A 144,179-nucleotide genomic window follows, 5' to 3' on the forward strand; every position below is an offset into this window, starting at 1 on the left:
ATAAATCGATGATCAGTGGTCAACAACACAATTTGAAAGTGAAAATAATATGGTGCGGCCACGTTAAAAGGCGTACTGGTCAGTTCTCACTAGGAAGCATATGTGATACCTTTTGGAATTTCTTTGAAACACAAGGCGGAGAAGAAAGCCAAGGAATGCTTCAGCGGAGCGCTACTAGCGCCCCTGGGGTAGCGCCTGCGTCACCGTGGTGATATGACAGCGTCCCTAGCAACTACACCGGTAGGGCTCTCACCTTCCGCATTTGGCCAGCACTGGAGCAATCGCGATACATATTGGCACCATAATAAGTCAATCCAAACAATTCCGTTAGATTACACGTGACTAAAACAGGCATTTTATTTTCATAACGGAGAGTGAACAACCTGACGAGTGAAAAAGAAGAAACTTAAGTTTTGTTTGTGTAAAGAACCAAAGGCTGTAATAATGGAAACGAAAGGGACTCTCTTCCTCCGTTCAAACCATATGCATTACAGCAGACCCACACTGGTTTCGTGTTGGTAAGGTCTGATTTTTTTCCCCCATAACTTTGCATTTATTCCTCTCGAGCTCTTCTTCAAGATGAGTTTTACTTACATTTCTTTGTCCATGCACCTTTAGGTGTGAATTTATTTATTTATTTTTTATGTAACAGACTTTGTCTAACTATGTAAACTAATAACTTTGAAAAATTAGACAAATAGAATATACATTGTAACATTTGTAAATTTACCTGCAAGGGAGATGCAATCTGGCATCATAAATGACAAATGCAATTCCAGATTAAAATATGAATTCAGTCTGTGTTTTATTAGAGTTACCGAAAAGTCTAGTCTGATTGTGAATAAATTATTGCACATAAAGCGATTGTAATGAAAATCTCTATATAATTTACAGAGTTCTTAGACAAAGTGTTATTCGAATAAAATGCGGATTTAGATAATACAATATAGGATGATAATTGAAGAATGAGTTTACAATTTTACTGTTTGTTTTTAAGTCCCCGAATAGTTTAGCCCCCCTTTTATCCTACTGACTTCTTACACTTTTACTCTCCTTCACGTTCACTGCGGTCCTCTGACCAGAAATTATCGGTAGTGCCGAGTTCTAGCCTTAAGCTTACTTCTTCTGCAATTTATATTTATTTATGGAAGCTGTGCTGCACTTTGGTCGACTTCTGTTGTTTTAAATGTGCTCTATTAATAAATTTGACTTGACTTGACTTAATGTAAGTTGGAAGTTGGAGGCAGCTTTGACCCTGGCAGCTTTCAGGACACAGAAATAACTCTACTGCTGAATAGGCTCTGGTCCTCTGTGACCATTAACTGGATTAAGTGGGTTTTAGTACAGCTCATTTTTGGTATGTTCAACTGAGGAACTGTAAACTTTCAAAGAGTAGCTCAAACATAAATTTTGACCAATTTCGTAATTTTAACAGCAAGATTGTATTATCTAAAAATATGCCTGGAACACTATTTGAATCTTATTACCTTTAAAGTGCTATTGAGATGTACAGCTCAAATCTTCAGGCAGGTTGCAGAGAGGCAGAGCATATTGTCCTAATGCATCCTACCAAGGTCAGTCTGACTGGGGCTTTTTACAGAGAGCAATGTCAGCCATCGCTGTAATCATAGATTTAATGAAGTGGGGTGTGTGTTATGTTATGTTATTGTCATATATCTTAGTAAATGAAAGCTATGGTTAAAAATGAGGCAGATCATTTGGTCATATTTTCCATTTTCATATACTCTGCTGACCTGGAAAATTTGTAAGAAATGTATCCATTAAGGTTCTGCTTATACAGCATTATTTTGCAAAGGTTTGCAATGTTTACAGTTTTGTTGTTTTTTTGAATAAAAATGTATCTTAGTTTATATATTTATTATTCTGAATAAATTGGATACAGAAAGTATCCAGAACCCTCCATTTTAAATGGATTAATTTGGCATTTTTATCTGATAGTCTACACTCTGCCAGCCATAATGACAAAGTGAAAGCATGTTTTCAGAAAGGTTGGCAAATTTATAAAAAAAAAAAAAGAAAAACTGAAATCTTTCCTTCACATAATTATTCAGAACTTTAATTCAGTACTTTGTAGATGCCCCTTTGGCAGCAGTTACAGCTTTGAGTCTTCTTGGGTAAGGCTGTACAAGTCTTGCATACCTGGACTTGTGCAGTTTATTCTCTTTTTTCCCTGGCAGATTCTCTGAAGCTTCATTAGAAGGGAGGATAAGTGCCTGTAAGCTGCCATCCTCAGGTCCCTCCATGGATGTTCTATGGGGTTTATGCACATTGGCTGGACCACTCAAGGACAATCAGAGACCTCACCTGAAGCCAATCCATTGATGTCCTGGCTGTATGCTTCGGGTTATTATTGTGCTGTCACCCCAGTCTGAGGCTGAGTGCACTCTGAAGCAGGTTTTCTGTATTTGGCTGCACCCATCCCTCCATCAGTTCTGACCAGTCTTCCTGTCTCTCATAGCTCGATGCTGCCACCACCATGCTTCACTGCAGGAATGGTATTAGACAGGTGATGACCAGTGCCTGGTCTTTGCCCAATACAGTGTTTGGAGTTCTCCAAAGAGTTCAGTTTTTGCCTCATCAGACCAGTGAATCATTTTCCTCATGCTATCAGAATCCTTTAGCAAAGTCCAAGTGGGAGTTCTCCACTCTACTATAATCAGGCTTCTGATTGATGGAGGGTGGTTGAAATGGTCCTTCCAACACATTCTCCCATTTCAGCAGAGGACTTCTGTAGCTCTGTTAGAATGACCATTGGGTTTTTGGTTACTTCCCTTACCAAGGCCCCTTCTTCTCAAATTAATTATCTTGGTTGGAGAGCCAACTCTAGAGTTAAGGTGGTTCCAAATATTCTCCAGTTTCACAATTATTGGGGCCACTGTTCTCCTAGGAATACACAAAGTTTCAGAAATGGTTTTATATCCATGTGCTGATCTATGCCTCACCATAACTTGATGATGAAGGTCTACAGAGAGTTCCTTGGACTTTATGGCTGACATGCAGCGTTAATTGTGGGAAATTATATACACAGGTGTTTGCCTTTCTAAATGATGTCCAGTCAGTTGGGCTCCAGTCGAGTTCTAAACACATCTCAAAGAGAATTCACAGAAAACAGGATGCACCTAATCACAACCTGGAACAGCACAGCAATGGGTCTGAATGCTTATATAATGAGAGATTTCATTTCTTGATTTTTAATAAATTTGAAAACCTTTCTGAAAACATGTTTTCACTTTGTAATTATGGTTTACTGAGTGTAGACTGATGGGTGAAACTGGCCATTTTTTCCATTTAAAATTATAATCTACACCACAATAAAGTGTGCAGAAAGGGGTCTAAGTATTTTCTGAATCCACTGTAATTACAAATTACAAAAAAGAAAAAAGTAGAGCTATAGACTGTTGTTCATCAAACCATTCACTCAAAAAATGTATTGTTATAAAAAATAGTTTAAAAATCTGTTGTGTTAATTATTAGTTACAAAAATGAATGCAAGATGTCTTTTGGAATAAACAGTCATAATTGAACAAGTGTAATAAATGGCAATATCTTAAGGTTTGCTGTAATGTAACTACAAGTAAAGCTCTGTTTTATGTTGATTCTGTGCTAAATAATATTATAGACAGCTATAATGCATATTTAATCAGAGAATAATCAGTGCTGAAGTCTTTAAAACTCACAGTTTTCTGCTTTTGTAAAATTGGCTAATGATTCCCCACTGATGGCGCTTTGTGACACAATTAAATGATGTCCTAATTACAGGAGAAACATGGCACAAATGTAAAATAAGACATGATAGTGATCCAAAAAGCTGAGATTATCTGCAGAGAAGTAACTATCCTTGTAAAGAATGCCATTACATGGTATTCAGTAAATTTATAAATACAATAAACAAAAAATCACTAATGGATGGGCCTAGCAGTCTGATCGGGTGAGCAAAACATCCTGAGGCCCACCCACCTTAACAGGCCTGTTTTCTTAAATTCTGCTTAGAGCTAAACTGTCCTCCCTTTCAATCTATAGCTACAACCTTCCTGTAAAATAGTAGATGTTTGATTTTTGTATTTTTATGATCTGCTCTGCTCCATGAAACTCAAAACCTGGACTTTAATCAAAACACCAGGGATCCAAATGAGGTCTTGAAATATAATTAAAGCCTTGCTCTCAAACAATGAAACAGGCTTGTAGCTTGTTGTTATGCCAAGGTGGAAAAATAACACAAGATGTGAATGGACCAGGAGAAAAGATTTAATCAAAGCCAAGCGAAAGTCACAAACCAGAAGATCAAGCACCAAAACTGTAAGATGAGAATTAAATAATCAAGGTCAAAAGGAGAGCAAAAGGATCGTTAACAAAGTACAAAACAAAGGTAAACATTTTTGAACTGCAAAATGTTTGGGAGTAACCAGCAGTCTTGGACAGCAACGTGTCTAAATTAGTAACCTTTTGTTACCATTGCTCTATGATATTGGGGCTGCACACATTTGCGTCGTAACTCAGGAAACATGTAAACAAATGCACCCATAACAAATACAAAAATGGTGATGAATTGGAAAAAATAAAAATACAACAAGCTTAACATTAAGTCATAAACAGAAATCAATATTATATATTAATTTCCCTCTACAGTATGAGAGCACAAAACCCAGGAATAATTGCATAAAAAGGTTAAAAATAATATAAGGACAAGACACCAATATAAAATCTGCAACACCCAAAAACAACGTCAAAAATCAAAAAAAGGAGAGGGGGAAACTGAGTGAATGACAAATGACAAAACAAAAGTTCTTTAATAATTAAAGAGTTATTTCTTTATATTCCCAAAGACAAAAACAAATCTCAAAAATTGAATCAAAATGAAAGTGGCAAACTAGAAGCAAGTTAAAGAGCCAAAAATCTAAACCACATCATTCATCTATATTTTTGTAGAAGGAAAATGTCCTTATGGTGTCTCTCTATACATGTAGAATCCATTACATCAGAAATGGGCACATTTAATTTGTTATTGATTAATACAAATACATGATCCTAATTAGTACAATTGTGAGTTCATTGAAATTGTGAAAATGTTCAATAACAGCAAAATGTTTTGAATTAAATGATGAAGTATAAACTGAAGTAGTTTTTTAAAAATATTTTATTGAATTTATTAAAATCAAATAACATTACATACAAGCAAGTCAAGCTTTGCAAAACTAGGTTCGAAACATATCAACCCCCAACCATGAGAAAGAGAGCTAGGCCAACAGAGTAAAACTTTAGTAGTAGGATAAACAAACAAACAAATAAATAAACATAATAAAAAAGGGATGAGAATCTGCTTCCTCAATTTAAATGCTTATTCCAAAATGTTATTGATTAGATCCTGCCAGGTTTGTAAAAACGTTTTGCACAGATCCTCTAAATGAGAATTTTATTTTTTCCAATTTCAAATAATATATAACATTAGTTACCAACTGACTTAAAAGAGGTGGGTTAGGATTCTTCTAGTTGATCAAGATAAGTCTATGTGCCAATAGTGAAGTAAAGGCAATCACAGTTTGTTTGTCCTTCTCCATTTTAAACCCATCAGGGAGTCCACCAAACACAGCAATGGGTTAGGAGGGATTGTGACACCAAGGCTGTCTGAAAGGCATTTAAAGATTTTGGTCCAAAATGATGTTAATTTGGTGCACACCCAATACATGTGACCCAATGAAGTTGGAACTTGATCACAATGTTTGCAGGTTGGCTCTTACCCTGGAAACATTTTGGACAATTTTAAAAGAGACAGATTTGCTAAATAGATGATTTTAAGTTGAATAATTGTATGCTTTGCGCATATGGAGCTCGAGTGAATTCTGTGCATTGCTGCCTTCCACACCTTTTCTGAAATGTTGAGTGAGAGATCATTTACCCACTGTACTCTGGGATCTTTGAAAGGGAAGGACTTTAAAATGTTTTTGTATATTACAGAAATGCTGTCCGAGTCCTCAAGACTGATCAATATTTTTTCAAGAATAGAAGTAGGTGGGAGGTGAGGAAGTTGGGCAGGTTTTGTTTAGCAAAGTTTCTAATTTGGAGGTAGTGAAAGAAATGTGTTGCTGGAAAGTTAAATTTGCAGTGTAATTGTTCATAGGATGTGAAGACATTGTCTATGTACATCTAGGTGATTTAATCCCGAATGTTTTCCAGACGTTAAAAACTGCGTACATTTGAAAGGGTGGAAAAATGTGGTTATCGTGCAGAGGTGCCACAAATAAAAGCTTCTCTGTCTTGAAGTACGTCCTACATCAGTTTCATATTCTGAGTGAGTGAAACACAATTGGGTTGTTAGTATATTGACAATAACTTGTACTTATTGGAGTACAAAGCAAGAAATATAAAGAAGTACTGCAGGATTTTATTTCTATTGTGGACCAAGCCTGTGTATGTTCATTTATTTGTGTCAGTGTCCAGGTTTTTATAGCTTGTATATTTGCTGTCCAGTAATAAAATTGAAAGATAGGTAGAGTCATACCACCTTCTCCCTCAGTTGAGCTGAACTAGTTTTGAGTGAAATGTAATGGTGCAATGGTCTTGAGGGCCAGGGAAGCATCAGTAAACTATGCTAACCCGATTATTGTGGCTAAAAATGTGACCTGAGCTGGGAGGCAGCAGTGCTAACCAATTGTGTCCCATCTAACATTGTCTTCCACAGCTTTATGATGTCACAATGGATTCATGGTGCTCTGGAAAAAAAGTGTATCTAAGCTGTTGAATTTTCAGGAAATTATTCAGTGAACAAGGTTACTGGTGAATCCAGCAAATCCGCTGAGAAAAACACTTTGGTGAACTTTGCCAATCAACACTAATTGTAAGATTCAAAGTTTCAAGTGAGCGGAAGATATATGTTAAATATCTTTCTTTTAGGAGTTGGCAAAAGAGATAATGTTGTTTAGCAAGGTCATTACATTGAATCATCGATTATCAACCATTACAGGAGCAATACCAAACTCACTGTTACAAAATGAAGGACTATTCCCTATTGGTTTCTATTTTTTTCTTTGTTGTATGAGCACTAAATCTTCCCCTATGATTTGTTGAAAGTCAGGTTCTTATTCTATAGTCCAGCTATGCTGATGTCACACATCGTACATGCATACTCTACATTGTCCAGAAACATGCTGTGTTTGTGGCCACAAAATAGTATTATCCAAAATGTATAACACTAAAAACATTGTTGCCTAAAGGAAAACTCAGACACAAAAAGGCAATTTGATTACAACGGGGTGAAAATAGTAAAAGTCAAAACTTTAAAAAATAAACATCAGTGGTCTATCAAAACAGAGTGAAAACATGAAAAATAATTTATTGTCACATTACTGACATGCTTAACTATGGCTATGTCCACACTACTACATTTTCATTTAAAATCACACGTGTTTGTCACCATTTTTGCCTTTTGTCAATTACTACCTCCGTATTTTAATCCCTGAAAATGGAGATATTAGAAACTGCTCTCCAGAGCCATAAACTTCTGAAACTACCAACTCAGTGATGCATGTAGACAGGTGAAAATGAACACTTTAATCGCACTCTGCTTTATTCGTGCATATTATGTAGCCCTTCTCTGATTGGATCCTTCTCATTACAATGTCTCATTCCCTGATTGATCATCTTCACAGAAGAAATCCATATTCCAACATTGAGGACACAGAGGAGTTGCTTTTCATGGTGCTTGTTGTGCTGCTTACCAGTATGCATCTGAATTACATTTTATACAGTTTCAATGCTGAATACATGTGCAAAAGGCAAATAATTTACTGGTTGCTACAGTTTTGTGATAAATCCCCCTGGTTGATGACGTTATTTTCTCTTCAAGGAGTTTTCAGCCAATGCATGTACACCCAGTGTAGGTGAACATCTGTGTCATATAGGGTTGTTTTAGTGTGGATGGAGACACTATGTAAACGACGTGAAAATACTAGTGTAAACTTAGACTGTTTTTATTTAAAAAACGTTTTTTTTAATGAAAACATAATAGTGTGTATGTATGTAGGCCTGTGTAAGAGTGAGGCAATCAAAGGGAAAGAGAATACTAAGTACCAAGGAAGTAGATAAGAAAAAGCCTAGCTACCCCCCAAGGACCTGCTATGACTGGACTGAACCCTCTTTACCTTGTCTGGTGGCTTAGCAACTTGTCCACCTCTAAACTGAGACAAACTTCATTTTTTTATTTCTCATCTCTCCCTCTTAACTAAGTTCTCTTTCTTTCTTCTTCCAAACATTCCACCAAGGAGCCTTCACCCTATTTCTAGACTCAGTGAGTTGCGCATGCTGAGGCTTTAAACTCCATCCTTAAGTTAATTCTGGTCCAATTTCCACAATTCATTCTGTAGTCAGGGATGGTCCATCTTTGATTACAGTGATTCAAGGTTAGAATTCCCCCAGCATCCATTAGTGTTCATAAAATCCTCTGCAGCTCTGAAAGGGCCAGGTCAACTTTACAACTCCCTAACTGCCTTTTTCTTTAAAGGGGCAGCACAGTCCCAATTCTCCCAGTATAGTTTATGCTAGTGGCTGGGAATGAAAGTACTGGTGTAATGCCAGTTCTATCTGTCTTGCCTTTAAATGGGCAACTTGGTTCCATCCTCTCTAGCTAGGAATCTTGTGCTACGATCTGTCATCCAGCAGGTATTGTGGCTACTTGCCAGACTTCTGTGGCTTTTCTTTCTTTGTTGGAAGACATTGAGATGCACTTTCTCTCTGCTGTCTAGATTAATGTTGAACTTTTGCCCTCAAGTTTCTCCTCTCTCTAATATTTCTGTAGTTTCACTCCACTCTGGAATGTGGAGGTGTTCTTTCAATGCTCAGGGTTTACAGTAGGGCTTTACCCTTCCATGTGTCATCCCTGTAGTGCTCTTGATATCCGGGTTACTTTTCACATTTGCTTCAGCTTTGTTACATCTTCAGAGTTCTCCAAATTCATATTAATCACCATGTGTCCCAATAGTTCAGAAGTGGGAAAGAAACATTAGGTTGTTACACATGTGACAAACTATAATGGACAGCTTTGTGAACAGAAAATGTAAATGGGATTAGCACTGTGAATTATTTCAAATATGCAGTGGTGCAGGCTAGACACTGTTAATAAACAAAGTTCTTAAGTGAAGATGCTTCTCAAGTTTCGACTATGATTTGAGTTTGTTTTACAGATTTTTTTTGTTTATTCATTTTACCCAAAGGCACCAAGCTAGAGAAGCTGAACCAAAGGACTATGATGTTGCAGCTTGTCCAACAGGAAAAAAAGACCTGCACCTCTCTACCTACAGACATTTTTCCAGTGGCAAGGCCGAGGTAGGTAGTGCTTTGTATTTATTCCCTAAAATGTATGTGAGTCTGTATTTTTCAAAACTACTTAACTCTGAAGACATGTTAGATCAGAGTCTGCATTTTCATTTTTAATACAAACTAATGATTAAAAGGCTAAGGTCTCATGGTGATGTAGTGGTTAGTGCTTCTGTCTACTTGATCTAATATCCTGGTTTTGAATCTCACACCCAGTTATTTCAGTGTGGGGTCTACTTTGGAATTACAGTCTTCCTTGCACATCCCAAAATTTTGTGTTTCAGGTTACTGGCCAATCTACATTGGCCTCATATAATAAGCAAGTATAGGTATATATGTGTCAATTGGCCCTACGATAGACTACAGACTTACCCCCTGCTGGTTCCTGTTTGATTCTGATGGAGGCAAACAGGGTGTACACATCATGTCCATGAAGCTAGATTCGAAGTGTTGGATGATAAAAGGAAAGATGGATGAATAGTAAGGAGGCTGCTTAATTTTTTAAATGATTTTTTTTCCTTCACACCCAGTATCTCACTTTAATCATATTTGTGAAAAGTTTTGTCTAAAGAATCTACTTTTTGAACAGACAGATAAAAGCATTATATGGAAGGTGGATAATTAATAATAATTATAGAGGAAGGCACTAGATACATATATAACATTCTACAGCATTGAAGGTTCTCTAAAGCAAAGGGCCCTACATAATTCTTCCTGGAGTTGGCCACACAGTCAAACTGAGCAATCATAGGAGAATGGTCATGGTATGAGATGTGACCAAGAACCCAATGATCACTTTGGCTGAACACCAGAACCTGGTTGGAAATCGGAGAAACTTCCAGAAGGACAACCATTGCTATAACACTCAACCAATCTGGGCTTTATGACAGGGTGACCAGGCAGAAGCCTGTCCTCAGAAAGAGACAGAAATAAGCCTGCTTGGAGTTTTTTAAAAGGACACAAGAAGAAAAAAAGATTCTCTGGTCTGATGAAACCAATATAAGCATTATGCCTGGAGAAAACCAAGCACTTTTCACCACATGTATAATGAAATGTCAACATTGAAGCATGATAGTGGTAGCATCATGCTACTGGGTTGCTTTTCAGCAGCAGGAACTGGGAGACTATTCTGGTTGAGGGAAAGCTAAATGGAGCAAAGTCCAGAGGCAGCTTCATGGCTGAGGTCTCTAGGACTCTAAACAAATCCAAATCATATTATGTGATATCATCTACTGTTAACTTCTGCTCCGTACTTGTAAAATTTTTATTTTTATACTGTATTGAGGATTTGTTCTGTTTTGTGTATTGTGTTGTGTTGACCCCCTTCTTTTTGACACCCGCTGCACACCCAACCTACCTGGAAAGGGGTCTCTTTTTGAACTGCCTTTCCCAAGGTTTCTTCCATTTTTTTCCATACAAGGGTGTTTTTTTGGGAGTTTTTCCTTGTCTTCGTAGAGAATCAAGGCTGGGGGGCTGTCAAGAGGCAGGGCCTATTAAAGCCCATTGCGGCACTTCTTGTGTGATTTTGGGCTATACAAAAATAAATTGTATTGTATTGTATTGTATTGTATTTTATATCCTTAATGAAATCCCCCTCCAGAGTGGTCTGGACCTAAGACCGAGCCAAAGATTCACCTTCCAACAGAACAATGAACCTAAGTGCAAAGTAAAGACAACATAGGAATGTCCATGAGTTGCCTAGCTAGAGCTCATACATTAACCCAATCAAAGAAATCTGGAGAGACCTGAAAATAGCTGTCTACTGATGGCCTCCATCCAACCTGGCAGGGCTTGAGGAGATCTGAAGAGAAGAATGGCAGAAAATCACCAAAATCCAGGTTTACGAAGCTTGTCACATCAAACCTAAGGAGACTTCAAGTTGTGATCACTATCAAAGTTGCTTCAACTAAGTACTGAGTAAAAGTCTAAATACTTGCTTCAATGTGATATTTCAGTTTTTTTATTTTCAATAAATCTGCAAAAAATAGTAAAATCCTGTTTGATCCAGAAGCTTATTTCTGACAGTTAAAAAATTGCATTATTTTGCAAAAGTATTGTGTTATTTCTCAATATGTATGGTTACAATAGAACTGTGTTATTTTGCAAAAGTTTGCTTGCTTGGGAAGCACATTCTCTTGCCTTCTACTGACAGCTGTTGAAGGAGAGGTTAAACACGTGGGTAGCGTGCAATCAAGTGAAAAGCATTGAACAGAGATTTAATCCTGCATGTGCTGAGGGGTAAATTTATTCTGGCCAATTTAGGTCCTTTGAACGGTACAATCACACAGCCAATCAGAAAAGAATGTGGTGGGTGCAATCTACTAATTAAAACGAAACGTATAACTTTTGTTCAGTTCTTGTTACAAATCTTTTCAAAATAATGCAATGCTTACTGTGTAATAAGGCAATACTTTAGTGTAATAACACAATACTTTTGCAAAATAACACTTTTTATTGATGAGAATAAGCTTGTTTTCCCTTTGTAATTCTGAGGTATTTAATGTTGCCTGATGTGGGGAAAAAATGAATTTAAATTTGAACAAAAGTGAAGCGAAAGTGAATACTTTCTGAATCCACTGTAGATCAGTGGTTTTCAAGTTAAGTCAAACAATTTATCATTTCTTCTTGTACCGTTCCAGGCTAACACCACAGTTTAATTTTCTTGGTTTATTGCTTGAGAAGTTAGCAGTTGTGTTCACTAAACTCATTTTTATATTTGGAATTTGTGTCTCAAGGAAAAATAAAATAGGTTTTTGTCACAACGGTAACCCAACAGTTTAGATCAGGGGTCTCCAACTCCAACTCTGGAGAGCTACTGTGGCTGCAGGTTTTCATTCTAACCCTTCTCTTAATTAGTGACCAGACTTTGCTGCTAATTAACTCTTCGCCTTTTTAATTGTAAATGTTTACAATTTTTTATTTGTGAACTATGTAGCATTATTTGTATAAACAAGCTGTTTACTTTCAGTATTTACTTTAGGAATTTTAAGACCTTTCCATAAGTAGATCAATGTTTATTTTTCTATGTGCACACTTTTAGGCCACCCATTATCCATTTGCTAATTTGAGTATGTAAGGTGGGATGGCCCGTCACAGGATAGGCCTATATTGACCCTTGTGCCCTTACTACCTCAAACGGTGTCAACTTAGAGTTGGCAGTTAAGCTAACAGGTTTGTCTTGGGATGTGTGAGGAAACTGGCATACCTGGAAGAAATCCCATGCAGATACATGGAGATTATACAAAATCCACAAAGCTAGTGCCCAGGCTGAGCCCTGAGGGAGGAGTGCAAACTGCTGTGCCAGTGTACTGAACAGTTTTTAAAGCTTATTGGAACTGTTTCAAATTTGTGAATGTGGATAGATGTTTGACCTTACAAATAAGTACTATGCTAAATTAGGATGTATTGAACCAAATGTGAAAAAGGATATGTAATTATGTTAGGCCACTCTAATTGCTGTTTTTTTTGTTCATATTATTATGGATAGTACAGAGGGTCATTGCACTTCTCAATATATTTTTTTAATGTTATCATAACATTCAGTTTTTATTTCCTATCATGTCTATACACTGAATATAATACTGCTAAATAGTAATGTCATTTACTGTTTAGAACATTCAACCACTTTCTTACTGGAGTCAGGCTTACTATAGCCTATCAATTTTACATTTCATATTTTTTACGTTTTTATTTAATAGGGCTGGACAACAACTACAGAAGCTCAACTTTCTCAACATCATTTAAAAAAAGACTATGAAGTGAAGGAAACCCCAAAGCCTTTTCTTTCAGCACGTATTTTTAGTGCAGCAGGGTTTGAAAGGTAAGAAGAAAGCAGCCTGAGAAGGTTCAAGAGTCCAAACCTAAATGCAATCAAGCAAATAAACAGCAATATTTATTTCTACAGCAAATGACAAAGTTCAAAATGCTTTAGAAGACATCAGACAAGTGAGTAAATGTGAAGAAGAACAAATTAAAATTAGATAAGAATAATTCAATATGCAAAAAATACATAACGCACACTAGATAGATAAACTGTATAACTAATGTGGGGAACAGCCCGGACACAGACAGGCAGACACGATGGTTTCACCCAACACATGTTTATTTATCATATTTATAGTGCACATACCCAGTGCCGAAGCACCAAGCACCCCTTTAAGTCCTGGCCACAACACAATGCCTTATTAGTCTCTGGACCGCCTCCTCTCCTCTCTACCAAGCTTCATTCTACTTCCACACGACTCTTGCCCCCGACTGGAGGGAGCCGGCCCCTTTTATTCACCCCGGAAGGGCTCCAGCTGCATCCTGGGGCTCGTAGCCACAACTCTGTGTGGTTGAAACTCCAGCGGTGAAACCGGAAGTCCACTGGGTGTCTCCAAGTCTCTTCCCCCCAGTACTTCCCGGTGTGGCGAAAGTACTGAGGTTCAACACTCCCAAGGCATTGTGACCACATGATCACGGGCCCCTACAGGGATGAGCTTCCAAGCTCTGTACCCGTGGTGCCCACAGCAACCAGGGAGGATGCCCCCTCGTATTCCGGAGGATCCACAAGCCCTCCTCCGGTCCTCCTGGGCGTCCCGGCCGGGCATGAATGCCCGCCGTGCACCACACTAAGAGAAACAGAGTCCTTAAATATAGAGTTTCTAAATGGAAGGTCAGTTGGCGAGGTGGACAGAAAAAAAAACAGTTAAACTTGAGAGAAAAAAAATCTGTAGGGGTTTTAGGCCAAAAGACCACCCAGCCCCTACTGGGCATTCCACCTAACATAAATATCCTCAAGTCGTTCTTTATTGTTTTTTTAGTCTTCATCTTAGAAGATTTGATGCAGTGGGTCTTGTGAAAGGTTGAGGTACCTGCTTTCATTCAAACATTCAAACATCACTATGCATGACTTTGATCAGGTAGTAGTGGAAGAAATGAAAACAGAGAAAAGTGAAGATTAATAAATACTGTACTGCAGAATCATTTAAATGTATGATACTTCTATGCATATCTAGTTTATTAAGAGAAGAACTAAAATGTAATTAGGAAAAGGACAGATTAAAAAAAGTGGGTTTTTAAAAATTTTTTAAATGTTAGACAGTATTACCCTGGCATATTACCTCTTAGGAAAGTATTCCAGATTTTTGGTGCATAATATAAAAGGCCACCTCTCTACTTCTTCAGTGCATGGCTTTTGGATTAATAAGCAAACCAAATTAGTACTTCTAAGCTTATGACCATGAGTGTAGGGGGACAGGCACTCCAAAATATAGGAAGGAGACTGATTATTTAAAGCTTTATAATCCATTAGCAGTATTTAAAAGTCAATTCTAAAGGAATTGTAAAGGTATCCAATGTAATGGTGCTAAGACTAGCGAAATGTGCTCAGATTTTCCTTTTCTGGCTAAGGTTTTTGCTGCTGCACTCTGCGCTAACTGCAACCGATTGATGTCTTTCTTAGAGTAGATTAGAAAAATCTTAATATTCACATGTAAAAATTCATCATTCTTATGTAGACCAGTTAAGAGTGCATAAAGGTTCATTTATTATAAAAATGATGGACAGGAGTGTACAGGGATACGGAGATGAGATGCAAATAATAAGTAAAAATAAACAATGTTATACAGACACAGCCATATCTCTCTCCTGTATCCTTTCTCCTTGCTATCTGTGGCTGCTCTTCCTCCCGACTCTGGTGCTACTGCTACTACTAGACCTCCCAACTCCAAATACAACTTGCATATGGCAAGGAGGGCCATGTTAAGACCCCGTACAGAACTGCTTCTAGGGTAGGCCAAGCTACCATTTCCGAGGTCAAGAAAAGGCTATGGAACTCCTGTTTAAGCAAACCATACTGCACCCAAAAATGATTGTTTCTGTATCTGTTAATGAGCCCCTGTTGTTTATAGTGAAACCCAAGAAAAACATTTAATCTAATATTTTCACAGAGAACAGAGAAAATTCCTGACACATTAGGCTTCAGCAGGGGCCCAAATTGAACAACAACAAAAGATATCAAAATGCAAAATTATTCATGCCTCATAAACCACACGTCAGGTCTCCAGCTGTGTGCTCACAACATTCCATGATGTTGGATAAAATATTGCTAAGCAAACCTTTTCTGAAGAATTCAAGCTTTGGAATGGAAGACCCACCTACCTTGTTCAAGATTTGTTTCATGGACATTTTGACATTACCTGTATTTTTCTGTTTCTCAATTTGTTCTCCTTTTTGAAACCCATTGTATTAAGAATTTTGTCTACTACAAACAAAGTGGAATAAGTAACAGATGAAAAAATTGTGGAGTGAATTATTTATTTTAATATTTTGATTAAATAAGCTTAAATATTGACCATTACCTGACACATTATGATTAAAGCCTGCTTTCATGTTAAAAATGTTAAAATTGGAAGAACAATATGTTGATATTAACTCATTGGCAACTGTAAGAGATGTCCTGGTTACAAAACACACATTTTTCATTTGATGTTGGTAACTATTTATTGCTTATGTCAACAGCTCCAAAGAAAGATTTTTTCAAGAGTATCCATGATTAAGTTCAATGTAAAAATACCTTCTGTTGGTGGTGGGATCAAAGGAGGCATGCTGAAGAAATGTGGTTTCATTGGCAGTTAGACTAACTAATCAGTCCTTTCCTGAATCTTCTCCTGTTTTTCTTCCTCTTCATCTTTTCCAACTTCTTTGTGAGGTTGATGTGCCTGATCAACCTTCTCCAAACAGCTCAGTCCTGTACCTCCTTGCTAGTCAAATTCTTTACTTTCAGATCTTCTTTGACTTTATCCATCCACCTCAACTTTGGCCATTCCTATCAGTCTTTATCCCACATATTCATTGTCTCTCCTCATCACATGTCCATACCACTTCAATCTACTTTCCTTAGATATCTCTCCCACTTTAGTTGCCTCTCAGGCTACCACTGATCCTAAATGGTGGCACAGTGGGTAGTGCTGCTGCCTCACAGTTAGGAGACCCGGGTTCGCTTCCTGGGTCCTCCCTGTGTGGAGTTTGCATGTTCTCACTATGTCTGCGTGGGTTTCCTCTGGGCACTCCAGTTTCCACCCACAGTCCTAAGACATGCAGGTTAGGTGCATTGGTGATTCTAAATTGGCCCTAGTGCGTGCTTGGTGTGTGGGTGTGTGTGCGCGCCCTGCGGTTGGCTGTTTCCTGCCTTGTGCCCTGTACTGGCAGGGATTGGCTCCAGCAGACCCCCGTGACCCTGTAGTTAGGATATAGCAGGTTGGATAATGGATGGATGGATTTCAATAGCTCTCCCTGCAGGCTAACGTCTGAATCCTGATCATCATTAAACCTCATATTTCCTGTCTTCTAACTGTTTATTTTCAACCCTCTATCTTCTAAAGCCCTTTTCCCTTCTCCAGCTACGCAACACAATGTCATCATCAAACTGATTGGTCTTTTATTCCATGACTCAAAACAGTCATAACTAGATCGAAGAGGTAAGGACTTGAAGAAGTTCCCTGGTGCAGACCTACTCTAACTGGGATCTTGTCTGTTACCCCAACACTGCTTTTACCCTGAGTCCTCACTCCCTCGTACAAATCCTGGACAATCCTCACATACTTCTCTGAAGCTCCTTTTTCTCTCCTGCACCTCCAGACCTCAGTCCTTTCCTTCATATGTTGCCTAAATTGCAAAATGAAGTTTTATTATTTTTTAGTCTGATAAAAGTCCAAGACATATAACAATTGCTGTGATATTTGAAATATTCTTTCCAACTGTGTAATACTCTTTATTTCATCCTGATCATGTCCAGGGAGACAGGCCGACCGAAGACTGGTTTTAGAGCAGTGTTACCTCGGCATCCTGCAGATCATAACAAAATGTACGTATTAATTATTTCCATTCAGATGAGCAGTGATATGAAGATTGCTTTGTATTGCTGTAGTTCTAAAGAAGACTGTTTGTGGTTTCTAGTATACAAAAGAGTGTGTCAGATCTATAGAAAATTGAAGTGAAAGTCTCTCTGCCTGTGCCTCTTTTTTCACTTCATAATGAAATCCACAACTGTTCAGCGTTACTATGCAATGGTTAACAGAACAAAGCGAAATGCCTGGCTTGGCGAGACATACAATTACAAGGGTGGCTCCCAAACTGGCAAATGAATGGAAATGTATTGTGAATAATTGGTGAGATTGACTGCAATTGATAATTCAAGCAATACTGTAAAATCAGAGTGACTCAGCCTCCCCAGTATGCCGGGGGCAAACCTATAAATGGAGAAACAAATATTTGTTTTTTGTTTTTTTTTAATGAGATTTTGTGAGTTTGTGTTATTTTTCTGTTCTCCCCTCTCCAATGCATGACAAGTGGGTTATATATTCTGGAACATTTTTCATTAATGTCCAACTGTCTGTCTTTTCAATGTAGTTTTACTTTCCATCATGCTGAATGAGTATTTAAATATCGTACATAGTAGCAGAAATGTTTGATGTTACTAGTAATAACATAAGCTATACAGTAGTTTTTTTTAATGGATGCTTATTTAAACATTTTAAAATGTTTCCTGTCCTCATTAGTTATTTGGCAATACAGTAATACCTTGGTTAATGATTCCTCTGAGAACAAATTTCCTTTAAAGCAAAGCTGGCATTAAATGTGCTATGGCCCACGTGCAAATTTAAGTACCAGTCTGCTAGAGCGCTGGGTGTTCACTGTGCAACTTCCTTACACTGAAAAGTCCTTGTCTGTTCTCGATATTTGGTGTGCTGTGGAACAGGAAGTTATTTTACATGAGTGCTTAGCTATTTTGCATATCTGGTACTTATATTAATAAAGCATTTTAACAAAGTAATAAGTATAATTTGCCCAGTATGTCACAAAAACATAAAGCAGTATGTTTCTGAAATGTGCATTATAAGGAGGGGACTTCATGTTTCAGCCAGGGTTCCCCCATCGGCTGGGGTTCAAATTCATGTTTTAGGTCAATTTTGTTCATTTTTTATTCCTTTATTTATATTACTGTTATTTTTGTGGGATCTGTGCATTATTCTTTTTTTATTGTGTCTATCTATGTAAACTGTTTTGTAGGCGGTTCCCCATGAGGTGGAGCCACCTGCCAATAATGGCCAGGAACTGCACTTTGCCCTATAAATCCAGAGGGTCTCCCACAATTTCTGGTGGTTCAGTTTAAATTAAATAGGAAATGTTGGCTAGTTCTTGTGTTTTCTCTGCTTTTAAGATGGTTTTTTTTTCTGGATTCCTGACATTTTCCCTTGTTTTTGAATATTCGCTGGATTTGTGATATGGGACTTTGTTTGCTTGGATTGCCTTGTGTTTTAGGCAACTCCATTTTGCTCTATGGAGCTTCTCGTTGTATGCTACAGAGCTTATTTGTAAAACATTTTTTTTTTACATTTTGTGTTTGCCCTTTTATCTACTTGGGGTTTGGTGGTATATCCCCCAGTAGTGGGCATTATTGGAAGTGCTTTTTGGGATTTATGTGTCTTGGGACTCCTATAGTTCATAACATCCAGCTGGGGTTCAAACTCATGTTTTATGTCTCTTTGTTCATTTTTGATTCTTTTTATGCTGATTATGTGTATTATTCTTTATTTTTGGTTTTGTCTCTGTATATAAGCTGACTTTGTTATGTTCCATTTATTTTGTGGGTGGTCCCCCAAGAGGGCCACCTGCCAATCACTCGTAGAAACTGCCCTTCACCCTATATATTCAGAGGGTCTTCCACAGTTCCTGGAAGTTCAAGTTCATTGTGAATGCCTTCTGGAGTCGAGGAGCTAGCTGTGTTTTGCTGTTCTTGTGCCCTTTGTTTATTTTGACCTTTTGCTGTTTTATCAGCCACTCCATTTGGATTCTGCACCGGGACTTTGTTGAACTTGATTGGCTTTGTTCCAGGAAATTGTATTTAGCCTTTATGCTCCACATAGATTCATTGTGATTGGAATCCTTTTTTAAAAGAACAAATCCTTAATTTTATAAAGATTTGGTACTTGTTCTTATTACTAGCCAGGCCCCCCTCTAGTGGGCATTATTGAAAGTGTTTTCGACTACATGCTTTGGAAGTCTTTAGTGCTTGGGACTCCTAGTTCACAACAGGGGAGAAAACAGAGAAAAGACATGCCATGTTATAAAATAAATGGGGGTTAGGACCCATGCAGGAAAGCAGCTGATGTAGGGCATGGAAAAAATGACGCAGATAAAGAGCAACTACCCGCAAGCACATCATAGGTGTTTGTCCTTTGTTAAAGTATTCAGGAAAGTGAGGTAGATGGTGTTGTCTCTAACCTTAAGTGAGATGTGAGGTAGAGATGGTGGTATAAATGTGTATGCCAGTGGAAGAGGCAGATAAGAGCATATTGTCATGCTTGGGTCACAGATTTGCGCAGAAACACAGGAGGTTGTAGAGAGACAGGAACGTTATTCAAACACTCCAAACAAACATTTGTCTCTTTTTCAAAAGTTTAAACGTGCTCCATGACAAGTCAGAGATGACAGTTCCGCCAGGAGCAGAGAATGTCAGAGAGAGTGGGAGAGAGAGAGAGAAAAGCAAACAATCAATTCTGAATCTGACAGGTGCCCGTACAGGCTTTTAAGTAAGTGGAGTACCGCACGAGAGGCTTATCACACGACAGAGCCGCCAAGTAAGGTAAGGAGAAATGTGAAGGTAGTCTGTCAATGTTTTTCAGGGGTTTTCCCAGGGACGTCTGTATTCTCTGAGGGTGCGATCAGCCCCCCAGCTCACAATATGCAGCCATGGAAAATCCAGGTGACAGCAGAAGCTGCACCAATCCTACAAGATGTTTTCATGTTCCTCCCATGGTAAATCTACCTCTGATAATGTAGTTTCTTATAATGAACTAAAGTCCTGGAATATATCTAATTCATTAACTGAGTTATTACTGTAATCCTGAATTTTTACATTATGGTGTACCTTATATACTCGCGGATAAGTTCTCCCGCGGATAAGTCGGGGCTTGATTTTAATATAATTTCTGGTATTTTATAATGTCAGTCGTATAAGTCGAATGCGGAAAACTCACGCTTTTAGTGCAAGGGATTATGATATGCTAACACCCACCTGAGGGAGTAACCACGGAGCACACTGCCTTTTTATTTCTATGTGGGTGCGGCAATGCGCTGTCTCAGTGCGCACTCCTAACCTCTTTGTCTCTCTCTCGCTACTGTGTCTACGTGACCACCCGAACTATTCCGAAGTGACATTTGCACTGATTTGTGTTTTTTGTATCTCACACCTTCATACACCTTTATTTTAAGAGCATCCCTTACCTATGATGGAGTGTTCGATCAGAAGAAAATATGAAGCTGGTTTTAAATGAAACATCATGGAAGTGGTGAAAGAAACTGGTAACTGCACTGCTGCAACCAAATTCGATGTGTCTGAGAAACTGATGCTGTGATGATGCGGGTTCAGCTCCATGCTCCCCTTGGCTGTTCAGGAGCCTTTGAACCCAACACCGTCGGTAATGTCACCGATGAGCTAGACAGTGAGGCAATAACAATGAGCAAGGGGATGGTGTAACAAAGTGCAAAGTGCTTTTATTAAAAGACAAATCAAAACAGGTGTCAAAGTTCAATAAATCAAAAGTCAATAAATAATCCATATAAATAAACGTGTGGAGGTTAAAATCAATAAATAGAAAAATCTTCTAAGAATAACGAGATTAAAAATCCAACAAGAAGCAATCCTTTAAAATGACAAAGCCATCTGGGCTGCTCTAAAGGAGAGTTGCCTACCTGCAGGAACAGCTGCCCTTCACTCAGGTCCGGTAGCTCTCCGATCCTTGGCTTCATCGGGCTCCCAACCGGACTGAGACTTTGGTCAATTCCCCAGCGGCCAAGGCGCTCACGCTAAGGCTAAACCAGTCCAAAGCCTCCTCGACTCCCGCTCCTAGCAACGGCCAAGTCGATTACTCCACTGGTCACTCCAGCTCCTAAATCGCTCAGTTGGAGTGACCGCTTTCTCAACCCACTGAGTGTTGGCCAAACACTCCCCTTGTGGGCTCTCCTCCCAGCTGCCTGTTTTCTCCCATGCGAGCCTGCTCTTGCTCGCACCGGCGCTCGCTCGCTTCCTGCTTGCTTTTTTTTTCAGCCACCTCCTGTTCTCTTTCCTTTCTTTTCTTTTCTTTTCTTTTCTTTTCCTTTTACCTTTCTTTTCTTTTCATCTCCCTAACCGTCTCGGGCTTCTCTATATATGCAGAGAGGACATAGCAGCTGCAGCCCATTAGCCACAGGAACAATCACGGATGTGGGCAGTCTCTCACCTGTGCACTTAGGTGAGAAACACCCACACCGCAGATCGCCCTGCGGCTCGCTACAGCCACCACGCCCCCTCGCTAAGCCACGAGCGCGGTGATTATTTATTTTAAACAAACTGGCCTTTGCTGGAAGAGCTGTGGACCCATAACACCACAAATGCAAGATTGGAGGAGGCAAAAAAGATGTTAAAAAAATAATGAAGTGTCGTATTTTTGAATGGGTGTATAAGTCGGGGTCTGGTTTTATGATCGATTTTTCGGGTTTCAAGACCCGACTTATAAGTGAGTATATATGGTAATTATACGGTAATTATTATTTTGAAACAGAAAAAGTTATTGAACAATTGAACAATTGTTTGAAGTATTAACCTATGGCTAACACAACTAGTTTTCCAAATCCATAATATTACTTACACTGTGAACACAGAAACCAGCATGTGAAATACACCCTAGTAAGGTAAGGGGGTCCCATTATTGCTACATCGTTGGCTGAACACCAAAACTTTGCTCTGGAACTGTAGGATATACAATTAACTTAATAAAATGCTATCACTTACAGTTTAAATAATTTAAATAGACTAATCAAATTGTACTTGGATATAGAATCTCCAAATGAAAGCCACACCACCTTGTGATTCTGACCAGCATCACAAAGAACAGCCACGCACTACATTTCTTTATGAGACAGCAGATCATGTCAGCCCACTTGCCATAGCGGTGCTGACTCCAACTTTAACAGGTGCAGAACTTTCAATTGAAATATCTTCTTTCAAGACAATTTAATTGTTCTGTCTGATTGTTTTAAAGTAAATCTAAAATATATGAAAAGAGAACTTTGTTGTCTTTTCTTTGTTTCAAAGCACAGCCAGGCTAAACTAAATTGCATTAAATCTACCATGCCACAGACCAGGGGCCTCATGTATAAACGGTGCGTACACACAGAAATGTTGTGTACGAATGTTTCCACGCTCAAATCGTGATGTATAAAACCTAAACTTTGCGTAAAGCCACGCACATTTCCACGGTACCTCATACCTTGGCGTAGCAATTTCTCCGCTCGGTTTTGCAGACTGGCGGCACCCAGTGTCAAAGCAGTGCTACTGTTCCTGTGTGGTCAACCTTTCTTTCTTAGCTCCACATTCCTGACATGGCTTTATAAATACAGTGAAACTAACTGCATATTGTTTATTAGTGTAATGCATCTGATTGTAATTAACCTGCAGCAATATAATGGTCCAGGGAATAGCCATAGTATTCCAAATACCATAACTGCTTTAGCGTTGTAACTCTCACTGCATCTTCTTCTTCTTCTTTCAGCTGCTCCCGTTAAGGGTTGTCACAGCAGATCATCTTTTTCCATATTACTCTCACTGCACCACTCGGAGAATTTGTATCACTGTATCTGAGTGGGGAATCACAGCAGCAGCTGATCGGAAAGAGAATTATCGGTATACAGTTTCAAGCACACACTACCTCAACCACAGCAAAATGCTTTAGAGACTTCCCAGTACGGACTTCGCGGTTTAGAAAAAGTTTCATCCCAAGAACTCTAAACGCACTCAATCAGTCCATCAAGTGCTCCTTGTAGAACTGTTTACTTATAAGTACAATTACCTCACTGTAAACTTGCACTACAGTTATAATATTGCACAACCTGCGCCACTTTATAAAGCGCGTATTTACATATGATGACGGTATTCATTTTTAAGATGAAATGCAGTAAAATATATTAATTATATTATACAGATAAAACTTTAACTTCATTTAAATAATCTGTATTGTTAATAATTAAACATGTGAGGACACGGTGCAGCAGCGCTAGCTAGTTCACGGATAGCTCCTGCATTGCGCTGTATTATTGCTGGTGCTGACGCGACACTGGAAGGATAGATGGATAGAATAATTAAACATGTACTACGAAGATATTTCAATGTTCCTTAAAAGTTTTGAAGAATCGGCGTTCTAAGCTTACAAATGGCTTCACGTCTATTACATAGCTGATTGTGTGGCGATTGGGTATTTGGAGAAAGAAAAGTAAGGACAGGAATTGGAGGTTAGTACGTTTGAAAGAGACAATACTGCTGTGATAAATTATGTCATTGAAGGTCACGCATGGCGCAGCAAGCCTCTTGCGTGAGACATGAACAAGCACTGCGCCACTGTGTCCCCATGTTTAATAACATGCTTTCATTCCTATCATCATGAAAAAGATATCACGTATACATCTCAGTATTTGAATTATTCAGAGAGTTGTAATATCACGAATGTAATGGATTATGTGTACTGTCAAAGAAAGAGAAAGCCCGTTTAAGAAGCAGGTAGTGATTCACACACATAGAGCACAAAGAAGATCAAATACAGAACAAAGCATTTAACATCCTACTTTAGTTACAATGGGATTTGAGAAACTAGTAAATTAAACGATTTTAAGATGAAGTTTATGTTGTTCTACTTTAATGGCAAAATAAACTACATGATTAAAGTGGAAATTTCGAAATTAAGGTTGACATTTCGTGCTTTTTTCCCACTGTGTGCCTATTTTTGTTGTCTGTACCCTAATAAGCTTTCATATGACACTCAGACGGTGGGCTACGACTCGCCTTTTCACGGTGACTTTGATATGTGATTTCTTTTTTATTTCGGGTACTGTGCGACTTTGTGAACTTGAGCTTTCGAGTTTTTCCGACACTCTGTCACTCGATCAACTTCCTTTTATTGATTATACCACTGTTTAAACCAACAAATAGTACGTTTTTCCTTTGCCTCCACTTGGTATTCGCTGAAATTCTTATATTTTCCCCCGTGCTTTTCCCATTGTCTTTTCTCAGAAGGCTATTTATATCGATTTGCATATTCAAAGAGGCATAATTCTGGGAGGAGTTGGGGCGGGACAGAAGGCGCGTGCACGTGCGTTACTTTTCACGCTGAGCGGGATTTATGTAGTGGAAGAACGTGAAAGTTTGCGTACATACAGATTCCTGCATCTGGATTTTTCTGTGTGTACGCACATTCCCGCTTTTGTGCTTACGCCATGTTATAGTGTGAGTTCTACGCACGCCGTTATACATGAGGCCCCAGTTCTGCAGCTCTAGTTAGTTAAGAACATGGATGGCAGAAGCATAGCATTTTGAGGGTAAAGTAGGCTACAATAAAAGGAACCACCCTAACAATGATCTTCTTCTGAATTTATATTTGAGCAGATTTTCTCACAAACCAAGTATTAGGAACTATGGGATTTATAACACTATGTTTTTAAAATATATTTTCAGGGATCCCCCAAAGGGGATTGTAAAGCTAAATTAGGGGGTCCCTGACCTTTCACCTTGGCAGACACTATAGCAGGTTTGGAATAAAAGCAACACCTAAGGCCAACATCACACTAAATGACTTTGAGATGCTGGATCTCATTGCCTTGAGGGTGTCAGATTGTGCAATCAGGAATCACAGTGTTGAAAAAGGCAACACAGTAAACAGAACTGAAAGATGAAACCTTAGACAAAACATGCAGGGGCCAAAACTAGAAGGACAGAAGATTGCTCATCAAACCAAATATGTGAAACAAAAATTGAAGTTGATATTATCTAGCCAGAAAGTTTCTGTTATGCCTGTTGTGAACACACGACACAGCATGGCTAGTCTGTGGCAAGGATGCTCACTGCTAGTCTTATACCTCTAATTCAGTATTCTGATTAATCTGCTGGCAAAGGGTTATAGAGAGCAACCGCTGAGTGGTGAATAGCAACAGACCAGAAGAGGTGTGTTTGAGAACGAAACTGAAAACAAAACAAGTCTCCTCGAAAGGGTGTAAATCATTTTGAAAGTCACGCTGTATTATTCAATTCAAAATTATATATCGAGCACATCTGTCTCTCTTAAAACTGTCCAAAATGTTTCCAGGGCAAGATCCAACCTGCGAACGCTGCAATCAAGTCCCAGCCTCACTGGGTCACATGTTTTGGGCCTGCACCAAACTAACATAATTTTGGACCAAAATTTTTAAGTGCCTCTCAGACAGCCTTGGTGTCCCAGTCCCTCCTAATCCACTAACAGCTGTTTTTGGTGTTCTTCCAGATGGGTTTAAAGTGGAGAAGGACAAACAAACTGTGATTCCCTTCACTACACTTTTGGCACGCAGACTTATTTTGCTAAACTGGAAGAATCCTAACTCTCCTCTTTTAAGTCAGTGGGAAACCGATGTTTTATATTATTTGAAATTGAAAAAAATCTAATTCTCAGTTAGAGGATCTGTACAGAACTTTTTCAAAACCTGGCAGGATCTAATCAATAATATTTTAGAATAAGCTCTTAAAGCACCGAGGAAGCAATTCTCTCTGCATTTTTTTGTCTTCTCCATTCATCTCTATTACCCTATTAAACTAATCAATTTAGGTATGTTTACAAGCTTTAAGGTTTACTCCATTGGCCATGTTCTCTTTCTCAGGGGTGAGGGTCGATCTGTTTTCAATCCTATTTTTTGTAAAAACTGATCTATTTGTATTGAATGATTAAAATTAATAAAATTAAAACAAAAAAAAAGAAAAAAAAAGAAAGTCACGCTGTAATTGTAGCCAGACATGGGCTACAAAGAGTAGCTCACCATAGTACTATTGCGTAACCAGAGCCAAAAAAAACAAAAGAATTTTGAGTCAAAAGCCAGGATGCCAAATTCAATATTATCAAATTGCACTTGTTAAGTTGTCAAATACGTATCTTGGAGAAACTGCACTGAAATTTATTGTTGAGTCTTTGTGATGTGAGTCATGGAGGCCATGCTTAGAAAAAAAGGCAAGGTCCACTAGCAACCCATTACGCATGATGTAACACACTTAAGAATTAAATAAAAAAATACAAAAAAAAGACAAAAAATAAAATGAAACACTACATACACAATTTACACAATTGTTGTTTAACTCCTTTTTCCTGCAGTTATTGGTGGCCTGCAAACCTTGACGCTATTTGTGTAACTGTCAGTCTGATGGGGTAGGAGTCAGGTGACGCACCGTTTGTCAGGTTCCTTAATGTCTCATAGACAGTAGGCAGATTTCACATCATCTTCATTAACATCTTATTCATGCACCAAATGCAGAGCTCATTTGAATTTCACTTAAATGCTTAGTCGTACTAAGGACCTGAAGTACAAATTAAATTCCAAACTCTCCCACACTACCAGTCTTGCCGTCCAGTATAAATTGTTTGTTTGTGCTTGCATGTCTAATGTGTGACATGAAAGCCTGGTGTACATTCAAGGAAGAAACAAACAGTCCTAGCTTGATGGTTTGGTGTACCTTTTGAATTTATGGCGTTCAAAGCTGATTTAATTTAAATTTTAAAATATTTTAATTTCACACATTTCCACTGTTTTTTCAATGTCCTGCTGTAACAATATCAGAATAAACTCCTGACGGGCAGGAAGTCCATCATGGGTTTCATTTGGATTGTGGGAGATAAAAGTTACCTGAGGAAACCCAGATGTGCACTTGCATATAATTCCAGTTTTTACAGAATCAGTCTGATTTTGGAATTTAATTCCATCTTTCAACTGTACTTTTAACAATTCACCATTTTGTTAAAGATCAGATTTAAACTCACTATATTAGAGAATTTGGTGACATTTTCTTAATTTACTTAAAATATGTATTGCACGTCAGTAATCATTTTAAATTTGAAAGGCTCAGTTCATTTACGTACATCATTAAATGAACATCTTCCATCCATCTATTTTTCAACCAGCTGAATCCGAACCACAGGGTCACGGGGGTCTGCTGGAGCCAATCCCAGCCAACACAGGGCACAAGGCAGGAACCAATCCAAGGCAGGCCGCCAATCGACCACAGGACACACACACAGACACACCCAGCACACACACTAGGGACAATTTAGGATCGCCAATCCACCTAACCTGTATGTCTTTGGAAACCCACGCAGACACAGGGAGAACATGCAAACTCCACGCAGGGAGGACCCGGGAAGTGAACCTGGGTCTCCTAACTGCAAGGCAGCAGCGCTACCACTGCACCACCCCAGTTTGTAACCAGAAATGAAAAATAACTGTTTAATAATTCTTATTAGTGAGCCTAATTATGTTAGCATGCATTCATTTTTTTTAAATTAAAAAAAAAATAGAAAAACAAATAAAGCAAGGGCTGTAATTGAAGGTTAGTGATCGGGACAGGCGCACTGTGTGCAGATAATGAAAGGAAATGCTATTATGGGCGTCTTAGAGAGCCTAATCTATATGCAGATAGCTCAGTTGGTAGCTATCCATACCTAGTATTGATCACAAATAGCTCACTGAATATACAAAATGTGTGGGAACCTCAAGGCAGGAGCCCTCAGCACAGACGCCATCTCTGTGCCAAGAACAATGCCTCCTGCACTCTACTGAATAGAACTTTAATCGTCAACAACCTTTGTGAAAGAACTGAACGATTCCTCCATTCCAATGGCTTCTCTTTGTCTGTTTTTATATGTATTAAAAATTATACTACAATGTATATTAGAAGTAGTATAATTTTTAATACAGGCTCCAAGTCGGGGGGCAATAAGTATACCCACACCCGCTCGGCGCCTCTCACCGGGGGCAACTCCAGAGTGGTACAGAGTCCAGCCCCTCTCAAGGAGATTGGTTCCAGAGTCCAAGCTGTGCATCGAGGTGAGTCCGACTATATCTAGCCAGAACCTCTCAACTTCGCGTACAAGTTCAGGCTCCTTCCCCTTCAGAGAGGTGACATTCCACGTCCCAAAAGCCAGCTTCTGTAGCCGAGGATCGGACCGCCAAGGTCCCTGCCTTCGGCCACCACCCAACTCACACTGCACCCGACCTCCTTGGCCCCTCCCATAGGTGGTGAGCCCATGGGAAGGGGGACCCACGTTGTCTCTTCGGGCTGTGCCTGACCGAGCCCCATGGGTGCAGGCCCGGCCACCAGGCGCTCGCCATCGAGCCCCACCTCCAGGCCTGGCTCCAGAGTGGGGCCCCGGTGACCCGCGTCCGGGCAAGGGAAAACGCCGTCCAAAATTGTTTTTCATCATAGGAGGTTTGTTTAACTGCTCTTTGTCTCATCCCTCACCTAGGACCAGTTTGCCTTGGGTGGCCCTACCAGGGGCATAAAGCCCCGGACAACAAAGCTCCTAGGATCATTGCGACACGCAAACCCCTCCACCACGATAAGGTGGCGGTTAAAGGAGGGGCTTCTAATATACATTGTATATCTGAAGGGGAAGGAGCCTGAGCTTGTGCGCGAAGTTGAGAGGTTCCGGCTAGATATAGTCGGACTCATCTCGACGCACAGCTTGGACTCTGGAACCAATCTCCTTGAGAGGGGCTGGACTCTACCACTCTGGAGTTGCCCCCGGTGAGAGGCGCCGAGCGGGTGTGGGTATACTTATTGCCCCCCGACTTGGAGCCTGTACATTGGGGTTTACCCCGGTGGACGAGAGGGTAGCCTCCCTTCGCCTTCGGGTGGGGGGACGGGTCCTAACTGTTGTTTGTGCGTATGCACCGAACAGCAGTTCGGAGTACCCACCCTTTTTGGAGTCCCTGGAGGGGGTGCTAGAGGGCATACCTTCTGGGGACTCCCTTGTTCTGCTGGGAGACTTCAATGCTCACGTGGGCAATGACAGTGAGACCTAGAAGGGCGTGATTGGGAGAAATGGCCCCCCCGATCTGAACCCGAGTGGTGTTTTGTTATTGGACTTCTGTGCTCGTCACGGATTGTCCATAACGAACACCATGTTCAAGCATAGGGGTGTTCATATGTGCACTTGGCACCAGGACACCCTAGGCCTCAGTTCGATGATCGACTTTGTGGTCGTGTCGTCGGACTTGCGGCCACATGTCTTGGACACTCGGGTGAAGAGAGGGGCGGAGCTGTCCACTGATCACCACCTGGTGGTGAGTTGGCTTCGATGGTGGGGGAGGATGCCGGTCAGGCGTGGTAGGCCCAAACGTGTTGTGAGGGTCTGCTGGGAATGTCTGGCAGAGCCCCCTGTCAGAAGTAGCTTCAACTCCCACCTTCGGCAGAACTTCGACCACATCCCGAGGGAGGTGGGGGACATTGAGTCCGAATGGGCCATGTTCCGTGCCTCTATTGTTGAGGCAGCTGACCGGAGCTCTGGCCGTAAGGTGGTCGGTGCCTGTCGTGGCGGCAATTCCCGAACCCGTTGGTGGACACCGGCGGTGAAGGATGCTGTCAAGCTGAAGAAGGAGTCCTACAGGACCATTTTGTTCTGTGGGACCCTGGAGGCAGCTGATAGGTACCGGCAGGCCAAGCGGAATGCGGCTTTGGTGGTTGCTGAGGCAAAAACTCGGGCGTGGGAGGAGTTTGGGGAGGCCATGGAGAACGACTTTCGGACGGCTTCGAGGAGATTCTGGTCCACCATCCGGCATCTCAGGAAGGGGAAGCAGTGCAGTGTCAACACTGTATATTTTTTTTTTTTTTGTTCTTTATTTCGTCTTATACGATTTCTCGTATAAGAAATTTGTTAGTTTTCGCATACCCCTTGGGGTTAGAGCGCAGGGTCAGCCATTGTACAGCGCCCCTGGAGCAATTACAGGTTAAGGGTCTTGCTCAAGGGCCCAGCAGAGTAGGATTTCTTTTGGCAGTGACGGGGATTTGAACCGGCAACCTTCAGGATACCAGTGCAGATCCTTAGCCTCAGAGCCACCACTCCGCCCCATGGTGGGGATGGTGCGCTGCTGACCTCGACTCGGGACGTTGTGGGTCGGTGGGGGGAGTACTTCGAAGACCTCCTCAATCCCATTAACATGCCTTCCAATGAGGAAGCAGAGCCTGGGGACTCAGAGGTGGGCTCCCCCATCTCTGGGACTGAGGTCACCGAGGTGGTCAAAAAACTCCTTGGTGGCAGGGCCCCGGGGGTGGATGAGATACACCCAGAGTTCCTCACGGCTCTGGATGTTGTAGGACTGTCTTGGTTGACACGCCTCTGCAACATCGCATGGACATCAGGGACAGTGCCTCTGGATTGGCAGACCGGGGTGGTGGTCCCCCTCTTTAAGAAGGGGGATCGGAGGGTGTGTACCAACTACAGAGGGATCATACTCCTCAGCCTCCCTGGAAAAGTCTATTCAGGGGTCCTGGAGAGGAGGGTCCGTCGGATAGTCGAGCCTCGGATTCAGGAGGAACAGTGTGGTTTTCGTCCTGGTCGCGGAACAGTGGACCAGCTCTATACCCTTAGCAGGGTCCTGGAGGGTGCATGGGAGTTTGCCCAACCAGTCTACATGTGTTTTGTGGACTTGGAAAAGGCATTCGACCGAGTCCCTTTGGGAATCCTGTGGGGGGTACTCCGAGAGTATGGGGTACCGGCCCCCCTGATAAGGGCTGTTCGGTCCCTGTACAATCGGTGCCAGAGCTTGGTCCGCATTGCCGGCAGTAAGTCGAACCCGTTTCCAGTGAGAGTTGGACTCCGCCAGGGCTGCCCTTTGTCACCGATTCTGTTCATAACTTTTATGGACAGAATTTCTAGGCGCAGCCAAGGCGTTGAGGGGGTCCGGTTTGGTGGTCTCAGGATTGGGTCACTGCTTTTTGCAGATGATGTTGTCCTGTTTGCTTCATCAGGCCGTGATCTTCAGCTCTCTCTGGATCGGTTCGCAGCCGAGTGTGAAGCGGCTGGGATGAGAATCAGCACCTCCAAATCCGAGACAATGGTCCACAGCCAGAAAAGGGTGGAGTGCCCTCTAAGGGTTGGTAGCGAGATCCTGCCCCAAGTGGAGGAGTTCAAGTATCTCGGGGTCTTGTTCACGAGTGAGGGAAGAATGGAGCGTGAGATCGACAGGCGGATCGGTGCTGCATCCGCAGTAATGCGGGCTCTGCATCGGTCTGTCGTGGTGAAAAAGGAGCTGAGCCGCAAGGCGAAGCTCTCAGTTTACCAGTCGATCTATGTTCCTACCCTCACCTATGGTCATGAGCTATGGGTAGTGACCGAAAGAACGAGATCGTGAATACAAGCGGCTGAAATGAGTTTCCGCCTCAGGGTGTCTGGGCTTTCCCTTAAAGATAGGGTGAGAAGCTCAGTCATCCGGGAAGGGCTCAGAGTAGAGCCGCTGCTCCTCCGCATCGAGAGGAGTCAGATGAGGTGGCTCGGGCATCTGATCAGGATGCCTCCTGGACGCCTCCCTGGTGAGGTATTCCGGGCACGTCTAACCGGGAGGAGGCCCCGGGGAAGACCCAGGACACGCTGGAGGGACTATGTCTCTCGACTGGCCTGGGAACGCCTTGGGATTCTCCCAGGAAGAGCTAGAAGAAGTGGCCGGGGAGAGGGAAGTCTAGGCATCTCTGCTCAAGCTGCTGCCCCCGCGACCCTACCTCGGATAAGCGGGAGACAATGGATGGATGGATGGATGGATGTATATTAGAAGTGAAAGCTGCATTTTAAAGGAAGTTAAATATATCCTTTCTTTTGTACAATATTTCTCTTGTCTTGGTATTTCCTTCATAGTTACTGAAGTGGTACATATCCAGGTTCAAGCTAAAAAGAACACATTCCCAGGGAGCCTGTGCCCCCTGCTGGACACACAGTTAGGAAGGTTTGTTACAAGAAACCTAATGTGTCCATCTTTTGTGAACAGTGGTATTTTTCTGACACTGATTGTAAAATATTCTTATTTATCATTGCGCCAGAGAGCAGCAACATGTAAGTTAGAATTTCACTTTACTCCGTATTTGTGGCTCTTCCATGTTCCAAAGGTCACTTTTCCTTCCTCCTGCGAGTTCAGCACTTGTCTACCAGCTACGTCCAAGCTCCAAGCTTCACAGTAGACTGGCTGAAAGGGTCTTTTATGACTGGTGCCTGAAAAAAATTGGGGTAATCCTTCAGGAATAATTAACTGCTCATCACCAAAAAGCCTGCTGGTGTCCTTAAGGAACAGCAGGAGATGTTTTTGCCATTTCAGCACAGCAAAGAGTTAACCTGGATAATACCAGACTGGCTGTCTTTTCCCAAACCTGTGTAAGGCTGAAAAACTCTGACCTCAGGCTTGGTGAAAACTTTCAATATTAACAAAGCCAACGTCACCCATTTCGCAGTTGTCATGCCAGTGGCACACACCAGGGGCCTCATGTATAACGCCGTGCATAGAACTCACACTATAACATGGCGTAAGCACAAAAGCGGGATTGTGCATACACACAAATCCAGATGCAGGAATCTGTGCGCACGCAAACTTTCACGTTCTTCCACTACATAAATCCAGATCAGCGTGAAAACTAATTCACGTGCACGCGCCTTCTGTCCCGCCCCAACTCCTCCCATAATTACACCTCTTTGAATATGCAAATCAATATAACTAGCCTTCTGTGAAAAGACAATGGGAAAAGCACAGAGGAAAATATAAGAATTTCAGCGAATACCAAGTGGAGGCAAAGGAAAAACTTACTATTTGTTGGTTTAAACAGTGGTATAATCAACAAAAGAAAGTTGATCGAGTGACAGAGTGTCAGAGAAACTCGAAAGCTCAAGTTCACAAAGTCGCACAGTGCCTGAAATAAAAAAGAAATCACATATTAAAGTCACCGTGAAAAGGCAAGTCGTAGCCCACCGTCTGAGTGTCATATGAAAGCTTATTAGGGTACAGAGAAAAAAAATAGGCACACAGTGGGAAAAAAGCACGAGATGTCAACTTTAATCTCGAAATTTTCACTTTAATCACGTAGTTTATTTTGCCATTAAAGTAGAACATCATAAACTTCATCTTAAAATCGTTTATTTTACTAGTTTCTCAAGTAGCACGTTAAATACTTTGTTCTGTATTTGATCTTCTATGTGCTCTATGTGTGTGAATCACTACGTGCTTCCGTTCTTTCTCTTTCTCCTACAGGACACAGAATCCATTACATTTGTGATATTACAGCTCTCTGAATAATTAAAATACTGAGATGTATACGTGATATCATTTTCATGATGATAGGAATGAAAGCATGTTGTTAAACATGGGAACACGATGGCGCAGTGATTGTTCATATCTCACGCAAGAGGCTTGCTGTGCCATGTGTGACCTTCGATGAAATAATTTATTACAGAAGTACTGTCTCTTTCAAACGTACTAACCTCCAATTCCTGTTCTTACTTTTCTTTCTCCAAAAGCCCAATCGCCACACAATCAGCTCTGTAATGGACGTTAAGCCATCTGTAAGCTTAGAACGCCGATTCATCAAAACTTTTAAGGCACATTGAAATATCTTTGTAGTACATGTTTAATTATTCTATCCGTCTATCTTTCCAGTGTCGCGTCAGCACCAGCAATAATAGAGCGCAAGGCAGGAGCTATCCGTGAACTAGCTAGCGCTGCGGCACCGTGTCCTCACATGTTTAATTATTAACAGTACATATTATTTAAATGAAGTTAAAGTTTTATCTGTATACTATAAGCAACATATTTTGCTGCATTTCATCTTAAAAATGATATTGTCATCATACGCGCTTTATAAAGTAGCGCAGGTTGTGCAATATTATAACTGAAGTGCAAGTTTACAGTAAGGTGATTGTACTTCTAAGTACAAACAGTTCTACAAGGAGCACTTGATGGACTGATTGAGTGCGTTTATAGTTCTTGGGATGAAACTGTTTCTGAAACGCGAGGTCCATACAGGAAAGGCTTTGACGCTTTTTGCCGTGGTTGAGATAGTGTGTACTTGAAACTGTATACCGATAATTCTCTTTCCGATCATCTGCTGCTGTGATTCACACTCAGATACAGTGATATAAATACTCCGAGTGGTGCAGTGAGAGTAATATGGAAAAAGATGATCCGCAGTGGCAACCCTTAACGGGAGCAGCTGAAAGAAGAAGAAGATGCAGTGAGCGTAACAACGCTAAAGCAGTTATGGTATTTGGAATACTATGGTTATTCCCTGGACCATTATATTGCTACAGGTTAATTACAATCAGATGCATTACACTAATAAACAATATGCAGTTAATTTCAGTGTATTTATAAAGCCGCGTCAGGAACGTGGGTCTAAGAAAGAAAGGGTGACCACACAGGAACAGTAGCACTGCTTTGACGCTGGGTGCCGCCAGTCTACAAAACCGAGAGGAGAAATTGCGTATGCCAAGGTATGAGGTACCGTGGAAATGTGCGTGGCTTTACGCCAAATTTAGGTTTTATACATCGCAATTTGAGCGTGGAAACGTTTGTACGCAACATTTCTGTGCGTACGCACCGTTTATACATGAGGCCCCAGGACATTAGAAATATATTGTACACACTGCATATATATTTGAATAAATCCATATCTTTAAAAATAAACATTCAGACCTGCTGCAATAGACGTGTACTCCATTCAGGGTGTGTCCTGCCTTTTGCCCAGCTTTTCTATTCCTGCCCACCCCAATGACTCTGAATTTGATTCTGCACTTTCTATAAGAATCTAAACTATTCATTATTAAGAATACACATAATGTGTGCTTTTTAGCAATATAAATAATGAGAAAACAATATAGACTACCAACAACTGTGTATAATGTCTAGTTAAATAATCAATAAAATATTAATTATTGATATCTCTCCCTCTGCAAAAAAATTAATAATCAGACTAGTTATCTATTTTTTTCTAATATTCTACAGCCATGCTGTCATCTTAATGTTTAACTTGAAAGTGATAAGTCATTGTCACATAAAAATGTCAGTACAGAATTACATCTGTACAAAACCTGCACAATAAATGACAGCGTGACCATTCTGTTATTTAGAATGCAGCAGTTTTTTTATAACAAAGAAAACAAAATAGCATTTTTACACAATAATGACATTTCTAAAACTAGACAAAAACAGGGAGCATCCTTCAAAATAAGAAAAAAAATATCCCAAACTAGCTTATTGGTATAATGGCTATTAGTAGAATGAATATTTTATAAACTCCTCACATTTAAGTACCAGCTACTAATTAATTGGCAGCAAAGTGGCACATAACTCTCTTGATTAACCAAATTTAAAGTAAGTATCTGGTCTTTTGAATAAAATCATTCAAGATTTAATTGTCTGTGGTTTAAGCTGTAAAACACCAAGAGCTCCTTCAAAGTGATACATCATGGCACATGGATGGATGACATATAAAAGTTGTCAGCACTGATGTGTGTGAAGGTAAAGTGATGAATGCATCTGCTGTAAATGCACGTGAAAAATATAAATCTGTGTTTTTTTTAAGTGTGACATCCACACCATGCTGACTAAAAGCAAGGCAGAAACAAGACAAAATCACAAAAGTTAATTTAATTGCTCAGTGTATTGATTGAGCATTAAGCTGCATTGAACTGCACACACTTTATATGCTTTCTGTCATTATAAGGATCAGGACACACGGCAAAATATTAAAATGTCTTCTTTTATTTTGTTTTGAACTCTGCAATGTTTTCCTCCATATTCCAGTATGTGGAGATAGATGTGTACAGGCCAATTACACTCTGGAGTGGACCAAAACAACCAGGATGAGACCTTTCAGAAACAGTGGTCTTGGCAGGGTACCAAGCAAGCTCTGAAGCCTGTACTCACATACCTTTACACTTCCAACTAGCAATTGTAAACATGAACTTAAAGATGTTAAAAATGTTTATACGGAGGAGAGGGCTACCATACTTTTCAAGGAAATGTAATTTTTGAGTCATTTTTCATTTTGAAAGAGTTTGGATTTAATGAGGGAAGAACAAGAATTCTTTCACTTTTGATTTGTCATTAGTGTGTTTGAGAACTTCCTACTTTATTCTGATCAGCAAAATTCACAAAAAGTATTTTTACAGCAAATATGTTGTGTTCCTTAAATACAGTGTCTTTCTGGAAATTCACATACAACCAACTTAGATGAACATTTTTTCCCCAGCACCCTGCAATGATTTGTGAGGTCAACATGACATCACAGAGCTGTAGTAGCCATGTGTAGAACTTTCATGCATGTGTAGTGTAAGATCATTGCTCAATCTGCTTGTGCATGCATGATGTCATGACTCAATTCAGCTTTGTACCTTGCATATATTTAAAAATAAAAAAATAACAAAAAACCTGCAATATTTTCATTTTGAGAAGAACATTACCAAACCATAATGAGAATACTATGAGTATTATGAGTTTGAGTTAACTATGAGTAATGAGTACCATCACTGGATACATAACACTGATCACTATGTGCTCTCTCAGTCTCTGTGCAACAACACATGGCTAATTTACATGTATAATTAGCCATGTGCTGCACATAGGAGTCTAGATAAACCTTAAAGGAGCCCTCACTCTCCCCCTCTGGGAAAACCAGGAAACGATGAGAAACAATATTAACAATGAAAGATTTACTATTTACAAGGTCTTTTCTTGTAAACAGAAGCAAAAAGTGCAAAGTTCCTACACAGATCAACTGGAAACAAACAGATGTTCCAAGTGTTCCTGGAGCTGTGACTTCAATGGAAAGAGTCAGTTACATGCTGCAGTGTATACAGTTTGCTGTTCAAGTTTTAGTTCTTTTTGTTAATAAACTGCAGCTTGTGAGCGTAGTGAGAGAAAGCATAAACAGTTGTTCTGGTGAAAGAAATGAAAAAGCAATAGAAGAAAAGGAAAAAAAAATGGACCAAGAAATGAAGTTACAAATCTTAGTCAAGTAAACATGTGAGGATCAAAAACCAAAGGATCATTAAACACAAAAAATATCTAAGCCAAAGTTTGAAACCAAAAAACAGAACTAAGTTCTTTTGACCAGAAAAGAGAAATGCTAACCAAAAGTCTTTTATTCGGAATTTTGGACAAACAGAGTTGTGCATCACCATTTTAAATGCTATGTACAGACTAAGGATTTATAGTTTCTTTTTGTGAGAGTGAAAGTACCAGGAGAAGAAAGGTGGTGTGAGAAGACTAAGCAAATGCAGAATCAGAAATGAGTAGGTGTCAGGTATCAAGAGACTAATGAAACCTTTTAGATGACGAGAGAGAACAAAAGTCAAGAATCAAGCATGGTTAGATTCAAAAGCCAAACTAATGAGAATATTGTCATAGCCAAAATTAAACATGTTTAATTCTGCAAATTATTCCAAGACTAGTATGACAAGCACAATGCATTGCCACCTTAAATTGTTGACCAGTGATGTATGTTAATAAACAACATGGCCACTGCCATAAGAAAACTGAGAAACATGCTAATGTGAGCAACAAAAAAAGTTATCAAAATGGCAATGAGGTGACATCATGGTCAAAACAATAAAAATTAATGAGCAATAGAAAATCCAAACAATAACAAAATATACTGTATTGAAAAACATTACAACTTAAAAAACTAACAGGATTCACAACATTAAATAATTTCCAGCTGAGGATGGCATGTGTTGCTGTACCTGTTGATCATGTGGCTACAATGTCACATTGTTACCAACAACAAAAATATATGCGGTTGCTACCAAATGACAGTGCCCGTGGCCAAAATGAAACATAAAATAACAGCATTTCGTTACAAATGTAATGAAGAAATATTTTCACAACCCTATAATAAGACATTTTTCAAATCAACCATACTACATGGAAATCTAACCAGGAGGCCCCCAGACAATTAATTCATAAGAACAGTTTTAGCACTTGTGTCTTTTAAATTGGATTTTTGGTTTTCTTTTGAACTCTGAGGCTAGGGTTGCTTTTGTTCTTTTGGCACCTTGACCCTTTCCAGTTTATTGATTTCTTCTTGTGATTTGTCCTAAGAGAACAACCTTCACTGCTTGTTCTTTTTTACTTAAAGAAGAATGCAGAACTAGGTTGTCATGAGTGTGGGGAAGCGTGTACTGACTGCTTATTTATTGGTCTTTTGAATTTATTTACGGTATATTCTCCCATGGATAAGTCGGGACTTGATTTTATCATATAATTTCTGGTATTTTATAATGTCAATCATATAAGTTGAATGTGGAAAACTCACGCTATTTGTCCAAGAGATTATGATATGCTAACACCCAACTGAGAGAGTAACCATGGAGCCTACTGCTTTTTTTTTTCTATGTATTGTGCCTACATGACCACACGGTAATACCCAAACTATTCTGAAGCAACGTTTGCACTGATTTGTGTTTTTTGTATCTCACACTCATACACTTTTATCGTAAGAGCATCCCTTATCTATGATGGAGTGTTCGATCAGAAGAAAATATGAAGCTGGTTTTAAATTAAACATCGTTGAAGTAGCGAAAGAAATTGGTAACTGTGCTGCTGCAACAAAATTCGATGCATCTGAGAAACGGAGAGATAGGAGAAGGCAAGAAGATCATATGAACATGATACACGACATCACATGGGAGTGGCATGTGACTTCCTTTAGCCATTATAAAAGAAAGGCTGTGCACACAGTCTGGCATCCAAGCTTTGGATCTGCTAAATAAAGCAGCAAATCTGAGAATGTAGAGAGGGAAAAGATCATATTTTAGTGTTGGGATTGTTTAGGTTCTTAAATTTTGGATTTATTGTGAACCTTGATGTACAATTTTTCACATTTATTTAGTGCTCCAACCTCTTCTGACTACTGCCTATTTTTTTGTTTTGTCCCTGAAAGAAAGTCCTTGAGTTTCTGGTCTTTAAGTCCTCCAGACTTGCTAATTTTCCATGTTGGGGACAACATAGCCATTATCCATCTGGCCTTAATAAGACTTTCCAATACTGATTAGCCAAAATGCTGTCTGGACATAGTTGGTTACTCCATGACAACTCATAAAATTTTGGTATTTGAAGTACAAAAAGGCAAAATAGAACAACTTCAGAGGAGCTGAATTGGCACAGAGCAGTAAACATCTTATGGTGTATGCCACGAATTGGCAAAATGCCTGGAACCCTGAAGTTGCACATCATGCATTGAGGACTTGTAGACTCCTCTCTTTTAAACATATTTTCTATTAAATCATCTTTCAATGAAATCAATGATGTATTACGAGATTAGGGTTAGAGAGCTCTTGCAAACATGTCAACTGATAATAAAAATAAACAAACATGGCACAGAGTCACACTTCATTGCTTACCATTTTTCTTTGTATTATACTTTAGAGATTTTGCATTGCAGAAAAACTGGGTCAAATAATGAATACTAGCACAGAATGGAAAAAGTGAAGTTTTTTCTCTTTTTTTTTTCCCTGAACTCAAACTTGAAAACTGTTTCCAAGCCAGACTGCCAGAGCTGTTAATGTGGTCTGAGTAATCATCAGTAGCTGGCAACTTCAATTTCAAGCAACTTCTTTTCTATTTGTAATCTGAAAACTCGGGTGATAGTCAGGAGTTTTTATTTGTCTGAAGCCTCTTTCTCTTGCAATGCATAAACATATTTCAAATTTCATTGCATTATTGAGTTTATTCAATCAAAACCTCAAAACAACTGATTAGATCTGACAAGCTTGAACATTATTTATAGACTTCTTAAAGCCTTAAATGCTTATGGCCTGGTTACTAACCTCTATTCTGTTTCAATTCACATTGTTTTGTACACCCATTCTGTTTCTAAGGTCCTTTCTCCTAATCAAGTTTGAGGCTCAAGACAGGATCCATCAACATAGACCACAGGGCATGAGCATTTTGCAAGGGCAGACACCCTGAAAAGTTGGTTCTTGTATAGCAAGCCTAATGCTGACCCAATAACATCAAAACTGGAGGCGGAGGACAAAACGTTTTATGTGGTTTAATTTGGAAAAGCTGGCCGTGAAGGCACAACATTATCAAACATGAGCTTTTCGTACCGCAGGAACAAGAATCGTTTTTGGTCTAAAGCTGAGGGTTGTGACTTGATTTGGAGAAAAGGGCCAAAGACTAGGAGGCTTGATGACCTCCAGTAAGAGAGCAATCAGTTCTTAAACTATGAAGATGCAGTAGACAGTAGGAGCAGTGTAGTGTACTTTGATAATTTTATCATTTTATTCAAAAGGTTTTTACAAATCAACCCAAGATGTAATATAACTCCATGCACATCTCATTTTCTCACTATTTTCAGAAATCTGACAATTTCTATAGTGCCCCCCATAATGTTCATATGCTGATGAGAAAGCATAAGGGGACAAGCCCCTGAAACAAGCTGAAGATGGCCACATCAGAAGCTTGGCAGAGCATCACCAGAGAAGATCCTCAGCACGTGGTGAGGTCTATGAATCACAGACTTCAAGCAGTCATTGCATGTAAGGAATATGCAATAAAGTACTAAATATGGCTGCTTAATATGCCTACCATTGCTGTGTCCCAAATATTATGGTGCCCTGAAATGAGGGGACCATGTAGAAAAAGTGTCATTTCTATATGGTGTGACTGAAATGCTTGCAAATTCCCTTAAATGAAAGTCAGCAATGTGCACTTTAATCATGTCTGAATTGTTTGATTTGTAACTTGACATTGTGGAGCAGAGGGATAAATTAAGGAAAAATGTGTTTTTGTCTCAGACATTATCGAGGGCACTGTAGGTCTGCTGCTGTAATCGCGTTTATGTCATTTCTCTCTGAAAGTTTACTTTTTTAAAAAGGCCTTGTTTTGCAACTCATATATTGTCTCATATTGTCAGTAAAAGCTAAACACTTTTATATGTTATAAATGCAACCTAAACCTATCTAAGAATATATAAAAGCTTAAAATATGACATATATTTTACAACTGTCACTCAGCCTTGCAGATTCACTCAATATCCACAAGACAGAGTACACAGAACAACTCCTGGTCCAGGCTCTGGTGTTGTCACAACTTGTCTACTATAACTCTCTGCTGGTAGGAGTACCGACATGCGTCACCAAGCCACAGCAGATGATTCAAAGTGTAGTGGCACGTCTTATCTACCAGCAGAGACAGATATATGTCACTCCTATTTTCAGATCACTTCATTGGCACCCTGTAGTGGCACATATTAAGTTCAAAACCTTGATGTTTGCCAACAGAGTACTCAATGGGTCAGCACTTATGTTGGCAATTATCAAGGATTTGATGCCACTTAAGTATATGGATTCACTTATGAGGTCCTATGCTCTCACTCAGGTCTACAGTACTGATAAACAGTGTCTGATAATGCCAACTTTTAGTGGCATCAAATCCACAAGCCACATTCTTTTTATGTGTAGTTCTTAGTTGGTGTAATGAGCTGCCCACCTCCTTTCGAACTTCTGACTCCGTCAATTTGTTTAAGTTCCCCTGACTAATGTTTAATTGATTCTGTTGACCTCTTTTGAAAGTTGATTTTGATAAAAACATTTGCTAAGCAAATACATTTAAATATAAACTAGCCACCCCCCGCGGCTCTGCCCGCGTAGTAGTGAAACAAACTTTAAATATCAATAAACAAAAAGGTATCGCTAGCTAAGCGGAGGCAAGGTACACTTCAAAACGCAGAGGTAGACCGACTCCCCACTCGTGACGGCACGCTTCCCCCTCCCCTCAGCCTGCAGTCTCTGTCTCGGATTAGCATGAATAAATCCCTCCTGCAAGCGAACTATGATTCTTAGCGTGATGAGAGAAGTCGCAAAATCAACCGGAATGTTCAAGCAAATTATAGTAAAAAAAACCAGATCTAAATCCATTAAGTAGTTCTCTTGTCTACTAGCTCAGCGGATGTAAGGTTCGCTCCGAAGCTGGCACGTGTGTCCCCATCGCCTCCCCTCAGTCTGCTGCATCACTCTCAGTGAACTATGATACTTAGCGTGATGAGAAAGGTCGCAAAATCAACCCAAATGTTCAAGAAAATGACAGAAAAAAACCTGATCTAAATCCATTAAGTAGTTCTCTTGTGAAAACGGACAGACAGACAGATAGACAGGCAGACTTTGGATTTTATATATAGAGATATGTTTCAATAACCAATTGAAGCATTGTAAAATAAGGAGATGGTCAAGAAGAGAAATAGTTTAATGCTATTTTTGAAAAAAAAAAGAAAGAAAAGAAAATCTTTTGCACAAGCAAAAATTGTGATTTGTCAGGTTCTGGTGGTGTGATGGAGAATAGAAAGAACATCTAAACATTTCTAACTCTTTCGGTCAAATGGCAGCAAGTGAGGGTTTTCCTGTACTTTAATTCTGGACAGTAGGAGCCTTAGCTGGAGGCAGGGTAAAGGTGATGCCACCCTTTTTCTGGTTAGGTTTCTTCCGTTTTCCTCTGTTTCCTCCATTTTCTCCATTTATGCACTAGAGAAGGAAATAGAGAAGGTACCCTCTGTGTACCTTTAAAAACATCCAGGTAAAAGTCTCACCATTCCCATGTCTATGACAGCATAAGTCATGGTAACATACTAATTATTGATTTTATTTACAACAAGCTACTTTATGCATAAGCCATACTCATATACAGTATACTAAGCCATTTTAGACTTTTTAAGTGACCTAGCAATTTGAACTGTCACAAGAAAAGCAAAAAAAGCATGCAAACTCCAAACAGAAGACATCCCCGCCCAGAAAAAAACGAAGTACAAGCACAATGTGGCAACACTTATTTCTCAGTGCTCTTCTGTGATAAGAAAGGCTATTACAGCCAACTCTTTAATTAAACCAACTGGTGTGTTAGGCAGCTTTAGTCGGAACAACTCCTTAATAAGCGAGAAAGTGTAGAAGTTTACTTGCTAAACATATGAAGACGCTGGGGTGTTATGTGCAGTATTCAACATCTAAGTGTACAGTCATGTGCAGTCCTTTGTCTGGTTTGTAATGGGAAATCTTAACCGTGGTGAGTTTCGAAAACAGATCTTAATGCTAAGAACACTGTAAACTCAAAATTAGGATCAATCAATAATTTACAAGGGTTTACGCATTGTAACAAAAATAGCATGTTAAATACAAGTGCTTCTCAAACCGCCTACCTCTTGTGCCATCTGTGCAAAATAGACCACATCATACTCAAGTCATGATAGCCCTCTGAAATTTATAAATGAAATGATATCATTTTCATGATGAAACACATTAATGTACTTGTCCATCCATCCATTTTCCAACCCACTGAATCCGCACACAGGGTCGCGGGGGTCTGCTGGAGCCAATCCCAGCCAACACAGGGTGCAAGGCAAGGAACCAATCCCGGGCAGGGTGCCAACCCACCACATGACACACACACACACACACACACACACACCCACACACCAAGCACATATTAGGGCCAATTTAGAATCACCAATCGACCTAACCAGCATGTCTTTGGACTGTGGGAGGAAACCCACGCAGACATGGGGAGAACATGCAAACTCCATGCAGGGAGGACCCGGGAAACAAACCCGGGTCTCCTTACTGCGAGGCAGCAGCGCTACCACTGTGCCACCGTGCTGCCCCGTAATGTACTTGTATGATTATATTTTGTAAATACATTGTTAAATTAATATTTATTATTTCTACTGTTAATGATTACACATGCATAACCTGATATTTCTATGTTCTTTAAGATGTTTATGAGAATCTGTGTTCTATGATTGCAGCTATTTTTACTTTGTCAGAGAATTTTTCTGTCTTGCCATTTGCTATGGACACATGTGAAAAGAAAATAATGGGAAGGACAGGACAATTTTAGGGATAAATACAGCAGCATTAAAGCCTACTGAGAAGAGTATCTGTTGACTTCTGTGTCTGAGTCTCCGACTACCAGCTCACAAACCCAACACTCACACTTTATTTAAGCTAAATCCTTGGGGGTTATAGCGGATACCTGCAATACTCCGAGCAGTTACAACATGTTTAGTTCTACCCTGTAAGCAGGGGCTCTCCAAACTCACTTTCAAAATGCCAGGTCTACTTGCACATAATATTTAGTACATGGTCTTTTATGCCAGACCAGGTTTTGGAAATCTAAATAATATCCAGATCAGTTATCCCAGAACACTTTTACAATACATGATACAGACAGAAATAATATTTACATTACATATCAATTAAAGGATAAGTTCGGTATTTTTCAAGACAAAGTTATTTCTTCACAAATATGGTATATAAGCATTTGCCACACAAAATTGTGTTCTAACATTAGGCACTTTCTATACATTTTAAAAAATACATAGCCAGTCCTGGCATTTTATAATGAATTATGTGGGGGCTCCAATGGAAAATAAAGGTTCAAACACTTTTTGAATATGTAAATTTTTCAAGCCAGGAAAGTTGTTGAGTATTGACCCCGGTCTTGTGATTACACACGCGTGGTAACATAGCTTATACAGGTCATTTTTGAACAAAACAACCCCACTCATAGCATGAGATTCAGCCATTTTAAAAAGAAGACAAGCCATGCATGATATCTGAGCATTTGTCTTCTTCTACAATAACCTTTCATCCTCTTGGGGTGTGGTTTCCCCTCCAAAGACAAAGTCACACTAAATTGTTTGTACTACGTGATTGGTTTTGTTTGGATTTACTTCTGTATTTATTATTGGACTCACACAAGCAAATAGAAAATCCTTACCATGAGAAAAACATTACCAGGAATAGGCGATAAAATGATTATTTTCAGATCCCTTTTGTTGACACAAATATGTGCATGAAAGTTGAAAAGTTATTGAAACTTACAGAGGATATATTAAATAAGATTTTAGGTTTTCATTTTCCTGTGGGGCTTTGTGCCACATTGCCTTCATTGTAAAAGTGTGAGTGTAAGCAAGATATTTTTTAAAGTTTACAACAACAACCACATTTATTTCTATAGCACATTTTCATACAAATGATGTAGCTCAAAGTGCTTTACATGATGAAGAAAGAGAAAAAAGACAAAATAAATAATTAAAATTAGGGAACACTAATTAACATAGAATAAAAGTGAGGTCCGATGGCCAGGGAGGACAGAAAAAAAACCCCAAAAACTCCAGATGGCTGGAGAAAAAAATAAAATCTGCAGGGGTTCCAGACCATGAGACCACCTAGCCCCCTCTAGGCATTCTACCTAACATAAATGACCTCAATCAGTCCTCATTGCATTCAGGGTTCTCATGGAAGAATTTGATGATGATGGTCATGTGGACGTTTGGCCTTTAATCCATCAATGTAAGGACATCACGGAAACACAACTTTAGAACACAACTGAGCATGGCAAATGCACATATAACATGTTTCTAAAAACATATCTTCTTGAAAAATACCAAACATATCCTTTAACAGTCATCTGAAATCAGCAATTTCTTTCCAATTATTGTATTAATTAAGAAAGAGTAGTCACTGTTCTCCTGTTACCTGAAGCCAAGTGAACCTTGACTGCTCTCTATTCGCAATGAATATCAAGCCTACAATCAAGATTTGCATCCAAGTGAGTGATTTAGGATAGAGGATCTACTATTCTTGTCAATTGTTATCTGACATGTCTTTAATTGGAGTTCCTGAAGGAGTCACCTTTAATGGACACACTTGACTGGTATGCTAATCAGATTAGACAAGCTGGTGATGACAGGTTCTGTTTTGTTTTTAGGAGGAGAGAAACCTCATGAAAGTGCTAGGCATATAAGTCATTTGTCATCCATGGGCAAGTAATCAAAGTTTATTACTTATGATAATATTCACAGACCCATAATCCAACTCCAACTGGTAGTGGAGGCAGTATTGGGTGCAAGATAGGAACCAATTCTGGATGGGGTGCCAGTTCATTGCAGGGCCTGCTCATGTACATCAGCTGTTAACCTAATCAGGATGTGTTTGGGATGTGGAAGGAGAACCGAAGTGCACAGACAATTCCTGCAAACTCCACAAACACAACAACCGGACATTAGATTCATATTCATGATTCTGGATGTCATCCTTGTTGTGAGCTCTGAGTCTGCAGGAGTGCATCTAAAACATTATTCATACTTTGAGGCTCAGACATTTCCTAACTTCTTCCAGTTGTGTCTGTTTTGTCTGTTTAATGACAAAATCAAGAAATCTACTAAGCTGAAAGCAACGCTACTCAAAATCTAAAATGGCGATATTCTGAAAATAAAGCCAATGTCAACATTTTCTGAATGTCTCATGTGAACAAAGTTTAAAACCAGACATGCACTGTTTGAACGGTGCCAGCTTCCTCCAGTCACTGCTCTGATTTTTTTTTTATAAAAATACAGTCTAGACTTTATAAATGAAAATAATTTTCACCTTTTATTTTCAGGGATTTGCAGACAACATATTTCCATAGTTTCCAGGCTCCTTATGTTTACACCGCTCCCCCGGTAAGTACAGTGAAAAGCTGCTAAAATAAACTGAAAAGAAAGAAAGTGGCATTGAGTTCATAAGATCTAATATACACAACCGCATCCATCCATCTGTCCATCTGTCCTTTATTTATTTATTACAGGGTTTCAGGTCCATCCCAGTGTTATGATTTAGGAACCTTTATTTGTTTTTTTTCATTTCTCCTGAACTTTTTCAGCTCTTTCATTTCACATTAAAGGTTTTTAATTCTAATATTATAATTTTTTTTGTAATTTTGTAAATGTCTATTTACATCTTTTCCAACGCCATTTTGATTTTTCACAGGTGTCACTACTTTGGATAATAATAATAATAATAACATTTATTTGTATAGCACATTTTCATACACAAAAGTAGCTCAAAGTGCTTTACATAATGAAGAACAGTAAATAAAATATATATATATATTGTAGCAGTAGAGGGTTTCGTCCACCTCTTGAACCCACAGGTACCACTCCGAACACCAGATGAAAGTGTAATCACTATTTATTTTGTTACTACACAGTGCACAAAGCACCCTCCACTCCACCCTCATATAAACAATAAACTCTCACAATAATACTCTCTCCTCCTCGCCCAGACACTTGCCACCCTACCTCCCAGCTCAGCTCAGTGTCTGGGCTTTCCCACAGTCCTTTTATACACCCTGACCCGGAGGTGTTCCTGTCCAACAGTCCACAGTTCCTTATTCCTTCTGGGTCAGGGTAAACAGTCCTTTTCCTCAACCCGGGAGCACGTTGTTTCTTCCTGTCACGTGATGATGACGTACCCCCGGGTTATAGGGCACATAAGAGTCCACGAGCCCCCCTACACCGACGCCTGGTGGCCCCCAAGGTATCCAGCAGGGCTGTGTGTAGAAACTACATAGTCCATGAGGCCCTGCTGGAATTTGGGGCACGTCTATGCTGTTGGGAGAGTTCCTCCTGGTGGCCTGGGGGTGAGGGCCGGAATGGGAAACCGGCAATCCACCCTAATATATAACAACATAAGAAATTAAAATAAGACAATATTATCCATCCATTTTCCAACCCGCTGAATCCAAACACAGGGTCACGGGGGTCTGCTGAAGCCAATCCCAGCCAACACAGGGCAGGAAGCCAACCCACCGCAGGACACACATAAACCAAGCACACACTAGGGCCAATTTAGAATCGCCAATCCACCTAACCTGCATGTCTTTGGACTGTGGGAGGAAACCCACGCAGACACGGGGAGAACATGCAAACTCCACGCAGGGAGGACCCGGGAAGCGAACCCAGGTCTCCCAACTGCGAGGCAGCAGCGCTACCCACTGCACCACCCAAGACAATATTAGTTAACATAAAAAAAGAGTAAGGTCCCATGGCCAGGGTGGACAGAAAAAACAAAAAAAAAACTCCAGACAGCTGGAGAAAAAAATAAAATCTGTAGGGGTTCCAGGCCACGACACCGCCCAGTCCCCTCTGGGCATTCTACCTAACATAAATGAAATAGTCCTCTTGTGTCTAGGGTTCTCACGGAAGGACTTGATGATGATGGTCATGCAGACTTCTGTCTTTTAATTCTTCACTGTTGGAACATCATGGTGCTTTGAGTAAATGGTGGTGGCACCACCAAAAGGACACCGGAAAAAGAAACAGAAGAGAGAATAGGGGTTAGTCCAGATTTTAGAGCTACCATGGATAGTTATTATAATGAATTGGATATACAGAGTATCAGGATTAAATTACAGTGAAATTATGAGTAGGCTATGTTAAAATAATGTGTTTTCAGCAGTTTTTTGAAGTGCTCCACTGTATTAGCCTGGCAAATTCCTATTGGCAGGCTATTCCAGATTTTGGGTGCATAACAACAGAAGGCCGCCTCACCACTTCTTTTAAGTTTTGCTCTTGGAATTCTAAGGAGACACTCAGTTGAGGATCTGAGGTTACGATTTGGAATATAAGATGTCAGACATTCCAATATATAAGATGGGGCGAGATTATTTAAGGCTTTATAAACCATAAGCAGAATTTTAAAGTCAATCCTGAATGACACAGGTAACCAGTGTAGTGACATCAAAACTGGAGAAATGTGCTCAGATTTTCTTTTCCTTGTTAGGATTCTAGCAGCTGCATTCTGCTGATTTATGTCTTTTTTGGGTATTCCTGAGAGGAGTGCGTTACAGTAATCTAGTCGACTGAAAACAAACGCGTGAACTAATTTCTCAGCATCTTTCAATGATATAAGAGGTCTAACTTTTGCTATGTTTCTTAAGTGAAAAAATGCTGTCCTAGTGATCTGATTAATATGCAATTTAAAATTCAGATTACAGTCAACAGTTACCCCTAAGCTTTTTACCTCCGTCTTGACTTTTAATCCTAATATATCCAGTTTATTTCTAATAGCCTCATTGTATCCATTATTGCCAATCACTAAGATTTCAGTTTTCTCTTTATTTAGCTTGAGAAAGTTACTATTCATCCATTCTGAAATACAAATCAGACATTGTGTTAGTGAATCAATAGAATCGGGGTCATCAGGTGCTATTGATAACGGAAGCATGTAGATTGAGAAGAGCAGCGGACCCAGGATAGAGCCTTGTGGAACACCATATTGGAAATCATGTGTCTTTGAGTTGTAATTACCACAACTAACAAAGAATTTTCTGCCTGCCAGGTAGGATTCAAACCAATTTAAGACACTGCCAGAGAGGTCCACCGATTGACTAAGGCGATTTCTAAGAATGTTATGATCAATGGTGTCAAATGCGGCACTCAGATCTAAGAGGATGAGAACAGATAAATGGCCTCTGTCTGCATTTACCCGCAAGTCATTTACTACTTTAACGAGTGCAGTTTCTGTGCTGTGATTTGTTCTAAAACCTGACTGAAATTTATCAAGAATAGCATGTTTATTGAGGTGGTCATTTAACTGCATAATGACTGCCTTCTCTAAAATTTTACTTAAGAAAGGTAGGTTAGAGCAGAGGGGTCAAGATTATTTTTCTTAAGTAGGGGTTTAACTACAGCAGTCTTGAGACAGTCTGGGAACACCTCCATATCTAATGACGAATTTACTATGTCAAGAATATTATCAATTAGCACGCCCGATACTTCTTTGAAAAAATTTCTTGGTATTGGGTCAAGGGCGCAGGTGGAGGGTTTCAGTTGAGAAATTATTTTATATAAATCAGGTAAATCTATCCTAGTGAAAGAGTTTAATTTGTTTACAATGGAATACTAGGGTTCAGGAGGATCCTTAGTGTTGGGGAGATATACTATGTTATTTCTAATATCATTAATTTTTTGATTGAAAAATACAGCAAAAGCCTCACAGGTTTTACTGGAAGTACTTAGGAGGCATTCCTTTGAGTTACCTGGGTTTAGCAAATGATCAATCGTCGAGAATAAGACTCTGGGATTACTAGCATTGTTATTTATAATCTTAGAGAAATAGCAACGCCTCTCAAGACGGACTGTGTTATTGTATTCTGTTATTTTAACTTTTAATATTTCATAGTGGATAGTTAGTTTAGTTTTCCTCCATTTACACTCAGCTCTACAGCATGCTCTTTTTAAATCAGACACTCTTTGGGTCTTCCATGGTATAACAATGCTAGAAGATTTTTTAACTGTCTTTTCAGGTGCAACTATGTCAACAGCAGCTCTCACTTTAGTATTAAATCTTTCCACCTTATTATTTACATTATCCTCGCTATTATAGTTGGCACTATAAACGGATTGTTTAGAATGTTTGTAAGTTTTAAAGCTACTGATGAGTCAAAGAAGCATAACAAAATGCTTCTCATGAGTGTTTTCTAACATTATTTCTAAATTAAAAAGCAGAAGAAAATGGTCTGATAGACCAATATCAAAGATCTGCTTTATATAAACTTTTAGTCCTTTAGTAATCACTAAGTCTAACTTATGACCTGCTTTATGTGTAGGCTGATTAACGAGCTGTCTCAAATCAAAAGAGTACAGGATGTTCATGAATTCCTTTACTTTTTGGTCACACTGATTATCTAAATGAAAATTAAAGCCGCCGACTATTAAGAGCGTGTCATAGTTAGGGTTGCCACCCGTCCTTTAAAATACGGAATCGTCCCGTATTTGAGAATGAAATTGCGCGTCCCGTTTTGAATCAATACGGGACGGGTTTTGTCCCGTATTTTTTTTAATCATTTCTTTTAAAGCAGCGTCTCATGCAAATCATCCCACACGCATTTTATGAAGATGCCTCCTTTCCTACTTTTGATTGGGTAATACTTGATGTCATCGTTAGTTTGATTGGTCTTTTTAACTGTCCAGTGAGGAGGGCGGGTCTTTTAAGTAGAGTCTGCAAAGTGTTGGCAGAGAGTAATACAGTAATCCCTCGCTATATTGCGCTTCGCCTTTCGCGGCTTCACTCCATCGCGGATTTTATATGTAAGCATATTTAAATATATATCGCGGATTTTTCGCTGCTTCGCGGGTTTCTGCGGACAATGGGTCTTTTAATTTCTGGTACATGCTTCCTCAGTTGGTTTGCCCAGTTGATTTCATACAAGGGACTCTATTGGCAGATGGCTGAGAAGCTACCCAGCTTACTTTTTTCTTTCTCTTGCGCTGACTTTCTCTGATCCTGACGTAGAGGGATTGAGCAGGGGGGCTGTTCGCACACCTAGACGATACGGACGCTCGTCTAAAAATGCTGAAAGATTATCTTCATGTTGCTATCTTTTGTGCAGCTGCTTCCTGAAACAACATGCTGCACAGTGCTTTGCATACTTAAAAGCTCGAAGGGCACGTATTGATTTGTGCTTGAAAAACAAACTCTGTCTCTCTCTCTCTCTCTCTCTCTCTCTCTCTCTCTCTTTGTCTGTTCCTGACGGAGGGGGTGTGAGCTGCCGCCTTCAACAGCTTTGTGCCGCGGTGCTTCGCATACTTAAGCCAAACAGCCCTATTGATTTGTTTGCTTTTCTCTATCTCTGTGACAGTCACTGCTCCTGAGGCGCACTCCTTTGAAGAGGAAGATATGTTTGCATTCTTTTAATTGTGAGACGGAACTGTCATCTCTGTCTTGTCATGGAGCACAGTTTAAACTTTTGAAAAAGAGACAAATGTTTGTTTGCAGTATTTGAATAACGTTCCTGTCTCTCTACAACCTCCTGTGTTTCTGTGCAAATCTGTGACCCAAGCATGACAATATAAAAATAACCATATAAACATATGGTTTCTACTTCGCAGATTTTCTTATTTCGCGGGTGGCTCTGGAACGCAACCCCTGCGATGGAGCAGGGATTACTGTATTAAAAAAATGGCAGATGCTTCTCCAGGTAACCCCCCGCGTCACAAGGTCATCCAAAGCCTGTTTTTGTGGTTACTGTCACACTTTGTTTGACCTATTTTGGCCTATGTTAATTATTGTCAGCTATGCCTATGTGTTCAGCTACGATTATCATTAGAGAAGTCTGTTGAGTTGTAAAAGAGAAAGACTGACTGCATTTCAATAAAAGACACTTTATTTTAATGTCCAAGTGTTCATACTTTCCTGAAAACATATTTTAAGTTGCGATTTACCACCACTGGCATGCCATTGGGCCTGTGATCACTGTGGTCTTGGCCCCCCAAGGGATATGGCCCCCGCTGCAGCATGAGTCCCTTATTTTTTTGTATTAAAAGTGGTAACCCTATCATAGTTCGTAATTAAAATTGACATTAAGTCAGAGAATTCCTCAAAGAAAGATGCGTTGAATTTAGGAGGTCTATACACGGATAATACTAGAACGTGAGAATCTCCATGAATAACAATGGCGAGATACTCAAAGGATTTGAATTTACCAAAACTGACATCTTTACATTTTAACCGGCTCGAGTAAATGTTTGCTAAGCCGCCACCTTTCATTCCTTGGCGGGCCGCACGAGTAAAACTGTAATCCGGAGGCGCAGATTTGATTAAAACAGCCGCGCCATCTGAGCTAAGCCACGTTTCACTTTCTCTATCACTAATAAGATCGTTGATAAAAAACGTCTTGTTAGTTAAAGCTCTAACATTTAATAGTGCCATATTTAATGTTTCGGAGGGGCAGAAATGAATACTATGTGCGTTATTGATATTTGGTACAGGAACTAAGTTATTTTTATTAGCGCCGCTCTGTGTGTATTTTTTGTTTAATCTATAGTCTGTTTTTGTAGTTTTAATACATTGTTCATCTAAAGTAGTAATTTTAATTAAATTATTGGTGTTTATGCCGTATTGCCTAGATTTTCTACGTGCATTGAGATTGGTTATTAGAGTATTAATGTTGTGCACTTTTACGGAAGATTTTATTAAACAATTATCATGTCCTAGCACAGCAATAGCATTTCGGAAGGGGTTTAGAGTAGAGATAGATAGTCAAGATAAACGAAGGTTCTTTGTATACTATTGGTAGGGTGGATACCATCGTAGGATGATTAGAAGCCATGACCTGTGTTGTCCTTAGGTAAGCAGTATAAAGGCTAGTGCTACACACTTCTTAGTTATCCGAGACTGCAGATTACACTAAAAATTTTTTCATGTGCATTTCATTGATTACGAATTCCAGGTTTACACCCTTTTGCTTTGCTTTCTTTATTATGCTTCTGGCTTATTTGGTTGACTTTCTGGTTTTGACTTTAGCTTGTTTATTTGACTACATTTCATCTTCTGGTTCCAAGTCAATACAAACTGCCTCCTGGTCTTCATAGTATAAAGATACACAGGACACACTTGATCATCCTGGCCCAGTTCAGTTGCTATTTAACCCAATACTAATATCTCTGGCATGTGGTAGAAGTCCATACATGCAATGGCAAAACCAGGAATTTAACCCTGAACTATAAAGAATCACCAAGAATCTCTGCTTTAGCAAAACATCTACAAAAGTGACACTGTTTACAAAGATATTAACCATAAAACATTTACAGTTTTCACAGTGCCCTTGCAAAAAATACAGGATAGCAGGCCACAGTGGCAGATAAAAAGGACCAGGGGATAAACTGTTGCCAAAATAACAATGAAAAGTCAAAAAAGCAAAGAATCTTTTACCAAAATGTTAGTCAAACTTCTAGCCAGAAGTCATAAAACAGAAAAACTTTTCCCTATGTTTGCATTAAATTTATCAAAATTTTTGACAAAGTGTTGTTAACTTCCATTACCATGCCCTGTAGTAACTGTTCATCATGTTAAAGCAACTGCCTAACAAAATAGTGGTGCCCATTAGAAGATAAAATGGCATTGCGGTAATTACTAAACATAAGGTAAAAAGTATTCCAAATTCAATTTACACAGAAAATTACATTACACATGCATTCTCCATAATTCAAAACAGAATTAAAAAATTAACACAGGCTAAAGAAAAATGTGTAATATTATATAAATATTCAAAACCAATTCATTTATCCTAAACGTTGCTGGTTTGGTAGTCACTGAGGGACCCTGAGTCACTTATCTGAATTGTCCTTGCTGAATCTGTGTACATGTTATCTACCCATCCACTTTCAAAAACAACTTAATGCAATTTCATATTTTCAGGATATAAATATTGTGTGCTGTTCTTTATATAGAATACCCTTCAGGGTTCATAAAGCATAAAATCCCTATACGAAATAACACACTGATTTTCAAACCATCATTCTTTATCGTGCCCAATTAGCCCTTTTTACAAAATTTGGAAGTGAAATTAGTCTTGTGTAAATAATTAGTATTTCTCTCATTTCTCTTATTTTTTTCAAATTTATTGTAGTAATGGATAAGTGGTTGACAAAGAACGGCTGAAAATGCAGGTTACTGAAATGGAAAAACAAAAGAAAGGGTCAAAAAGAACAATTGAAGGAAAATTGATTCAACAAGTTTAAAATTAACAAAACAACAAACAGTAGGTAGAAAGAATGATTCCAACTGTTTACAATTTCAAACAGTGACAAAGGAGATTCATGTCTGTAATGTGTTGTTTGCTGCGAAATTCCTGAGATGAGAGAACGTGACCGAAAAAATTACTTTGGCATATTGAGGCAAAGCATCCAGATTTGAAAAACAAGGTACTTAATTTTTTTGCAAGAAAAGTAAAAGAATTAAATATGTCGAAAAATACGTTTTTTTGTTTCACCAGCATCAGTCAAAAAGATATGCATGCTTCATACCTCAATAGTTTGTGAATTGCCCAATCTGGTAAGCCCCACACAACTGGTAAAGGTTTAGTGCTCCCACCGATAAAACATGTTGTTGGAGTTATATCTGGTAACAAGAGCTTTTAAAAAGTTGATTTGTTTCAACTTTCCAATAACATGCAGAATTGATGAAATGTCCCAGTGGGTAGAAGATCAGATTATCAGCAGAGCTAAGGCAAGTAATTGTTTTTTTTTTTTGTTGCTGGATGAGTCCCCTGATGGGCTAAGGGCTGTCCCAAATGATTGTTTCTATACATTTTATAAAGAACAATAAATCGCATGAAGATATGGATCTGTATGAACCAATTATTTGAGGTACTAACAAGGAAGTTTTCAAGGCTCTTGATACTTATGTAAAAATAAAGGGTCTGCACTGAATTATGTTGTAATGTGCAGTGTGACTTGAGGCCTTAAACTAGATTTGAATGCATCATGAGCTCACAGCAGTCTTCACAGAGAAGCATTAATATCAAAAATTATGCCAGATGATTTGAAAAGCGTTTTAGATACTGGAGTAAAAATCATAAATTTCATCAAGATTAAGCCATTAGTTACAGTCATGTAATGCTGTGCAAGGAGATGGGAAGTTTTTACAAATCTCTTTTTCAATGAGGTATGTTGGCTGTCTAGGGGCAAAGTGCTGACAAGGATTGTTGAACTCTGCAATGAAGTCTCAATGTTTCTAGATGGAAAAAACGATTAAGCAGTATCGTTGTGTGACAAGAAGTTTGTTCTGAAGCTCACGTATTTGCCAGGTATATTTTCGAAATTAAATTCACTGAATTTATACTTATAAGGAAGAGATGGGTCTAATATACTGTATTTGCAGTACATGACCAAATTCAAGGTTTCATGGAAAATAAATTTTGTGGAAAAAAGCATTAAAAGACCAAAAGTATGATTGTTTTGAAACATTCAAAACCTTTAGTATTTAAAATGAAATGAAACCACCTAATGACTTCATCTCTGTAATAGTCACAGCTTCACTGAAAGAAAATTTTGATTATTACTTCCTTGAAGAGAGGAAAAATTGTGAGAAAAAAAATAGGATTGCAAATCCAATTCAGAACGATAACAGAGCTACTGGAGCATCAATAAAGACAAATGAAGAACTAATTAATCTATCTGAAGACATCGCATTGAAAATGAATTTTGATTGCAAAAAATTTTTACTTTTTGTTGTGGTCAGTTCAACATACTGTACCTATCTTGCTCTTTATACCAAAGCTGTGTGACTGCTGTTCCCTTTCACGACTTTGTACATGTGTGAAGTTGGATTTTTGGCAGTGGTAGCAATCAAAAACCAAATTTCAAAGTAAACTGCAGTTATCAAACTTCTTGTACCTGAAAATGTCTCACGTCGTGGGTCACGATGTGGACATCAAAGACGTTTTCAGCAAAAATAGAAAACAAGTGCATTCTTCAAACACACACCCCATTATGTATCTGAGAAACAAATTTATAAATGAAGTAGGTATATTCAATAAAAATTAAAGAGTAGTAAAGCAATATATTTTATTCAACTCCCCTTTTCACAATATATGTAGTACCACCGGATGGGTCTTGGAAGTTTGCCGTTTTTAAAAGTGGGTCTTGGTCCATGAAAGTTTGGGAAGCCCTGATAAATAAGCATTTCTTTCACAGTTCTGCAATTGTTTAGGACAGCAGGAAAAAGAGTTTACTCACTCTCAACACCACCTGGAAAATAAAAATATGGATGTGTGAAAAGGGGTTATAATTCACTTGAAGGTAGTGAGGAGCTGGTGCCAAATCCTACTAGCATTAAGCACAAGGTGGGAATCACCCCTAGCCTTTGGAACATACTCCCCCTCAGTCATGAACTCCTTGATAGTTTGTTGCCAGTTAATCTAACAAGGACACCTTTTGGATATGGGGAAAAAAATTGAATTTCTTTATGGAAATCCAATGAGACCGATTGAAGATGTGTATACTGCAGACTCTGGTGCAGAGCAGCAGTAAGCACTGTGCTACCATGCATATCTTGAGAAAAAAAATGAAATAAACACACAAAACAGTTTTTATCATAATTGTGCTAAAAGACTGCAGCCATTTCATTGCACCTTGGTTTCCCAAAAGTTCCTTACTGTTGTCTGTACTAGGTCCGCTGTGATCGACCATCAGTCTCCACAGCACAGCAGGGTTTTACCTCTGGATAGAAGACATAAGCTGCCAAAAGCTGTTTTACATCAAAGGCAACCAGATAAAATTAAAAACAGGTCCAAGTTAACTTCATCTTTTTCTTTTGTTATATCTTTTTTTTTATTATGCGTGTAAGTGAGAGCACAAATGCATTTTATTTCTGTATTGAATTCATAGCTTAAACTGTTTTACGTACAAATGACAGAGTGGCCTGCCAACAATCCATTTTGTTAGATGTCTGTCTGCATTTAATTCATTTCTTGGAGCCAGGAAGACTTTTTTTTTCTGTTTCCAACAAAAGTCTCCCCCAATGAAATTATTGAGGACAATTTATTATTTTTGTTTCTAATTGTTGCCATGTGTCCACTGTTTACTGCTGATCGTCAGTGTTTTATAAAACTCAGTTTCGTTATCTGTTATGCCATGCAGGATCACTGCTGTGGCTTCTATAAACATGTTTTACCACATGATGGAGATGTGTTGATGTGGAATCTCTAACATCAGTACTGCTTACAACTGCTCTGAATTTAATAGCCTTCCCGAACAGACACCTTCGACATGTGTACCTTGGTATGTTTTTGACATGTTATACGGCAACTCTTATGTTGTAGTTCAGAAATGATATCCCTCTATTTGAGGGTGTGAGAATGAGGATACGAGTGAGTGTGCTCTCTATCAAAGGCTGAAACCACTTTGTCCCCGATGCTATCAGATGAAGCTATGGCTTCCCACAACACTGAACAAATTCAGAAAACAGCATCTAAGGCTAGAGATAAAGTAACCAAGAATAATACAGTATATGAAATATTTTATTTCAATAATTCAGTTTCAGAATCCACTTTGTATATATTAAAGCCACATTCCTCAGTCCTGGTCCTAAGGAGGAAAACACCATCACTGATGCTTTTTAGCCCCACTGATTTTGCTAAATGGCAATCATTTCTTGATCTTAGTTACAGTCCTTTTTTCCAATTCAATTTCCTTTTATTCGTGTAGTACTCTACTCCATGTTCAACTATAATGTATTAATAATAAACTGCACATTTACTTATATAAACACTAATTTACATTAAATAAGTAGAGAAACTTGAATAATGCAAGTAGATAAAAGTATGACATAAAGTTCATTAACATTATAATTTAGATATGTCCATTTGACAATGGAGGAGAGAAAAACAAAAATGGCAACAGAATTCCCAAATAATTATATTCCTTCTGTGGTGTCCATAGTTTTTATAATAGACAAAGTCACAGTCCCGATAACCTAGAATAACTGGACAAATATTATATATCATTTTTAAAATAACCACAAACAAGAGGTGAAGATGGTTGGGAGCCTGGGTGAGATAAGCCCTAATTTATCGATGTGACTGAGTTGGTTAAATAGGCATGCAAGCACACCACTAGTGATGACTGTTACACATGAAAACGATGATGAACAGTACTCTGCCCCAATCCAGTCAATAGACAGGTCTGGGTAATGGGTAGGTGTAGGAAAAATAATGAAAGCAGGACCAGATGGACAATGTTCTATCTCAGCGGGTTCAGAAGACATTTTCTAAAAAGGACATGGACCAGGTCAAAAGAATCAGCCAGGTTCAAAATTCAAAAAAAGTCTAGCTGATTTTTCATTAATCCAAATCATCAAGTAAAAATCAAAGTTCAAAAACATGAAAGAGAGGATTAATAAGCCAGTAAGAAAAAAAAAACAAAAAATAAGGGTTTAGATTAGCAATCTGGATCAAGTGAGTTTATGTGATTAAAATACTGTTGCACATTATGAAGTTAGCTGTCATGCTCCCCCAGAGGCTCTTGGGAGAATCACCATAGCAAAGGGAGGCATCAAATTCAGAATATGGCAGTACTTATGCAAAAACGAAACAGTGTCATGAAATAATGTAAACAAAAATTAACTTTTAATCAAATTAATCAAAGCAATATACAAATACATAGACTTTAGAAATTAATTGCACAGGATAAAAATCCCCGAAAAAGATATAAATAATGTCTCTAAACACTCCAGGGAAAGCAATAATATCCCATACATCATGACAGATGAGATAAAATTGTGTTTGTTGAAAATGGTGATGGTCATTGCCAAAAGTCAAAAATAAACCAAACTACTAAAAAGTCAAAAACCTGAAGAGACGCACAGGAATTTCTAAACGTTTGATCAAAAATGCACACGCACTACCACTGTGAAAGTTTTTTGTTGTTTGAATCCCGACTCTTGGACAACCAAGAAATGTGGGATGCTTACCTTCATTGTGATCGTGACATTGTGTGCCACAACTTCCAGGTTTCATGACATGAAAGCTATACGCAATGCTGCCTAAAACGGCACTCACAAGAAAATATAATGGAGTGCGCCAAGACTTAAAATACTTTTTGGTACATGAAACTGACCTCAAAATATAAAACCAATTAAAGAAATGGATTTCATGAATTCAAAAACCTCCAGATAGACAATAACAGTAACAAAATATGAGCTATAAGCACAGACAAATATTAACAATGTTTTCATTCATAACCGAATTTCCCTTTTAAACGATGGAGTGAAGGGCGTGATAGTAGGTGTAGTGTTGGACCGAGTTAGGGTTGGGTCATTGTTCTTTGTCTGTGTCAGTGACTTTTGGGCTAAGAGAAGACAGGTAGACATCATGCTTCACTTGCTTCTTCTGCCATTGATTTTCCGCCCTTTTAATTCAGTCTCCACACACTCGGCAGAATGGTCACATTCTTGAGAACATGCCGTACAGTCGAATAGCAAGCAGATTTTATCCTTGTTGTCACCTCCCATGGTCTGTGGTATTTTGACAATAGAGGAGTGGCACCAAGTAAATAATGGGGACTAAGAAGAGAAACAGAATGCAACAGAACAGCTCAGCAAAGGTTCACAGTTATTGACAAGCATTGATTATTAAGCAAATGACTAAAAAATGTAGTTACATTATAAACACAGATTCAGCACTCTTAATCAGGATGTGTAGACTAAAGCAATGCATCTTCAGCTTGGATTTAAAAGTTTAGACCAGTTAGGCTCTTCTCACATTAGAAACTTGACCTACCACAGCAGTTTCAGTTATTCTTGGAGCATTTAGAGTTTTTCCTGATTCTTCCTTTACCATCACTTTTCAGAAAGGCCCAGCTGTGTCTTCTGTTTTCTAGGAAGTCCAGTCTGCTGAGCAAAATGGTGAAATAAAAGAATTACTTTCTTGTAAGGCTCTCTGTTGGATTATTATTTTCACCTGTGCTTGACAACAGTTAATGTGCAATTTGAATAGACAACCTGGTAAAAATGAAGGTTGTCACAGAGGACATGGATTGGTTGGCATCCCGGCCTTTAAAATGGATGGATGGATAGATGGAGGGAAGCAGCCTCCTGGGGCCATGTGCTCTCCCAGTGAGATAGGTGGCAGGGTCCCTCTAATGGATCTACCAGGTACATGCCTGCAGTGCATCATGGAATTTGTAGTCACAAGGGGCACCCTGTTGTGTTTCTTTGGAACTGCCAGTGGGTGCTGCCAGGTCTGGTATACAGGAAGCCACTCCACCACACTCAGGCGAGTCGGAGTTGGGTGTGCAGGAAGGACAAAGCTTGCCTGGGAGGTATGAAAAGTGAAAAGAAGGAGTTATGCTTTGCTGAAGTTGGAAGAAAAAGGAGCCTGTTAAAGGTACTCTGAAAAAATAAAAAGCATTTGATTTGAACTGGGACTGTGGCGGTGTAATTGTGTCTGGGGTTTTAGGGTTCAGTGGCACCCCCTGCAGGGCACAAAATATAAGTTAAAGTGAAATAAATGAAGTAGAAAAGTATGGTGATGTAATGCACCCTCTCTGAGTATTTAGGCCTTGAAACAGCAAAAAGATATATGTTCTAAAATTCTTGAAAAAGTAAAATGCACAATTAATCGTAGTGTCATGGACACCAAGCAAGGACTGGCATGGATGGTTCAAAGTTCCTTACCAGACCCAGAGGCCACTTTAACGGAAGTACAGGCAGAGAACACTCACTTTAACTATTTACTCCCTCAATACAACAGGTGGCAGTCTCCCTGGGCTATGGTGCCTGCACAGATACCTGCAGGGCAGGCTGGGAATTCCATCCCCACTTTAGAGAGCTCTGTTGGGTTCCATGAGTGCCACCAGGGGGAGCTACAGGGACAGACCATCTCCACTTTAAGGAATTTCCGCTTGACCTGGCAGTGCTTCTAACGTGAAGTGCTGTAACAATGGAAGTACTCAAGGGTCTAATATAAAAGGGCTCCAATGCCTCACCTCAGAGAATCAGAATTGGGTGGAAGAGGGTGAAGGTCAAATGGGGGAGAGTAAGGAGAGGAAAGACAAAGGAAGGCAAGAAGATGATCTACATTTGTATTTTGTGCTTGTGAGAGTTTACGAGAACTCTGAGAAGTATTTAAAAAAAAATAAAATCTTTATTTAAACCTGGGACTGGTATGTTTGGGGATTGGGGCTCAGTGGCAGACCTTACTGGTCACAATAGCAAAACATTTAAAAACTAAAAACTATGAGGTTTAGTTCAACAAAAAGTGCCAAGAAATACAAAAAATATATAAATATATAAATATAATGGATTTACTCTGCCTCGCAGTAAGGAGACCTGGGTTTGCTTCCTGGGTCCTCCCTGTGTGGAGTTTGCATGTTCTCCCCATGTCTGCATCGGTTTCCTCTGAGTTTCTCCTACGATCCAAAGACATGCAGGTTAGGTGCATTGGCAATCCTAAATTGTCCCTAGTGTGTGCTTGGTGTGTGGGTGTGTGTGGCCTGCGGTGGGCTGGCGCCCTGCCCGGGATTTGTTCCTGCCTTGTGCCCTGTGTTGGCTGGGATTGGCTCCAGCAGACCCCCGTAACCCTGTGTTAGGATATAGTGGATTGGAGAATGACTGACTGACTATAAATGAGCCAATATTTCTTTTATGTAGTGCCCTTTATAGAGCACACCATCACAAGACACTTTCCTACTCAAACAAAGGTTTTGTCTGCTAACTGGCACTTCCAAACTGGCCCCTGGTTGTTGTGCTTGTGATTTCCAAGTGGCAGCCATCTTGTGATAATTCAATACATGTTCTCTGTGTTCTTTCCCAGAAACCTGTGCAGGATCTACCTGACTATTCTACTGCCTTCAGGAAATGCCACTCCCAGTTCACTGACACAGCCGACTACCGCAGACATGGCAAAAACATCTGGCAAGATGAGAGTGGAAATTACGCCAACAAAGATCTAAAAAACAAACAGCTGAAGCACAGCAATCCCATAACTCAGCATTTGTTATAATCATCTCATTAAACAAATCATTTCTATTGGTTTTAGCTTTTACAACTACAATGGAAACCTTGATAGTATTGTTACTAATAAAGAAAGCCCTCAAAGGGGAAAACAGATGTGCTTAGTTTATTATTCATTTTCTAAGAACATTGATGCCTTTGATATGAGAAGCAGTAAGCACTAACATTAAGAAGTTTCTTAAATCGCTGCTGGCTTAATGTACTTTGAAATGTAATCTAAAATGAGATTTTACTGTCATTTTTGGCAAAGAAAAAATTTAATTTATATTGTATTGTGCATACTTTGATTATCTCAGCTGAGGAACATTTGGAAACAGCATTAAACATGAGCTGTCTAGTCACGATAAACAATTTAATCATAATAATATTTGTAACCTTTTAGGCTTTTGTCATCATGGAACTTATAGATTATTCATCATCTCTCCACCAGCAGTTCCTTCTCTGGTAGCCAACTGTCCATCAAATGGAAACCCATTTCCAGGAAATGTAAAGTCTTTTTACTTTGTAATGTTCTGGACTTTACTCTAGGTGATATTTATGGACATTCAGTATTTATAGGTGTGTTACGTGTAAGTAAGGCTGGCGACAAAGAAAAACTGTTTTGAGGTATTTGAGGTTCTTCTGCTGCACCTCCATTCATCCATTTTCTGACCCTGCATATCTTATCAGAGTGACAGGGATCGAGACTCCATGCTAACATCATTGAAGAAGGTAGGAACCCACACTAGAGGGGGGTACAATTCCATCACAGGGCACACTGATAATTGCAGACATCGTAGGAACTGTGGAAGGGCTGGGAGCAGTGAGCAGAGGCGAACCACATCACTGATATGCCTCTCAATAATTAGTCCAAGTCAAACTATTGAATTACATATTGGACGGTATGTTTATAATGCAAGGTAGTGGCATAGTAATTAGCACTGCATCCTCACAGACCATGAATCCTTGGTTTGAATCTTCCTCCTGTTCTTTGCCTGTATAAGATTTGCTCGTTCTTCTCATCCTGTGCAGGGTTTTACTCCCAATTCTCTGATTTTCTTCCCATAACTTAAAGATATGCCTCATTATAGGAGCATGTGCATGTGTGGGTGTGTGTGTGTGTGTGTGTGTGTGTGTGCGTGTGTGTGTGTGAATGGGCTCTGCAATAGACTGATGCCACACTCAATAATGGTTCCTACTTTGTGACCAGTTCTGCTGAGATTGGCTGTGACATCCCATCCAGAGGTGGTCTTTGCCTTGCATTCAATGTTCCAGTATTTCTGAACTGTATTAAGTGGGTTTGATAAGTTTATTTTATGCACATCTTTATAATATCTTATGTAAATTTAACCCTAGAGAAGACTTGATTTTGTTTCTGCTCTGTTTAATCATTCTTCCATTTATTTTATTTATTTTTAATTACAAGTTAATGGGTCATTTAGGGCAAGACAGGAAGTCACCTGGTGGACTCCCATTCTTTGTCAAGCACTCTTACCAATAACCAATGATACTCCATCATAGAGACAAAATCCATAGTTGCCAATCAATGAAACATGTAAGCCTTTTGGATCTGGAAGGTCCCAGGATAAAAACCAATTGACACACCTCTGTGTAGAGCCATTGACAGAGAGAGACACAGTTTCTTACACTTTCTTACAGATGTAAACCAAGATGCCCCAAAAATGTGGTTTTCTAAGGAACCTGCTATTAAAACCAGAGAAGTAAAAGGCCATTCTGAAAGTAGACAAAAATAACAGCAAGGACCGGGAGATAAAGAATCAAAGGGAAAACCAAAATAATAATCAAAAAACCAGAGTGTGTCACAGCAGAAAACATCCAAATAATATCACGAGCAAAACCAAAACATTTATCAAAAGTCAAAGGTCAAAAAGTTGTAGCAAAAGATCTTAACGACGACTGATATCCTTTCCCTCATTATACTATGTTATAATGTCCAACTTGAATACTTTTTTTGTATAAATTGCACTGCAGCTCTTATTAATCTGTATAAAGATTATTTGGTTTTGAGACCCAAGGAATTCAAATATGGGATTTGAATTTTTTCTATAACCTGTTTTAATAAAGTTAATTATTTAATCCAGTATTGTTGCCATGCCATTTTTGTTTCCCATTTAGGCTCCGCTATGTTACGTTCCTGTTTCTGTTGTCTTCAGGGAGATCTTGCCTAGAATTCCCCAGTGTGAGCTCATTTGTGACATCAATTTGGAGACAATACAAAGATCATCAAGGCATTTCCAGTGTAATCGAGCTTGATGGATAAACCTTGTTTCACTGCATTAACAGATATTTATTTAGTCTTTCTGGCTTTTCAAATCCCAGCCATTGTTTTTGACTTCACCTTTTCCAATACATTTTGGCTTTGATGAAAAAGATCCTTCATTGCTGGTTTTGACCTTTAGACGTTTTTTTTTACTTACAATTCTCCTTTTTATTCTACTATACAGTTATATGGAATGTTTGGGAACCCCTCTTAATTCTTTGTATTTTTGTTTATGATTGGCTGAGCTTTCAAAGTAGCAACTTCCTTTTAATATATGACATGCCTTATGGAAACAGTATTTCAGCAGTGACTTTAAGTTTATTGGATTAAAAGAATATATGCAATATGCATCAAAACAAAATTAGACAGGTGCATAAATTTGGGCACCCCAACAGAGATATTACATCAATACTTAGTTGAGCCTCCTTTTGCAAAAATAACAACCTCTAGATGCCTCCTATAGCCTTTGATGAGCGTCTGGATTCTGGATGGAGGTATTTTTGACCATTCTTCCATACAAAATCTCTCCAGTTCAGTTAAATTTGATGGCTGCCGAGCATGGACAGCCTGCTTCAAATCATCCCATAGCTTTTCAATGATATTCAAGTCAGGGGACTGTGACGGCCATTCCAGAACATTGTACTTCTCCCTCTGCATGAATGCCTTTGTAGATTTCGAACTGTATTTTGGGTCATTGTCTTGTTGGAATATCTAACCCCTGCATAACTTCAACTTTGTGACTGATGCTTGAACATTATCCTTATAAATTAGTTTATATTGGGTTGAATTCATCTGACCCTCGACTTTAACAAGGGCCCCAGTCCCTGAACTAGCCACACAGTCCCACAGCATGATGTAACCTCCACCAAATTTGACAATAGGTAGCTGGTGTTTTTCTTGGAATGAGGTGTTCTTCTTCCTCCATGCAAGCGCTTTTTGTTATGACCAAATAACTCAATTTTTGTCTCATCAGTCAAAGCCCTTTGTTCCAAAATGAATCTGGCTGAATCACCATCTGCAGCAAGATGTTCTTGCAGGTCTTTGGAGATGATCTGTGGGTTGTCTGTAACCATTCTCACAATCCTGCACATATGCCGCTCCTGTATTTTTCTTGGCCTGCCAGACCTGGGTTTAACAGTAACTGTGCCTGTGGCCTTCCATTTCCTGATTAAATTCCTTACAGTTGAAAGTGGCAGTTTAAACCTCTGAGATAGCTTTTTGTAGCCTTCCCCTAAACCATGATAGTGAACAATCTTTGTTTTCAGATCTTTTTAGAGTTGCTTTGAGGATCCCATGCTGTCACTCTTCAGAGGAGAGTTGAAGGGAAGCACAACTTGCAATTGACCACCTTAAATACCTTTTCTCATGACTGGACACACCTGTCTATGAAGTTCAAGGCTTAACGAGCTAATCCAACCAATTTGGTGTTGCAAGTAATCAGTATTGAGCAGTTACATGCATTCAAATCAGCAGAATTACAAGGGTACACAAATTTTTGCACATCCAGTTTTTCACATTTGATTTAATTTCATACAACTAAATACTGCTTCACTAAAAATCTTTGTTTGGAAAACACCCCAGTACTGAGATGTTCATAAAAAATGAAAGACATACCACTGTTATCTTTTTTGCTGAAAGTAGAGTAAATTATTATGCAGGCTGAGTTCCCAAACTATTTCATATGACTGTATATACTAAGGGTTTAAGAAGATTCACTAAAGATTTTAATAATTATTATTATCTTATCTGGAAGTGTGTGTGTGTGTCTGTCTGTCAGGCCCGGAAGTGTGAGGCGGCCTGGAACTGCGAGGCTACAGCATGAAGCTTAAAGAAATGGACTCTGTCGCCAAAGTGAAACTGCCAAGAAAAGAGAAACTCACTTAGCCGCTAATACACAAGCGAGGCGAGCTCATCGGCAAAACGAAACCTCAGAGGAAAGAGAAACTCGCTTAGCTTCTGATAGACAACAGAGGCAAGCACTTCGGCAAAACGAAACCCCCGGGAAAGAGAACCTTGCTTAGCTGCTAATGCACAACCGAAGCGATTGATTGATTGAAGTGCCAGAATCCATGGTTTCTAGGATCCTGGGCTTTTTACTGCACGGGCTTACACAACTAGTTATATTATAATGATGTAACACATATCATGACTTCCTGATCATCTGACTGGCAAGAAGCGTAGCAACCAAAACAACATGGCGATAACCAAGAGAAATAATGAGAACAACACGACAGAGAGAAAACAGGAAAGGAAACAACAATAAATAATAATTTATACCAAAATAATATGAAAAATGGACAAAAAACTAAAATGTCACAACACCTGCATTGTAAAGGCAGTGTCCTGAGTTCAGTTTTGATGTACAGTCATGATCTGGTTAACAACGCCCCCACTAACGACATCATGCTTTAATGATGGAGCTTCCACAGAGATACAATAAATGAAATAGAATAGTGTTGAAAGTACGTTGTGAGCAGTTGTATTAATAATCTTAAATAAAATAATAATTTTAAAATTAGTAATCTTGAATCTTTTGGTCAGCCCTTTGAAAGCTGCTTATCTATCATTATTTACATTTATCAAATCCTAGAAGATCTGAAGCCATTTCTCATCTTGGGTCATAATATAGAAGATTGGATAGGATCTAGTCATACTAAACACTGGCAACTAAAACATATCTTGGAATGGGAGTACAAGTGTTCAGAATTGAGTCCCTGTGCACAGTTTCTGGGCTCACCCACGGCCGTAGGCTGAGAAGTTCTGCAATACAGAACAACCTCAGAGTAGCAGCTGTCAGGTTTGAACAAATAATGTTTCACTTTAGTTTGTTTGTATTCCTACTACTATGATGGTGATGTTAGGGTTAGGGTTTGGGTTAGTGATTGGGCCCTTACTCTTCAAGGAGATTTTTCAGGGATGTTCATTTTTTTTACAGTAAATTGAAAATCCTTAACACACTTTTTAATTTGAAAAATACACATTTAAAAGTGTTGGTGAATTTTAAAAATTGCTTATCTTAAAACAGAGAAATACTCAATTTCTAATTAATTGTTTAAAATTTGCCTTGAGAGGGGTTATTCAAGTTAAATATTTTCTTCTACTCCTGATGGCAAAAGGCATTGCCAATATCTACTCTATATATATATAAAATCCTAAGTCTAAAAGTGCAATGATTTTGTGCAACGATTTTATGTGACGTTTTTTGTCACGCTTTAAATCAGGCTTATTTTAAAACCTACCTACAGTATATATGTTTGGTATCATTCATTTCAGAATTTATCGAACTTTAATGTGAAGTTGGTAGATTTTCAGATTCTTATTCTATTTTTAAATTATAAACTAAAATATCAAGAAAGTTGTAGTTTTTATTTTTGATTGAGTAAACTTTCTTTCACAGGAACAAACTATTAAAAAAATTATCTATTCATAACACCAATGTTTGTATTTAGGTGATTTAGTTAGCTGAAGGTCGAGTTACGATGACCCGTTGCATACCACTTTAGTTTTCACGTGATTTTTCCTGTTATTTTAAGATATTTTTTTTCTATAAGAATCACAGTTTAAACAAATGGATTGTTTATTTAGTCTCTTATAAATGCTTATCAAACATAGTGGACCTCATTTTAACGAGAATACTCGTTAAATCATTTCATGATTTTTACTCCGTTAAATAATAATTAATTTTTCCTTTACATACTTATAGAATTTCGTGATTTTGACTCCAATAAATAATCATTTTTCTTTTGTACATTTACAGATTTACCTAATATTCTGGCCACAACTGGGCCTTGCCCCCCCCTAGTAGGTTATTAAAATGTCAGCAGAGTCATGCATTTGGGTTGGATCTCCCCCTCTTGTTAGCTTGCATGAACCTCTGCAACACCAACTCACTTCTCTTGCTGCCTGAAGCCATGTAGTAGCAGGTAAGGAAAACAAAGTCACCTAACTTATCTAGACATGAATGAGAGGGGAAAGGAACTCTCAAATGGTGGCTCTGTTAGCTGTTATGCATAGGAAATACATTCAAGAAGAAACTAAACTCCTTAAATAGGGCACCGATGAGCCAACAAAGCTGACTTGTGAGAGTGGTGGTGTGTAGTAGTGACTTGAAGTTTAGCCTCCCACTCAATCACATCATGCTAATTAGTCATCAGTTACATGTAGCAGAGTGAACTTGTCTCCTGTGCCTTTTGCGATTTTTTTGCAAGTTAAAATATGAAGTACCATTCATCCATTATCCAACCCACTATATCCTAACTACAGGGTCACGGGGGTCTGCTGGAGCCAATCCCAGTGTGCAAGGCAGGAACAAATCCTGGGCAGGGCGCCAGCCCACAGCAGGGCACACACACACACACCAAGCACACACTAGGGACAATTTAGAATCACCAATCCACCTAACCTGCATGTCTTTGGACTGTGGGAGGAAACCCATGCAGACACGGGGAGAACATGCAAACTCCACGCAGGGAGGGCCCGGGAAGTGAACCCGGGTCTCCTAACTGCGAGGCAGCAGCGCTACCACTGCGCCACCATGCTGCCCAATGAAGTACCTGGAAGAACAAAATGTTTCTGTGAAATTCTGCATGAAATTGGATTGTCTAAGCCCCACACAATGTTATGAAGCGCACCGATGTTTTAAATCGGTTGAAGATGATCCCAAAGCTGGATGGCCTGCCATGTTAACAGATGATGATAAAGTTGAGAAAGCTGAGAAAGTGCATGCTTTGATTAATGAAAATCATTGCCTGACCGTCTATGAAGTTGTGCATCAGTAAAAGTTCATATGACACAATTTTGACTGGAAAACTGCAAAAGTGCACGATGTTCTCCAAAATTTGTGGCACGGCTCTTGACAGATGAGCAAAATGCGAACTGTGTCATGGTCAGTCAAGAGTTGTTACATCATTCAAATGCTGATAAAAACTTTCTGAAACATGACATAGCAGGTGATAATCCAAACAAAATGATTTTGTTTGCCTTTTTTGATTGGATGGACATTATTCATCATGAGTTTAATTCATGGGGTCAGAACCCTGACAAACTTTACAGATTTGGCCTCTGTGGACTTTTTTTGTTCCTGACATTGCCAATTTCAAATAACAGAAAAGACAAGAACATTCGCTACTGGATCTACGTGTCATTCCACAAAACAAATTCCAGGATGTGTTCTAAAAATGGAAAAAAAGTTGGAAGTGGTGTATAAATACAGGAGGGGAAAAGTTTGAATGAGACAAGTCTGATTAAGTTGTTAGCATTTTAATAAATGTTTTTTTAAAGAGTTCTGTTTATTTTTGTATGTACCTTGGAGAGCGAATAAACTACTCAAAACACGACCTCTTGATTGCATTATCATCAAATTATAACTATTGAGTAAAATTTGTCACTATAATTTACGTGAAAAACTCCAAAATAACTTGCCTTCATGGTTGACCTTATTGCAACCAAAAGTTTTGCTTAAAATTTCAATATGGATTTTTTTTACACTCCGTTTGGTATTTCTTTCAAATATTTTATGTTGTGATGCAGACACTTTGGATCTCCTTTCAGGCTCAACTGAGGTATGTAATGACCCTCTGAGGCTTGGGGGACGATGACGCTAACATTCTCTTCTCCTTCTCTCCCTGCAGCAGTGAGACACTTAGCCCCGCTCCTTCTGGTTTATCAGCTGCCCAAAGAGCCGAATAAGTTTTGTTTGCATTTTGCTTAAGGGCTGAAAGTATAATACCAGTGGTGTTCCTTTTTGTTGGACCTTTCTGTTGATTAAACGGGATGACCAGGTTGGCATTCCAACTTTTACCTTTGCGCAACCTGTCAATCCTGCACGCGGCCACAATGTTTAAAAAATATAAACTACAATTAGCCACAATTAGCTCCACACACAACAACCAACAATAGAATATTAATTGGATGTCACTTTTACATTCGGTGTCTATGAAAGCTATTTTGGCCACCACAAGCTTGTGGTCACTTTGTGAGTGCTGCCCTGGAACTGAAGCAACATGCGTTACAAAGGGGTAATTTAATGGATAAGGTGGAGGAGTTGGTGTATCGAGGGCTTTCCTTCCCCAGTATGATAGATGACAGTGCTCCACTGGTGTGGACCCAATAAAGACACCCGCAGGGATTTATGGGAGTTATAGTCCTGAGGGACAACCTTGTTAGGGTCCTTGTGTACCACCAGAGGGCACTACAGGGAGAGGGACTCCCTGCTTCAGAAGACTTCCGTCTGGCCCAGAAGTGCTTCCATGAGACTATGCACCGGTACCAGAAGTACTCCCGGGTTTGGCATAAAAGTGAGCCATTCAGCCTCCTCCAGGGAGTCAGAGTTGGGGGGCAGAAGGCAAAGCTCACCTGGATGAGGAAAGGGAGGGTTATAGACTGATAAAACTGTTTAGTTTGCACCTGGGACTGTGAAGTGTGGGGTGTCTGGGGTTTTGGGGCTCAGTGGCGCCCCCTGTCTTTTACACTTGGTTATTACTGTAAGTATGACATTGTAAAATCTTATTTAAATACTTGCATTTTACTGTATAGCCTCCATTAATACATGCATGTCTATTACGAATGTCATTTTCAAATATAACTATAAATTTCAGAACAGTTATGATAAGTCCTCAAATGCATCTGAATGCTACACGATGCATACATTTTCTAACTAGTTTAAAAGTTTCTGTATATTCAGCCAAGAGAAGCTTCCAGCACATGCACCCCATAAACCAAGAACAACAATGGCCTGCTTGAAATAAAATGAGCAGCTGTGGGTTTTCTTGTAGCATATAAGGCAAGAAGAGCCAGATCTAAGATTTCAAAACCTTTGGCTTTAAGTCCTCAGCTCTTCCTGGCCCCCCTTCCCCTTTCCATAACAGCAGTTTAATTTCCACACTGTGGGGATTGCAGTGCCAAAGCTTCCAAAGCCTCATCACCTCTTAAATGATGTTGGAGCTCTCAAATTAGAAATGTCTTCCTTGTCTGTGGCTACATGCAGACATTGTGGAAACATTAAAACAGAATTTAACCACAGAGGAAGACATTGCATTTAAAAGGTCTAATTTTTATTCTTTTTCCACAGAAGGCACACTTTTATAAACAGGATTTCATTAAGTCATTATTTTAATGTACCTGAAATGAAGCCTCTGGTTCCCTAAACCAAGTATGACTTCATGCTGGCTGGCTGGTGCGACATGCAAGCCAGTAGTCATTACACATCGTACCTGGAAAGAATATGAAATTCTGCTCAGATGATTTATATTCACGTTTATGTTATGGCATATTCAACTGTAGAACACTAGATGTGCAGCATACTGATTGCTGGCCTTCTGCCAGGGCGATGTGAAGACACTCTAATAATCAAAGCCTATTCCGGTAACGTATTATTTTCTCATGTAGAATCTATGAATGAGGAACACTAAATTTGCATTTTGTGGAATGCACTGAAAACAATACATAATATCAAAAAATCTAACAGAGCACAGCTTAATGTGCATGTACAGTTCAGACCTGAGAATCCCCCTTTGTCCTGGTCTTGCATCCACAATGCACTGGCAGATGAAAAGCAAAAAGCTGGTGCAAATGAATTAAGGGGACATGCCTATTGTTTAGGTGATTGCTAATACTGTTTTACCTGCATTTTTATCACTCTTTAATTTAATATTGTTTTTTATCAGTATGCTGCTGCTGGAGTATGTGAATTTCCCCTTGGGATTAATAAAGTATCTATCTATCTATCTATCTATCTATCTATCTATCTATCTATCTATCTATCTATCTATCTATCTATCTATCTATCTATCTATCTATCTATCTATCTATCTATCTATCTATCTATCTATCTATCTATCTACTAATGAGTGCTCATTGATGACCTCTCAAACCTGCTAAATCCAGTTTCATGGTCACAGATTGCCAGAGCCTGCCCGGGCAGCACTGGGTGCCAAGTAAGAAACAACCTTTGTGGGGAAGCCATTAAAGTACTTGGGGTCAGTTCAAAGGCAGAGTAACAGATTTTGAATCCAGAAAGATGAACCCTGCTACTGCGCAGCTCTGGCCTGTCTACTGAGTTTGCAAATTTATTTTTGTTATTAAATTTCATTTTTTTAACCAGTGTTTTTATGGTTAAAAATGAACAAGAACAATTTATATTATTATCTTATAGAAAAAAAGTTATTTAAAGTTTATGTTCTACGATAGATTTAATACAGTTGTGTGCCAATAAGTTACTAATTAACACAGAAGGAAGATTTAGATTAGCATTGTAATGTCTGTGAGATTCTATTACTGGTTTAGATGTTCAGCTTTAATTCAAATAACAGAGAATAATACATTGAGTGACTACTTTAACAGGCCTGTTTGCTCAACCAAGCATTCTTTTTGTGAAGTGCTTTATGATAGCATGGATTACAATTTTTTCTATGCAGCTCAATCACAAGGTGGTCCACCTGCCATCCCATATCTTTGACACCTAAGTCAGAGACGGCATTTTATGCACAAAGATATTTAAAATGGGTAGACAGATATATAATTCTGAGGAAGAATAGGCCAGGCTGAAAATATCAGTGGCTTTGAATGTAGCGTAGTTGTTGTGGTCACACATTCCAGCAAAAGCAAGTATTCAGAGTTTTTTAGGTGTATCAGGAATGGACCACCATTATAATAATAATTCTTTGCATTTATATAGCGCTTTTCTCACTATTCAAAGCGCTCAGCAATTGCAGGTTAAGGGCCTTACTCAAGGGCTCAACAGAGCAGAGTCCCTATTGGCACTTACAGGATTCGAACCGGCAACCTTCCGATTGCCAGTGCAGATCCCTAGCCTCAGAGCCACCACTCCACCTTAGGTTTTGTTATCTGAACTCTTCTGCTGAGATATGTAGCCAACAGAAGCTCATAACGTTTAGGCTGAGTAAAAGCAAATATTACATTACATGACTTCAAGCCAGAAGGGTTGTCAAACTTGATGATGAGGTTGCTGATCTCGTTACCAGAGGATGTTATGTTACATGAGTAAGAATCACAGGGCATGTCAAGTTAAGTGATTTTGTGATGACTTCCCAGCACAGTTTCACATTTCCAAAGTATCGTGACTAATATGGTGCCTGACAGAGCTGGTGCTGTATAAGTGCTTTCCAGGTATGGTGGGTTCTTTTTTCCTATTCTGTTGTGATATCTAAAACATGCAACATCAGACAGAGTCTCTCTTCTGTTTGTCCAAAACACCCATGTTTCTTATTCCTTTTCACTACATTATATGCATTACTACTGAGAGCTCATTGGTTCTCATTTTTTGCACATAAACTCGCCCTTATGACCTAAGACATAATCAAACTTATGATCACGGTGAATCACAGACTAATTGGACTGAGTTGCTGGGTATGTCAAAACAGACGATTAATGATCACGGGAGTGGCCCATAACTGCCCATAACAGACTGTTAGCCCACTGAAAACAAAAGGGCCAAAAGTAACTTTTCAGAATGCACAGTTTATGTCATCATGTACAGTATATGGTACCCAAAAAACTAAATTAATTAGGTACACACATATATCTCTCTATTATAAAAAAAAATCTTGGAAAGAGACTAGACGTGATTTTCTCAGAGAGACACTTTCACGTCCCGCGAGATATTGTCAGACACATTTCTTGTAGAGAGAAAGAAACGATATTCACTCACAGACAGTTATATGTTGCGTGGTCACGATGTAATTCCATCAAAATCAAAATTCAATGTGATATTGATGAAAAGGCAAAAGCGCAAACGAGATCCAATATATGGACATAAGTGATATGACAGAAGTGCGCTGCGCGACATGCAGATCATGGCATGGCAGCAGCAGCAGCTGATTGAGCAAAGAGGAGGTAAAAAAGAAAACTATTTGTTTCCCATTATATCACCGTTTAAGAGGGGGTTTTGGAGGAGCGACCGCGTCTCCTTGGAGTGTGTTCAGCCCCCTTCTTCACAATGCGAGCGGCAGAGACGCGAAGTGGCTGGCGTGTAACACAGGCTTGAATGGGGTGAGGGGAGAGGGTGATTTGGTGGGCGAAATCAGCAGGGGGCAAAGCCCCCTAGTGTATATATATATATACTGCATATATAACAAAAAAAAAGATTCAGTTACTGAGAACCATTGGTAAAATATTACTTTGTCTGATCAACCCCAGTTCTGGTGGATCCATGCTAATGGAATGGCAGGATAAAGTGGACACCCCATTAATTTATAGCTCAACTAGCTGTGCTACCCATCTAAGTAATCAATGTAGACATCATATTTATTATTTGAAACATGACTTGGCTTTGTAAAATAGCACAGACTCACACACAATCCCTTTCCATCAGAGTTCTTTTCCTGTTCAGATAAAGTCTCCCGTTTCCAACTCTTACCCTCAACATGCCTGTCTCATTGGCCTGGTTTAGTGACTCTAATCTGGTCATGACAGGGCTTTGTTTTCCCAAAATGCACGTCGACTTATCGTTACGTTCACTCAAACACTATCCACCACGCAAAGTTACTCAACTAAAAAGACAGACAACTCCTTGCAAACATATATAAAATAAATTATTATTTATTGCATTATCTCTTCAGAATATAGTATGGTTCAAAGAGAACTGAAATAAAGAAAACATATATCTAAATTGTTTGTGCTATAAGCCCCCTGAAATCACCAAGTGTATACATTAACAAAACAAACACAAGTCATACTTTGCAGAAGCTGCAAAAGAATGCCCTCATGATGGCTACTATAACTAAAGATAACTGATAGGGTGACCAAGCGTCCTCTTTTGCCCGGACATGTCCACTTTTTACGTCCTGTCCGGGACGTTTATAAATTCACGAAAATGTCCGGTTTTTCATAGGACCATTACGCGTGTACGTAAATTGACTAGCGTTTTGCACACAATACTAGGGTACTACTTTTTTGCGCAACGTAATTACCGGGAGGCTGCCTTGTGGGCAGGTCTGCGCCGCGCGCGCAAACACACAGACACAGACAGGGAGCAGTGCACACAGGGATCAGAGCAGAGAGCGGAGCAGTATAGCAGGGAAAATGCCGAAGCGTAAGTGCAGCTTCACCGATGAACTGCAAAGAAAATTTCCCACATACCGTCCCGGTCGGGACAAGTGGGAGGCGGAGTGCACCGTGTGCAAAGCCGGTACATATGTCTCGGTATCCAATAAAGGTGCTGGGGATCTGAAAGCCCACGTGGACACCGAGAAACATAAAAAAGCTGTGCGAGGTGAGACTAGTTCATCTGCAAAGTTGACAGTTTTTTGTCAGACCAGGAAAAACAGAGGATGATGTAAATGCAGCAGAAGGTGCAATGGCTTTTCATACAGTGAAACATCACAACAGTTACAGGTCCATGGATTGCACCAGTACTTTGCTTAAAAAGGCATTTCCTGACTCTGACATTGCAAAAAAGTTTTGTAGTGCTCGCACCAAGACCGAAGCCATCGTCAATGGTGCTATAGCCCCCCACTCTGTTGAAATCACTCATGAAGCACTCAAAGAAATCCAGTACTGTGGTGTTTCCACAGACGGGAGTAACCACGGAGCAGTGAAAATATCCCCAGTCATAATCCAGTATTTTGACTGGAAGAAGGGTGGCGTGCAAACAAAATTGATTGAAGTTAAAGACACACCCAATGAGACTGCAGAAACCATTGCAAAATATCTCACAGAAACCCTGGCAAAAAACAATCTGTCGGAAAAATGCATTGCATTTACTGGAGACAATTGCAACACAAATTTTGGAGGAATCCGACGTGATGAAGCTGGAAAGAATGTGTTTGCAAATTTGAAGAGTTTGCTGCAAAACAAGACTCTGATCGGTGTGGGTTGCCCAGCACACATATTGAATAATTGTGCACACCATGGGGCAGGCACAATAGAAATTGACATTGAGAATATCATATTCAAAATCTACCAGTACTTTCACATTTACACTGTGCGCACTGAGAGCCTGAAGGAGTATTGTGATTTTGTTGAGATTGATTACAGAAGGATGCTCTCTCACAGCAAGACAAGGTGGCTGTCATTGTTCCCAAGCATTGAGAGGATGTTACAGATGTTTCCAGCTTTGAAGGCATATTTTCTGTCTCAGCAAAAGCCACCCATAGCACTCAAGAGTTTTTTTGAAAATGATTTTGCTGAAATCTACCTTTGGCACATGCACACACTCATGTCTGTGTTCCACACCCACATTCAAGAAATGGAACAGGAGAACATGTCCATTATGGAAGTGAAGAAGATATTAAACAATATACATACCATTCTTCTTCAACGCAAGAGCAACAACTTCATGTCCCTTAAAGTTAAGGGACTACTGGCACAGAAGCGCAAAGATGGACTTGACAAAGGCTGTGACCAGTTCTGTGCAGATGTGCATGGCGTGTACAGTGCATGTCTGGAGTATCTGGAGAAGTGGATGACTCCCATGGAAGAGTTCTCAACATTCATGTGGATGGATCTGAGTGAGCCACCAAACTGGAATGATGTGGAGGCATGCATCAATTACCTTGGAGAGAAGGGGGTGGCAGTTGATGATGTTAAGTGTTTTGACCAGGTCACCAATCTGAGGAAATTCACAGAAACGTGCAACCATGATGAGGAGTTCAGTGGCCTGCAGGTACACCAGAAGTGGACCAAATATTTTGAAAAGGCAAAAAGCATTGCATGTTACTCAGAGCTACTGACAATTGCACAGTTTGTCTTTGCACTTCCCTCTCACAATGCAAATGTTGAGAGGGTTTTTTCACTAATGCAAAGCCAGTGGACCAAGGAGAGGAACCAGCTCTCCGTAGAGTCACTAAAGGGGATTCTACTAGTTCAGTACAACTTCAAAGACATGTCTTGCAAAGACTTTCATGCTTATTTGTTAAGCTATCGAAAACTGCTAGGAAAGATCAGCTCTACAGCAAAATATGGATGGGCTGACAAGGAGGATGAAGAAGAGAAGCAGGATGAAGAAGAAAACTAAAGATGAAAAGTCTAGATTCTTTTTGTTTAAGTTTTTTTGTCTTTGTGAGACTCTTCTATTATTTATTTTATTACATTTAAGAGATATATTGTTGAAGCTGGAACAGAATAGTTCATATTTAGAACAATATTTAATTATTTATTTGAAGAGTCTAAGAGAGCTATTATTTTGTTATAAGTTTTTACAAATTTCATTTTATTTTATTACAGAGGTTAATTCTGCACCATTGAAGTATAATAAATAATGTTCATCAACCACCAAGAAGCTTGTCTGAATTCGTCTGGAGGCCGTGCCGATCGTCCTCTTTTTTGGAAATCAAAATATGGTCACCCTAGATAACACTATTCATAATGAAGTCTAGCTCTTTCAGAATAAACTATATTTTTATAAAAGTTTTATAAAACTAAAGTTTTATTAAACTTCCAAAACAAATATGAACAGAAACAGAAAATACAAATGCATTATTAATGTTTCTGCTTACAAACAGTACAGCACTTCTGAAAGTGATTACACAAAAGATTGAGGAGACGTGTTGTCAGGCCCCGGTGCAGCTGTGCAGCTGTGCAGTTCCGATCATGAGCTCTATCAACTAATGTGAGATGAGTAAGCAAAATGGCTACCAAAGTGTCAGAGGGCAAACACCATAGCAACAAAACTTAAACATACAGGACAACCACCACTAGATGGTGCTCAGCATAACATTAACATAAAAGAATAACTCAATTACTAGATGGCACCAAGATAAATTAATTTAATCACATTGTTTAAACTGCTGGGCCAGAACAAGGCAGATAAGCTGATTTCTGTCTGTCCGGCAATTATTCTCTGTTGGACACATTCAGCGTTAATGTTTGCAGTGCAGCATTGGAATGTATTTGTATTACATGTAGTAATAAAATTTGTTGACTTTTTCATTCCAACAGATGACACACCAGAAATATTTGCATTGTTTTATGGATCCCATACCAAATGGCACATAACACAGACATAGCAACTGGACAGACACACACACACTTGTCCTTTTATTCAGGTAGATCATAGCCTATGTGAACAGTGTGGGTGGGTGCTGACAGTTTAATTTTGTGGAAAGGATTGTTATGACACATACTGGGTCCACTAAATGTCACTAGATATCTTTAGTGAACACTGTGTTGGTGGTGAGCGGTAAAAAGAACCAGGAGATGGGCATTGCCAGAAGCGTATGACAGAATGTTTGTTAGATATCTCGGAACCAAAAGAATCATCAAGGCAGTGAACCAAAAGCAAATCATGAAACCAAAAATCTAAATGAAGATACTGTAACAAAATTCCTAACAGTAACTTGTTTTTTTTTTTTTTGCAAATAGCTTAACTAGTAATGTTTGTTGTTTTATCTTCAGTCCGTACTCAGGTGCTTCCTGCTGAGTGGCACCATCTTATATTGGTGGAGTGTGATGACTAAGGTGCATGACATGATCTTCATATGACTGGTCACTGGCATGATAACCATACAAATTGGCAGGACAAATGATTTCAAAAAGGCAATGAAATGACAACACAACAGAATGATAAAAATAGTAAAAACCTTCAAAAAGTCTAATAAATATACAAAAATGATGCTGAATTATTCCATACATATAAAACAAAGAATCATCTCACTATATTTGTACTGCCTTGTTTAAAGAAATGTGGCAGCTTTGTAAGTGCTGTGAGCAAGGACCAACAACAACAACATGTATTTACATAGCACATTTTAATACAAATGATGTGGCTGAAAGTGCTTAACAGGATGAAAAAAGAGAAAAAATATGTAAAAAATAAAATTAGGCAATACTAATTAACATAGAATAAAAGTAAGGTCCGATGGCCAGGAAGGACAGAAAAAAAACAAAAAAAAAAACTCCAGATGGCGGGAGAAAAAAAAATCTGCAGGGGTTCCAGGCCACGAGACCACTCAGCCCCCTCTAGGCATTCTACCTAACATCAATGACCTCAATCAGTGCTCATTGTATTCAGGGTTCACATGGAAGAATTAAATGATGATGGTCATGTAGACCTCTGGCTTTCAATCCATCAATGGAGGGACATCACGGTGCTTTGATCAGGTGGTGATGGTGCATATCGCCACCACAGAAAACTGGAAAGAGAACAGAAGAGAAAGTAGGGGTTAGTACGAATTGTGTAGCCACCATGAATGATAATGATAATTAAATGCATATACAGAGCATCAGGATTTAACTAAGATGAAGCTATGAGAAAGCCATGTTAATATAATGTGTTTTTAGCAGTTTCTGTATTAGCCTGGTGAATTCCTATCGGTAAGATATTCCAGATTTTAAGTGCATAACAGCAGAAGGCAGCCTTACCATTTCTTTTAAGTTTAGCCCTTGGAATAATAAGCAGACCCTCATTAGAAGATCTAAGGTTATGATTTGGAGTGTAAGGTGAAAGAAATTCTGAATTATAAGATGGAGCGAGATTATTTAAGGCTTTGTAAACAAAAAGCAGTATTTTAAAGTCAATTCTAAATAACACAGGTAACCAATGTAGTGACATCAAAACTGGAGAGATGTGATTGGATTTTCTTTTCCTAGTAAAGATTCTAGAAGCTGCATTCTGCACTCATTGCGATCGATTTATGTCTTTTTTGGGTAGTTCTGAGAGGAGTGCGTTACAGTAATCTAGTCGACTGAAAACAAAAGCATGAACTAATTTGTACCAGTGGTCTCATTTATAAAACTTTGCAAGGAATCAAGAGTGAAATTATGCATATGCAAAAAACTGTGTACACACATTTACACACAATTTACCCTCACAATCATCTTGCAATTGGGTGTATGTGAACGTGCCTGGTTGCCACCCTGAAACAGCCATGTAAGGACTATGCTAAACAACCTCATACATATGCAATCACAATGCTGCAGACCTTCCTTGGCTGGTAGAGTCTCCCACCTGACACATCCAGACGTTGCCATCTGCATTTGAGGGATCCTATGGTGTTCTCCTCATTAAACTGTAGCATATTTCTTCTGTCTTGAGATTGCCACTATCACCTGGCACAGGTAATGACATGACTGCTGTTAAAGTGAAGAGTACAGACCACAAGAAACACTTAGAGTTCAGTCAGTTACCTTTACCACCAAGCTAGTCATTTGATACAGCACCATAAGCAGGTTGTCTGCCAATACTACTGCCGTGTTGTGTCAAACCATTAGGTTATGAACAAGCTTTAGGGTATGATGTTTACAGCTTTCTGTATGCAGACAGTGAATCACATCTGTGTTTTTACTTCATGCAATAATTGACAACAGGAGATTGCATTGGTTTAGTAACAACAGGTAGCTGATACAAACTGAAGAAAACCCAAAGAAGTTCTTCAGGGCAAATACATAACATTGGCTCTTTTAAAAAGTAATGAAAATGCACTCTTTACATTCATCACTTCTGAGGTTTAACATGTTTGTCACATCAGTGCACATCATAATAACAGCTCTGTGATATGAATTGTTATACATGCAAGTGGTTTTGCCTACTAAGGGGTGTGGCTTCAGAGGTCGTGATCCTGTCAGTCATTACTCAAGAGGATAAAAGGGTCATTTTAGGTTCACTTCCTTATCCAACTACTCTAATTCCAATACCCTTCTTGTACTTTAATTTTGCCAATTTGTGTTTCATTTGTACTGATTTTGAACTATTTTTGTTTTGTGGTTTTTGGCTTTGGTTAAATTGGTGAGTTGTTGTTCTCCTGGTTCACACCCTTGCTTCATTTATGTTTTTTCCCAACGTCTTTTCTTCCCTTCATTCTAGATGGATCTTTATGAGCGACTCTGAGATTAAGTGTCTCATCTGCGATGTCATGGTAGTTCATGAGGAGGTCAAATCGAATGCTTCTGGAATGCCTGTGCAATACTTCCAACATACTGTATTTCTGAGTCCTTTTCCCGATAAATGTAGACTGACTTCAGAGCAAATTGGCCACTTAGTGAATTATTCGTAGAAAACAACACTGTTAAATTGAAAATATATTTAAAAAATATTGATTAACAAAAAATGTTGACCGCAAGAAAAATTTTCTTGTCAAAGATGCTTATATGTTCACAAAGTAAAATGCATCAAGAAATGACAACAGAATGCCCTCAGGTAAAAACTAGGAAGGTTTCTTTTGGTTGAATAAAAGCTTATTTTTCATATCAAATGGCAACATGACGATTTAAATCAGATTCTAGAAAATCCAGTGGCTAGTAGAAAGGGTGTCATTCATTTTCAACTCTAGCAACTGTTTTCATTTTTTATATTTCTGATTGTAAAATTGTGATGTTTTTCTGAAAAATTCTTGAAAAGGTGTACGGCTAAAATGTGAAATGCCATGAAAGCTGTGCAGAATTCCAACCTAGACTTGATAATCCTGAATTATTTCCATTCAAGGCAGGTCAAGTCCAAAGTATAAAGTCATTTTTACTAAAAATACTTATAACCCTGGAATATCTAAAATGTGTTTCGTCATCTACCAGAATAGATTTAGGCCAGTCAGTTCCCCTCTAAGCATATGCTGCGTTGCTCAAGCGTTCCATCTAAATGGAGTTTTTGCTTCTGAACCATCTTGATATTATAGAAATAAATTACATATTCATGAAAATAGTCTGGCTATCATTTTTTTTTTCAGAATTTGGAATCCCTGCAGAGAGGCAAGAGTGAACTGTTTGCATATTTTTTGTTTGGCTATGTTTTTAGAATATATTAGACTTAAATCTCATTTGCTCACTCATTAAAATTACCATTATATTTTTTTATTTCAAGAATAAATATAATGGAGCTCATCCAAAGTTCATTAATGCCCAATGTGTGAGAAAAAGAACAGCATCTGCAGCTTAGGTACAATGATGTATAGCTTCATGGTGTAATGTTATTAAGGGCGGTCCATTTCATTAATCAGTTTAGACTGCAGATGAAAACAGTGAATGTAAAAATGTAAACAGGATTACAAATGAGAGGAAACTGTTCAGTCCATCTCACTTTTGTTAGCTAACTTTTTCCAGTCTCTCAGCATTTTATAATAATGGTGGAGTATCCACTTCAACAACGGGACTGGGCAGTTTGTTCCAAACTTTGTTCCAATTTTTTGACTTTGAAAGAAAAGATCTGTGAAGTGAAAGTGTAATTCAGGTCATGCAGATGAGACACTGACTGGAAAAGAAAATTGCTGGCAATTAAATAAAAACATAAACAGTTTCCTTCAGCTTGAAGACACAATAAAGTGGGACCGATCAATTGATTGATAGCCTGATTAAAACTCTTGTTTAGGACAAGTTAGATTGTTATGGCTGTCTTCGAGAAGAAAACCAGAGCTGCTTCTCGCTAGACCAACATAAGAGGACTCAGAACTTGAATCTTGCCAGCATTGTACAGATCTCAGCATATAAAACTTTAAGGATGCAGCATAAATTTAAAGAATCTTACACAATTTAGTACTGGCATGATTTCTTTTTATTATGTCATAATGAAAATTATTAATAACTAAGAACTCACTGACACATTTTACAGAAGACTCTTTTAGATGAGATTCATGAAAGGAGGTATATAGATTTATAGTATAATAAAGGAGACTTGCTTATGGTCAATGGGTAAGAATATCATGGGATTTCATTCTGCATTCTTTGTTTTTAATTCTGGCTCTTTAGCCATTTGCTCATTTTGTGAACATTCTCAACAGAATTAATGCTTGTGTGTAACTGGAGCCTATTAAAACTTCACTGGACACATTACAGATACCAGTCCTGGACAGGGCATCACACTTACTCATAGGCCAATTCAAAGTCGATAACCAACCTAGCCTTGTGGGGCTCTTCTTCTTTAGGGATGGACAAGTATCCTTATCAGTATACTGTATGGTACACAGTAAGTGGCAACTCACCAGAATTGAAGCTGCAGACCCTGAAGTGCAAGTAACTTGTAAGAGGACGTAATTCGCTGACACTATGACTTCCACACTTTCCACCATCTCCCTCGTCGCCAGCAATGACAATGTTACTGTGCACTTTCATTCTGCCCTCAAGCCTCTCCTGCTTCTATCTACACTTTCTTTATCGCTTTTGTCTCATATATCCACCTTCTGCAGTTGTGAGTCTATTGTGCTCCTTCTGCAAAAGCCTGGAATGCCGGGAAAGCTCTGTTTAAACTTTGCTGATGTCATCATGAATGTCCAGGAGGAATTACAGTCAACTGTAAAAAGGAGGAGGTGACAGTGTTCCCTTCCCTTACCCACATTACAGCTAGAGATGTCACAAGTAGATTGGCACTTGGTGTCTCATTCTCAATTTCCATTTACAATGGTGTTCACAGAGATTCACAGTAAAGATAACTATCAAATTTGTTTGTTTTTTCCATCCATGGGAAATAATAAGCATCATATCTGGTCAGGTTGCTTCTTCATTATGCCCCACTTCAGTATGTTTTAGATCCCTAGTACGTGTTCCTGAACTTCGATGGCAGACACTGCAAAAAGGTGGGTTTGCATATGGCTGCTTTGAGAGACCTAAAGTGACAAAAGTGATACAAATGCCAGTTCATGTACAAGTAGGGCACTTATTCCTTAAATAGAGACATCGATATGAATGCACCACCAGATGATTCTGATGCATCATTGTTTCCTTCCCCTTTTCAATGCTGCACCTTCTCACTAAGTGTATCAGAGAGAAATACATTGGTAATATCTAGCATATATACTGGTCAATACTTTAGAGATTGTTTTTATTTGTAAAAAGTGACTCTATATTTTTAGTTAATTTTAATAATGTTTAACTCTTTGAACTCAAAAAAACTGATTTTCAGGCCAGCTGTACAGCAGTACTGTATATACCTGAAAGGCTGGTATAAAAGCCCACCTATCTACCATCTTAATCCTGCTGGCCTGAATAACATCCTAGGCATATCTGTTACAATACACTACTGTTACACTACTCTCCTCTCTAAACCTTACAGTCCTCTGCTGTAGAGACATTCCCGACAGGCCACTACACCTCTCTGTTGTCATAACACGGCTGGATGGAATCCTGGCCTTCGCTATATTAAACTACGCACATAATATACTGCTGTCCAGTTATTCTGTTACACTATTTGCACAAGTCGTGCTGCTGGTTTTTAATCTGCTGGTGAATTTTGTTTTTTCTAATAGGTTTCCAGAAGAAAACGCAAACAGATTCACTCATACATTAGCATGGGAGCAACTGAAAACTGCAGAATATTAGAACAGTAGACAAGAACAGGCCATTCGGCTCAACAAAGCTCACCATTCCTATCCACTCAGTTCTTCCAATACTAGGGGGCTCCGCCCCCTGCTCGCTTCGCTCGCCAACCCCTGGTGTTGGGAATGACAAAGAGCGTGATGTATGAATGAGATATAGAATAGTGTGACGGTGTAGATGATGCAAATAGAAAGCAAACAATAAAGTGTGTGGCACAGTGTAAAGGTTTATTTGAAAATTTCTTTGTACACGCCGTTTAAGTGTAAAAGGTAATTCCAGCTCAGAACTTGTAAGGTCAATGAAGATGGTTATTGTTGTGATCAGAGTCAAGTTTGTCAGAGGTTAGAAAGAGTTGTGTCTCTCAAGGAAGTAATGGAATGACTTGGGTATTTATGTTTTGCACATTAATATTTTTTGGACATAATATAGTGCGTTGTGTTAAAAGGGGCATTTGGTCTAATGAGATTGCTGTTCCAAATCTGTCTGTAACTAAGTCGTCGCAGATAAAGGCTTGAGGAATTGTAATAATATGTGGCTGAAGTCCATCTGTATTGGTGAGTGTACCATCTCTCAGTTGTAATAAGCAATTGTTATGATCTGGTTCTGGACATCGTATCTTTTTTACTAACTGTATCTTTTGAAAGCAATGCCAATTGTCTGCGTATTTTAAGGTGCACTGAACAATAGCTGAGTGCATGGCATCTGGAAGAATAGCTAAGCACTGTCTAAAATCTCCTCCTCATAAAAGTACCTTTCATCCAAATCGAATATTATTATTCATAAACGTTTGTAGAAGTTTATGAATGGTGTTGAGTAAGTGACTTCATGCCATTGTACATTCATCAATAATTAACATTTTTTCAAGACGGATGTCACGTGCAGTGCCACCGTTAATGTTCATAGTGGATACCGATTTGTAGGATTTAATGCAGTTGATAAAGATTTCACTTTCAGGTACATCGTTAGTTAGAAGCTTTTGTAGATATTCAGTATATGAATGTAAAGAAGGCAGTCTAATTTGACCCTTTTGACAACAACGTGTAAATGTATTACTTGTATTGCCAGTTGTTTCTTCAGGGAAGTGAACTGAATGACAATGATTACAAATGACATTCATTAATCCGAATGAATTTTCCTGGTGTATGTTTTGCCTGTGCCGTTTGAGAGGCGCATTGTTGCATGTGTAGTATTTGGGACGTGTTGTTTTGGAGCTGTAATCGATTTGCCTGTGCTGTGTGAGAAGCCTGTTGTAGCCTTCCTTGCCGTTAACGTATGTCTGAGACGGGAGGTGTTTCGTTTTGAATCCGTGCCTGTTGCGATGCAGCACTTTGATTGATAGTTTGCGTCATGTGGATCTAGGATGTAGATTTGTGCATATTTGCGTTGTTGATTTGTTTCAGGGTGCACTGTTCCAATGCGATGCAGTATTTGTGCACATATGGGAAAGCAGTATGGGCCATTGCCTTTTGGTGGCCTGATATTTACTCTGGTAGATGCCAAAGCAAATGAACTATTGTAGGATCTAATGCAGTTCATAAAGTTTTTACTTTTAGGTACATCGTTAGTTAGAAGCTTTAGTTGAGCTTTGCGTTTTTGGAGTCGAGACATTTTTTCTTTTAGAAATATGGATAAGTAATAAGGAGTATTGCACTCACTGTTAATATGGAGCCTTTTCTGCGGTTGAACGGTTAATAGTGCCTTATTGTAATGAGATCCACCTATGCTGCATAGCCGTCTATTTTGTTGTTTCTTTCGTGTTCGTGTGTTTGTTCCTGTTATCCTTTCCTTTTCGTTTTGTACCCGTGACCGTGTATTCATGACTTGTTTCTTTCTCAGCATGCGAAATATGGATAAGTAATAAGGAGGGTCGCAGTCACTGTGAATATGTTTCCTTTTCTGCAGTTGAACGGTTAATAGTGCTTTATTGTAAGGAGATCCACCTATGCTGATACCTATGCTGTCTAGTGTGAAGGTGTTGACGTTCACTTTAGAATATGTGGCTTTGGGTGTCACTTCTTATGGATGTGTGTGTAGGGTGAGGATTGTCGTTGCGCGAGCGTCTTCTTTCTTTTTGTGTTCCTGTGTCTTGTTGAATCCCCCTCTTTGTGTGTGTCCCGTCCCTTGCTTGTAGGGTCTGTGGGGTGGTTTTGTGTTCTTTTTTTTGTGTTCCATGGGCTTGTTGAATCCCCCTCTTGGTGTGTGTCCCGTCCGGTGTCTGTAGGGGGGGGGTGGGGGTTGCCTTGCTGTTGTGCGCAAGCCTCTTTTTTTTTTTTTTTTTTTTGGGTCTAGTTTCGTGCTTTGCCTGCGTTTGACTACTTTTTTATGTGCCTTTTCCTTTTTTCGATGCTCGTTGCGCCTCATTTCTCCTTTTTTGTCTTTTTTATGTGCTCACTCCTTTTTTCTGTGGTCTTGTCCGCCTCTCGCGGCCCCTCATCCGCCTCTCGCGGCCTCTTTTGTCCCCCTCTTGCGGCTCCTCATCCGCCTCTCGCCGACTCTTTTTGCGCCTGCGCAGTACGTCTTTTTGCAGCCACGGCCCATGGCCAGATGTGCCTGCGTCCATCATCCGGTTTAGCATTCTCGGTTAGTAATTTGAAAGTCCCTAAAGTCCTGTTGTCTTCACACTACAGGTAGCTCATTTCATGTGTCTATGATTTTCTGTGTAAAAAACAAAATCCTAATGTCTGTGTGAAATTTACCCTTAACAAGTTCCCAACTGTGTCCCAATATTCTTCATGATCTCATTTAAAATAAGTCTAGATCCACTGTACTAATTCCCTTCATAATTTTAAACATTTCAATCATGTCACCTCTTAATCTTGTTTTGCTTAAACTGAAAAGGCTCAGCTCTTTTTATCTTTCTTCATAACTCATCCCCTGTAGCCCTGGAATCAGCCTAGTCACTCTTCTCTGGACTTTTTCTAGTGCTGTTATCAGGGCCATTCTTAGCATTTTTGGGGCTCTACGTGCTTCAGAAATGTGCAGGCCCCGGATGTGCAGGCCCTGGATGGGGGTGGGTAGGTTTGGGGGGGCGTAGACACCCTGGAGCTCAAGAAGGTGTTCTAATAAAATGTGTGTGTATGCAGAGTGGTAAAATATTGATTTTGTTCTGGATCTGGTAAAGGCCGGTAATATAGGGATATTTCATGATTTTATGGGGATCACTCTGAATGAATCCAAAACGAATCTCTAAAATTAATCTTTGCTATAGTGCATTTGGCAAAGTTATGACGGAGTGACAATATTATTAGGGATTTAGGTGAAGATTGCAATTTGGATAATAAATTACCATTGTTAATAAGACTAAGAGATGCACTGAACTGAATTTCCTGGGACTGGCACAGACGGCTGCAGTGACAGGGGCATGACAGGGGCCCCAGGCCCACAGCCCGACAACAACAAAAAAAAAATTGTAAGTCTGGGCCGGGCCAGGGACCCCCCTCATGGTCGGGGCTCTATGCAGATGCATAGTTCAAGTATGCCTAAGAACGTCCCTGCTGTTATATCCTTTTTGTAGCCTGGAGACCAAAACTCTACACAGTACTCCAGATGAGGCATCACCAGTGGGTTATAAATCTTGAGCATAACCTCCTTGGACTTGTAATCCACACATTGTTCTATATAACCTAACATTCTGTTTGTCTTCTTAATGGCTTCTGAACACTGTCTGGAAATTGATAGTGTCGGGTCCACTATGACTCCTAAATCCTTCTCATAAGGTGTACTTTCAATTTTCAGGCCTTCCATTGTGTATTTAAAATATTTACTTACATTAAATTGAATCTACCACAGATCTGCCCAAGCCTGTATGCTGTCCAAGTCCCTCTGTAATAATTCAATGGATCTGAGATTTTCTGCCAATCCATCTAGCTTGATATTAACTACAATAGATGCTTAGTGTTTGCAGAGAAGTGCAAGCAGGCAAAGAGAGCTCCTTGAGCTCCCATTAGGACATTTGCATTACGGTACGACAGATATACCACCCTAGTCAAATTCCCCATCTGCCAGTGTCCCTGGATCAAGTTGCATCACACCTGTGGAAGTTCATGCACTTGATGCCAGAAGCGAGATCCCCATGTGGATGCGGAGATGCAGTGCGATTGATGGGAAGACAATAAAAACTGTAAAGTGTGCTGCTGGCACTGAAAACTGTCTTTAAGCACAGTACTCAAACGTGCAGTTTTGACGTTAGGTCTGTACAATGAACAATAGATAAGTATGAAAACTTTGAGAAAGTAAGAGGTACAGTTTATTCTGTAGTAACAATCTTTTGTTATAACACTGTGGCTTATCATCATATTATCATCATATAATAAACTTTTACTTTTATAAATCAAAAATGTTTCTTTTTCAAAATTGTTGAAAATTGCTGGGGAGGCTAGGGTTATAGTGCCAAAATGCTGGAGGGCAGCATTCAAAGGGTTAAGCCAGCCAGCTTGGACACATTGATCAGAGAAGACTTCTGCATGCAGGTAGTTCCTAGATGAAATAGCCTGGGGGAATACAGGTGGCTGAGATGAACGGGCATGGTGCTGACTGGCAGCTGGACTGGGGGGGGGGGGGGGGGGGGGGGGGGGTTGAAGGCTTTGAATCAATCTAATTGTAACTGATTTTACAACAGTGCTTTGCTATAACCCTCAAACCCTTGCAAAGCTGCTGTTTTGATACTCTAACTATGAATCATACAGTTGAATGGGCAGGTAAAATAATTTATGATCTTCTGGAAGTTGGGGGGAAACACTCCTTCCATCTCCAGGAAGCAGGTGAAGAAAACAGCACTAGTTGAGGCTTACAGCAGAATGCTTTCTCTTTCAAAGCACTGTTATCTTAATGGGTGTATTACAAGATAGTACATATAAGATGAGAAGAGTAATACAATAATTTGATGTGGGCAGGGGCTACTAGGCTACTAGGTGCTGATACTACGGGTAACCCCTTCTTTTGAGGGGCTTCAATGCACCCAGAAATGACCTGCAAGCATTTATTAAAGTTATATCAAGCTAATGCATGGGTCCTCAGGGTTGGTCCTGGAGGTCCAGCTGTTCAATTAGAAGTCAGCCTTTACTCATAACAGATCTTGTTAGTTGTTTTTATATTCTTTAAATGATTTCTTTCTGCTATATTATGTACATTTTTATTTTAATTTTTGTGCAAGAATAACATTTAAATAATTTGTGACACAGAGCAAAATAACGTGCATACACAAGAGTAGAGAGGGGAGGTAAGAGGGTCATGTACACCTTCCCCGGAAAACAAAATGATACTTTCTGATCACTATTGCTGTCTTTATATATGCCCTGTGGGATCTCCTGAGACTTTGCAGGATCCCCTCAAGGTTGCTGGATATCATGGCCAGCCTGTACAGAGTGGAGGCAGAACATCTGTGTTTTTCCCAGTTGATTCTGGGGTTTGTCAGGTGTGTGTTCTTGCTCCTACTCTGTTCAATGCTTCAATGTACTGGGTGTTAGGCAGGGTCGTGGGGTCCATCGGCTGTGGGGCAACTGTTGGTGAAGAAAGATTCACTAATCTTTGCTGATGATGCTGTGATCTTCACGGAGTCAATGAAGGTTCTGATCAGGGCTCTCGAGAGACTGAGTGAGGAGTCCGAGTGTCTGGGCTTGCGAGTGTTCTGATAAAAAACAAAATGACTTCTTAGGCACAGCCATCGGTAGTGTGTCTGTCTAAGGAGAGAATGTCAACCTTGATGAGAGGTTTACTTACCTCGGACGTGACATTCATGTCTCTGGTGACTTTTTCTATGAAGTCAGTAGACAGATTGGGAGAGAATGGGGGATCATAAGGTCGCTGGAAAGAGGTGTGTGGTGCTCCATATATCTGTGCAAAAGGATGAAGGTTCACATCTTTAGAGTCCTGGTACTTCCAGTCTTGTTATATAGTTGCGAGACATGGATGCTATCCAGTGACCTGAGACAAAGACTGGACTCCTTTAGTACTGTGTCTCTTCGGAGAATCCTTGGGTACCGCTGATTTGTCTTTTTGTCGAATGAGCGGTTGCTCACGGAGTCCTGAATGAGGCACACTACCTACATTGTAAGGGACCGTCAGTTATAGCACTATGGCCATGTGGCATGATTCCCCAAGGGTGACCTGGCTTGCAGGATCCTCATTGTTGAGGACCCAAGTGGCCGGACAAGGCCAAGGGGACGCCCACTGGACTTCGTGTCTGCCTGGAGGATTGCCAACCAGGATCCTGAGCTGTTTCGTCGTGTGGTAGGTGCGGCAATGCACTGTAACAGGGCATGCTCCCCAACCTGAACTAACCTGATCGCTGTCTTTGTGGTATTGGGTTTGAACTACAGTTACCATGGTGAAGCTATTAGTTATATTGCATCTTCAACTTCCGTACTGTTTTGTAAACATTTCAAGCTTTGCACATTCATACAGCAGTTGCATTACTGGCTTTTACCTCTTAACTGTATACTAAGCCTTCACTATTTGTAATCTCTCTATCAGAAAATTTACTGTTACGACTTTAGAAAATATGTATGCAAAATTCACTTACCACATTGAAACCTCCATATTCGATATCTACTGACAAAACAATTTCAAAACTGCGCGGGTAAAGCCATTTGAACTGCCCACCAATCCAGAGAGGATAAAGACTGTGCCACATTCATGTCTCAGTTGTTCATAAAATTCCATTTTGTGCTCTTGCTGTTTAAAACTGTTGTATTTTGATGTTTTACTGTTATTATTGCCTCATTATTAAATGAAAATGTCTACAAGAAAGTGAATAACTCCATTATTATCCCTCTGCTACCCCTTCTCTCATCACCCTAACACTGTTCAGCTTTTAAGTCTGTAAGTAATCATTCTTTTAAAATTGCCTTCTTTAATTTGCTAAGCATTATATGTATTCATTATGTTTTTTGTTAATTATTTATTTACCTTACAGTATATATCCATTCCAATGTAGAAGGAATTTGGTATCCGAAACTGGATATTATTGTTTTTATTTTTGTACTGCAATGACACATAAAAACTATTCTGTCTATTTAAGCAATTGGGTAATTGTTGCTTTAAATGCTTTATGTTATTCAGAAATCTGTAGTGGATGATATCACACACATGTGAATAGGAGGATGCTGAGTGGACTGAAAGAAGGTAATTCTATGGCAGGACAGGGGGTGGCGGGGTGCACTAAACGCTCCTCTGTTTCTTCTGCAGATCAGATATGGGAAAACCTGCCTGATTTCTTTGCAATGATGTCACTTCCGGTTCCTGTAGGAGGCCATCCTACCGACTACGCCACTGTGAAATAATTCAGCCTCAGACACACAGAAAGGTTTTGGGTAGCCACCTATATATTATACCTGGCTGCAATGTTTTTTTAAATAAGCACTGAAGTGCACAGGTCGAGTTCTCAAGTTGAACCAAATCATTTAGTTAAAATGGCGTCTTTATAGACCAAGTCCCAGAAATTATGTCATCTTGGATGTCGGAACTGGAAGTGAAGTCTTTTGGGGTGCTGGAACCGAAAGTGACGTCTTTGCGGAGAAATCAGGCAGGTTTTCCCGTATCTGGTGTGCAGAGGAAACAGAGGAAAGTTTAGTGCACCCCACCACCTCCTGGTCTGGCGTGGAATTACCTTCTTTCAGTCCATTCAGCATCCTCCTATTCTCATGTGTGTGAAAATGGTTATATAGGTGTTTATAAGTCTCATGGCGATATTTGGGAAAACTGTTTAATGGACTTTGGATGTATGCAAACACATAATTTTTTTCCAAATGAAAAATGATAAACTAGCATAGTGAAACGCTCATTTATTAAAATGAACACAGTAGTATGTCAGTCTGTTTCAATCATATCATGCATTTAGAAACTTCTGTTCACTAGATATGCTAGCCCTTATGTCCATCTTTCTTTGTGTGCCTTGTTGCCTTTGTTTTTGAACATTGCATCCCTCATGTGGACACCGAATGATATTACACTCGGGTACAGCGCTAGACATTTTGTCATTTTATAAATATAGGTAGGCTTCCAGAAATTCACTGTCAGACACATTTTCAGCCACTGATTTGGTTTGGATAGTAAGGGATATCTTAATTAGGATGGCGTGACACCAGCGATTTTGAGTCGAGGAGTTGGTCAGTTACTGAGTCTTGTTGCAACTGAGGGTGCCAGTCAGATTGTAAATCCAGAAGTCGCAGACAATGCCAGATTTCACATGTCCATAATGAAAATTCATCACATTTCCAAATCGATCTTTATCACAATGGAGTTAGGAACCAGATGCAGTGGACCGTAACATGACATCTTTGCCATGTTTATACCACAGAGCCGTATCATGGAGTTCCCTGCATCCCTTAACTATCCCTAAATTTAGCCAAGATGATGTGGCCAGATAATTCTAAATTAAAGGGCTCCAAGTTTTTCTTTGACTAATTTATTGCAACAGCTGCGGTAAGAGAAACACAAATGTCAGTTTGCAGAATCTGCCTGTCACTTGCAATCAATGCAACATTAGCAAAGGTGTGTTAGTTCTAAGCGCTGCAAGGACTTGGTAGTTCAGCTAAATTCATGAGGAGGTTAACATTGCTGTCTGCAAAGCCCCTTTCTCAATTTACTGTGAAGAGATATGAGGAAATATGAGTCGAAGTGTTGGGAAAATAAATCTGATGCTGTAGTGGGCCGCATGTGTGAAAGGGAATATCTGCCAGCTCTGCTGGAAAACTTACCCTGACAGTTTTTTCAACATTTAATTGTGGAAGGAGCTTAAATATCCAGCTGCACAACATCTTCCTCTGTGTGTGTGTGGATATTTTATTAGCCCCGTAAAACACTGATTTCCAAGGGCAATGAACTTTCCTGAAGTTCATCCAAAATGATATAAAAATGGCTTCAATCATTTTCAGCCACTTTTTGATATGTAAATGTTACACTGCAGACTTGCTTCAATAACTCATTCTAACATTACCTTGCAGAGTGTAAAAATCATTTAGCATAATGAAACTTATGAAAGGTTGGTAGAGGACAAGCATGTTAGATGCTTGCTTATCCATGAATGATGAGTGTTCACCGTACTAAGATTCTTGAGTGTATGAATGAAATGACAAATTTATTAACAAATTTAGACAAAATGTGTGGCAATTACAGCTGCTGTTCAAGGAACAGAAATTTCTGAGCTGTCATATTATATATAGTCTTCTCTATTCAGCCCTACCACCTTAGACTTTATTGGTTTATTAGTATTGTCACACATGTGTGCATGGGGGAGTTTACAGGCTCAAAAAGTTCTATTCATCAACCAGACTGGGGGTTGGCCCTGTCACCCCATCCTCTCTCCTCTTGTTCCACTGCAGTTCAGCCAAAGGCCCTGCCTCTCAGTGACATCACTACTGGTCCACCCACTAACATCACTTCTGGCCAACCCTGATGACATCACTTCACCTTCCTGCCACATCAGTTCCTGTTCCTGCCACCCTGACTCCATCTCTTCCCCCTATCCACCATACTTCTAGAGCAGACTCACCCAGTTAGTTCAGTTGTGAACTCCGATTTGTAAAGATGTGCTACTTTAATTTTGCTGATATTTCAGTATATGCGGTGGCCATTCCCAAACCTTTTTCTTGTCTGCTGCATTATTTTTTACCATGGCGTATAATATCATTAGGGCGGCGCAGTGGGTAGCGCTGCCGCCTCGCAGTTGGGAGACCTGGGGACCCGGGTTTGCTTCCCGGGTCCTCCCTGTGTGGAGTTTGCATGTTCTCCCCGTGTCTGTGTGGGTTTCCTCCCACAGTCCAAAGACTTGCAGGTTAGGTGGATTGGCGATTCTAAATTGGCCCTGGTGTGTGGGTCTGTTTGTGTGTGTCCTGCAGTGGGTTGGCACCCTGCCCGGGATTGGTTCCTGCCTTGAACCCTGTGTTGGCTGGGATTGGCTCCAGCAGACCCCCGTGACCCTGTGTTCGGATTCAGCGGGTTGGAAAATGGATGGATGGATAATATCATTAACATACTTAATGATTTTAGAATCAAGAGATTAGATGTTATTTGGGGTTTACTTTCTAATATCAATCAAACATATTGTTTTGGTTTACCACTCCTTATTAGTATTTGTGGTCACTTTCAACATTCCTTAATTTTGTGCTTCACAGAAAGTTTTGCTGCTCTCTCTTTGTTTTTCCAAATATTTTATTAAGACAGTTACTTCATGAAGAGGTGTAAATGAAAACAGTTAGATAGTAAGCTGCTGGTTCTTTTGTCAGTTGCATCAAATTGTTTATCTGGCAGGTTGTTAAGCAATTAAAAACAGGAAATGCCACTGTTTATAAATAAAAGAAGCAAATATGAGTAACTTTGGCGGACTACATTGTAGTTAAGTGACCTTTTGACATGGGGTAAGTCATGCCGCTGAAATATCTAATTAAATTATAAATGGAAGTAATGAAATAGTAAGTTTGGGATAAATGATTAATTTTAATTCAGATTTATATATAAAACTAGCTGGGTTATATGCCTTTGCTTGAGAAGTTTCCTAAAATAATGGTGAAACACCTGTCCTTGCAATTTCAAATTTGACTGGGAATTGCCTTTGATTATTGTGTTTGCATGAAATTGTGTCAATTGAAGCACACTATTATATTTTCTCACAACACTGAGAAGACGTTCCGAGTCCAGCTGCAAATCAAGTACTAAATGTTTAAAAGGCCCTAGTAAGTCTTCAAAGGGGTATAATTGGACTTTTCCACTTTTGCAACACATTAAAGGTGGTTTAATGGTTCATTTATTTAAATTTCAGAATAACATGGATTTTATCATTCATACATCCTATTAGAAATTCTTTGTTAGATTCATAATCGATGTGTGAATTATAAGTTAAAACATCACCGCAATTTCTGAGTCAAGGCAAATACCCTTTTTTGATTTGGATGGCCTTGTGCCCTGTGTTAGCTGGGATAGGCTCCCAGTCCCAGGTGGATTAAACAGAAGTTTATTTCTGTGTTTCAAGGTATATTTAGTAACAGCAGCTCTGAGATCTTCAGGAAGTTTATGTGTGTATTTAACAATCAACACAATTGACAACTGGCAAGTCGGGAGGAGTTGGACAAAACTTGGTGGAGGAGGAGTGGAGGAGAAGAGAGGAAGAGAAAGAAAGAAAGAAAGAAAGAAAGAAAGAAAGAAAGAAAGAAAGAAAGAAAGGTGTACAGTGTTGCGCTTGTGCTTGACTGTGCTGTGCAGGTGGGAAACAGGGGCAGGTGTTTCCCACATGGAAAATGAAAGTGTGTGTGCTAAACTTGTGTCCTGCGTCTCTCTGTGTCTGGTTTGGGTGACAGGAGCGCCTCTAGTGGCCACAAGATATATATACAGTATATATATATATATAATTGTCACACACGTGTACATGGGAGGCAGCTAAAGGGTCTAAATGAGAGTTATTCCACGCCAGACCAGGGGGTGGTGGAGTGCACTGACCTTTTTTCTCACCTTCCTGTAGACCATTCATGGGAAATTCCGCTTGGCCCTGATGACGTCACTTTCCAGTTCCAATCTTAATGACGTCACTTCCAGTTCTGGGCAGAATAACATCACTTCCGGTTCTGGGCCTTTGGATGACATCACTTCCAGTGAAGACCCCATGACCAAAGAGAATTCCGGCCCTTTTGATGATGTTACGTCCGAGCCTATAGAAGAGGACCCTTCCACTTCTGCCCTCGATGACTTCACTTTCTGTTCTGGCCTTTAAAGCTGCCATATTTGACTAACTTAATCAGTTCTGTTTTGGACTCTGTTCTAAGCACATTTACCCATTTTTATGACTCTTGTGTGTGCTTTTGTGACATATATAGATATATATAGATATATAGATATATATATATATATATACACACGGTTTATTTACAATAAAGTAATCATAAATCACAGGGAAAAACACAGTTCCTTCTTGCTGCCAGTCCTTCTGCCTCAGACTTTGTCCTCTTCCTCCCAACTGTGGCCATTGAATGGTGGGGACTGGCTCCCTTTATGGGGCACCCAGAAGGACTCCAGATACCCAACGAGCTTCTTCTGGCAACACTTCCAGGTGGATCATTTCTTGCCCTAACTAAGATTACACAAGGCAAGCAGTTGTGAATGTTAGAACACAGTGCTAGTAACACCTTGTTTATTGAATGATATCAATTCAAAACAAAAGTGGATGTAAAGTGCATATACTGTACATATATATATATATACATATATATACATATATATATATACATATATATACATATATATATATACATACACATATATATATATACATACACATATATATACATATACATATATACATATATATACATACATATATATATATATATATACATACATATATATACATACATATATATATATATATATACATACATATATATACATATATATACATACATATATATACATACATATATATATATATATATATACATACATATATATATATATATATATACATACATATATATACATATATATATATATAAGAGCAGGATGGTTGGTGCTGAAACATCAGGGAGCATGGACAAGGTGGGAACCAGCAGAGCAGAGAAAGGTAACATGGAACAACATCCTGCAGGCAGACTACTACTGTGTTCGCTTTCTGATTCAGGCTGTGTATAACAGCCTACTGGGTTCTGCGAACCTTCACATCTGGGGCAAGAGCGAGTCACCATCTTCTACTCTTTATACGGTGAGAGGATCTCTCAAGTACATTCTCAGCAGTTGCCCAAAAGCACTTGCGGAAGCATGGCCCAGGTTCACTTCCATCATCCAGTCTAATTTTAGTGGGATGCACACATGAACTTCGTTCCTTCATAATCGTAACATAAAAGAGGCTAAAAATAAAACTGATTTTTTCTTCTTATGCATCTGCTTTCTATTTAAAGAAAGCAGGGGCTCGCCTAGATTAAAGACACCCTTTACTAATGGGGTGGTATATCAGACTATGGTTTGGTGACTAAGCTACCGAAGGCTCCACATTCAGTCATTTTCATGTGTATTTTGAAAACCACAAAATATGGTACAAAGCACATTCTAACTTATAAATTAAACAGGGAGCAGCTAACCATATTAGTGCCTCTAGTGGGATTGGAAAATGAATGAATGAATGGGCAAAAAAAATTTTGAACAGACATCTTGATTTCAGGCCAGCATGATGGCACAGTGGTTAGCAATGCATCTTCGTGGGACAAATTTCTAGGATTTAAATCCCAAACCTGGTTGTTGATTGAGTGTTTATATAATCCAAGTAAGTAAAGTAAAAATGTATTTAAAAAGTGCCTATCACAGACAAAAGTCACAAAACGCAGAACAATAAAACACAGAATAAAATGAAATATCTGACCATAAAATACAAGTCTTATATATAAACATCTACACGTGGAAGTGTGTGTCTCTGTCAGGCCCGGAAGTGAGAGGTGGAGTCGGGGTAAATGGCTCTGCCTTCCAGAAAACAGAAAACTCGCTTAGCCGCTAATAACGAGGCCAGCACGTCAGCAAAAGAAAACCTCAGAAGAAAGACAAAGTCGCTTAGCCGCTAACATCTGCAAAATGGTATCCCTTTTACTTCTACTCCCGCCGCTAATGCGCAAGCGAGGCGAACACGTTGGCAAAACGAATCCTCCTAGGAGGAGACGTCCAGAGTAGTTCCTTTCAATTACCTGACATCTCTACATTTTAGTTTTTTTCTGACGATTTCAATAGTTTCTAGGACCCTGGCCTTTTTAAAGCACAGGTTTTCACAGCTGGTACAATATAAAAGAAAGCAAAGAGCTACCAAAATGCCTGTTTAAACAGATGTGTCTGAAGTTGGCACTTAAACAATTTAATACATCCTGTTCCATAACCTTGGAGCAATAGACTGGAATGAGTGATCCCCACGTATCTTTATTCTGGTACAAGGAAACTGAAAGGAGATCTAACTGAGCAGATCTCAGAGCGTGGCCTGAAGAGTAGTGCAGAAGGAGGTTCGTAATATATTGGTGAGCCTGACAGTGTAGAGAGAATAAATGTAAAAGCCTGGAAGCTGCATTTGGAATAGTGTGAAGACAAGACAAACCAGCTTTACTTAGACAGGTAAAAAGGGAACTGCAGTATTACAGATGTAATGGGGTGAAAACATGCATAAGCATTTCCCTGTCAGCCCTGGTAACAAAAGATCTCAGCTTGGAATAAAAAAAACCAAACTGACTGAGGCACCTGACCTGAGCATAAAAACTCAGAGACTAAACAAATATAACACCTAAATTACACAGTGACGCATGAGAAGAAGTAGAGGTAGTAGAAAGTTTTTGAGTAACTGCAGATTGGTGAGGGAGCCAAAAATTAAAACCTCAGTTTTCCGAGCATTTAACTTTTCATAGTTGGCTATCATTGGATCATTGACCTTCTTCAGATGTTTGTCCAAGGAAGAAAACTTGTGCAATAGCAATAGAGCTGAATATCGTCATTATAAAAGTGGTAGGAGATACCATTAAAAGAACTGATAATTTGACCTGCAGATAGCATATGCAATGAAAACAAGATAGATCCGAGGACAGATCCTTGAGGCACCCCACAAGTCAAAGAGGCAGAAGTATACTCACCTACACAGATGGAAAAATGCCTCTCAGATAAACATGAGGTAAACATAACCAAGGCTGAACCGGTGATACCCACAGAGTGATTAAACCTTGTTAAGAGGGTCTTATGATCATCCATGTCAAAGGCTGAACTAAGGTCAATCAGTACTAACACAGTGTTAACGACAGCTGTTTCTGTGGAGTGATATTTTCAAAAGCCTGACTGGAAGTGGTCCAAACACTCAGCTGTTGCTGAACAATCTTCTCTAAGATTTTGGAGAAAAACTGGAGTATAGAAATGGGCCTGTACCTTTTAGGAATGGAGGGATCAAATTAGGTTTTTCAACAAAGGATGAACAACAGCATGTTTAAAATAGCTAGAGACGCAGGCAGACTATAAAGAGCAATTAATTACCGACACCAGGTCAATTGAGTCAAGTCCTGGACAATGGTTTAATTTTCCTGATCAGAGACACTAATTCATCAAGAGACACTGGATTAAAAGAATTAAATAATAAGGAATATGGAGGACCAGCTCCCAAAGTGGCAGGCATTGAAGGAAAAGTAGGCCTACAATCTGTGACTTTGTTAAGAAAATATGTAAGAAAGTCATCAAAATCACTGTTTGAAGAGACCAAAATATTAGATGGGGCTGGAGAAACAATGACGAAGATTGAATCAAACAGAACCTTGTGCTTGTCACTAGATATTAAATTAGCAAACTAGGAAGTCCTGGCTGTCTTCAGCATAATGTTATAGATAGAAAGCAGATCGGTAAGATGAAGGCGATGCACCTTTCATAATCGCTCAGCCTGATAGCAACTATATCTAAAACTATGGATAATATCATCCACCCAGCCCTGTGTCTCAATTTTAGAGGGGCAACCTTATTCAGTACATCAGTGCAATGAACATTAAACGTCTGAGCCGGTATTTCAGCATTGTCACTCACAACAGCAGTATAGTGAAACATGGCAGAGAATTGTGTAGCCACTATTTCATTAATAACTAGTTGATTACCCAGTGGCTTCGCTCACTAAGTGCAAGGGAAAAAAATAAAATGTAGTCTATAAGTTATTAAACAGTAAAACATTAACATTTAAGAAGTAAAGATACATTGAGCACTACTGGAGTGGTTTCGGGTAAACTACATTTTAAAGGCACTATAACACAACAGGTAAGTAGTAGATCCCTTGTGAAAGGCGCTACACGACCGCTGTGGTATAGAAATTACATTTTCTATGTGATCGCCCAAATTTTTGCCTGACAACCTTGCACTACATGCCTGTGATTTACTTGATAAAATAATTAATCACAAAAGCAACCTTGAATGTTGTGGGGTTTTAGATAGATAGATAGATAGATAGATAGATAGATAGATAGATAGATAGATAGATAGATAGATAGATAGATAGATAGATAGATAGATAGATAGATAGATAGATAGATAGATACTTTATTAATCCTAAGGGGAAATTCATATACTCCAGCAGCAGCATACTGATACAAAAAACAATACTAAATTAAAGAGTAATAAAAAATGCAGGTAAAAACAGACGATAACTTTGAATAATGTTAATGTTTACCCCCCCGGAATTGAAAAGTCGCATAGTTTGGGGGAGGAACGATCTCCTCAGTCTGTCAGTGGAGCAGGACAGTGACAGCAGTCTGTCGCTGAAGCTGCTCCTCTGTCTGGAGATGACACTGTTTAGTGGATGCAATGGCTTCTCCATAATTGACAGGAGCCTGCTCAGCACCCGTCGCTCTACCACAGATGTCAAACTGTCCAGCTCCATGCCTACAATAGAGCCTGCTTTCCTCACCAGTTTGTCCAGGCCTGAGGCGTCCTTCTTCTTAATGCTGCCTCCCCAGCACACCACCGCGTAGAAGAGGGCGCTCGCCACAACCATCTGATAGAATATCTGCAGCATCTTATTGCAGATGTTGAAGGATGCCAGTCTTCTAAGGAAGTATAGCCGGCTCTGTCCTCTCTTGCACAGAGAATCAGTATTGGCTGTCCAGTCCAGTTTATCATCCAGCTGCACTCCCAGGTATTTATAGGTCTGTACCCTCTGCACACAGTCACCTCTGATGATCACGGGGTCCATGAGGGGCCTGGGCCTCCTAAAATCCACCACCAGCTCCTTGGTTTTGCTGGTGTTCAGGTGTAGATGGTTTGAGTCGCACCATTTAACAAAGTCCTTGATTAGGTTCCTGTACTCCTCCTCCTGCCCACTCCTGATGCAGCCCACGATAGCAGTGTCATCAGCGAACTTTTGCACGTGGCAGGACTCTGAGTTGTATTGGAAGTCCGAACTATACAGGCTGAACAGGACCGGAGAAAGTACAGTCCCCTGCGGTGCTCCTGTGTTGCTGACCACAATGTCAGACCTGCAGTTCCCAAGACGCACAAACTGAGGGCTGTTTGTAAGATAGTCCACAATCCATGCCACTAGGTATTAATCTACTCCCATCTCTGTCAGCTTGTCCCTAAGGAGTAGAGGTTGGATGGTGTTGAAGGCGCTAGAGAAGTCTAGAAACATAATTCTTACAGCACCACTGCCTCTGTCCAAGTGGGAGAGTGATCGGTGTAGCATATAGATGATGGCATCCTCCACTCCCACCTTCTCCTGGTATGCGAACTGCAGAGGGTCAAGGGCGTGTTGGACCTGTGGCCTCAGGTGGTGAAGCAGCAGCCTATCCATGGTCTTCATTACATGTGATGTCAGAGCGACAGGCCGGAAGTCTTTCAGCTCACTAGGACGTGTTACCTTTGGGACTTGGTGATGCAAGATGTTTTCCAAAGCCTCGGGACTCTCCCCTGTTCTAGGCTCAGGTTGAAGATGCGCTGTAGAGGACTGCCCAGCTCCAACGCACAGACCGTCAGCAGTTGTGGCGATACTCCATCTGGACCCGCTGCTTTGCTGGCACGAAGTCTCCTTAGCTCTCTGCTCATCTGCGCTGCTGTAATTGTGGGTGGGGATGTCTCTCCTATGCTGGTATCAGCAGAAAAATGGGTGGAGGGTGCAGTACTCCGAGGTGAGAGTGGGTTAGGGTGGTCAAACCTGTTAAAGAAGTTGTTCATTTGGTTTGCTCTCTTCACGTCTCTCTCGATGGTGGCACCCCGCTTCGAGCTGCAGCCAGTGATGATCTTCATCCCATCCCACACTTCCTTCATGCTGTTATTCTGCAACTTCTGCTCCAGCTTTCTCCTGTACTGCTCCTTTGCCGCCCTGAGCTGGACTCTGAGTTCCTTCTGCACGCGCTTGAGCTCATGCTGATCACCGCCTTTAAAAACCCTTTTCTTCTGGTTCAAAAGGCCCTTGATGTCACTTGTAATCCATGGCTTGTTGTTAGCATAGCAGCATACAGTTCTTACTGGAACTACAATATCCATACAGAAGTTGATGTAGTCAGTAGTGCAGTCAACAACCTTCTCAATGTTCTCACTATGTGACCCCTGCAGGATATCCCAGTCTGTAGTTCCAAAGCAGTCTCTCAGAGCCTGCTCTGCCTCAGGGGACCACTTCCTGAATTAGCATGTGGTTGTAGGTAGGACCCTCACTCTTGGTTTGTAGTGAGGCTGAAGCAGAACCAGGTTATGATCTGCTTTCCCAAGGGCAGGCAGCGGGGTGGCGCTGTATGCGTCTTTAATGTTTGCATACAGTAAATCAATACAGTAATCCCTCCTCCATCGCGGGGGTTGCATTCCAGAGCCACCCGCGAAATAAGAAAATCCGCGAAGTAGAAACCATATGTTTATATGGTTATTTTTATATTGTCATGCTTGGGTCACAGATTTGCGCAGAAACACAGGAGGTTGTAGAGAGACAGGAACGTTATTCAAACACTGCAAACAAACATTTGTCTCTTTTTCAAAAGTTTAAACTGTGCTCCATGACAAGACAGAGATGACAGTTCTGTCTCACAATTAAAAGAATGCAAACATATCTTCCTCTTCAAAGGAGTATGTGTCAGGAGCACAGAATGTCACATAGATAGAGAAAACAATCTCTAGCAAACAAATCAATAGGTTTGTTTGGCTTAAGTATGCGAAGCACCGCGGCACAAAGCTGTTGAAGGCGGCAGCTCACACCCCCTCCGTCAGGAGCAGGGGGAGAGGGAGACAGAGAGAGAGAGATAGAGAGAGACAGTTTGTTTTTCAGTCAAAAATCAATACGTGCCCTTCGAGATTTTGTGCAGCATGTCGTTTCAGGAAGCAGCTGCACAAAAGATAGCAACGTGAAGATAATCTTTCAGCATTTTTAGACGAGTGTCCGTATCGTCTAGGTGTGCGAACAACCCCCCTGCTCAATCCCCATACGTCAGGATCAGAGAAAGTCAGCGCAAGAGAAAGAGAAAAGTAAGCAATCTAGCTTCTCAGCTATCTGCCAATAGCGTCCCTTGTATGAAATCAACTGGGCAAACCAACTGCGGAAGCATGTACCAGAAATTAAAAGACCCATTGTCCGCAGAAATCCGCGAACCAGCAAAAAATACGCGATATATATTTAAATATGCTTACATATAAAATCCGCGATGGAGTGAAGCCGCGAAAGGCGAAGCGTGATATAGCGAGGGATCACTGTAGTCTTATTTCCCCGGGTGTTACAGTCCACATACTGGGAGAAGGCAGGTAATGTTTTGTCCAGCGTCACATGGTTAAAATCTCCAGTGATATAGCACAAGTGCCTCAGGGTGCTGCGTTTGTAACTTAGCAACTGCAGAATGGATGATGTCACTCGCTATCTCCACATCCGCCCGAGGAGGGATGTAAACAATAACAACAATGACGTGTCCAAGCTCTCTGGGCAAGTAATAGGGACGCAGACTTACAGCCAACAGTTCGATGTCCCTGCAGCAAGTGGAGATTTTGACGTTTACATTGTAGCGGTCAGGGGCCGCTAAGATTCACACCGTCCAGGCTGACGGTGATATATTTTATTTTAGTCCCCAGCCTTGGATCGACCCACACACACTCACAACAGAGACCAATAAAGCACACTAGGAAATGCAAACAATTAAGAGTATAATGGAACACAATTAACTAAATGAAAACAGTAATACCACCCCTGACCCCTTCGGCGATATTACATTTAACATATATACACACAAACACCACACAGCAAAGTCCATGAAAACCAATCCAGATGAAAAATGGGATGTGACGAAATTAAGCCCAGCCATCTGTAGGTTGAAAGGGTGAAGGAAAAACACAGTCCTACCGGTAGTTACTGAAAGGATGAAATCAGATGGATGGTTCAGGAGCGCTCCACTCTTCCGGAAAACCAATGAATCCAACACAGTCCTCAGTGCACAGGTAGACAGACGATCCAGACCCCAACAAACGAATATAGTCCAGGACACAATGATTAATTAGAGTTCCAATAACAGCAGGCAGCACAACAGATGAACGCAACACACAACGCACCAAACAAAACAAACTTTTCTTCTCCTTTTGCCCTCTGCCCTCTTTTAAACCTCCTTTGACCACCTTTGACCCCAGCAGCCCCTGCAAGGACTGCTGGGAGATGCAGTTCTTATAAAGTAGCACTGCTACAATCCCCACCCCCAGGCCGTGGTGTACGGCCGAACCAAGGCTTGAGATTAAAGATGTTTACAGTGTCTATTTTCTTAGTCCCTGGCAATCCCCACTCTACTGCGTAGGTCACTGGTCCCTTCTTTTGGACAACCGTAGCTGGGTCGAACCACTTAGGAGCCAGTTTAGCCGTGAATTTCTCAGAGGCTTTGGAGAGGGGATGAGTCCTGATCCAGACTTTCTCCCCAACCGAGAATTGCACAGGCTTATGTCTCCGGTTGTACGATTGAGATTGTCTGGACTGGGACCTCACCATTCTCTCCTTTACCCGTTGTGTGATTTGTTGAATACTCTGCAAGTGATTATGTAGTGATGAGTCTGGTTTAGGTGGGTTGAGCTCAATGATCCTTTCTAGCGAACCATTTATCTGTCTGCCTAAAGCTAACAATGCAGGGGTTTCACCCGTAACCTCATGCACCGCCGTGTTCAATGCGAACTGCAGCTCAGGCAGCCACTTTGTCCAATCCTGATGGTGGTCTCCGACGAAGGATGCTATCATGGTCTTCAGGGTCCGATTCACCCGCTCAGTACGATTAGATTGAGGATGGTATGCTGTCGTTTTCAGGTGAACCACCCCCCATTGTTTCCACAATATTCGCCCTCTGAGCCGGTAAACTGCGGGCCCCAATCTGTGATGATGTTCTTCGGCACCCCCTATCGGGTAAATATCTCATCCTTCAGGGTGGAACATATCTTCTTGGCGGTGGCATTAGCCAAAGGGAATAGCTCCACCCAGCGAGTAAAATAGTCCACAACCACCATCAGGTAGGTCTTCCGATCCTTACTAGCAGGAAATGGTCCCATTAGGTCCACACCTAGGCTTTCCCCCGGGGTAGTGATGGTTACTGGTTGAAGCTGTCCCGAGAGTAGACCAGGTGGGGTTTTGTATTGCTGACAGGTGGTACAAGTCTGGACATGGGACCAGACGTCTTTGCGTATAGTCGGCCACCATGCCACCTCCAAGATTTTAAACAGTGTCTTAGTAGGTCCAAGGTGACTACCGATCGGGCTATCATGGTAATACTGTAGGAACTTGGGCACATATGTCTCGGGCACTACCAACTGCTAATGGTAACCCCGATCTCTTGTTGGAACACAGCGATAGAGTGCCCCTTGAAGTTCCCTATAATGTATGCAGTCAGGCCTCCCCCCTGAGCCCTCTCTCAACCTCTGACATACAGGACTGGCTGCTTGAGAATGAACAATTTCCTGCATGTTCAGGGGAAGATCAGGCCAAGGGTTAGAGACCGATACCGCACATACCACTGGCGCGGGCTCGTGAACCCGTGATAAGGCATCGGGCACAACGTTAGCACAACCCTTCCGATAGCACACCCTGAACGTGAACTGTTGGAGGCGCAATACCTGCCTTGTTAGCCTAGACGTGGTTTTCGCGCAATTGAATGCCCAGGTCAGAGCCCTATGGTCAGTGTAGACTTCAAACGATGTTCCCTCCAGGAAGTGCTGCCACTTTTCCACGGCCCACACAACAGCGAGGCATTCCTACTCGCCGCCCTTTAGTGACTGTGAAACATAGGCCACCACTCTTTCCTCTCCTTGGCTAGTTTGTGATAGAACCCGAGGTCACTTGCGTCATTGTGGACCTGAAAGGTTAATGAAGGATCAGGCTGTGCCAGGACTGGAGGCGATATCAGGGCCTGTTTGAGTCTTTCAAAAGAGTCCTGGCACGTTGGTGACCTCTCCCAGGGGTATCCCTTCCTCAGCAGCTGGAACAAAGGGGCAGCAATGTCGGCAAACCCATGCACAAATTTGTGGAACCACCCAGCTATCCCCAGGAAGCGCTGGAGACTTTTTACCTCCTGGGGCGCTGGGTGGTCCAAGATGGCATTAATTTTCTATGGGTCCACCCGGACCCCATCTGCTGACACCACATGGCCGAGGAAGTTCAGATGGTCTTGCTGAAATCTACACTTCTTGATGTTGAGGGTCAGATGAGCCTTATGCAGTTTCTGGAAGATGTGGTCAAGGTCCTTTAGATGTTGTTGGACAGATGGGGAGAATACAATGATGTCATTGATATAAACAAAACAGGTCTTCCCAATGAGTCCCCGGAGTACCTGCTCCATTAGCCGTTGGAATGATGCCCCAGCGTTTTTAAGTCCAAAGGGCATCACCCGAAACTGAAACAACCCCTCCGGGGTGATGACGGCCGTCTTCTCCATGCTACTCTTTCCCATCCTCACCTGCCAATACCTGGACTTCAAATCGAGGGAGCTGAATACTGCTGCCCCATGCAAAGACCCCAAGATGTCATGAATGAGTGGCATGGGGTAAGCATCATCCAAGGTCTTCTTGTTCAGCTCCCGATAGTCCACACAGAAGCGGTAGGTCCCGTCGGCCTTCTGAACGAGCACCACAGGGCTAGCCCATGGCGAGGTGGAAGGCTCGATGACCCCCTCTGCCAACATCTGGTCAACCCACTCCTTGATTATTCCTCTTTTCAGAGGCGACACTCGGTAGGCTCTGTGCCGAACAGGGACAGGGTCGACTGTGTGAATGTGATGACACACCACCTCAGTCCGACCCAATTTGTCCGTCCACACAGAGTGCCATCTCCTAAGCAGTGGCTAAACAAGCTCCGGATGTTCAAGAATTGCCTTCTCTACTGGGCTGGGCTCATCCACCAACTCTGCGAGATAATAACACAAGTTAGGCCAAACCAGATTGCTTTGAGCCTTCGTCCCAAACCAAAGGACTTCACCCCCCGGCAACTCCAGCCGCGACAGATGGATAGTCAGACCTACCGACACAAGAGAGTCCATTCCTAGTAATAAGGGCATTGACAGGTGGTCATCTTCCAGGATGTAACCTCGGTCTCCCAGTGTGTCTCATGTAAGCAGAGCCTCATAGGAACCCTGCCCCTGGCCCCGTGCGCCCTTCCATCCGCAAGAAAGAATTTTAGTTTTGCACTTCCCCTTAACTGCTCATGAGGCACTTTAAGCTTTTCCCACAAACTGAATTTCATAAGGGTATAAGTGCTCCTTGTATCTACGACCGCCTCTCCAGTGACACCTCGCACTTGTACGGGCAGCACTAAGAGGGGCAAGGTGGCTTGCACCAGGGTGAGATCGGCACGGGGATCCACTGGGGCCTTTCCTCGTGGTTTGGGACAGGGGATATCCCGAGACGTGGGACCCTTTTGAGACCCACTAATCCCGATAGCAGCCCAGTCCTTTTCCACTTGGGACCCCACCTTCACCAACTCATCCACCGACTTCACGACCCCCCTCAGAGTAGCTGCCACCCGAGGGTCACAAGCGTCAAGGACACGTCGCAATATCTCTTCCTCACGCATGTCAGATCGCCACTTCAGGCACAACGCATGGAATTCAAAGACAAAGTCCCTGAGACTCTGCGATGGCTTTTGTACAAAGGTCTGGAGCTTTTCTTCCAACAGCACCTGGTATTCATCTGAGAGGAACGCTTTCAGGAAGGCAGCGTGAAACTCCGCCCAGGTGTTACACTTGTGCCACTCAGCAAACCACCAAGAGCGAGCCGGCCCGCTGAGTGCCGTGTTCAGGAATCCCCGCAGCTCGGCTCCACTCAGACAATGCAGTTCCACGAACAAGTCGACCTCCTCTACAAAGTCAACAATGCCCGTGGGTGCACACTAAGGGGCCAGCTTAGGGAACTCCATCCGCGGCATTGCAACGGACAAGGACGATTGTCCCCAGTTGTTCCCTACTCCCGCTAAAGGAGTCGATTGCCCCAGTGGCTGTGTGACGGCACGCCAGCTTTCCAGCACCTGCCTCCTGATCTCCTCTCTCATATTGGCTTCCAGGCGCTGCACACACTTTGCGAAGGACTGTTCCAGGCGCTGCAACCTCACCACTGCCTCACCGGAAACTCGGGCGGCTGTGGCATCGATGAGATCATGGATGGTTTCATCTCGAATTTAGAAAACTGCCGGCGATGTGATCCACCCGCGTCTATAGCTGTTCTAGGCGCAGCGTCAGGTCATGCAGTAGCCGTCCCTCGTCCGTCTTGGGCTACTCCGGACTGGAGACACACAAGGAATCCAGCAGGCTCAACTTAGCAGGCAGGAATCCAGCAGGCAGCACGACAGATGAACGCAACACACAACGCACCAAACAAAACAAACTTTTCTTCTCCTTTTGCCCTCTGCCCTCTTTTAAACCTCCTTTGACCACCTTTGACCCCAGCAGCCCCTGCAAGGACTGCTGGGAGATGCAGTTTTTATAAAGTAGCACTGCTACAACATGTCCAGAGTTACGCCACCTTGTATTGACATAGAAAGCGAGTCCTCCTCCTTTGTGCTTCCCGCAGGTACTTGCGTCTCTGTCCGTTCTAACTGTGCTAAACCCGGGTAGCTCCACGTTAGCATCTGGGATGGCGGTAATTAGCCACGTTTTGCAAAAGCACAACAAACTGCATTCTCTGTAGGTTCTGATATTTTTCACCAGTGCAGCCAGTTCGTCGATCTTATTTGAGATTGAGTTCACATTTCCCAGGATCACAGAAGGCACCGAAGGCTTAAAACGCCACTTTCTCGCATGCCGCTTCATTTTTAGCTTAGTGCCGGCTCTGCTGCCACGATACCGCCTTCTTACCTTGTCGGGTAAATAGGGAACCACACTGACACTGGCATTTGTTCTCAGCGCTTGAAGTTGACTACTTGAATAGACGAGCCTCGGCGTGTAAAAATCCATGTCCACATTGTAAAAGTAGGAGTGTCCAGGGAACAAATCCACATAAAAGAAAGTGATAGGAGTGATCAATAAAAAATAATAAAAAAAGAGAAAAATAAAAGGTAGAAAAATAACGGTGTACACGGAGCTGCTGAAAAGGCTGCCACTCTCGGCGGCGCCTGAGTCATCATTACTGACCCGAACTTACCTTAAGGGACAGTAAGTAGTTGTGCAGGGCAATTTATGGCGCCACAAAGATTTCCACTCTCATGGTCTATTCGCAAAGATTTCCACTCTCCCAGGAGCCGATGGGGGATTTGAAGTGTCACAAACAGTGCGAGAAGAGAGGACGCTGCCCGAAACTGAGAAGCTCTCAACTTGGCGGAGCAGCCCGACATTCCGCGCCTCCCAGCGTCCACTTTGTTCTCACGACTCCTCGCAGCTGAAGGCGGTCTCGTCTTCACATTGTTTACAGCTTGGCGCAGTTAAAAAGTACAAAGACGCTAAGCTGTTTTCCTCATCTCTTCTACTATCAAGTACTGCCAAATAAAAAAAAAGTTACAATGTGGCAGTTTCAGCGACAGTCACATTGACAAATGAATAAAACTTCTCTGTCAGAACGCGCCTGGCTAGTTCCTGTATTATAATATGTTCTGTGGTCATAGGTAATTTCGTGGTCATACGTAATTTCCGTTTCATACGTAATTTCCATTTCAAATGCGAAAAGAATTTTATATATACTGTATAGATACATGCTTGAATTGCCAGCTTAGACTGAGCAAGGCCAGGATTAAATGACTGATTAAACAAAATACACTTATGATCACTGAAAGTAATGTCCTTAGATACAATGCATTCAATATTTGCACTGTGGGAAAAACGAGATTAAGCATTTTCCCTCCCCTACGATTAGAAATTGAAAACGCTGTGTAAAATTAAAGGACTTAGTGATGTACTGCATGAAGGATCATCGACATGAAGATTAAAATCACCAAACAAAATTGGTTAGTGATATCCTATATCACAGATATATTCTATCATCGTCTGCATAGGCCTCTGCCTCACATCCCCAAAGACTGGCATGATAACTAAATTGATGACTCTAAAGTGGCTGCACTGTGTTTAAATATGCGTGTGCTGGGTCGCCATTTCCAGTCTTGTGCCTGATGATACTGGAATTGTCTTTGAAACCAACACACACACAACCCAGAATAGGATTAGGTGGGTTTGGGAATGTATGTATAGTACCTATAAGTATGTACCTCTATTTTTTGTTATACACCATTACACAGTGGATTTAATTAGGCTTTTTGACATTAATCAACAGAAGAAGACTCTTTAGTGTTAATTATGTATGCTCTTCATCAAGTACTTTTGGATCTAATATTTAAGTTCAAAATGGGGTTTCACTTCTTCTCTAAAACATGACGTAACTGCAAGTGTCAAATGTAGTTTTTAGTTGATCTACTGATTGTGCCTTGCTGTCTCTTTTTCACTGCATTTTTATTTGAATTGATGTCTGCTGAGGGTCAGTGCATTGCTTTACTTTGTAATATTGCTTTAAATCACTTTATAAAGCTTTCAGTGCAGGGCCATGTAATATAAAGATTGATCCTGCTTTTTGGCTCATATCCTATTTTTGTATCAAGGACTTGCAAGAAAGGTTAAATGAAGTGACAGAGTACTTCTGTTGAAAGCAAAAAAATCTAGCTTTATTGTGTTCATATTTCCATTCTGTGCTGCCTTATTGTGTCATGCTATATAGCACCTTGCTTGTACTGCATCAGAAAGATCTTGCAGATATGTTTGTGGATGTCATGAACTGACAACATTGGTGTAGCAGCATTCATGTGTGTTCTCAGTGGGAGACTAAAAAAAGAAGTATTGCCTCCCTTTTCTATTCTACAAGTCCAGTTTTACATGATATGCTGAGTGGTTTTGTTGACAGCAGGATGGTTTACAAAAAAAGGAGACACCAAGCTGAGAAAAGGTGTAACAAGACTTCACGGGAGGAAAGGAAAACATGCACTGCCACACCGGATGTAGGTGTTCATACCAGAACAGACAACAGACACTGCCACAGAGTTACCTGCTCTCTGCCACCACGGGGGACCTGAACTTGTATCCACCCAGGGCACACGTCACGCCCTGCCGGTGGCCCTGCTTCCACAATGGGTTGACAACATATTGCACTCTGGCCAGTGCATGCTTCTCTTTCTTTCCTGGCATTTTCTCCTGTCCTATAAATGTCTTTCTTGCTTGCAGTTACTGTCAAAAACAAAGTCATGAAGCCTATTTCAGAACGGTGGAGAATGTCTTAATTTCACACCCGGAGCCATCTGCAGTACAGTGAAAGCAATGACTGAATTACAGCTGTTAATTTAGATAGATAACAACGAAACTGAAGGTACAGTCGACTCAGTGTGAGGCATAAGAGTTAAAAAGACACAGTTAGCTACAGGAGTACGTGATCAGTGGGTATTTCTTATGTCCAGGCAAGTTAATGATCTCCCATTTTGCTTGTTCCGGCTCTTCTCAATATTTAACCTTGTACAACCAGCACATCTCAGAGCAGATGAGACTTGGCCACAGGTCAAAAGGCTTTAATTAAAATGCTTTCTAAGAGTGCTAAGAACAAAAGCTAATAGTAAAGATGATTAATAATCAATTAGTTCAATCTATATTTAACAGTAAAAATCAAATTTCACACTACTCATCACAATTAATTTAACATGACAATGTGTATTAATTCATTTTTCATTATGCATCGTAATTGTTTTATTTAGAAATGCTGAAGCACTGTGAAAAGAGTTTCGTAATTTATCAAAATAAGGTAGCTTACAGTTGCTGAGCATCTTGAGATTTCAAATTAAGGTAGTTATACTCACTCAGTATGTCACTGGAGAGTGACAATATGATGTATGTTGTTTAAAAGATGCAAATAAGAATTTATATCCGATGCATATAACCAATAATGATCCTATAAACCTGCAGTAGAAAACAAATATTGTGTATGTTTAACATCAATATGTGGCAGTCCAGGCTGGCTCTTTGCTTCCTGGCACCACTTGAACCCAGAACTCTTGATAGCCATAACTGGGGTGAGCTGGACTAATGAGGACACATAGTACTGCAAGAGCTGGTGAAAGTGCATTACTGCTTTTATTTTACAAATAAAGTCAGACAATCAGTCATTGTCCAACCCGCTATATCCTAACACAGGGTCACGGGGGTCTGCTGGAGCCAATCCCAGGTAACACAGGGCGCAAGGCAGGAACAAATCTCGGGCAGGGCGCCAGCCCACCGCTGGACACACACACACACACACACGCGCACACATCCACACACCAAGCACACACTAGGGACAATTGTCTTTGGACTGTGGGAGGAAACCAGAGTACCCGGAGGAAACCCACACAGACATGCAAACTCCACGCAGGGAGGACCTGGGAAGCGAACCCAGGTCTCCTTACTGCGAGGCAGCAGCGCTACCACTGCGCCACCCCTTACAAACAAAGTTCTTCAACAAGTCAATATACAAAGTGCAGCGCTCCAGATAAAGTCAATATATAAATACATTTCCTTTCTTCCATGACTTAAAACCAGCAATAAATAAACCATCATAAATCATCAGAATAAAACATGAAGTCATCTGGCACTTCCTGCACTCTCTCTCTCTGTCTCTCTCTCTCTCTGAACCCAGCTCATCTTCCTTCATTGTCCCACCATCTTAACACAACTGTCTTCCAGATGGCACAGACATCAGCAGCTGTGGTTCCCACTCCCGGCTCCTATAACTGCTTCTGTCTGGGTCCTGCGAGCCGCCTGTCCATCTGTCTTCCACTACACTTCTCTCAGTGTCTTTGAGACCCCTAGGAGGACAACACCAGCATACCACACTCCTGCATGAACTTTCAGTGGGGGACAGAACTCCAGGAGTTTTATTTATTTAAAAATGTGTATTGCCATGGACCTTCCTCATCACATGATATTCTAGCTGAAGCTGCCTAGCAATGCATTTGTACATTCCAGTAAATCATGTTGACTGACTAAAATGCAAACCAAATGTACCTAATAAGACTCATCCATCCATCCATCCATTATCCAACCCGCTATATCCAAACTACAGGGTCACGGGGGTCTGCTGGAGCCAATCCCAGCCAACACAGGGCGCAAGGCAGGAAACAAACCCCGGGCAGGGTGCCAGCCCACCACCCTAATAAGACTCCACATTCTCAAACTGTCACAAGTTATGCAATGATAATCAGCAGCATTAAAACTTCCACATTTTCTGAAAAATCATCGTAGGGGAACACCCCATTCAAAATGATCATACATTTTCTATTTTTTCTGTGTAGTGTTTTTAATGTTTGGCTGTGAAAATCTGTTATCACAGTTTGGCTTGCTTCCTATAATGTCTGGTATGGGAACACAGAGAACAACATGGGAACAAGGAAAGTCCTAGATACCACAAAGTGTGTTCTGTGTTATCTATCCAGTGAGATGTGGAAATCAGCTGGAACTGGCCACAATCAAGGGGGTCAACCAGACATCCAGAGCAAAGACCTGTCCGATAGGGTGCTGTTTATTTCAGCCAGTGGGTAAGACTCTCCAAGGTGGCATTGAGAGTTGTGGTGGAAGCATCTCCATAGTAAGTAAACTTTGTCCTTATGTTGATTCTTTGTCCTGTTTTCGTTGTTTTTGAATTTGGACTGTGGAGTAGATCTATTTGCTTTTTTAGACAAACCTATGTTTTGTCAATTTTGTAGCACTGCTTTCTTTTTGTTGTTTATTGTTAAAAAAATATTGTGTCAGTCAAACACACTTAGGGGGGCATCTTCAGGGCTCTTGTGATACATGTCATTTGCCTCCAGGGAGTGAGGTGACACTGTCACTGACAACCTCACCACTTTCATCACCAGAAAGGAAAACCAAAGACCAGAACGGTACAGAGGTCACTTCCTCCTCTAGACTGGAAGTCAGACCCATTCCGCCATAGATTACATAAGCGTCACCGATCACAGAAGTCAGTAACGTGTTTGTGGTAGTGAATTATCATCACTCCAGGAGAAAGATTATTTATTCTACATCAATGGACTCATTAATATGCTTGACTATTAAAGAGGGCTTACCAATGAGTTACTCTAACCCTTAATTTTATCTTTCAAATTTCATTTGCAATATATATATTTATAATACATTTGCAAATTTTTAAACAGCCAGGGCTTTCATGGTTTCTCTCTTTCTTTATTAATTTTTGGTTTTCTGAAGATTATTAATAGTTGTTTTGGTGCTGAGATTTCCCCTTTTATACTTTTGGGGAAAAGCTCATTTTGAATACTAGGCTGCAGTTAAGGAGATAATGAAATGGAAGACAGTAAAGCTCCCCTAGGCTATTGTAGGCTCCATAATGGTTCTTGAAGACTGATATTGCTTTCTGAACAGCACAAGGATTGCAGTAAACTTAAAAGTTTACTTTGTTACGACTTATTATGGTTATGGGTTGCATTCTCTACCCGGTAATGAGAATACCTCTCCACAAGTCACACTGTTTAAACTATAAAGAGCAATTTCTTAAAAATGTTTGTTGACTTCTGTTCAAAAGTGATCTGGTCAACTCTGGCCTAGGATGTGTCTACCTCTGGGAAAAATACAAAAATGTGAGAACAATTAGGATTAGGAGGATGACATTTTTTAATATAAAGTAGGCACAGAGAAAAACAGCACTGGGAATTTTCATGCTAAGGCCTTCCTTGGTCCTAATAATTTCAGGATTCTTCACCATCTCCTCTCCCCTTCCATTAAGCCTTGTGTCACACATGTGTGAGTAGGAGGCAGCTAAAGGGCTTGAGTAATTGTAATACCACATCAGACCAGGGGGTGGCAGGTTGCACTGACTGTCTTTCTCAGTTCCTTGCAGACCCTTTCCGGGAAATCCCGCCAGGTTCCGGCACCTACGATGACGTCCACTTCTGGTCCCGATGACATCACTTCCTGTTCTGGCCCCATTGATGACGTCACTTCCTCTACAGGTTGTCACACACATGTGAATAGGAGGCAGCTGAAGGGCTTGGAGAATAATGGTAACACATCTGCCCAGGGGGTGGCGGGGTGCACTGACGCTCTTTCTAAGTTCCCTGCTGACCTTTCCCAGGAAATCCCACCAGGAGCCACTGCCTTGACTCAGGATACGCCACTTCTGGTCCTGGCCCCGAGGATGACATCACTTCCGGCCCCGGCCCCGAGAACGACATCACTTCCCCCAGACGTCATATAAAACCTCACTCCCTTCCTTTGGAATTCAGTTCTGTTTTGGACTCTGTCTTGTAAACTTTACTTGCTACCAACCTTTTTACTTTTTGCAGCCTGGAACACATTATATGGGTGGCTGCCCCAAACCTTTACAATGTCTCGGGTCTCTTCTTGTCACAGGGCCTTTAAAACTGCCATCTTGCTTCTAGTTAGTCAGTTCTGTTTTGGACTCAGTCTTGTAAATAACTGTTTGAAATCTCAACCTTTTGTAGCCAGGACATATTATACGGGTGGCTGCTCCAAACCTTTATAATGTCTGTTGTGCTTATTTATCACACTTGATAAAGTAGATTCAGGCAATTTTGTGGTGTAGTAGTTAGCTCTAAGGCTTCACAGTTCTGACAGCTTCATTTCAAATCCCTGCACATTCCCCTTTTTGTGGAGTTTCCCAGTTCTTTCCATGTCCAAGTTTTCTCTGGGAACTCCAGTAGGTATGAAATACCCCATTGTGATCAAGTGTCATGCTGGTGCTTCGTCCTTGGCTGAACACTAAAATCTTACTGTCTTTTACAAGTAAGCCCAAAAAGTATTGATAAAGAACTTTGATTTCTTTTTCTCTTCTTCATTCCAGGCTAAATGAAACATTACTAGTTAAAATGGTTATTTCATGATTATTTCATAAGAGGCTGTTCTTGAGGCTATTTTCTTATAAAACTAAATAATACAGACTGAGTGATAACATGTTTTTAAAATTTATGTTCAATATTGATTTCAGACTTTCAGAGAGTTCAAGGGATTGATTATGGCATAATGGACCTCCCAGGATCCCCACATTTTACACCTTGGACTCCACTTTCCTCCCAAATCCCAAAGATGTGGGGTTTGCCCAGTGGACTGAAGTCTCATCCAGGTTTGTTTTCTGCCTTCTGCTCCATGCGGCTAAGGTAGGGTCTGTCTCCCAATGATCTTGTAATGGGGTAGGTGGGTTCAGAAAATGTATGGCAATGCACTCTTCCATTCCAGGACATCCTCACAAGGAATTCATTGTTTTAGTCTGTCCCAGTAATTCCCTGCAATTTATTTCATTGTACTCCTCTACCACTAGCAATTTTTCATTGCTGTTAAAACACATACAGATAGAAAATGGGACATCAAATAGGTGAAGATGTCATGAAAAGGAAATCTCCTGAGGCTGCTTATTTATTTTTTTAAGGCAGTGGTTTCAAAACCAAGCTGACTCATACTTTATTTATCTTAGCCAGCAACACTTCTGCACTACTCACCCCTGCTTGATTATGACCTGGGGTCTCTCAAGTGTCACTGCATGCGTGATGAATGACTGGCCTGGGCTTTTTCTTACCCTTTGCAGGAAATGTTGAGACCTTCTGAGTAAGCATTTTTCACTCTTTTACATTTTTCTAACATCTGTGTGCTGTTGGAAGAAAGAGCTTGAACTTTTATTTTTGGTATTACGCTTGTTTTCAATTTGAATTCAATTATGCATGTTTCCAATGCTCCCTTATTTTATTACTCATGAATATTTGTCTCTAGAACAAATAATTCAGGCTGTAATGTGTCAGGAACCTGATCATTTTGCTGGGTTTTTGGTGACTGATCTGGGGACACAGTGAAGAGTTATGGCTACACATGGAAGAGTCTCATGCCTATATAATTCCTCCACACTCTGGCAATCCCTTCCTGGAATAAGAACTTTGACCCCCAACCTGACACTGCCCACCGGTCCAGCCTTTAAAAGGGGTGTCAAGTTGTCTCAAGGCTTCAATGAAAGCAAAAGACACCTGGCTTCAGATTTTTTTCAAGTTTTCTGTTGTTAAAGGAATACTCCGTTCAAAAATGACATTTTTCTATGTTACGTATCCCAAGATATTTGTTGTGATGTCGAAGAAAAAAAATTTTAACCTCATGTTTTCAAGCAGAACACAGATAACTAGGGCCCACAATTTACCGCGGCAAGAATTCGTAAATTTCTCGTCATGTTTTTTTAAATTCCAAATGCAGTACCAGAACTCCATAAAACTAATTCGTAACCCAAGCAAAATAAATGCAATTTTTCTTATTCTTAATCCTTAATAATAATCATTCATAATTCGTAATACTAATCAAATAGGTATATCAAAGCGTTCACATCCGCACATTTTAATCCACAGATTTGCTTTAGGCAAGCCATGCTGAAACATATGTAGGCATAATATTATTCTCAACAAACTATCGAATAATGTTTCTAAAGTTATTGTTTATTTATTGTTGAAGAAAACGGCACCGTAAGCTCGTAGGTTTTCTTGTGACAGAGAACATCGCAGTGGTGACAACACCGATCCATATTTTGGGAACGAACGTTCCACATCAACAGAAGAGATCGGCAACGCAATGTAAACTTTAGCAAGAGCTGCTAAGCGAGGCAGTCTGTCCTCTAAGGCATGCCAAAAAGCAGTGATATCAGCTGGAATTACTTCACGAGAAGCTATGTCCAGATAAGCTTGCCATTCAGCTGCTGCAGTCATCATTGTTGGCACTGATTGTGCATGATTCTTCGATAAGAGTGGTAGCTGTCGTGGATCAAATATTCTCACAGATCTGAATAGGTCTGTTGCCGGCTGTTTGGTTCCCACAAAATATTCTTCAAGTTTAGCAGCGGCATTGTGCTTTGCGTCTTCACAGCTGCTGGTTGCAATTGGAAATCCAGACGATTTCAGGCAAGACAGTAAGTCAGACACCTTGTTGTTGACATCGACAGCCATGAATGACTGTGCCTCAAAAGAAGTCAGAGTGTTCATAATTGGCTGGCAGTGAACAGATACAAATTCAAGTTCAGCTCTCAGCTCGTTAAGTTTATCATTATAATAATAATTCTTTGCATTTATATAGCGCTTTTCTCACTACTCAAAGCGCTCAGCAATTGCAGGTTAAGGACCTTGCTGAAGGGCCCAACAGAGCAGAGTCCCTATTGGCATTTACGGGATTCGAACCGGCAACCTTCCGATTGCTAGTGCAGATCCCTAGCCTCAGAGCCACCACTCCGCCTAATTAATGAGATGATGTAATAAGCTAAAGAAAGAACTTAAAGAAGTAATCAAAACTAATCATACTAATATCAATATGCCTCAAATGGTGAGATTTCATTCAGATTTGGTATTTTCCGTGGCAGTTAGGTTAATTCCGCGGCGTGGCGTTTTACCGCTGCAAAACCATAAATTCCGTGACGTGGCGTTAAATTTCGCGGGCCGCGGTAAATCATGGGCCCTAGAAATAACTAAGTTTCTGATAGAATAATTGTATGGTGACCAACATTGGGCAACAACAAACAATATGAAAATGTCCATAAGAAGTTGTGTCACATCATGCAGATATGAAGCCACCCAGTCGTATGCTCAAAACTTCCCAATGACTAAAATATTGTTAAATAAGCCACTTTTAAAAAAAAATTCTCAACAATGAAAATGCAAACAAGCATTTGAATTGCAGGTCTGCCTCCCATATTACGTTTAAATTCAGATCCACAACTGGAATACCTCAAGATTATTTAATGGCAGGCCATAAAACTGGATGGGTGAAATGCTAGTGAGATGCTCCTGGAAGCATCTTCTCTTCCTGATATTGGTTTCGCTTGCTTTTCTTTAACCTTTAACCTTCAGGTTTATGTGAATGCAATGTTAGCCAATAAATAAGCTGTTACTGGACTTAGCTTGTGACCAGTGGATGAGATGGGGAGGCAGGTCTTCAGTTCAAATACTGGGAAGTGTCTTCAGTGCATTCCATTTTTGAAGGGATTAATTTAACAATATTTTAGTAAAAAATACATGTGTTTGGGGTGTTGTGAGCTTATGACTGGATGACTTCACATAACTATTATTGACACAAGTAACAGGAGACTTTCTCATGGGCGTTTTGATATTTTGATATTGCTGGTCACCATAGACTTTCAGTATATTCTGTCAGAAACATTTTTTGTCTCCATTGTGCATGAAAACATGAGATTAAATTATTTTTCTTGGCCAGCACTACAAACTATATGTAGTATTATTCCTTTAATGCTGGCAGGGTTCTCACACAACATGCATCCATTGTTTAACTGTTTCTTTTCCATCTTGGAACCCCAACTCTTAATTTATTTACAAAAGATAATTTTTTATCTGTCACAAAATTCTTAATATTAAAAAACCTTTTTGACCCATATTGTCATTATTTTGCATTTTTTCCCTTATTTTGACATGTATCTTTATTATAGTATATAATTAGTCATTTTCACATATTATTCTATTCCATAGTCAAAACTGTAGTGAAATGTTGTAAAGAATATCAGTCCATCTGTAGATTAATTTCAAACTAATAACCTTAATCAGTATCCTGTAGTTGGACGGTAGTTACCCCCGGGTTCAAGGAAGAAATGTTGGAACACCAACCGTGTTGTCCCATTTAAATCTTTTGAACAGAAAATAAAATAAATAAGTAATTAAATGTAGGTTGTTGCCTTCTTTGTAAGGTAATATTGTTGCTTGGCTGAGTGGGTCAGGTTAGTTTGCCTAAAAGTGAGATGCCTCCCTCCAGGGAGGCACGATTTAAAGGAATTATCTTGGAAAGGGGTAAGCCAGTTGCCCCTCAGTGTGCATTTTCTCTGAGCTTTAGAGGTAGAAACAGGTGACACAGTTAGTGATAGTGCCCCTTTTCACTTTGGGGTGGTTCTACACATCTCAGCAGAGCCTGGAAGGTGATATGCATAACAACATGCATAACAAACTGTAGCAATGTGAAGCACATGGATGAAACTCTGCTTCATAAGGAAGCAGATGTAATAAACAAAATGAGCACTGTTCAGTCACCACTAAGCAGCATCACAAAAATCAGAGAGTACAAAACAAGGGAAACGTATATCTAAATAAAAGGAATAACGGCAAAATCTGAGAATTAGTTAAGTAAGAATAGGCATAGTCTGGAATGGAGGAATTTTGCTTTACAACCCCAATAAAATATTTTATGATCATTCCAAATGATTGATTATACACTGAATTATGAGTCATATACTTTCTTATCCCCCTGAAATTAATTGCTGGCTATCCCAATGCAACACATGATATCCATTGTCCTTGCACTTTTTTGTATACTAAAAGAATGGTGGAAACCATAAGGTGACAGGAAATGACAGCATGAAGCAGTCGGATCTGAAAATGATATTGGAGAAGAAAACTGGTGGATTCTTTTGTTTCCTGGCAGTGGAAGAACGTTTTGGAACTTGAGGCTCTGGGTTACTGTTAAAATTCCATGTAGCTAATAAGAATCATCACACATTTTGAATGTGTTTCTGATCTTTATCTGCTTTCAGAACTATACGACAATCCAAGTTGTATGGTTTTCTGTTTGTTTTTGATTATGGCACTAACTATAGTATTTAAAGATGAAAACTTATTAAGCCTGTTTTCCTGCTGTTATGGTGTATAAAATCTGTACATTTTAGTTTAATTTTCCATTATATTTTGATCAAGATAAAACAACAGATGAACTAAATTTTAAGACAAATCAAAGCAGGTTTTTTCACACCTCACTTTTAAAACAGCTGTTTCCAACATTGAAAGGAAGACATTTCTGGTGATTCAATTACTTTATAACCTGGGAAAGGATGCTATGCTGACACCCCAGGCTATTGATTACTTTATGGATGGACATTTGGGATAACAATGTGGTTTACAGCCTGGGAAAAGGGAAACTGAGACAATATCAAAGAACTTTATTATCTGGGAAAGAGTTTGAGCAAAATTCATCAATCACATTGACAGCCAGCCAATCAGGTGCATGTGTTGTGAAACCAAGGCATGACATTTCATAATAAATATGCCTTGGTTTGAAAGAGCAAGGAGAGAAGAGGAGGAGGAAGGAGAAGAAGCAAAGAGAAGGAAGAGAAGAAGAGGAACAGACGAAGACGACATTGGTCGTCTGAAAGGCATCATGAACATCCATCCATCCATCCATCCATTTTCCAACCCGCCGAATCCGAACACAGGGTCACGGGGGTCTGCTGGAGCCAATCCCAGCCAACACAGGGCACAAGGCAGGAACCAATCCCAGGCAGGGTGCCAACCCACCGCAGGACACACACAAACACACCCACACACCAAGCACACACTAGGGCCAATTTAGAATCGCCAATCCACCTAACCTGCATGTCTTTGGACTGTGGGAGGAAACCGGAGCACCCAGAGGAAACCCACGCAGACACGGGGAGAACATGCAAACTCCACGCAGGGAGGACCCGGGAAGCGAACCCGGGTCCCCAGGTCACCCAACTGCGAGGCAGCAGCGCTACCCACTGCGCCACCGTGCCGCCCATCATGAACATCCATTGCTAAATCAAACGCCTCCCTGGGACATTCATCCTTGTCATTTCAACTTTTTCGTAAGCTTTTCCTAAAGACTATATATATTCAGACTTTCCTATCAGTACCTATTTTCTATTATTCTTTGTTCCAGTGGTATTATTATTATTCTTGTAATAAATACCATGCTGCTTTTAACTTTCTATGCTTTGTCTTAATGTCTAGAGTGATTGAATTAATAAGTTAGATTTCTGTGAGCACCTGGTGACAGCCAGATTTTTGCTATTATATCTGTGCTGCGAGGTTTATAAGGCTGAGAGTGAGGGCGCCGCTCAAAAGAAGGGACAGTACGATAAGAAGAAGGTATTCTTGGCTGATAAATGGCCCATAGTCAAGAGTGCTGAATCTTTGTATGTTTAAATGTATTCTTGTAGACCAAAAGTAATATTTAGGTCTGAGATATCACTAAAACATCGTATGTTGTTCGTGCCGATAATAAGTAAGTCTCTTGAAGTGCTGAGTGACAGGCTGATGTGTGGTTTAAAGTGCTAAAGGTTAATCAGCGTGTGTGTGTCATTCATGGGGCACTGTTGTGGTTAGGGTCTGTGTGTGTGTGTGTTCATTTTAAAGTGCAACAGTAGACCAACCCAATAACGAACCTGATGAGAACATTTACCCTTGAGAAAACAGGTAAAGGGTAAGTAGAGGGAAATACTACGATAATACACCTGCTTGTACATTTTACTCAATTTTTTCCACCAAATATAGGTAAGTCAATCAAGTGTGAGGGAGAGAAATATACTATATTAACAGTCACACCTGATTGAAATCAAAGAGAGAGCTGCTGACAGGAGCTACTGGACCATAGTCTTAAGTGCAGGTGCGCTGCAACGGTGAACAGGCAAATAGGAATAGCGACAGAGGTGTAACATATAACTGTGGTTTACAGGAAAAGAATCTGAGCATTTGAAACATTAACGTTTTAGGGAGAGGAGTCTCCAAAAGTCTTTAACATGATAAAACGTTTAGTGCTGCCAGATAGTGAGCAGGGACATTTGATTTTAGAATACGATAACACATTCATTCTGTAAGTTGTGTGACAAGTAACAAGTTTTAAAAACACAAAGAAAATAATTAATTGAACAAGAGCTAATATAACTACTTTGTAAAGGAGAACTGTTATCCACACTTTGATAAATGAACTATTCAATACATGAACAATTGTATGATAAAATGTAATTCAACAATATTGGTAAGAGGACAGAACAAGAAGGTTGTATTTCTACCTCCTAACAGACCGACAGTGGTTGCATTGCTAGCTAGGTTTAAATTTAACTGTTTTCATGTTTTCTTGTTGTTTTTGTGGATTTTCTCCAGAGATTATGATTTTATCATTCCATCTGAAGACATGTAGTACAGTTGATAGGCAACCCTACGTTAGCTTACTCTAAGTAGATGTAAGTGCGAGTATGTGGAAGAGAATGCCCAGAGATGGACTGCCATACAGTCCTGTTTTGAGTTTTTGCTTTATTTTAAAAGAACTGTACTTTAAATGCTGTTCTTATTTTGATACTTGGACATGTTCCAGACCTAGTGACTTAATAATTGCTCCAAAACCATTTAGACTTCAACTTATCTCAAATATAACCATGCTTTTCTTAGGTTCTTTTCCATGCAGTGTGGCACAAAATGATTCTGGGTTATTTTGAATACTTGTGCATTTTGTCTAACAACACTAGAAAAAACAAAATACACTAGCAAGATGTCCATAGTCAGGTAAAGGATCATCTGGTTTCAACCTTTGCTGCAGAAGTTATTGACCACATTCAATACTTTGACATCAAAATATCTTAAAAGGTAACCATCAAGGAGGAGGTTTAGTACCTCATTAGCAGTGCAAGCACCTCTGTCAGAAGACTGCTGCCATGTCTTGAAGACCTGAAAAAGAGACCAATGGCTGTTTGTGTTAGTACTTTCCTGTATGGTAGTAATATCTGTTACCACCTAAGAATGCTAAAGAAATTCAATGTCCCTGAAGGATTGCCATGACACTGCATCATAATACCCAAATCTAGAGTCCACAACAAGTCTGACACTCCTAGTTTTCTGTCTTACTCTGTTATTCTTGGGCATTTCCGGGTCACTTTCTTGTCAGTAGGTTCTTCCAGCCTGGGTTGTTGCTGCCCCTCCTACACTGCCATGACGAAATACTTTGTCATCACTGGTGTGGTACTCACACTTTCTACAGGACCATTCTCTGCTCTGGTGGTGACCTTATAGTAGGCAATGTATTGTCAGTCAAGCAGGGAACCGTTGTGGTCAATAACGAGATTACCTACATGGTGCTGTAAGCAGATTGATGAGCAGTCTTAACAAAATTATATGAGAAGGTTCAGATCAGGAAAGAAGTGAGTTTATTTCTTTTATTGTTAAGGGGAAAAGGAAAACTTAAATTTTTCTAAAAGAAAGTGAGGAACACAACTGGGTTTAAAGCAGTTATAAGACTAAAAAAAAAGATTACATACAAAAACATAGCAGAAAAAAGAGCTCTAAAACAGTTCAGGACATGCTGTTTTATGACTTTGCTGACTCTTCAATGTCTTACAACAACTTTAAATAGTTTATCTTTATGAGCAATCACTCTTTTGTTCTCTTCATATTGCACTTTAATCCTAACAGAGAGGGCACAGCCTTCAGCAGTTCTTCCATTTAAAGTGCGGCTGCTGTTTCTAATTTGTCCAGTGATAAGTAAGTCCTCCTCTTCTGAATAAGTATCAGCATGTATCGGCATTACCTCACTAAAGTTTTTTTAGCTCCTTAATCTTTCTCATCAATGGAAATTGCCTCTTAAACCCCAGACTAACTCCTCTTTTATTAAAGCATCAGAGATATGTTCTTGAGTCTCTTTGCTGAATTCTACCCTGTTTTCATGGAAGTTATAAACAAAATTATGCATTATTTCCCCAGGCATCCTTTTTTCTCATACAACTCTTTTAATCTTGTCTCAGTAAACATTTTTGCTGAAATATTGCCAGCTTCTGTTTCCTTATCTTCCAGAAGAGAATTGATTTATTTAGGTAAAAAGCAAAAAAGTAATTTCATGGTAACTAAATGATGGTTATGAACTTTACTATGCAGAATTTCATTCCAAGACATGCAGACCACCACAACTCCCACATTCAGTTTGTCCACAGCCACACCTCCCACTGTTAGTTGCATGACAACCGCAATTATCTACAGGCCACCTAAAACCATTTTACATATTTGCTACATTATTTAAGCAGGCTTCTTCTCAGTGGCTGGATTTCTAATTCACATAGGACCAACGACTTTTCACTCTCACTGAAATCTTTGGTAGATCTTTTTGCAAGAGTGTCTAGTCATGTTTTTCATGTCTGATTTTTAACCACGATGCCAGTCATTTAAATCAGGTTTTCACTTACTTCTTACTTTTACATATTTACTACTGACTTGTTTTCAGTTTTGACAATGTCATTCTCATCGTTATGATTCCATCCTAAATGAGATTGCCAGCCACTGGTACCCTCTTCAACATGATGCATGTTCCATCTTCATTAAAAGCGCTATGAATTATTTACTGAATGAAAATAATCACTCATACTAGCCCAATCCAGTCTGCACATCTTTGGGATGTGGGTGTTATAGGACATGTATTCTAGTTGAAGAGTATTGTGAGTAAGGTGAACAGGAGATGAAAGAGGCCATGGCCAAAAGACATGGCCAAAAACATAAAAAACAAGAATTACCAAGTGACCAATGTCAAAGACAATGGGCAAAGGCAGAAAAAACGTCAAAGTGAAAAATCAGTCTCACCAATAGGGCCTACTTGAAATAGAAACAAGCTACCACTAAAGTTCACAAGGACATTGCATCCACATAAGAATAAAGTAATACACAATTAACGCCATATTTTTAATGTTATCAGAGCCGGTTCTAGAATTTTTGCTGGTGAAGTTGTACTGTAAATGGCACCCTGCCACCACCTTTGCTTTGAGAGGAATCATTACTGGCAGAGCCGTGCATTGAGACCTGGAGACAGGACTGGGGACAGTGAAGTATTTCAGGATCACAATTTGAGAATGTTGAGTTATAGTAATGTCTGTTTACAAGACTGTCTCAGAAAAATATACTCTTGAGGGGTGCCATTTCAGAAAATAAGAAAGAATCAGTCTTTTGTGATAAAGGCACTATATATATAAAGTGGTGTGAAAAACTATTTGCCCCCTTCCTGATTTCTTATTCTTTTGCATGTTTGTCACACAAAATGTTTCTGATCATCAAACACATTTAACCATTAGTCAAATATAACACAAGTACACACAAAATGCAGTTTGTAAATGGTGTTTTTTATTATTTAGGGAGAAAAAAAAATCCAAACCTACATGGCCATGTGTGAAAAAGTAATTGCCCCCTGAACCTAATAACTGGTTGGGCCACCCTTAGCAGCAATAACTGCAATCAAGCGTTTGCGATAACTTGCAGTGAGTCTTTTACAGCGCTCTGGAGGAATTTTGGCCCACTCATCTTTGCAAAATTGTTGCAATTCAGCTTTATTTGAGGGTTTTCTAGTATGAACCGCCTTTTTAAGGTCATGCCATAGCATCTCAATTGGATTCAGGTCATGACTTTGACTAGGCCACTCCAAAGTCTTCATTTTGTTTTTCTTCAGCCATTCAGAGGTGGATTTGCTGGTGTGTTTTGGGTCATTGTCCTGTTGCAGCACCCAAAATCGCTTCAGCTTGAGTTGACGAACAGATGGCCGGACATTCTCCTTCAGGATTTTTTGGTAGACAGTAGAATTCATGGTTCCATCTATCACAGCAAGCCTTCCAGGTCCTGAAGCAGCAAAACAACCCCAGACCATCACACTACCACCACCATATTTTACTGTTGGTATGATGTTCTTTTTCTGAAATGCTGTGTTCCTTTTACGCCAGATGTAACGGGACATTTGCCTTCCAAAAAGTTCAACTTTTGTCTCATCAGTCCACAAGGTATTTTCCCAAAAGTCTTGGCAATCATTGAGATGTTTCTTAGCAAAATTGAGACGAGCCCTAATGTTCTTTTTGCTTAACAGTGGTTTGCCTCTTGGAAATCTGCCATGCAGGCCGTTTTTGCCCAGTCTCTTTCTTATGGTGGAGTCGTGAACACTGACCTTAATTGAGGCAAGTGAGGCCTGCAGTTCTTTAGACGTTGTCCTGGGGTCTTTTGTGACCTCTCGGATGAGTCGTCTCTGCGCTCTTGGGGTAATTTTGGTCAGCCGGCCACTCCTGGGAAGGTTCACCACTGTTCCATGTTTTTGCCATTTGTGGATAATGGCTCTCACTGTGGTTCGCTGGAGTCCCAAAGCTTTAGAAATGGCTTTACCAGACTGATAGATCTCAATTACTTCTGTTCACATTTGTTCCTGAATTTCTTTGGATCTTGGCATGATGTCTAGCTTTTGAGGTGCTTTTGGTCTACTTCTCTGTGTCAGGCAGCTCCTATTTAAGTGATTTCTTGATTGAAACAGGTGTGGCAGTAATCAGGCCTGGGGGTGGCTATGGAAATTGAACTCAGGTGTGATACACCACAGTTAGGTTATTTTTTAACAAGGGGGCAATTACTTTTTCACACAGGGCCATGTTGGTTTGGATTTTTTTTTCTCCCTAAATAATAAACACCATCATTTAAAAACTGCATTTTGTGTTTACTTGTGTTATATTTGACTAATCGTTAAATGTGTTTGATGATCAGAAACATTTTGTGTGACAAACATGCAAAAGAATAAGAAATCAGGAAAGGGGCAAATAGTTTTTCACACCACTGTATGCGCCCGACCCGACACAGACTGACAACAGAGGCACTTTAAAATAAACCAAAAGAATTTTATTTTCTTCTTCAGCTGGGGGCCACATCTTCCTTGTGTCCCTCAGCTACAATACAGTCCTGCAAAAACACACCCAAAACACAAATAAACTCTTAAGTCTCCCACACCTCTTTGGCAGCTTTATCTCCCTCCTCCCGACTCTGACGCCTAGAGTAGTGGCTGCAGGCTCCTCTTATAGCACCCCTGGAAGTGCTCCAGGTGCTTGTTGACATACTTCAGGCTGCACTTCCGGGTGTGGCTGCAGTCCAGCCCACATGGGCTCGTTAAGCCATGCAGCTCCCCCTGGCGGTGGCCACCGAGCCCAACAGGGATGAGCTCCAGTGTTCCACCATTGTGGCCCGATGCAACCCACGGGGGCTCCACCAAGTGTTCTGGGGAACATAGTGTGCAACCCGTGGATGCTCCCCTGGATCCAGGGTCAAATGGAAGTCTCGGCCGGGAATGGGACCCAGCCATCCGCCACACTGTATAAGTTGACTTTATTTATTGCTTTTAACTTTTCTCTAAAAGAAGTTAAGTAAGAAACACATAAACTATTAATAAAACTTTGGATTAAACTCCATAGTTATCCATTTAAACCACCAGCTAAATGTGTGCCTTTTGATGATGGTGACATTCTACATATAATTTTTTTTTTAACTAAGACATTAGTGTAACATGTGCATATCATTTAAATTAATAAAATACATGGAAAACTTAGCATAATTACAACGTTCAGTGAAATTGAGAATATAATGATTATCTTTAAATAGGAATCTTTACCCACAATTCCTATTTTCCATATGCTTGTGTATGCAAACAATACCATTTCCCTATCCAAAAAAACGCACAACTGCTTTGGCATGCCCAGAGTGAATTAAGCAACAGAGGACGATATTTGCTAAGTTTTAACAGAAGTTTTAACGTATGTACATTTGGGAGGCGATCGTAGTTTGGGTTAAATCAGCTTTTAGCAAATCACTGAAGAGCTACAGTCCTGTTACTGATTTGATGGTTTAATTTTATTTCACAATGTCTGTTTCTTCTATGGTACAGTTTGTGTTATTGTTAGAATGTGTGGGTCATCATACGTTAAGACTGAACATTGCTTGCATGTGAAAATAATATAAAACAATATAATTGGACATTCGCTTTGAGTACAAGAGTTTTTAGGTCTGTATCATTTAAAAAAAATGTGTTGCACAGGGCCATTTCTGGGCAACAGATTGTGCAGTGCATAGTGCAGACAGTGCAGGCGCTGCTGAGGCGTACAGTATAAACATTTGTTTGTGTTCTGGTTTGGACAAATTTTTCTAAACTAAATCTATATATATAAAGGAGAGTTGGGATCCGAGAGACTGTCTTTGTGGAGGGATGGAGAGTTAAGGGAGGTGAGGGAGTCACGTGATCATCTCCCCTCCCATTCACCTCATTTCATTCACTTCATTTCGCTCCGAGCAGAGCTCCGCTGAGCTCCACAGCTGACGCGGTCTTGCCGTTCTTGATTTGCTTTTCACATGGCCAACTATACGCTGCATGCTCAAGAGTAAGCTCAGCGCACAGCTTGGTCATATTGCAACCGGAGGGGCGAACTGACAACATGGTATACAAAGAGATCCTTAACAAATAATTATTGGTATATTTTCCCTTAGTTTGTTATTTAAAATTTTAAAGCAGTACTTCGCCGCTGCGAAGCATGGGTATTTTTCTAGTAAAGATACGAATCTCTACATGGTGCTGCAGTAATGCACCCTGACCACTAGAGAGCGCCCTAGGCACTTGTCTTGACCGCATATGCCTAGAAACGACCCTAAGTGTTATGACCTATGACATCAGGAGCACAACAAACATGATCGTGTTGTTCTGCTAAAAGTGGATTTAAAAGGGACCAAGAGAAGAAAAGTCAAGTAAATACTATTGTCATTCATGGACGCATTGGGGACATCTTAAGGGCTCTAGTGTTTGTGATTCCCTGCCGCTCCAGGGGTTGGCACTGTCTCCTAATGTCTTGTCTCTTCCTCCTTTTGCAGACGAGAGACTGACGTCTGTAACTGCACCGATGTTACTTCTGGCGTCCATCCTCCTGGACCCAGCTCTTCCTGCCTGAAGGACGTAAAACTGGAAGATCTTCCATCTTGAGTCAGTTCACATGTAAACTTGCATCTGAAAAGATGTTCTCACAATTATTTTTGAATTCAAGTTTATTGTTTTGTCAACAGTTATACAGGGTTCACCATTCGGTGCCCCAACTCTTTATAATCCCTTTTTGTCTTTTTGCTACACTGTGTATATAGCACATTTAACACAACTACAAGTTGACAAAAGTGTTTTACAATAAAAAATACAAAAAAGAAAAAAAAAACAATTCCCAGAAGCTAATAAAAACAATATAAATGCAAACAAATAAATTTTTTTAAAAACTATACAAAAAAATAATACATAAAAATCTTCATAAATTTTAAGAATAAGCCGCTCACTATGAACCAAATGCCAGGGAATAAAATATGTTTTTAATTTAGATTAAAAATATGAAATATTCAAAATAAATATTTCATAATGACAAAGTATTCCAATGCCTTGGGGCCACTGCTGCAATATGCATAAATGCATAATAATAACTGATCCAAGGACCTGAGAGCCCTGGGTGGTAAATACGGGGTAAGAAGTTCAATAATATATGAAGGAGCAGAACCATGCAGTGCCGTAAACATGATTAATAAAATCTTAAAATTCACAGTCTACTGGAACCAATGCAAGGAAGCCAAAACAGGTGCCCGTCAATATCTTTGTAGCCACATTCAGAACCAACTGGAGGCAGGATAAAGATGACTGAGTGACATAAAGAGAATTGTGGCCATCCAGGTGTGAGGAGACAAAAGCATGAAGCATGAATAAGTTTTTACAGGTCATATAGTATGACAAAAATGTATGAAAAGTTACTGTATGTCTAATAAATCTTTCACCATACCAAAAACAAAACCTTAAATTATAGTTGTTAAGCAAATAAAGAAGTCTTTATTCTGGTAATTCAGAAAGAAAATACACTTGAAAAGTTCAGTTATTACCCAATTTTTGATAACCTGGACACACCCGAGACTTACTTTTAAACTGTCATGATGGTGACATCAGGCACTGTAATGTTCCCTTCAGATTCTTTAGTAACGTGGTGGCAATCGCACCACAAAATGGTGGAACCCATATAAACCAAGATGACAAGTACTTGAAAATGTAAACCTTTCTACTAATACATTTATTTGCAAAAACCTTGTTAAATAAAGAGAAGAACACTTAAAACAGAACATGATCCCAAGACATGTGATTGAACTCTAAATGAAATTCTGAAAATAAAATATAACATTAATGAAAATTGACTTTAAAATTGGATTTTACATTTATTTGCTTAATAGATGCTTTTATCCAAGGTAACTTACAAAACAGGTCAACATAATCTGAGAGACTGTCTAGGAACAAGTGTTACACGACAAGGTTACAAAATTGATCAACACAAGTGAAGAGCTCAGAACAAAATACAAATGAGTTACAATTCCTTGGTAACAAAACCTAATATCTAATAATATTTATTATTAGATAATAATCTAATAATATTTATTATTAGACAGGAGTTCAACAAACAAGAGAGTCTTCAAACACTTTATCAACACATTAAGGGAGTCAGAATGTCGAATGGAGACAAGCAGTTTGTTCCACTAGCCAGGAGCTACACATGAAAAGAGTCTGTACTGAGATGTGATACCATGCATAGGTGGCATCATCAGACACCAGCCTACAGTAGACCTGAATGGTCAGGAAGTAACATAAGAGCTCAGAAGTGTTCTCATATATATAACAGCTGACCCGTTGACTGCTCTGTAGGAAAACATCAGGATTTTTAAGTTAATACGCACCACTAGAAGAGGCCAGTGTATTGAACTGAAAAGAGGAGTAACATGTGCCATGATCACCAGACGTGCCACAGCATTTTGCATCATCTGCAGCAGCTTGGCGATACATGCTGGTACTCCTGCCAGCATCGTGTTACAGTAGCCCAGATGTGACACAACCAACTTACATGTGAATCATGAAACTTATGATGAAAATGTAAAGTTAATGTATAGAAGCCCTAAAACAAGCAAAAATACACATATGACAGATACTATAATTACAGTGGGATGGAAAACTCAGGAGGACACAGACAGAACTCTCAAACTCTACATAGAAAATACTCAAGCTGGTAAGTGAAGTCCTGGCCCTGGAGCTGTGAGGCAGCAGCTCTAATCACTGCCCAGTGGAGGGTGGGTGACCAGCTGGCCTTGGTCATTTGGACTTCTATAATGCAAAATCTGAGTTGCATCATACTTAGCTATTTGATTTGCTTGCTTATGTCTTCCAACCATGACCCTACAGAGGTTTATTTTTCTCCTACTGAACCAGTCTTAGGAGTATTTTGTTTTTCTGTACTCTGTGTCAGCTGGTCAACTAATCACATTCGAGAATTAAGAACTCAATCTACATCCAATCGAAACTGCTATGGACTGTTTGATTTGCTTTTGTATCTTTTCAATGAATTTAATAACATGAAACTGTTCCTACTTAATGTATTGCCACATCTTTCTCTTCTCTGCTGCCTTCATTCTTCTCCCAAGCTTTGTCCTCCACCTCCCAACTCTGGCTTCTCAAACAGAGTGAGGCAGCCTTTTTCATAGTGCACCCAGAAGTTCTCTAGGTGCTCTCTGATCCTCTTCTGGCAGCACTTCTGGATGTGGAAGAAGTGCTGCAGTCCAGGGCTCCGGAACTGTCCAGGCACCCCCAGGCGGTGGCCACAGGCCCCAGCCGGGGTGAGCCTCCAAGCTACAAACCAGTGGGCTCGATGCAGTCCAGGGGATTGCCCTCTCGTGTTCTGAGGGAGGGGCCCAGCCGTCTGCCACAATATATACATATATATATATATATATATATATATATATATATATATATATATATATATATATATATATATATATACATATATATGTATATATATATACAGTGGAACCTCAGTTTGCGAGCATAATTCATTCTGGAAACGTGCTCGCAGTCCAAAGCACTCGTATATCAAAGTGAATTTCCCCATAAGAAATAATGAAACTCAGATGATTCGTTCCCCAACTCAAAACTATTCCTATGAAAATGATTAATACAAAATATAAAGTACAAATACATAAAACAAATTAACCTGCACTTTACCTTTGAAAAGAATCATGGCTGGTGTGAGTGAGTTTCTAAACTCTTGTGGGATTCCACCCAACGGGGCGACACGCGGCAGAGCATCCCAAAGCAACTGCAGTCTCCCAGCGCTGTAGCAGTTTGACGTAAAAGAGAATCTGAAAAGATCGCAGACATGCTATAAGTGCCTGCCATCGATGGGTGATACAAGGAACAAGGAACATAATAAATGCGCAGGGCACAGTACTACTTGGCCACGACCCTGCCTGACTGCTGTGTCTGTGTATAGGAGAGCGGCAGATCCCGCTACAATAAATAACTGCACTGTTGGTGTTTCAAGCTGAATAAAGCTGGTGTTGCTAAAGTACTGAGACTCAGCTTCGTGTTTTCGGGTGCAAGACGGGGACTCGCACGTCACAGCACACACGCACACGCACGCACGCACGCACACACACACACACACACACACAGAGTCACAATGCTGTAGTAAGCAGTATATGCTCATACGGACGTTAACTATATGAGTGAGGCATGCCGATTCATACGGAGAATAGGAGACGATTGCCCACAATCCCGCAGCGAGAGAGAGAGAGAAGAACCATCAGCTCAGTTGTGATCACATTACGCTCAGCAGACAAAGCGCATACATACTACACGTACTGCAAGACCTCGCTCGTTTATCAAGTCAAAATTTATTAAAAATTTTAGCTCGTCTTGCAAAACACTCGTAAACTAAGTTACTCGCAAACCGAGGTTCCACTGTATATATATATATATATAAATATGTCTCTTTTAAGACTGAAGGTTTGTTTGGTACTTTAGTGTTTAAATTTTGTTTACCAATACCCAGATTGATTTTCAATTTAGTATACTTACTATACTTACTTATTAGAAATTATTGTAGTATCAATTAATGATAATATCCAAGTAACTATGGTATATTTTATTGTTGATTAATCTGTGAAAAGCATCTTGAGTTGCATGTAAATGTATGATAAGGTGCTATATAAATATTATTATTACTATCATTGCATCACTGTGCCACCTTCTTAACATAACACGAGTGTTACTGCTGTTCTAGTATGTGGCTGACTTTCACACTGTAATAGAAGTTGTATTACTTGCTTATTTACACTTTTATTTGACTAGACCACACCTGAGAAGAATGTGGAATGAGCTGCCTAGTTTTTCTGTTTTTTTTGTTATTATTACATGTGAAATCCACACAGAATTAAATTGGAGCTCAAGCAATGTAAACCATCAATAGTGTGAAACTGTCCTTCTCTTTATGGTCTTTCATGCTAAAATTAATCCTATAGGTGGTTGTTTGGTTCACACAAGCATAGGATTCTCAGATAAATTCAGAGTGCTAGATTTTGCAATACAGTATAGTATTGCTCAATATGTTTATTATGGATAAATGATCATTTCACTAGGATTCTCCTGCCATGATGAAATGTCAAAAGATTGTCTGCCAATACAAAGACTAAATAATCAGCAGCTGTGCCATTTGGTTTTGGTACATTTTCTCCAAGACTCAGCCATTAATTTATTATTTAAAAAGATAAATCTGATTTTTTTAGTGTGGTATGTTAGTAGTAACCTTAAACTTCAAAAGCATTCTAATTTAGCTTAAATATAAGGCTGGTCTTAATACTGTCACTCCTTCTAACCCATCTCTATGTTGAGTGCCCACTTTAATTCACTCCTCAATTTCATGGTGGCTGTTTTGATTCATTATTCAGAAAGGGATCAGAAATGGCTGATTATGGTGGATTGTGTTTTGCCATACACATGTGTAACAAATAAGCAACTCCACTACACTCTGCTCACACTGTGTGCCCCGTGGCAAGAGGTGTGCATCTGGAGAACAGCTCTTGCTGCATTGCACAGAATGTTTTCAGTTGATTTTGTAATGTTGGCAGCTGGCTGTGGTCTGCATAATAAAGACAGTGTGTCACTACGTACTCTTTTCCCTGTTGTTGCTGCTTTGTATTGCAAAGTATTCAATTCTGTTTAAACGGCTAGTATGGTCCATTTAATACAAAACCTGACGGGGACAAAGAAACCTGTGAAAATCTTTGCTAATCATGAATGACAAAATTTGATGGCAATTTAAGTAACCTTCATGCACTCATTTTCAAACTTGCTTATTTTGATAAAGAGTCGTTGGCATCTGGAGTCCATCCAGGGAATATTTGTAGCAAGGCAGGAATCAAACCTAAGCAGGCTGCCAGTCCACCACAGACATACCCGCCCATAGAAAGAAAATCTACAGGAAGCTGCATGTCTGTGAAAGGTGCGGGAGGGAACCAGGTGCCCCCATGCAGGTATGGGGGCCATGTGCACACTCCATACAGACAGTGACCAGGTTTTAAAAGCAAGATTTGAGGTAAAATGCAAACAGATCTGAGGCAGAAATGCAAACTAGTTTGGAGGACAATCTAAAAAGACCATCAGTGTTAGTAACAAGAGTTAGGGGAACTGCGTCACCAAAGCCAAACCCAAACACCCAAAAGTAATCAAGTTTAAAAATTCTCCTTTCAGTCTGTGACTTCATTTTATTGAGAGTCTTTAGATCAAGGCTGGCACTGGTAATGGGCCTGGTTAGGCCTAAGCCCACCCACTTTTCTCAGTAGCTCTCCCTGTTTTGTAGCTTAGCTCCTTAATTTTTTTTTACTCAAATGAAAACTAGCCTATGCTACATACATGCAAATTAATCCATATCTCACTAAAATATCAATTGATTTTAAAGATGCACAGCAAACTCACCAGTGTTAATTTAACTCATTTGTAAAGTGCATATATGGATGATGATTATACAGCTCATTTGAAACAAGGGTTAGAAAATAACATCGACTTTAAATTTTACCAATCACAGCCACTTAATGCACATGACATTAAACAAGAGCATATCAAGTAGCGACCTGCAGAATTTACTACTAGCATAAGTAGCTCTCATTGGAGGGAAATGTGAATGGAGCAAGATTAGTGTTAACGATATCTCAATAAAAAACACATTTAAGTTTTAGAAGTGAAAGGAAACAAACAAAAAGGACTGCAAAATGTTCCAGAGTCTGCTGTTGGCACTGAAGACTTCAGGGACATCCCAGTGGCACGTGAAAACTCCGTCACTAGCTATGTTCATGTTAGCAATGGATTTGCTACCAATGCTACTACTGCGTGGGTTGAAATCTACAAGCATGCAAGTGAAGGATAGGCCAGGTCATGAATTTGTCTGATATTCACGAGCTGCCAACTTAATTGACGTTAGTGTTTACAACTTCTGTTACAGCCGGTAAGACTTGCAGCTACATTTCTGAGGATCTGAAACTTTATCAGTTATGGGGGCCACTTTCACAACCAGCAGTGAGGTCAGGGTAAACGCTGTTCTCTTCTTCAATTGGTGTGTTCCATGACAGATCAACACAAATTTTAAAAAAATTCAACCACTACATCTCAGATTTTGACCTATGCACATCAGTAAAATAGTTAATATTTATTGTAATAGTATGATATCCATCCATCCATCCATTTTCCAACCCGCTGAATCCGAACACAGGGTCACGGGGGTCTGCTGGAGCCAATCCCAGCCAACACAGGGCACAAGGCAGGAACCAATCCCAGGCAGGGTGCCAACCCACCGCAGGACACACACAAACACACACACACACCAAGGCCAATTTAGAATCGCCAATCCACCTAACCTGCATGTCTTTGGACTGTGGGAGAAAATTGGAGCACCCGGAGGAAACCCACGCAGACACGGGGAGAACATGCAAACTCCACGCAGGGAGGACCCGGGAAACGAACCCGGGTCTCCTAACTGCGAGGCAGCTGCGCTACCGCTGCGCCACCGTGCCACACTAATCGTATGATATATTTAGTATATTTTAATGTTTTATAAGACTATTCATGTAAAAAAGTTACCGAAATTTCTGCAAGCGAAATATGCTCTCATTTTTTCAGTTATGGCTAGACTAAGATCCATCCATTATCCAACCCGCTACATCTCAACCATAGGGTCACGAGGGTCTGCTGGAGCCAATCCCAGCCAACACAGGGCGCAAGGCAGGAAACAAACCCCGGGCAGGGCGCCAGCCCACCACATCCAAGTACTGGCCAAGCCCAAGCGTATTTAGCTTCCGAGATCAGACGAGATCGGGCGCGTTCACACTGGTGTGGTAGACTATGATAAATAATTTTAATAAAAAATTTTATTTTTGTCACAAATGTTTACTTAATATATTTAGAATAATACATTCTTAATGTCTGCAGTGGGCTGGCGCCCTGCCCAGGGTTTGTTCCCTGTCTTGCGCTCTGTGTTGGCTGGGATTGGCTCCAGCAGACCCCCATGACCCTGTAGTTAGGATATGGCGGGTTGGATAATGGATGGATGGATGGACATTCTTAATGTTATTGTATTTTCGTTTACGGCCAGCCTACATGGTACTTTAATAACCTTTCAATTTTTATTTTCCCTATTATTTTGTATTGAATTACACAAAATTATTATTTAAAAAAAAAAAAAACTCTTTATTTTTTAAACTAGATAACCAAAATTTTTAAGCAATGTATAATCATAACCAAAATTTTTAAGCAATGTATAATCACTTATGGGGCTCCTCTGGGATTTGGGGCCCTGAAATTTAAGCTTCATAGTTGGTCCACCACTGCGCGACGCTCTGCAGCTCATTGATACAACAGATAACAGCATGTGGCTGGAAAACATGATATTGAAAGATGAAATGTTGGCATTTTTGTAATCTAATTGAGAGCAGATTCACTCATGAATTCAGAGACTGGAAATGCACACATCAGGCATGCATACACAAATTGTTTGCTGTTATATAATGGCACAAGTCAGTAATCAAAATTTAACGGATATTATTTGAGCTTGTGTGCCATGCTTGTGGCTGGTATGTTGTATGTATCATTAAAAAGTAGGCAGTCAGTTTATCTTCAGCATTTGTAAGTGGATTTAAAGTTGTGTAAATAAAACTCATGCAATTAAAAAAACAAAACACAATGACGCAGTTTACGTTGCTATGACTAGACTTCCAAAATCTTTTTCAAAATTAATGTATAATTACAGTAATAAAAATAACATTAGGCCCACCATTTTATGAAACCTTGGCACCACTACTGTGTTAGATAAAGCTTAGGCATCTCGGACAGCATGCCACCATCTTAAATAGGTGCAGCGTGATAATAAGAAATGTGTGTCACGTGAATGGCAATGGACACTGTCACTACAAATAAAGTGGTGGCACCCTCTAAAGCAGTGCACAAAATGTTGGCTGCCATGAAAAAAGCAATAAAAAGTTGTGCTGCAATGGCAAGAAGAATAACAAAAAAATAAGTAGAAAATTAATTGATTTTGCATAAAACATCACACCAGTCAATACAGCTGGGTTTCTGACAAATAATTAACTTGCCAGAAAAGGAATTGTAAGATAATGTTTTATATTGAGCAATCTGGCACTTAACTAAGTGTGTTTGCTCTGCTTTTCAATTTCATGAAGGACAGTGACTCTTTAAATGCTTTTGTGTGACTCTAGCAGCAAATCAACAGCAACCTTCTGTTTCACCAAAGACTCCAACCAGAAATACAATCTGAACAGAACGAAGGTAGGAACTGGTAACTCTCTGGGTATGAGAATACAACATATAACAATATTTCAAGATGACCATTAACATTCACACTTAAAGCAAATATTTTTTTCTGAAGCCACAAATGAAATAGTAGGGTATTCACCATTAACCAGGAACATTTGGATCCAGTGGTAGTAAACACTTCTGACTTACAATATCAGAGATCATGATTATCCCTGGGAACTCCTAGCATACCAGAATGTGGTGTGTGTAGGAGTCTGATCTGGGTTGGTTCTTGCCTGGTGATGATGGAATAGGCTTTGTCCATCCACAACGCTGAACTGGACTAAGTGGGTTCCATGATGAACAAATAAACGGGTTTTGTGGAGATGTTACAGTGAGCTTGCAACCCAATAAAGTTGTCCTGTAATGCTGTTCAGTCATGGGAATACAACTACTACTGTAGGTGCATTTGTGGATGCATTAAATGCAACTTTCTTTTTTTTCATTTTGGCCTTTTTATGCTTAATATAGATTATATTGGCAGATAACCACAAACGTATTTAACCCGTAGCCATGAAATTGCAGTCTGATCTCCTTTATGTTCCAATAGATGCAAAAAGCACTTGGTATTAATAAGTTTAACATTATGAAGGTAATGTGATATCTGACTTGCAGTTCCAATATTTATGTTATGGTTCTGTATAATTGAAAAATGTCAATGCCCTTGCTTCAGCTTCTTTTGTTCACAGATTTTCCATTTTGTGCTTTCTGAAATGTTCCCCCATATATTGCACATTATTTGTAGTTCTTGATAAAAATAACTGCAATGTTTATCTTGAAGGTTTGTTGTTTATGGGTGCTGTCATTCTGGCCAATTGATGTTATCAAGCACATGTCTGGTAACGGACATGTCATCAAGTGGTTAATACAAAAAGTGCTGTATCAGACACATCATTATATCTCTAAAAAACAACCTTTTGTGTGTGTGTACTGCAAGTGTTTTATTATTCCCAAACCCTGACTCTTTACGTTTGTTCCCTTCTAACAATTCTTTGATTACTGTTTTAGTAGTGATGATCTCCGGTTTCAATTTTGACTTCGATTAATGATTCACCTCCCAGTCATCCTCATATCTCAATCAGCCTTTGCTTATACACAGCATAACAATATACTGCAAATACTAAAAAAATAAAGGAAAGCTAAATTATCCACATTATTTGATCTCTTCAGCTTGAACCGAGCAAAGGAAGTATACTTTTTATGTGCACATAGAAAAATAATTGATGCAGAAGTAGTAGAAATATTAGTAGTATTGTCACATGTACAGAGTACAGTGAAATTCTTAATTGAATGTCTGACCAACATGCAGCATTTCACCACTCTCCATGATCCAAAAGAATGTTTTAAAATAAACAGCAAATCCAGTTAAATGTGGGAATCCTAACACTTGTTAAATTGGATGATAAATAACACCAGAAGCCACAGGGATCTACAAGTTAAACTTGAGTAGAAGATGCTCATCATTCAAGGTATATGGATAAAGTCACACATCATTAAAATGTATCTCTCTATTATAATAAAAAAATCTTGGGTCGAGATGTGATCTTCTCGGAAAGACACTTTGACGTCCTGCGAGAGACACTTTAACGTCCCATAAGACAAGGCAGTGAGACAAAAGGACAGCTGCTGTACAGGCTTTTAAATGATCGACGTGCAGCTCGACAAGCAGAACACGCAGCTCGACGGCAGCAGCAGCAGCAAGCCAACCGCTGATCTGACTGCATCACCTCAATAACGAGAGATGTAATGCACAAGAAAAATCACGTGAGAAAAATCAACAGTAACGGGCTGTATAGTGAATATCCATCCATCCATCCATTTTCCAACCCGCTGAATCCAAACACAGGGTCACGGGGGTCTGCCGGAGCCAATCCCAGCCAACACAGGGCACAAGGCAGGAACCAATCCCGGGCAGGGTGCCAACCCACCGCAGGACTCACACAAACACACCCACACACCAAGCATACACTAGGGCCAATTTAGAATCGCCAATCCACCTAACCTGCATGTCTTTGGACTGTGGGAGGAAACCGGAGCGTATAGTGAATATAAATGTTAATTTTTATCTGACCCTCACAGACTCCCTGAAACCCATCCATAGACCCCTTAGGTGTCCACGGACCTCAGGTTAAGAACCCCTGATCTAGAAGTTCTTTGCTAACATAAGTACAATTTCATTAATTGGTACTTCTGAGTTAGATCTTTGGAGAAACACATGAGAATAGTTTGCATAAAAATTTGAACTGTTTAAAAGTTATAGGAGCCCTTACTAATTGTGCACATTTCAAAGTGTACCTCAATGAAAATCAGTTTCAAGTGGTAAAAGTATTTTCTGTTTTAAATACAGTGTGTTATTTACTTGAAGAGTTCTATAACAACATTTAAAATAAAAAGATACCACTATTTAAATTCAAGAGACACTTTTTAAAAATGTTTGTGCCTGCTCCCAGACAGGTCTCTGCACAGCCCTGCCATTAAATACATAAAGTGTTTGCAGCAGGAATTGTTTTGCTTAGGAAGTAAAAGCTAACTGGGTGGCCATCATACAGAAAACCAAAAGTTGAAGAACTAAATGGAGGTTCTGTTAGGCTGCCAAGGATGGGCCCACTTTTGAAACAGTCCTCATGAGGGCTAGTGGAGTGTTTTCCAGTGCAGGCTATAAAGCCTCTGTTACATTTAAGGTATTGGAACACAGAAAGGACTCCGGAGAGCTCCATGAGTCCTGACTAATGAGGCAGTGTAGTGGGAAATTGGGGGATCTGCTTTCCATGTGTACTGTAAATCTGTCTCACATGTTTGATTTCAGTGCAAAAGAAAGAAAGAAAGAAAGAAAGAAAGAAAGAAAGAAAGAAAGAAAGAAAGAAAGAAAGAAAGGTTTGGAAATTAATCTTTATATGGATAAGAGTTAAATACAAGATAACATACTACACTTCATAAATCACAACTTCTTTTGTAGTATTATCTGACTTACCTTTTCAAAAGAAATACATCATTAGCTATAGTTACGTATTTGATTCCTTTTTTGGAAAAGAACAAAAAATAAAATACAGTTTAATAATTCCATTTGTCAACCACATTTATCTTACAAATCCCACAATTTTAGACTGAAAACACACCCATTGCGCCGTGCCCTTTGTTATGATGTACTCACAAATTTGGCTTTTATTTGCTACATGGCAAGGATAAGCAAACATTTTCTTAAATGACTTTTTCCAACAGAATTGTCAGGAACACACCTGACTCTGATGCATGGAGTGATGTAAAAATCTATGGTAACGCTTTAGTTTAGATACAAAAAAAACCCCATCTATTACTTATTTACTATTATGTAATAAAACGTTAACATACACGTGTTTGGGTCTTCATAACACTTACAAAGCATCAATGAAGTGTTTCTTCATCTCTTCAACATGGCTGACTAAGAAAACTTCACTTTGGAGTAGCCTCAGGTGGCTTAACTGAGACATATTTCTTTTGATTTTATGTACTTAGTATAAGACTTGTGAATTCTTCATATTAACAGAGATGAGTAATCGATCTACTGATGCTTTATAAGTGTTATGATGGCCAAAAGAAGCCTTTGTTAAGGTCTTGTTACATAAGAGTAAATGAGTAACAGATGCATTTTTGCAGTACATAAACTAAAGAGTTACGAAACTTTATATAAAAGAATAACAGTAATCAGAATTAAAACTCAAAATGATGCAGGAGATTCAAAAAGAAAAAGTATTCTGTAAAGGTTTTGTGTTTTGCTGGAGCACTGACTCTCTTGTTAGACATCGCAATAAGGTTTCTTTCTAGCACTTGAGCTTTTTATAATTTTAGTCTGATTTTGTTTCACAGTGGATTCTGTTTTTGCAGTTTGTCTTTTATTTTGATTTGCATTTAAAACGTTTTATTTTATTTACATTGTGTTTCTGTTGTTTATGCATTTCTCTGAGTAGAATCATGTGGCCTATTTGCTCACACGATTGACGTCACAGGATATGACACCATAAATATGTTGCCATTTGTTTTACTCGCTATCTTTCAGTGGGTACATGGAAAGACTCTTTGAAGAGTCTACCATTCCAACACACTTATCTGTGTTCTCAAATTTTACATATCCCTTGCAGCAAGATATTTGAGAGAACCGACACCATTGGCCATTTGTAAGTGAGCACTAGCTTGCAATACCAATCAACATTCAGCCTTACATGCTTTCTGTGGCATTTTGTGTGCACGCATGACAAAAATACTGAGGAAATAAAAAAAGTTTAAGTTGTAAAAAACAAAAGAAGTAAAACAAAACAATTTTTGATTTTTTTTATAGTACATGCTGAGTCCATCTTGTTGAGAATATGGTAGAGAGAAAGAGAATACTTAAGAATGACATGTTCAAGTGAGTATAAGTAATACATTTTACTGTTTCTTGTTGGGTGACATTTGTTTAGGTCCATAATAGGATGAGGAAATTGTGCTTTTGTGCTTCGATGCTTATCCAGAGTTTTGATTTGTAACTTTTTCTAAATTTGATCTGAATAATTATCTTCCTAACATTACCAGTGTTTTGTCCTGCAGCAATCTCAGTCTAAATATTCAACCCCTTGTCTGTTCAACTTCAGGTTACTTTGCATGTGTTTTAGGGCTGATTAAACAAAAACACTTTTGTGCTCTGTGTGTCTAGAGCACCTTATCCATCCTTTCCACCCTCTATTATTTAGGTTTGCTCATTACACTTAGGAATAGCAGTGCACTAGAGTCTATCCAAGCAGAAATGGGCACAAGCCCTGCCTGTGGTGACACTCCATTTCAGAGTATATTCAAGCACCTACTCGCAGACACTAAAATCAGATCAACTTAGTGTTGTCAATCAGCCCAATCATCATCCATGGGGAGAACCTGCAAGCTCCACAAAGTTAATGCTTAGGCTGGGAGTTGAAACCAGGATTCTGCAGCTGTGTAGAAGAAGCAGCTGAAAGAAGAAGAAGAAGTACAAGAAGAACACAGCCACAGGGGATGCACAAACCAAGGTGTTTCTTCGCGCTGGTCCCAAGCCCGGATAAATGGGGAGGGTTACGTCAGGAAGGGCATCCGGTGTAAACTTTTGCCAAATCAATATGCGGACAACAATACAAATTTCCATACCGGATCAGTCAAGCCCTGGGTTAACAACGACTGCCACCAGTAATGTTAGCCAACAGGGTGCTGGCGGAAATTGGGCTACTGTTGGCCGAAGAAGAAGAAAGAGAAGAAGAGAGGGGAAACGCGTCCGGAGGCAGGAGGAGAGGAGAAAAGTAAAGAGAGTCGAACTGAGGGTAGGAACTTTGAATGTTGGCA

The 144,179-nt window shown here is 40.0% G+C and overlaps 1 protein-coding gene across 1 annotated transcript; it reads left to right on the forward strand.

Annotated features, from left to right (window-relative positions):
• Positions 1 to 223: 223 nt before the first annotated feature.
• On the forward strand, positions 224 to 62,368 carry LOC114652691 (cilia- and flagella-associated protein 95-like). Its single transcript, XM_028803023.2, has 6 exons — positions 224 to 518; positions 9,225 to 9,336; positions 13,026 to 13,147; positions 17,105 to 17,173; positions 46,600 to 46,660; positions 62,077 to 62,368. The coding sequence occupies exons 1-6, from the start codon at positions 445 to 447 to the stop codon at positions 62,263 to 62,265; spliced, it is 627 nt and encodes a 208-aa protein (XP_028658856.1). The 5' UTR covers positions 224 to 444; the 3' UTR covers positions 62,266 to 62,368.
• Positions 62,369 to 144,179: the final 81,811 nt, after the last annotated feature.

Source organism: Erpetoichthys calabaricus, chromosome 5 (assembly GCF_900747795.2).
Source record: "Erpetoichthys calabaricus chromosome 5, fErpCal1.3, whole genome shotgun sequence".
Lineage (NCBI taxonomy): Eukaryota > Metazoa > Chordata > Cladistia > Polypteriformes > Polypteridae > Erpetoichthys > Erpetoichthys calabaricus.

Bases quoted from the DNA above. Each gene is read 5' to 3' on its own strand.
- LOC114652691 (XM_028803023.2), top strand. From the start codon at position 445: ATGGAAACGAAAGGGACTCTCTTCCTCCGTTCAAACCATATGCATTAC. The intron at 519-9,224 runs GTAAGGTCTGAT...TTTTACCCAAAG, and splicing joins CCCACACTGGTTTCGTGTTG to GCACCAAGCTAGAGAAGCTG. The intron at 17,174-46,599 runs GTACGTATTAAT...TTTTATTTTCAG, and splicing joins CCTGCAGATCATAACAAAAT to GGATTTGCAGACAACATATT.